Source organism: Quercus robur, chromosome 8 (genome assembly GCF_932294415.1).
Source record: "Quercus robur chromosome 8, dhQueRobu3.1, whole genome shotgun sequence".
Taxonomy (NCBI): domain Eukaryota; kingdom Viridiplantae; phylum Streptophyta; class Magnoliopsida; order Fagales; family Fagaceae; genus Quercus; species Quercus robur.
Genome location: NC_065541.1, coordinates 56,414,801 through 56,558,979, shown reverse-complemented (window position 1 = coordinate 56,558,979; position 144,179 = coordinate 56,414,801). Strand labels below are relative to the sequence as shown.

General features: G+C 37.6%; 4 protein-coding genes and 1 long non-coding RNA gene across 5 annotated transcripts in view; 1 reads left to right on the top strand and 4 right to left on the bottom strand.

Annotated features, from left to right (window-relative positions):
- Nucleotides 1-13,697: 13,697 nt before the first annotated feature.
- On the top strand, nucleotides 13,698-14,921 carry LOC126697190 (uncharacterized). Its single transcript, XR_007646161.1, has 3 exons — nucleotides 13,698-13,871; nucleotides 13,979-14,073; nucleotides 14,792-14,921. It is a non-coding gene; the product is annotated as an uncharacterized LOC126697190 (long non-coding RNA).
- Nucleotides 14,922-17,603: 2,682 nt separating this feature from the next.
- Nucleotides 17,604-18,959, bottom strand: LOC126696518 (stemmadenine O-acetyltransferase-like). The gene has a single exon (XM_050393242.1). The coding sequence runs from the start codon at nucleotides 18,957-18,959 to the stop codon at nucleotides 17,604-17,606; it is 1,356 nt and encodes a 451-aa protein (XP_050249199.1).
- A 20,756-nt stretch (nucleotides 18,960-39,715) lies between these two features.
- Nucleotides 39,716-109,113, bottom strand: LOC126697187 (stemmadenine O-acetyltransferase-like). Its single transcript, XM_050394075.1, has 2 exons — nucleotides 108,584-109,113; nucleotides 39,716-40,413 (listed from the first exon to the last, which is right to left on the bottom strand). The coding sequence occupies exons 1-2, from the start codon at nucleotides 109,055-109,057 to the stop codon at nucleotides 39,814-39,816; spliced, it is 1,074 nt and encodes a 357-aa protein (XP_050250032.1). The 5' UTR covers nucleotides 109,058-109,113; the 3' UTR covers nucleotides 39,716-39,813.
- Nucleotides 109,114-133,481: 24,368 nt separating this feature from the next.
- On the bottom strand, nucleotides 133,482-139,329 carry LOC126696517 (stemmadenine O-acetyltransferase-like). Its single transcript, XM_050393241.1, has 2 exons — nucleotides 139,201-139,329; nucleotides 133,482-134,345 (listed from the first exon to the last, which is right to left on the bottom strand). Exons 1-2 carry the CDS (start codon nucleotides 139,327-139,329, stop codon nucleotides 133,482-133,484), a joined length of 993 nt encoding a protein of 330 aa, XP_050249198.1.
- Nucleotides 139,330-140,794: 1,465 nt separating this feature from the next.
- Nucleotides 140,795-144,179, bottom strand: part of LOC126694053 (probable cysteine protease RD19D) — a 4,409-nt gene continuing 1,024 nt past the window's right edge. The window contains 3 exon segments of the mRNA XM_050390073.1: nucleotides 140,795-141,066; nucleotides 141,266-141,509; nucleotides 142,666-142,785. Coding sequence (XP_050246030.1) covers nucleotides 140,795-141,066; nucleotides 141,266-141,509; nucleotides 142,666-142,785 — 636 coding nt within the window.

Here is a 144,179-nt window from a genome sequence, read left to right as displayed (position 1 = left end):
CGAACAGAGACGGTAGCTCCTTTAGCTTCTACCACTCCATCCACCTCCGCTCTTTTGCCTTCAACGGGTGGAGTGACACTTGAGGCCATCATGGCACAGCTTGTGTGCATGGATGGTCGCCTTGACACTCTCAGCGATGAGTTGTGTTAGGTGAACACCCATGTTAGTCGTATCGTGCAACGATAGACTGTCATAGATGGTTTCACTGTGGCTTCCTCTCCTTCTCTTGAGGCATCTGAGGCTGAGAGTGATGATGGCTCCAACAGTGATGATGCTGATGAGGATGATGAAGATGGCTCGCCTAGTGATGATAAGATGTCTACTTGATATACTTGCCCTTTGTCACTCGTCACAAAAAGGGGGAATAGTTTTGAGATGAGAGTAGTCATACTCATAGGGGGAGGGTTAGTATAGGAGATAGGGGGAGTGTGCATGAGGGATGTAGTGAGGATTTTTGTATCTTTTCTTTTCTTTCTATTTTAGATACATTATCTCTTGTACATTGGTCTTGTGATCATTTGACATACATTGTACTTATATTTGGTTTATATATATAAATATATATATATATATATATTGATGTATGTTATGTCACCTATCTCTTTATGTGTTGTTTCTTTTCTCTCTTTATACACATGTTTCTTATTTATTATATGCAATCTATTATTTATGTGTTCACACTAAGATGCCATGATGAGTTTTGTTTAAAGTGTTTCAGAAATACAGATTGTCAAAGTTTACTTGCCATAAACTCTCTCTTGCAATGTTTTTCAATTGTGTTAGGATAGATTTTATTGTATTCAACAAGTGAATATGAGTTGAGTGATTTATGACTTCTCTCATATCTTATTTGTTTGTTGTGATTTTGTCACGGATTGGCAAAATGGGAAATTGTTAGGACATATGTAATTCAATGTTAGAAATATATGTCACTATTTTATGTAATTGACTAATCTTTTGACAAAACGCACTTTACTTGCAATTGGGTAGATCTAGAATGTGTTTAATACTTTAAGGAACAAGGTTTCAAGTTCAAGTGTTAAAGTCATGCAAGTCTGTCCAAGAATCAAGTGAGAAAGTGCTGGATTTTAAAACTCGACAGCTAGCATCTATCGAGGTTTAAAAGCTGCTGAAGCCCGTGACTCAACAGCTAGCTTGATAGATGGCTATCTATTGAAGTTTATGAAACTCAGTTTTTCAGAGCTGATTTTCATCCAATTTGTGAGTATGTGTTTAGGCTTTCTTTTCTTACAACCTTAAACATACATAAGGATTATTTTAAGGGCCGTCATAGTGAATGCAACTCAATGTAAAAGTTTTTCACAAGTATATTATGAACTAGAGACATATGTCCTAGTTCATGTTTCTCTTGAAGAAGCTACTGTATTTGTACATCGTAGGGTTTTGTGACCATGGAGCTTCTTGATCTTCATCTTGTGATGAACTGAAAAACTTTGTAGCCAACATCCTTCTCAAGTTGGTGACTAAGTCACGTATTGGATTCACGCATCTATTGGTTAATCACGTACTGGGAGCCGTGCATTAAAAGGAGAGATTGTCACTACAGAACAAGTCTAATTGGGTATTAGGGTAAGGGTTCAACTGTAAGTTGGCATAAGATACTGAGATTCCTTTACTTGTAACCATTTGTTTTGATAATAGCAAATTTTCGGAAGTGGTGACCTTAAAATCACTCTGGTAAGATTTTTGCCATGTAAGTTTTCCCCATTCATAAACAAATCACCATGTCATTTTAATTTCTGCTACACTTTAGTTAATTGGTGATTTGTTTGTGCTACCACGCATTTTTCATGTTAATTTGATTAATTAATAAACTTGGCTAATTAATCAATTAATTCATCACAAATGGCCAATACATTCTTGGGCTATCAGAAGGTTAAGTCAGTGAATGAGAAATCTCTAAGAACTCTATAATGAGAGAGTTAGGGATTTTTCTGCGTGCCTTGGAAAAGAGAAAACCTGTTGTTTATATAGTGATTTGGAGTAGACCTAGATCCCGGGAATACAGGGGTTTGTCTTATAGGGAGGAGGTGGAGTTAATGTCACCAAGATCTTTGGGACATCTTCCTAAATCGCATAGTATGGTCTTGGTGTGTGGCGTGCATGCGCAAGATATTTCCATATAGGAATATGTGTGGAGAACACGCAAGGACACGTAGGATCTATCAGTAAGCCTATCCATCCTTCGTTGTGATTCGTCTGCTTAGTATGGGACATGTATCCGTCAGCTTGGTATGGGCTCGTCTGCGTGGTCATCAGGAGCGAGCATCGTCCTACTACTATAACCTGACCTTTAGCTCCTGTGGGTGCTGGGTACGAGGTTTCAGAAGGACCCCTCTAGAGACTGATGGCTATTGGTGCCGTCGATTCACAATTGTGGTGACGTACATTCTCTTGATGGGTTCTAAAGTAAGGATTCTTTTCCTATTCCAAAAATATCCTTATCATTTCCAAAAGAAGAAAGAATAAGTTGACTGTGTAATTTAGTGCTTTGAAAAATTAGCAAAATTATTTAGAAAGTCTGTTCCCTAAAATGAAAGGAAGAGAAGAAAAAAAATTACAACTACTTTTTTAAGGTTTATAAATTTTTTTTTCAAGTCAAGTGTTCCTGTGTGACCACTCTGAATTGCACTAATAGCGCCACCATACGGACCCATTTCTCATTTATGAGACCTAAATTGTAACTAGTGTCGCCACCACTATATACCCACTTCTTATTTATGAGACCTGAATTGCACTTGGCGCCGCCCCTTTGGACTCTTTTCTTATTTATGAGACTATTCTTCAAGAAAGCTAACCGCATCATTGATAATTCTAGACCCATCTTTAGCTTTATAGCCAAAAAAAATCCTAACCTCATTTTTCTGTTGCAACATATTCCTCCGTCTCACGTAGGTACTACTCTAGGAAATGAGACTGTCAATTATTCTTATGGTAGTACTATTTTGGTGGCTCCTAGCCTCTAGTGGCGAGTTGTGCTAGGACCACGTGGCGAGTTGTGGAACAAAGTTGTGCCATTTTTTGTGGTCCCATCATTTTCCTCCAGTAGCTTCACTGGCTACCAAATAATCCCAATCCCAATTTCTTGGCTATGAAGTGCGAATTCAAATGGTCTATTATTGTTAATATGGTAAATTGTAAGTGGCTGCACATCACTTATATATGAACTTTTTATTTTTCTTCACCATTCACGCTTTGCCACATCACAATTTTATGATAAAGAAGTTACATAATAGTTTGTTGTACTAAATTTTTTGTTCTTTTACTCTCTATATCTAGACAATTTTTATTCTCTTTTCTCTTCCACATTTTTTTTTGGGTGCAATTTATATATTTTTGATTAAAGAATGGCAAGGCATTTAAAGGTTGTTTAAACCTTCATGAGTAGAAGTGCGTCCATCATGAAGGTTGATGCTATAGTCTAATCATGGGAGATTGTTCGGTCAAGAGAGCCATGACATTGAGTTTTATTCCGATGGCACAAATCAACATTTAAGGACAATACATTCATAGCATGATTCCATAACACTGTCACGATGAGGTTATTCTAAACTTTTTTTTTTTTAAGAGTTTCTGTTGTTCCCAAGAACAATAATTGATAAAATAGATTGAATTTCATAACATTTAACATATCATATAAATGATTAAAATTCACATAAATTAGAATTTACCATAAAATTAGAGAACAATACAGAGATATTACCTCAATGATGCTTCAAATTAATAACATAACAATAGAAGCAATTACCGTCAATTCATATATGTTTTTAGATGGCGGGGTTGAGGCGTGGACCATGTCACTGTCTTGGGACAATACTTGCGTCTACGGGGTTTCTGGTGTAGTAGACTAAAACACCGTGCATGTCACCCCCAAAATACAACAACCCAGCCACCTTCACTGATTATCCTTACAAGCCTACGTCGCTTGAAGGATCTGAAGCTCTCAATAGTACCTTTCTTTTAACCTGAAATATAGTATATACAAGGATATATTACTTTCATAAAACTAGGATTTTGACTTAGCAAATATGTAAAGAGTTTTATCTTTTACGTGAAAATAGTGCCCATAAGAATAATGGTTTTCTCTCCCACATATGGCTAGATATAGAATACCATTTAAAAGTAAAGAATCCATGCCAAATTAAAATACATTTAACAAGATATATGTTAGAAATAAATTCTTGTGTTTACTACTTTGATTCTTTGGCTATTGTAAGAAAGAAACATATCAAATTAGCAATTTAGAAAACATTCGAGTTTTAAAAGAAAATACTTAATAAGGAATTACATCAGGTGCACCAACATTTGGAAAGGTTTGCTAATCAATGTGCATTAATTTGGTCAACTCAAAATAGGAAAGACATCAAAGAAGGAAATTGATTTCTATTAACACACTTAAATCAACATTTAATAATAATATTGTAATCTTTATAAAAATATTCCAACAATCCCCCACTTATTTTTATAAAAATCATAGGTACATAATTTCTGGGTTAAAGATAGAATATTATGCATAATGAGAGTGCCAATGGCTTGAACCTTCATTTTGTGTTTCAGCATTATCATTCTGAAGTTATTAGAGAGCTAAGTCTTGAACTATGACCTTTTGTGTGGAAACAAGACAATACGTCACACACAAAATATCCTAGTAATTTGCCATGAGCTTCTAAGCCAGCACATTATGGCCTTGTGCTTGATCCCAGCTATCATGAGCAATTTAGAGAATTAGCCCAATTCTCAAAAGGAAGTGGCCCCACTTTCATGCTCAATTAGGTGTATGTATCAAGGATGCACTCATAACTCTAACATCCCACTCATAAGAGCTATAGATCACATTAAGAGTTTTTTAATATAAAAATCATCCTACATAATGTTACGAGATACATGCACTAGCATCATAGGGAGGGACAAGAGTAATTGTACTCAAAATTTAGTGCATGTTATACAAATTACTCTATGATTCATTCTTCCCTTTGAACATAGTTCTTGGGATCTCCAATCCCTAGGTAGGGTATCCTCATAGGTAATTTATTTTCTTTGGGCTTTAGTCTCATCCCTCTCGATGTACATCTAGACTTTCAACTCTAAATAGAGATTTCGTCATTTCATTTATATAAAAGCTCAAAAGTCTCGGGAAGCAGCACTTTATTTTATATAACAGTATTATAATAAAATAGTGCTAATATAAGATAGATTCATCTTTTTTTTAACAATATAAATGTAAGCTATTTGCTTCTTCACTGGCTTAAACTTAATTAGCTTTTTGATAGTATCATCATATACATGGCCAGTGATAATCACATTCTTTTTTCTTCTTTTTTTTCCCATCACTATATTTTCAATATAGTAGCATGCTTTAATGCATGTGTTTCTAGTATAGTAGAAACCACTTTATACATGATATATCATATTTTTTTTACATTACTCTTGCTCTTGGTGGTTACTTAAGCACAAAATTTATACAACTAAAAATTGTTTTCCACCATTTCTCAACTCATAAATATATGGCAAGAAATGTAGATTCATTAGCATCTACATAAGGTTAGTAGTCTCTAACTACTAGGAACTACATTTAGGAACAAAAGAATTTCCATAATTTCACAAGCATAAAGGACTAAATATTTTTGTCAAAACTTTGGCATCATTATACAACAATTGTATAATATTTCTATTCATACTCATTTAACTTTTGGCACAAATACAAGTTTCTACTTTATACAAGGGCATCATTGTATCTTTATTATTTACAAAATAGGAATACCAACTTGAAAATGACACCATTGTTCTTACTTAACAATAGGAGTGCCGAAGCTTCAGTCAAAACTTCAAGGGTGGAAGGCTAAGTTGCTCTCTCAAGTTGGTAGGACTACCCTAATCTCCTCTATCTTGTAGTCCATGCCTTTATACACTTTCTCTTGTTTTAGGGTACCTGACACAGTCTGTGATAAACCAAATGCTACCACTAGAGCCTTTTGGTGGGGTTATGATCCAGGAACTCGTAAATTGCACTTTATCAATTGGAATGAGGTTTGCAAGCCCAAGAGAGGAGGACTAGGTTTGAAAAAGTTTAGGTTGATGAACCAGGCCATGCTAGCTAAGCAATTTTGGAGGATTGCCCACAACCCTCAATCACTCTTGGCCAGGACTTTAAAGGGTAAATATTATCCTAGAGGCTCTATTCACGATTGTTCTCCCAACCCTCATAATTCATGGATTTGGAGGAACATCATTAAATCAGAAAATATTAAACTTAAGGAAGGTAAATGGTGGATAGGGAGGGGTTCTGATATTCCCTTAGCTCACAAAGATTGGTTTTCTCCATCAACCAACCTTGGAGTTTCTAGTTGTTCTCAAGCTAATCCTAGGACTGTAACTAATCTTATCAATCAGTCCACAGGTGATTGGAAACCTGACTTGATTAGGAGTTTATATCCTCACTAGGTCTGCAATGAGATTTTCAGTATGCCTATTTCCAAAACAGGATGCTTCAATGATAAACTGCTTTGGAAGCACTCATCTTCTGGTGACTTCCAAGTTCATAAGGCTTATTCCTTACTTTTGGAAGACTTTCAAGCCTCCTATTCTAACCCTAGGCCTAGTGTCTCAGTTCCTAAGGTAGTTTGGTGATTGATTTGGAGAGTTAAGCTTCCTATGAAAGTTGGGACTTTTGTTTGGAAGCTGCTGCATGACTGTCTCCCCACTTTTTTGAATCTGAACAGTAGAGGGATTAATGTCAATAGAGATTGCCCCTTTTGTAATGCCAAAGTAGAAAGCTCCACGCATCTGTTTCTCTTTTGTCAGTTTGGTAGAGCCATCTGGCATGGATCCACTTTGTATTTCCATACCTCTTCTTTGTCTAACATCTTGGTCCAAAATTGGATTTGTTCCTTGCTGATCAGACATAAGAAGTTGAATCCAGAGGATATGAGTTTTCTGCAAAATCTGTTTACAATTTTGTGGTCAATTTGGAACCATAGGAATGTGGTTGTCCATGACAATATTCGGCCAGACCCTCTTGGTGTGTTGTTAATGGCCCAAACTTTGTCTTGCAGGTACCAGGAAGCTTTTAGCAAGGAAGAGTCTCAACAATTCAAGGAGTACAAACACTGAAGTAATCTCAATCCTGCTGGGGGTCAGTGGCAAATAGTTCTTAAACTAATAGGAGCAAGAAGGAGGGGTCATTTTGGTAGTGCTTTTGCTTATGATGCTAAGAACAAACAAGGTGAAGTGGTGTTTTCGGGGGTCAAAAGCTATGTAGCAAGCTCAACTGCTGGGGCTTTGCATGAAGCTCTAGTGGAAGCCTCTATCTAGGCAAGGACCCTTGGTTTTCAGCAAGTTTTGGTACTCAGCAACTGTAGAAAGTTAGTCCTTCTCTTTAATGGGTGTGCTAAGCCTGATTGGAGAGAAAGAACAATAATGGTAGATCTTAGCTGCGTACAACAAGTTGGTGTAGTATTTAAGCTAATTTTTGTTCCTAAGGTTGTCCTCGAAAATGTATACCATGTAGCTAGTCTAGCTACTAATGTGCCAACTCATGTTTGTTGGCCTCATATGTCTCATGTTGTTACTTAACTGTTTGTATTTCTTCCTTTTCTGTTGTCAAAAAAAAAAAAATTTAAATAAATAACAACAACAACAACAGGAGTGCCCTTTTAGCATAAACATTTTCACACTTAGACAAAAAATTATTTTTATCTCAATTCTCAATATAATTCACATAGTTGAAATTTATCATCAACTATTTTATGAGTCCCAAATAATATTTCTCAAAATACTTTTTTTTTCTCACATTCTTCAATTTCAATACCTCCACTATTTGAGAAAATTTAAAGATAATGTACCTCATAAAATCTCAATTTCTAACATAAAAATTACAAGTACTTGAACTTTTCTCAAAATAATTTTCATGAAAATAGAATCACCATATTTGTGGGTTTCATAAAAGTTTATGAGATTTTTCACATCCTCAAAAAATAACCCATCAAATATATTTTGTATGAGATGCAACAGTATATCTCAATGCTATGGCTCACTAATTTTCCAATGAAAATGAAAGTTCAAATAGTGTATAAAACACCCTTGAACATTTAGACCCCCAATTACAAAACAACCAATTCAAGCTTTATGTCAAACAAATAGTGTACGGAAAATGAACAAAATCTATAAAACAGAATTGGTAAACAATCTAAGCCAATTAAAATCACATCTACAATAGAAAATAAAAGGCAAAGATAAAGGGAAGAGAGATGCAAACACAAAGACAACACGCGATGTGTTATCGAAGAGGAAACTGAAGCCCTCGGCGTAAAACCTCTCCGCCACCCACCAAGCGGTCAATAATCCACTAGAAAATGTAGTTGGGATACATGAACAGTAATAGACCCTCCAAGCCTAATCTACCCGATGTACCTAAGCCCTCCAAGCTTCTTGCTCCAACGAGGTTGCGTCGAACCTTTTTCTTTTCTAGTTTACTGAATTCCGCTATAATCCATAGCATTGGCCATCCTTGGCATCTTCCAATGCTTCCCAAAGTTTCAAAAACACTCAACACTCTAAATGGGTGTGGGTAGTGTTTGGATAGAAATCTCCTCTCAATAGGTATGACAATGAGAGAGGGAATGAGAAGAGACTACAAAAATTTCTCTCTAAGAATGAGTAGCTCTCTCTAATTGGGTGGGCGTTTTTAAGAAACCTCTCTTAGAGTTTTTCTTTCTAAATGGCCACACATATTTTGTGGGAATGAGAAGTATATATACTAGTGTGATAATGGAATGCGAAGAGTTAGTTTTTCCCAAAATAGGGTTGGCTGGCGACTTGACCTCGCGACTTGATTGAGTCACGAGTTCAAGCTGCGAGCTAACTGAATGGCCAATCTGGATTTTTGTCCTGTAGTGCTCCAGCTGGCATGATTGTTCAGATCCCTTGCATGCTCTACGCATGTGCAACTTTTGGCGACTTGCAAGCCGCGAGATCCAACCGCGAGCCCTGCTTCACTGCACAGTCTTGAGCATTTCTTCACACTCCCTCACACATTACCCTTACATGATTCTCACCTAAATACAGGGTTTCTAAGTGCTGTATTACAAGCAAATTTGTCACGGAATAAAGCCAACACATGGTTGATTAAATTCAACCTTACAGAAAATAATAATAATATTTATTAACTTACCAAGCAAGGTTATCGATTCCGTACCGTACCGGCCAGTACGGCCGGAATATATCGTACCGGCCAGCAATACGGTACGCTCGACCCCCCTGTTTCGTACCGGAAAAAATACCGGCCGTACCGGCCAATTTTGGGCAATACCGGCTGGTACAGAAAAAAGTCTTTTTTTTATATTTTTTTTTTAAGTTTTGTAATTTTTGAATTTTTGTTAGGACAGAATGGTAACTTATTTGCATTAACTTATTAATATTATTTGTTTTCTTAGTATGCAATGGTAACTTTTAAGCTTTCTTTTTTATTTTTTTTCCATTTTAATTGATACTAAAGTCTAAAACCATGAATAATTAGTTCTGAATTGAGGAAATGTTTTATGGTAAAATTTTATATTTATTATAATATATATATATACACAGACACACACACATATATATATATATATTTTTTTTTGTAAGGTTGAATTTATTCAACCATCTAATTGGCTTTATTCCGTGTCAAATTTGCTTGTAATTCAGCAATTAGTAACCCTGTATTTAGGTGGGTTTGATGTAAGGGTAGTGAGTGAGATAGAGTGAAGATTGCTCAAGAGTGTGCAAGAAAACAGAGACTCGCGGCTGGGCCTCGCGGGTGACTCGCGGCTTCAAGCCGCCAGACGCAGCACACGTGCCAAGCATGCTGGAAGGTGAACAGTCATGCAAGCTGGAGCACTACAGGACAAAACAGGACAACTGGCCATACGGTTATCTCGCGACTGGATCTCGCGACTTAGTCAAGCCGCGAGGTCAAGCCGCGAGCCACCCCTGTTTTGTAAAACCTAACGTTTCACATTCCTCTCCCACTCTAGTATAAATACTCCTTTTACCCACGATTGTAAGAGAGCTTCCAGAGAGAATTTTGAGAGAGAAACCCTAAAGAAAAACAAGATTGATTCACCCACAATCTATACATTAGAGTCTCTTCAAATTCCTCAACTCTCTTTCTCTCCATTGTCAAATCCTTGAGAGGCATTGTACCAAACCTGATTCTCACCATTATCATTACTGTGAGAGAGCTGTTTGGATTTCTGGGAAGCAGTTAGGAAGGAACCAATCTTCATTGGTTGATGCTACGGTCTAGTAGCAGAATCTGGGAAGCTAGAAAAGAAAAAGGTTCGACGCAACCTCGTTGGAGCAAGAAGCTTGGAGGGCTTAGGTGCACTGGGTAGATTAGGCTTGAAGGGTCTATTGCTGTCCATGTATCCCAACTATATTTTCTAGTGGATTGTTTACCGTTGGAGGGCGGCGGAGAGGTTTTACGCCGAGGGCTTCGGTTTCCTCTTCGATAACACATCGCGTGTTGTCTTTGTGTTTGCATCTTCCTTCCTCTCTATCTTTGCCTTTTTATTATCTGCTGTGGATTGTGTTTTGTTTCGGCTTAGATAGTTTTTTACCAATTCCATATTATAGCTTATGTTAAGTTTCCGCACACTAGTTGTTTGACATATTGCTTGAATTGGTTAAGTTGTTTTTTTTTTGGGGTCTAAACGTTCAAAGGTGTTTATACACGTTTTTGAACTTTCAATATATATATATATATATATTTATAAATATAAAAAATAGCGGTAAACCCGAAATGGTACATCGGTATTGACCGGTATCCGAAATATATCGTACCGGTGGCCAAACCGGTACGGTATTGACATCCTTGTTACCAAGACCTTTTTGTACAGCAAGCATCTCGTGAAAAAACCAAAGTACATCAACGTGCTAAGGGCTATTAGGGATGGCACATTCAAATTAAAACACTGTGCGTGATCCCACTGCCTCCTTGTGTACAATTTGTAAAGGCCAGCACATGAGAATGAGAATAACATTGTGTGCGTGGTCCCACTGCCTCCTTGTTTATAATTTTTTTTTTTTCAAGTCGGGTGTTCCGGAGTGACCACTCTGAATTGCACTTATAGCGCCGCTACTACGGACCCATTTCTTATTTATGAGACCTGAATTGTACTTGGTGCTGCCACTATAGACCCACTTCTTATTTATGAGACCTGAATTGCACTTGGCACCACCCCTACAAACTCTTTTCTTATTTATGAGACTATTATTTAAGAAAGCTAACCGCATCATTGATAATTCTGGACCCATTCCTAGCTTTATAGCCAAAGAAAATCCTGACCTCATTTTTCTGTTGCAACATATTCCTCCATCTCACATAGGTACTAGTCTAGGAAATGAGACCTTCAATTATTCTTATGGTAGTACTACTTTGGCGGCTCTTGGCCTCCAATGGCGAGTTGTGCCAGAACTACATGGCGAATTATGGTACAAAGTTGTGCCATTTTCGGTGGTCCCAACATTTTCCTCCAGTGGCTTCACTGGCTTCCAAATAATCACAATCCCAATTTCTTGGCTATGAAGTGTGAATTCAACCTCCATGAGTAGAAGTGCGTCCATCATGAAGGTCGATGATATAGTCTAATCATGGGGAATTGTTTGGTCAAGAGATCCATGACACTGAGTTTTATTCTGATGGCAATGGCACAAATCAACATTTAAGAACAATACTTTCGCAACATGATTCCATAACACTGTCACTATGAGGTTATTCTAAACTTTTTTTCTTTTTTAGTGTTTCTGTTGTTCCTAAGAACAATAGTTGATAAAATAGATTGAATTTCATAACATTCAACATATCATATAAATGATTAAAATTCACATAAATTAGAATTTACCATAAAATTAGAGAACAATAGAGAGATGTTACCTCAATGATGCTTCAAATTAATAACATAACAATAGAAACAATTACCGTCAATTCATATACGTTTTTAGATGACGGGGTTAAGGCGTGGACCATGTCACTGCCTTGAGACAATACACGCATCTACGATTCTACGGGGTTTCTGGTGTAGTAGATTAAAACATTGTGCGTGCCGCCCCCAGGATACAACAACCCAACCACCTTCATTGATTATCCTTACAAGCCTACAGCGCTTGAAGGATCTAAAGCTCTCAATAGTCCTTTCTTTTACCCTAAAATATAGTATATACAAGGATATATTATTTTCATAAAACTAGGATTTTGACTTAGTATTATATTTTACATGAAAATAGAGCCCATAAGAATAATGGTTTTCTCTCCCACATATGGCTAGATATAGAATACTATTTAAAAGTAAAGAATCCATGCCAAATTAAAATACATTTAATGAGATAAATGTTAGAAATAAATTCTCATGTTTATTACTTTGATTCTTTGGCTATTGTAAGAAAGAAACATATCAAATTAGCAATTGTGAAAACATTTCAGTTTTAAAAGAAAATACTTAATAAGGAATTACATCAGGTGCACCAACGTTTGGAAAGGTTTACTAATCAATATGCATTAATTTGGTCAACTCAAAATAAGAAAGACATCAAAGAAAGAAACTGATTTCAATTAACACATTTAAATCAACATTTAAAAATAATATTGTAATCTTTATAAAAATATTCCAATAGTTTCAACATATAGCGTCGCTCTTGATGATAAGATTATTCTAAACTTCATAACACTGTCACTGTCACAATATGGTGTTGGTCCAACTTTATAACGTTGAAACATTTAGAAATATCTATGTCAAAATACATGTGTATGAAAACTATATTGCTTTATTGCAATTATATAAATTTTTATTACAGCTGAATAACTTCATACATATATATATATATATATATAACCAAAACCTTTGAAACTCTCACAATTTTCCACGTTAGCACAATATTTAAATAAAATTATCATTTTATTTAAATAAAATTATTTTTTTAGTTTAAATTTAAGCAAGAGTGAAAACTCTATCTCTCTAATAAGTCTAACTTAAACTCAAACTCATCATTATCATTTTTTTTTAATAAAATTATTTTTGTTAAGTCCAAATTTAACAAGGAGTGAAAGTCTATATCTCTAATAAGTCCAACTTAAGCTCAAACTTATCATTTTTTTTAATCAAAATTATTTTTGTTTAATATACATTAGTTAGGTGACCAAAATCATGAAACGTTGTTCTTGAGGTAGGGATGACTTGGTATGCTCAGAAGGTTAACTGTAACAATCTTTCGCTTTTGGTGCTAAGTATGGAGGGAAAGGGAAAGTATTCATAACTCTTGTCTTCTTTGTAGGATAACTTTTATATATATTTGAAAAAAAATTGCTACGCTTATAGTCTGTGCAATCTGTATATACTATATAGTCTATATATATATATATATATAACCAAAGCTTTTGAACCTTCCACAATTTTCCACATCAGCATTAATAAAATTTTAAAAAAAACATTAATTAAATTATAAAAATAATAATAATAAGAAGCCAAAATTTTTTTCCAAAATCATAAAAAGCAAACCCGATACCCACAAACCCTATGCTGAATCCTCTCTCTCTCTCTCTCTCTCTCTTTCTCTACCTTTCTCGCCAAAACCCAACTTTGAATTTCAATCCCAAATGCCATTTTCTTCTCCTCTCTCTTCTCTAAAACCTTCCCTAAAACCTTCTCTTCTCACTTCCCTTGGAAACCAAATTTAATCATCAATCTGTATCTCCTATATTCTTCCCCAAAGCAAACCCTATACCTAAGGTAGCCAACGTGCTAGGCCTATGCAGGAGTTTCCTTGGTCTCCACTCTCAGCCTCTTTTCTCCATGGACGGATTCAACCACAGAGCCGATTAGGTTAAATAATTCCCCCTCTGTCATTCTCTTTCCTATTTGATCTGCTTCTCAAGAAATTCTTTCTCTATGATTTTCTCTAAATCTTATTTTTTGAGTTTCGGTTTCAGGTAATGATGATGATGCCAATTACTCAGTCCCAACGCCAACTGAATCCTAGCAGAGGTGTGGTTGCCTTTTCGATTGTCACCGTTGGCATCACCAGGTCTATCTCTATCTCTCTTTTTCTAATTTTAGATTGTTTAATAAATAATGGAAACCTGTAGCTCTAATAGTTCTTCATTGCATGAGAAGAGAAAAGAGGCCAACCCCATCATCCTCAAAGTGTTCGACAAAATTTCTGGCTTGGAGGCATGGCTTATAAAGATAGCTTTTGACCTTAACATAGTCCAAGTTTGTTTTGGATTGTGTTTATCAGTGAATAACTAATGGACTAAGAAAGCTTAGTTATAATATATAATCAATTCAATTTAGTAGATTCTTTCTTAATTCTCAAATATAAAATTGTTTGCTTATTGTCTTCCTTGATTTTGTACTCAACCTAATATCATGGTTTAGATTGATTTTATTAGGTATGCATTTATTTGTTTAATTGATTGAAAAAAAAAATTAAAAGTTTTTGTTTCTCCATAATTTATAAGATCCTTCTATAGTGGTGGCTATTTCAAGAGATGCTTTAAGTTCAAATCAATATGTGTCAATTACCTAGCCAAAGCATCCGACAACTATAATTATGAAAAACAATAACTCAGCCCTCAAAAAATGTTTGAATTTTGGCAGTGTTTAAATTTTCAATGTAGATTTAACAATGTTTCTTTCTCATTGTAATTTGTGATATATGTTAATGATGATTTTATGGTCCTCCAACTCATGAAAGTATGCAAGATTTATGTTTCTTTCTCATTGTGTTTCTTCCAACCCAGATGGATACAAGAAGAGAGAAGTTTTGATGCTAAGGTTGATAGTCATAAGTGGAAAGATTCCTAATCCAATTAAGTTTCCAATATATATTCTCTTTGGATCTGCTGATTTTTCATACTTTACATTGTTTTTGGGCAGTACTGGTAACTGGTAAGTTCAAAATGCTCATTTTCTTTTGTAGTAGCTTTAATCTTGTGCTTTCTCTGTCATATGTCTCTTCTGTTGTTGACCATTTAGTGAGGCCATTTATAAGTGAAATGAACCTTTTGTGTATTCTTGCATTGCCATCACTATTTTATTTCTTTTTTTTTTTTTTTTTTTTTTTTTTTGTGTATTACATCAATGTTGATGTGTATCATATTTCTATGTTTCTTATTTTACTCATTGATTGTTTAGTGAAATATGATACCGAAACATTGAGCATGTGTGTGAATTTAATTAGTAATGTATATATGAAAAGTTAATTGTGTAATTTTCTTTTAGTGTTATTAGTGTGTGGTTGATGCATTGCTATCTATATAAAAGATTTTAATTCTACATTGTTTTGGTTTGTGACTTTTAATATCTCCCCCAAATTATTTCTCCCCCAAATTCCGATACTTCCTACCCATGGACCTCTACATTTTTCAAGTATGTAGGCAAATACAGAACCCTATATTATAAATAGTGTTTTTTTAGAGATTATTTGTTACAATCGCAATTCACAGCTTAAAATTTGTATAGTTTGATAGGTGATTTTACTAATAGGCTTTGGCTTTAGGATTTATTTTATTTTATTTTATTTATGTCAAGTTCTATAAAAGGAGCACTGTTATATGTTCCTATGATTTAATTTGTTGTATTGGTTGGTATGTGATTTTACTAATAGGTTTTGGCTTTGGGATTTTTGTTTCTAACATGCATTCGAATCTAAATAAATTAGGTTTTGTATGTCTAGTGCTATAAAAGGAGTAATGTGGGTTTGAAGGTTTTGTCTTGGTTATCTTTGTGTTTGTTCTTTATGTGTAAAATTTGGTCTGTGGATCCAATTTGTTAAAAAGTTTTCTTCTTCAAAATGTTTTTTTTCTGCATTATTTTTCTACATAAAATCTGCATTTTTTTTACAACCAAAATTTGCACTGCACTGTTTCATAAAAATTTGCACTGCACTATTTCATAAAATCTACATTGTTTTGAATAACTTTCTGCATTGTTTTTAAATAACTTTTTGTATTAAGTACTTTTTAGCACCTATGATATAACCAATTTTTTGTTTTGTATGTCAAGTTCTATAAAAGGAGCAATGTGGGTTTGAGGGTTTTGTCTTGGTTATCTTTGTGTTTGTTCTCTATGTGTTTGTTTAAATTTCTCAGCAAATATGTAGAACATATTGAATGTGTGTGTGTTCTCTATGTGTTTGTTTAAATTTCTTAGCACATATGTAGAACATATTGAATGTGTGTGTGTGCCTTGGATGATCTTAATTTGAATTCCTTTGACATTGTTTTCTTCATATTCAGAATCAATAATGATTAGATTACTAGGACTCTCCTCTATGTATTGGACTGAACTTTTTACTTTAGCTCCCAAATTTAGTAGCAACCCTCAATTGTATTTGGTATGAAGGGAGGTATTACCTATGTGATTGATAGGAAGTGTTTAGCCATTCCTAACTGTGACTTGGATGATTTTTATGTTCTAAATGCTTTTGTTGTACTTTTTTCCTCTGCATTTGTAGTTCTTTTCCTGCTACAGATGGTTTATTTAATTTGTTCTATTTTATTAATGTTTCTTGAATGTTGGCTGAAAATTGGATTTTATTGTTTTGTAGATAGGTATTTGGCAATTTTTTATCTGGGTTATTTGGAACTGTGGATCCTTATCTGTGTAAGACTCTTAATACGATAGCAAGATGAGAAAAGCCAGGTATTTACGAGTCTTCTCCTTTATTCTGTATTGTTTCTTGCATATTTATTGGTAATATGTTTCTAGAAAGAATTTGAAATTGGAATGTGATTTCATATTTCAGTTTCTTTGTTATCTTAAACTTGGTTTTATGTTTGGTTTAATTAGCAAAATTACAAATTTGATATTTCACTTCTATATGCTGTAATAGATTTCTCAACCTATTCTATTGACAGGCTTACATCAGTGGTATTTCAAATGAATGTGACAATAAGATGGTGATTCTACAAAGTTTCAAAAAGTTGATGTTGAAAGCAATGTACAACTCACACCAACATCTGTAATCAAGAAAAATAAAAGGAGTTATTCAGTGGCTACTGTTGAAAGCAATGTAAAACTCACACCAACATATTTTAATTCTTTGAACACAATATGGTGTTGGTCCAACCTTATAACATTGAAACATTCAAAAAGATTGATGCCAAAATACATATGTATGAAAATTATAAAGCTTTTATGCACTTATATAAATTTTTATTACAACTTAATAACTTCATTACATTTGATTCAGAAAATGAATAAAAAAGAAAAATTAATATTGTGAGAATTGCTTAAACTTACCTTAATAGTAGAATGCCTTACAAGTACTCCTATAATTTTAGGGCTAATTATTATTTCACATTCAACAATGTAAACACTTTTTAACACATTTTTACATATAAAGTGAAAACGTGTGGATATTGACAAAGGTAAAGTCATCACAACCTTAATTTCTATCAAAACTAGGACACTAATAGACCAATTTATTACTGGTTTATTGTCATACACAAAGTCATAAGTACCAGTGACCAATTCTATTTTACTTCACTTTGGCATCAAATAGAAACATATCCATTCTCTTTAAAAGAACACAAAACATATCCAAAGATTTTAAAGAGAGATTGAAATGCTTGGATTTAGGGAAGCAAATGCAAGAAATTCAGGATCATTCTCCAATATAGCCATTTCCTTCTCATCCATGGTCACCCATGCCTCAATCCCAATACCCCATGGGGTTTCACTGAATATTATTAAATTTCTAAATGCAGGGCCAACTTTCCCCATGATACCAACCCAAAATGGCTTCCCCCAACCAAAATCAATGTCGTTAAAAAACCTAAGCCAGCATGTAAACGCACAAACATCTGGTTTTGGTTCTGCAGAAAACATATCTTCTAATTGGTCAAAGTAATGGGAGAAAGCCAAAAAACCTTCGTCTCCTTGCAAACTTTCCGCACTATCGCTATCAAACCCTGCGATGGATTCGTTTACAAGGTCCACCAATTCATGCAACTCTTTCTCTTCCATAGCCAAATCAGCTGCTGCGGGAGCCCACCAAAATATATTTCCAATAGAAGCATCGGATAAGTGTGCCTTCATTCGCGTCCTCAAGTTCACTGCTTGGACCAGTATGGTCATGGATGCCTTTTCCAAACCTGCTGATTTGGCTTTAGAAGCTGCCATGCAATGTTTCCAAATGAAACATGTCAGTGCTTCAATGCGTGTTGGTTTAGGAACTAGTTCACTTTTCGCTTTCTCCCTTAGGGTGGTTATCGCTTTGTCATGGAACACAAACCTTCTTGTAACATACTCACCTTCTTTGAACCACAAGTTATCCATTGTAGCTATATACTTTTGTGGAAGTGACTCTCTCGGTGGAAACATGATTGACCCCTCAGAGAAATTTGGATTTATAACTTTTTCTGGAGACCCACTAAAGGTGGCAGCCCAAGAATGAAGAAAAGAACTCGCCGTTGCTGCATCCCCAATCTTATGTGAGCAGCTCAATCCGATTGCTATTCCACCACAATCAAAGAGGTTCAGTTGGACAGCCATTTGACCTATAGCAGTATCTGATTCCTTGCAGAAGGCACGATACGGAACGAATAGACTAAGTAAGTCTGTTTCTTGGTGCTTAAGGAACTCAGACATGGAACAATTAGCACGAGCTTCCAGAAAGGGAACACCTGTGTCAAAATCATGGATAAAAAGATTGTCTTTTTTGCTCCCAGAAAATGGATAATAGATATTGAGGGTATCTGAAAGGGAATTTTTAAGTTGACCGATAATTTGGGACATGTTGAGATTGAGATCAGTACTCATAGGGTAGAAGAAGACTGTGGGAACGTAAGTTGCGGGAGTGACCTGATCTAAGAGGGAGAGTTTGTAGGGTTTCAGATGCTGCAATGTTGGTAAAGATGGTTTGATGGTTTCTTTTGAAATGATAGTGACCTCAACCTTCATCATTTTGCCACACTAGTTACTCTGCCTCAGTAATCTCTCTCTTTCTCTCCTTTGGCTAAAGACCTTGCCTCACTTTTCAGTGGTACTAGCTGTGTTGCTCAAAAGTTCCCTTTTATAAGCATCCTGACATTGACAGAGAAACTATTCAGCAAGGGGTTGTTCAAGGAAATTTATTAAGTGATGTTAGATGGTAGTTGAAGCAATCAATATTCCAACCAGAATCTCATAAATGGGGAAGGATGTTTTGAATTTTTACAATAGGGCTGCTGAATAGTGAATTCCCAAAATAATTTTCCATCTTCAAACGGTAAAAGGCTAGATATTACCAATAAATTTGTTCTTATTTATTTATTTATTCTTATAGAATAAATTGGTTTTTAGATGTGCTAGAAGTTGCTCATTAATGGGTGTTGAATTTTAAATGGGACACTAACGACCTGGTACTGTGCTTATTTTTATATGTTTTCATCCTATAAAAACAATTTCAAGCCATTTATGCCAATCAGTTATTGATCAAGGTTTTAAAATTTGGACCGTTCATTGAACTGTAAAAGGGAGGGATTCAATGTTTTTAAGGTCGAACCAAGGTTGAATCGGAATCGAACTGTAATGATGTCATAATTAATTTAATATTTATTTAAAATATAAATAATTATATTTGGTAAAAAAACTTAAAACTAATTTAATTATTAAGCTCATAAATGGCAGAGAAATGAAAAAAAATATATATCTATATATATATATGTATATATATTTATATAATATATAGAAGTCTTAAATGATAATACATTGGGGTATGTGTTTACTGTTTGGTGTTCGGTAGAAAAATATTTAAAACGTAGAAAAAGTAATTGTTGATAAAACCAAAGGAATCAAAATTAAATAATAGCGTGTCTTTCTAAAATTTTCACATGTTCCAAGTAATTTTTGTCAGTTTTTTTGCACCACACATGGTAACCTGAGTTAACTTCTCACTTCAAGATTTTTTAAAATTTCAGCTCTCTTCCCATCACTACTATCTATCTCTCTTTCCATCAGTAACCACTTATTTTCAAATATCTCTCAGGCTCTCTCTCAGGTGAGGCATTCGGCTTCGTTTTGCTGACTCAATGAACAATGGTACTGTTGTTCACTGCTAGTCGTTGTCGTCATCGCCGCCAAAGTGAGGCCAAGATGAACAGATCTGAGGCTGATGGCTTACTGCAAGCATTAGATCAAAGTTTAGGGTGAGAAAAATTGCAAAACAATCCTCATTTTTCTTATATTTGATAAAGAAACCTTGCGATCTTTGTTCTTCTTCATGTTCTTTCATTTCTTTTTCATTTCTTCTAGATCTGATCATAACTTCATACCGGTGTGTTGGCCAAAATTCACCGGAAAAGCTAAAACAAAAAGAAACCATCTGAACCTCAAAAACCGGTTGAACTATGGTTCTCAGAACCGTATGGTCCGACCACGGTTAGCACGGATCTTTGCTTTTTTTCCATAGAGTAGTTCTTGAAGATAAAAAACCGCAAAATTGAGAAATTCACGGTTTTTCTGATCGGTCAGATTGTACGGTTCGGTCCGGATTTCAAAACCTTACTATTTTTTAATGTCAAAGATAGAAATATATTAAACAAAAGAAAAATAAGAGTATACAAATATAGACTTGGCTGATGAGCTGTAATACACAAAGCCATGCAAGCCATGCATCGTGGCCTACCCCTTCTACAAGCCCAATCAGTACAAGAGAAAGAATAAAATAACACCAGTCCTTATAAACTACCAAAGTCCTTGATAAAAAACTATAAGAGTCATCGTGCCTTCTGCCGTTGCACAAGATCTCGAACAAGTTTCTGGTAGTCCATCAGCAGGTTCGTTGCTTGCTTGAGGATCTCAGTTGGATGGGTCTGTGTGTTTTGGAAGTGTATACGGTTTCGTGCATTCCAGAGTGCCCATGCAATCATAGCCCATAGCTCAAATTCATTCCCCGATAGTCTCTCCATCATCTGTCTCGTAAGAAGGAAGAAGCTTGGCACCCAGGAGCTTGTTTTCTGAACTTTACCCCTAACCAGTGCCCACACGTTACGAGCTAGAGGGCATTTCCACAATATATGTCCCGTTGTTTCTTCATGCTGTCCACACACAAAACAAGTGGGGTCCACCTGCACCTTCTTTTGGAGTAGATTTGCTTTGGTAGGCAGGATATTAGAGCATGCACGCCAAATAAAAGTCCGTACCTTGGGAGGGACGTTTATAGACCATATCTTTTTCCACATCTTCTGATCCAATCTAGCTTGGGAATGGTCTCCTGATTATGGGTGGTGGAGTCGAAGAGCCACCTGATAGGCCGTTTTCACCAAGAACTTTTTTGCCTTGTTTTCCTTCCATATCAGTCTGTCCCTCAAGGTCATATTACCTAGCTTGAGCTCTAGGATATCCTCCCTTGTACCCGGGGCAAAAATGGCATGCACCTTAGCTCGATCCCACTGGTTTGTAGTTGCATCAATGAGGTCAGCCACTTTCAAGCTTTTATCTGCTCCATTATTAAAGGTTGGTGGTCGAGACAGCCACCTATGGGTATTAATACCTATCGTTTGTCCATTACCCATCTGCCATATAGAACCTTCCCTAATCACCTCATGTGCTTGTAATAGACTCCTCCACACTACCGATGGGCTTGCTCCCAATTCCGCATCCATAAAAAAGCATGAGGGAAAATATCGAGCTTTGTACACACGGTAAAACAGTGAGTGTGTTTCATGTAGCAGTCGCCATGCCTGCTTCGCCAACATAGCCAAGTTAAAGGCATGGATGTCCCGAAACCCCATTCTGCCCTTCCTTTTCGATGTGCACAGCCTTCCCCAATTAATCCAATGTATTTTCTTCTCCTCCCTAGTTTGACCCCACCAATACTTGGATAGAGCAGAGTTTATACCATCACAGACTGTTTTGGGAATTTTGAAAAGGCTCATCGAGTAGGTGGGAATCGCTTGGGCAACAGTTTTGATTAGCACTTCTCTACCCGCCTTTGAGATATGCTTCTCCTTCCATCCCATGACCCTTTTGGTGACTTTCTCTTGTAGTTCTCTGAAAGTGGACACTTTGGACTTTCCTCCTACCATTGGCAGCCCCAAATACTTCTCACAGCCAGTCATAATTTGCGCACCCATCAAACCACGAATCTCTTCCTTCACCTCATTCCTTGTATTTCGGCTAAAGAAAAGGGATGTCTTTTGGCGATTTATGGCCTGTCTAGAGGCAGCCTCGTACTTAGCCAATAAATCCAACAAGCGATGGCATTCACTTGGAGTAGCTTCACAGAAAAGTAAGCTATCATCGGCGAAGAGGAGATGTGATATTTGGACTCCACCCCGACATGAGGTGATGCCATGCAATTCTTTGGTGTCTGTGGCTTTTCGCAACATAGAGGACAAACCTTCAGCACATAACAAAAAGAGATAAGGTGAAAGAGGGTCACCTTGTTTGATTCCACGGGGTTGGAGTAATGTGTCCTCGAGGCTCACCATTGATGAGGACCGAGTAAGTTGCTGTTTGTACTATTTCCATGGCTATGTCCACCCACTGTACAGGAAGTCCTATCTTGAGCATTGTTTGCCTGAGAAAGCTCCATTTGACCCGATCGTATGCTTTGCTAATGTCTAACTTCACTGCCATGTGCCCAATCTTCCCTTTCCGTCGGTTCCGCATACGGTGTAACATCTCAAAAGCCACTGAGGTATTATCGATGATAAGTCTATTTGGCACAAAAGCACTTTGGGCATCTGAGATGACATTTGGCAGGATCATCTTCAAACGATTAGCTATGACTTTTGAGACCATCCTTGATACCACATTTGCAAGGCTGATGGGGCGATATTCACTCATATGCTCAGGTTTGTTCTTTTTGGGTATGAGTACTATGTGGGCTAGGTTCATTTTGTGTAGGCATCGTCTAGAATGCAAAACAGACAACACAACGGACGTGACATCAAGGCCAATGATGTGCCAGAATTTCTGGAAAAAATATGGTGACATGCTGTCGGGGCCAAGGGACTTGGATGGATGCATTTGGAAAAGGGCTACTCTTACCTCCTCTTTGGTGTAAGGGAGCATTAGTGTGCGTCGCATATCATCTGTCACAACCCTGTCTACCTTGTCCACCACTTCGATCATATGAGTAGTTGCGGATGCTGTGAAGAGAGTCTGATAATAGTCCATTGCAATATCTGCCACTTTAGTTTCCTCCTTTTGCCACAATCCATTCGAATCAACCAAGCCTTCAACCTGGTTTTTTTTGTCTTCGTTGGCTTGCACACTGGTGGAAAAATCTGGTATTTTTGTTGCCAATAGGGAGCCATATAGCTCGAGATCGTTGTCGCCAAAAAACCTCTTCCTTATGCATGAGTTCATTGACTTCTCTCTTTGTCTGGTTAATACGTTCCATATTACCTCCATAGTTGGAATGAACCAACTGTTGCAGCTCTTGTTGCTTGGCACTAAGACGATCTCGGGTATTTCCGAAAGCACCCCTGCTCCACTGCACAAGGTCCATGCGGCACTTCTTGATCTTTTCGAAGAGACAAAACATTGGACTCCCAATTGGGTGGGACTGGGTCCACGATCTTCTTATCTGCTCTTCACATTCCCCGTGGGCCACCCACTTTTCTTCAAACCTTTGGATCCTCCTTCGCCTGCGCCTCAACGGAGCAAACTCTGTTTCGAGTAAAATAGGGTCATGGTCAGAGTAAGAGGCCGTTAGATGTCTAACTTTAGCAGTCGGAAACATCTCTCTCCATTTCGGGTTCGCACAAGCTCTATCCAACCGCTCCTCCACAAACATGTTTACTAGATCACAATGCAACAAGGTGCTTTGAAAATCCTGCATAGGCCCCAGTGGCTTAGGCACACCACCACTTTTTTCATCAGATGACAAGATTTCATTAAAATCGCCAATGCAAATCCACGGCATGGAGGCCCTAGAATGGAGATGCCGCAATAAAGCCCAGGTTTCCTTCTTCCTCTGTTCCTTTGGATGGCCATACACACTAGTCAAGCGCCATTCTACCTGTGGAGAAACCAGGATTTTTGCATCAATATGATTAAGAGAATAGGTTTGAGTATCTACCGTAATGTCATCCTTCCAAAGGAGAGCCAGACCCCCACTCCGTCTCAGACTTGGTACCGCAAGCATAGAACGATACCCTAATTCATCTCTAATTGGAATCATCTCAATTATTGACAGTTTCGTCTCCATAAGAAACAAAACGTTGGGTCCTTTTGATCTCACCAAGTCGGCGAGTACCCGAACTGCCGAGCAGTTCCCAAGCCCCCGGCAGTTCCAACTCATGATGATCATTGCGTCCGGCGGTGCTGCCGAGCAGCCACCGTCGATCCCAAATTTTCTGCCATGAGTTTACCCAGTGACTGTGCTTCCATTTCCAAGAGCCTCTGCTTCTTGTCATTGGGTGGGTCATCAGGTAATGGTCCATCCTGTTGCTTCCGTTTAGGTCCCAACACTGATTCACAAGAGATACCAACGCTTACAGTGTTGTGGGGTGGTCCTATTCGACGCCAGGTACCATGCAAAGGTACGGTTTTTTCTATTACAGTTTGGTCTGTGGGAGTAGTAGTGGGTTCTGGGGCTTTTGGTGTGTCAGACATCTGTGTGGGGAATGGAATATCTGGGTGGTTTGTGGTCAAAGTGTCAGAGTTAACATTTAAAGGGATAGTTGACTTAGTGGTGGAATAGGAATGTTGAGCAATGTTAGTTAATGGAGCGTGCGCCAACTGTGGTAGTGGATTTGGGGTGTGTGAAAGTGGATTGTAATTTAGATCATGGTCAAGGTTCGTGATAAACGTGTCAAATAGTTGTGGGTCCGATAAAATTTCCTTATGGGTTGGTGCAGTTTCGGGTTTATCGGCTTGAGTTACGGTTTCTGCATTTTGAGTCTTAGTGGGTAGGTTCGGCAATGGTGATGGCGTGTTTTCCGTCAGAGGTGATGGCCGTGTAGATGGTGAAGGTGTGGGTCGTGGAGGTTGAGGTGGGGCTGTTGGTTGGGAAGATTTGGTACGTACCAGTTGTGGTTGTTGCATGGTAGTCAAGGAAGCTTTCAACCATGGGCCATATTGTTGGTCACTCTTTTGCAATGACTCGCCACTATCAATCCAGATCTTGCAGTCCCTCTCATCATGATTTAAGTGACCACACCAGTAGCAGAATATAGGTAGCCGTTCATATTGGAAAGAAATCCAATGGGGATCCGAGCCACCCAAATCCACGTAACGTCCTCTGCAGAGGGGTTGCTCAATGTCTATAAGGATTCGGACCCTAATGCAGCGTCCTCGTCATTCCCCAGATGGTGACGCATCAACCTGTACAACTCTGCCAATAGTGTTCCCTATATCTGTAGCATTAACTTTATTCATACGACTGAGAGGAAGGTTATGGATTTGAATCCAAAAGGGGCTTGTGACAAACTTTGCATCGTCCACAGATTCAGAGGCACTAGGTTGGTAGAGGCCTATCAAGTACTTGTCAAACGACCAAGGTCCTTGCGAGATCACCTTTTGCGCATCAGCCTCATGGGTGAACAGAAGCAGCACCGTGTTTGAGGCCAAGTCACGAACTTCGAAGTCTTGGGCAAATCTCCACATGCTTTTAAGTGTTCGTGACAACGCCTCCACGTTAAGTCGACGTTTGGTGAAGAGCTTTGCCACAAGTACTCTGTTATTGTTCTCCAAAACAGGGGTTAAAGGGATGGTTTGGCGTTCCTTTTTGTGAAGGGAGAAGCGGGCACACCGATCTGTGAGATCGTCCATGCTGTAGAGGGGTGGGTGCGATGTGGATGAGAAGGGTAAAGAGTGTAGGAAGGCAGAAAACTGGACACAGAGAGCCACGGGATAGAAGGGTGAGGAAGACTGGAACTGGGATGAGAGAGCCAAGATTCCACCAGAGCAGGGGAAAGATTCTGCCTATGCAAAGGCTAGGGATTTCACCATCGTGGCTTCCCAGTGGAGAGCAACACGAGAGAAAAAACGTGGTAACACGAGAGAAAAAACGTGGTAACACGTTCAAAAAAGTAAAAGTAAAAGTCCACCCTCTAAAAAAAAAAAAAAACTATTGATAAAGAATACAAAATAAATTATTTCTTATATGTAATATAATACAGATATAAGAGTAAATTTATATAAATTATATTTTTTATCCTCCAAGTTTTCTCCTTATTGAAACAAAATAATTTTTCATTCCTCTCATTTTTTCACTATTCCAATCAAATACACACAATGAAAAACTGAATTTTTTTGATCCTCCTATATTTTTATCCTTCCACCAATTTTCTATTTTCCAACTTTTCCACCTTTGCAACTAAATCGACCGTCTCTAAGATCACAAAATGGTAGGCAAATTTGAGGGTGTAGTGATTTTGGGACACCATTGGACAAAAGTAAGAGACATATATACACAAACGTACATACATACCCGTGTGTATGATAAAAAATACAAATCTTAGCTTTCTACTGTTACAGTAATTTATATGTCATATAAGTCATAGATATACCTTACAGAACTATATGGTTTGACACATAAGAAATAAGACAGAATCTAAAGGAAGCTTATGGCACGTTTGAAACATAGTATTAGACTAGAAATGGAATGATTATTATTTTTATAATCATCATTCAATTAGCGTTTTCATCTCATGAAATAGTATTCATATAAAATATTTACTCTCAGTAATATCTATTTCAACAAATAATAGGTCAAAAAAAAAAATTTATTACAGCCTCAAAGAAAATGCACAAAAGATAATTTTGGTTTAACTGTTTTTTCAGCCACCCCAAGCACCGGAAAAAAAAGGGAAATAAATTTTTTTAACACCAAAACAAATGAGGCCTAAATCCTGTTTTATAATTTCATTTTTTTTAAGTTGCAATTAAAAAATTATAAGAGGATGATTGATGAGGGAAAATAAGGAGGAGGATATATTTTTTTTTTGATAAGTAAGGAAGAGGATATTGTTAGAGAGATCCATATATACTCTATTTCATATATGTAATCTAGCACATCTTAGGTTAAACCAGTTGAAGCTATATTTATTATTTATAAATAATATAAATATATTTTGATCAAATATATATTATCATTGGATATTATACTTCAATGTAATTTGTTTAGTAAGTCCATTATAAAATGGGCACAAAATGTGCCAAAAGGTTTCCGCAAAAAAAATTTAGCATCCGCAATTAAAAGGATATCATAATAATTTAATGTAGACCTTGGCGAGGTTGGGCCTTTTTGTTAATTTTTTTTTAAGAAACAGGTAAGTCATTATTATTAAGATAAATCAGATTGGAAAATATCATCAAAATCTGATGATAGTTCTTTTAATCACACATCTATATCAGCAATTAATACTGCTCTTCTAACAAGGGAGTGGACTAAACTATTACCTCCTACTAACATGATAGAAACTACAAAGTTGCAAACAAGCACAAGCTTTTTTAATATCTTCTATTACATGGCCCCACTAAGTCCTGTTTTGCTTTGGATTATTGATTGCTGCAATGACCTTCAGTGAATCACCCTCCACCACCACGTGCGCTACACTTATCTCCTGAGTGAATAGGAGAGCTCTCCGATCTGTCAAGGCTTCAACCAAGTCCACCGAGCTGGGAAGTTGAATGTTTTGGCTTAGTGTAGCAATTTTCCTTTAGCATCCCTCACTACCACCCCCAAACTCGCTTTCACCGAACTTTCAAAGATGGCGCCATCGAAGTTTATCTTATAAATTGCTGCACTTGGGGGCGACCACTTTTGCTGTGTGTGTCGAGCAAGAGGCCGAGATGGACGACCCTGCACATCCCAATATTCCTGCAATAATTCTTGAGCCTGCTGGACTGTCACTCCTACGTCCCGGTTCAGGTTTATCATCCAACCAATTCAATCAATTTTCAAGATGCTCTTGGCCAGTATAAGGTTCGGGAAAGCTCAAGTGATTGAGGCTAGAGGTGACATGGTCAGTGGCTGCACTGTCTGCTAGCCAAGGTTGCTCCTGAGCCATCAAGGAGTTGGAAGAGGTAGCCATAGCAGCCAACTTTGTGGGTGGATGTTTGCCTTGGTAGGCATAATCCATTCTGTGGTAGCAGTCAATAGCTAGATGACCTGCTTTTCCACAAATTTGACAAATTGGCCTTTCTGATCTCCCATTAGAACCTTGAGAATGTGATTGTGAAAATTGATTGAATTGGTTGGATGATAGACCTGGACCTCTGCCTCTGCCTCTTGCATTGTTGCCTCTCCCTCTTCCTCTATTATTAGACTGATTGAAGGTATTATAACCACCAGTGTTGTTGAATCTTGGTGTAGTATTTACTGACATTGCAAAGGTAGAGTCTTTGATCTCCATACCTTCATTCAACGACTCCTCCTCTGCATTCAACAGAGTAGTCAACTCATCAAAACTTAACTTTGTGCTTCTGGTCCTGATTGCAGACCTGAATGCACTGAATTCCTTGGGAAGACCTTTAATTGCTACATGAAGTAGCTCTTCATCATCCAAGAGAACACCTACTGCCATGAGTTTATCTCTTATCACTTTAATTTTCTGCAGATATACATCCACAGAATCAGATCCTTTCTTCACATTATGTAGTTCACCCTTGAGGTTCATCACATGTGATCTTGAAATTGAAGAGAATCTATTTTCAAGAACCTTCCAGACCTCACGAGCAGATGAGCAACCAACAGTTATGGCTAAAACTAAAGGAGTGAGGGTAGAACTGATGAAGGTAAGTAAAGCCCTATCCTTTGATTTCCAAATGAGATAGTCCGAATTGAGCACTGAAGTAACAGTACCAGTGAGATCCTTGAGAAATTTCTCAGGAATGAGTGGAACTTCATCAAGAAGCTCAATCATAGAGTAGGTTTCCAACACCATTGAAATCTGGTGCTTCCAGACAATATAATTGGAAGAATCGAGTTTGACTGTCATCATGTTTGACATGTTTGACAGTAGCAACAGAGGCTGATTTGTGAGATTGATAGAAGTGTATGTAGAAGTTGAAGGCATAGTTGTGGAGGTTGAAGGCATAGTTGTGGAGGTTGAAGACATAGTTGTAGAATCTGTCATTGTTGGATCTATATAACTTTGGATCGAAGAAGCTCTGATACCATGAAAAGGTTTGAACCAAGCTTGCAAATGCTTTAACAATGGAGGTTTTACAGTAAACACTCAAAGAGACAGAGAGAAAATTAGAGAGAAAATATTAGAGAGAGACGAAGAGAGAGTTGGAACTTTCTGGAGAAAATACTCACTGCACTGTTCATTACACACTCAGATCTTTATATATACAGCCCAAGCTTATGGTAACTACCTAACTAACAAGCCTTAAAATACGGAGTTGATCCGTAAAGAGCGGAGCTTAATCAGGGATAAATAACAGACTTAACACCTAATCAAAGCTAGACTGTCACTTAACAAACTCATACAAAACGACAGCGTTTAGACATAAGTACAGAAAACTCATCAGCACTTAAATAGAACGACATCGTTTGCTTAAGTGTATTAAAGACACATTCCTAGCCGTTGGATGATGCTCTGAGATTGCTCTGTAATTACTCTGTATTCTGCACTGGGTTTTGTATTCTCTTAACACATCTCACAGTGGGCAATGGTCAAAACTTACCTATCACTCATATAGGTAACTCTCTAATCCCTTCTACTTCTTCTACTCTTCAACTTAGAAATGTGTTAAGAGTCCCTTCCATTGCCTCTAATCTTGCCTCAGTTCACAAAATATGTCATGATAATAACTGTTGGTGTTATTTTGATGAAAACACCTTGTCAATTCAGGCCTTGGCCACGGGGAAAGTTCTCTACAAGGGCAGGAGTGAAGGTGGTGTTTACCCCATCTATCCTCACAAGGCCACTGCTCTTCTTTCCAATAAATTGTGCAATTCTGTCAAGCTTTCTTCTTCTAACTGGTCTTTGTGGCACAGCAGGCTTGGCCATCCTAATGTTCACACTCTTAGACTTTTGTTGCAAAATAATGGTCTGTCTTGTAATAATAGTGCTAATGTTGTCAATTCTTGTATTCATTGTCTTCATGGCAAAATGCACAGACTACCATTTCCTAGTTCAAGATTTGTAGCAAAATCTCCTTTTGAACTTGTACATAAAGATTTGTGGGGTCTTGCACCTCTTGATTCAATAAATGGCTACAAGTATTATGTCATTTTTGTTGATCATTACACCCGTTTTACATGGCTCTACCTGCTCACAAACAAGTCAGAAGTTTATTCTAAATTTGTCTTGTTCCATGCTATGGTTCAAACACAATTTTCTACAACCATTAAAACTCTTAGATCAGATGGTGGTGGTGAGCATACCTCTAAATCCTTTAAGTCTTTTCTATCTGCACATGGAATCCACCATCAAATCTCTTGTCCTTATACCCCTCAACAGAGTGGGTTGGTAGAGAGAAAACATAGACACTTAATTGAGACTATTATTACTCTTCTGTCTCAAGCTTCTTTACCCTCCACCTACTGGTCTTTTGCTGTTCAGTCTGCCTTGACCTTGATTAATCTTCTTCCAACTTCAACTTTAGGTTTTTTGTCTCCTTGGTTCAAACTTTATGGCCAACACCCTGATATCACTTCCCTCAAAATTTTTGGCTGTGCTTGTTACCCTTTTCTTAGACCATACACTAAACACAAACTAGAGCATAGGACTACAGAATGTCTCTTCTTAGGCTATTCCACAATGTCAAAGGGCTACTTATGTCTTGATTTACTCACTAAGAAGTTGTATACCTGCAGGCATGTTTCGTTTAATGAAGCCAAGTTCCCTTTTACTTCTGTTACATCTTCTGTTTCAATTCCTAATCCTCCAAAATCAGAAATTTCGCTGTCTAATCTTTTGTACTTACACTCTTCCAATCAGCCTTCTATTCTAGGTCCTTTTTCTAGTCATACCTCACCCTCACAATCTTCCTCTTCCCAGGATGTTCAATCTCCTCCTATCTCTAGTCCCATACACTCTCCACCTGTTCCTAATCCTACTCCCCCTGCTCATATTAATGATTCTATCTCTATTCCTCATTCTCCCTCACCATCCATATCTATTCCTACTCCTACTTTAGACCTTTCACCACCTCTTTCACCTGTTTCAGCTCATTCTTCTCATCCTACCTCATCTTCCAATGTTCTGATTCCTATCAATACCCATCCTATGACCACCAGATCAAAGAATGGGATTTCCAAGCCTAAACTGTGTTATAAGGCAGTGATTGACTACACTTCTACTGAACCTCCCTCATACAAGGTTGCCTCTAAGCTTCCTCAATGGGTTAAGGCTATGGATGAGGAGTTTTCAGCCTTACAAAGGCAACACACTTGGTCACTTGTACCTGCTGCTCCTGGTATCAATTTGGTAGGGTGTAAATGGGTCTATAAGCTGAAATTGCATAGTGATGGTTCCATTGCTCGTTATAAAGCAAGGCTAGTTGCAAAGGGCTTTCATCAACAGGCTGGTATAGACTATACTGAGACATTTAGTCCTGTTGTTAAGCCAGCCACAGTGGGACTTGTCTTGGCCATTGCAGTGAGCTTCCATTGGTCTCTAAGGCAACTTGATGTCTCAAATGCCTTCCTCCATGGCTTTCTGAAAGAGGAGGTTTATATGCAGCAGCCTCCGGGGTATGTGGATGCTCAGTTTCCTCACCATGTATGCCGGTTACACAAGTCTTTATATGGCTTAAAGCAAGCTCCAAGGGCTTGGTTTGACAGATTCACTTCTCAACTTCTACACCTTGGTTTTGTGGCTTCTATAGCTGATTCTTCATTATTTGTCTTTCATTCTCATCAGACCATCATCTACCTCCTTTTGTATGTTGATGATATCATCATCACTGGCAATTCCACTTCACAGGTTGATCATCTTGTCACTGCTCTCAGCACTGCTTTTGAACTTAAGGATTTAGGGGCTCTCTCTTATTTCTTGGGCATTCAAATCTTGCCTACCAGGTTTGGCCTCACTTTGTGCCAATCCAAATATGCCTCTGATGTCCTCCACAGGTTTAAGATGGAGAATTCCAAGCCCACAAAAACTCCCAGCTGCCCCAACTCCCGTCTAACTCCTTTTGATGGTACTGCTTTGCCTGATCCTTCTGAGTACAGGAGTTTGGTGGGTGCTCTCCAATACTTGACTTTCACACGCCCAGATTTATCTTTCAGTGTGCACCAGCTATGCCAGTTTCTGCAACATCCTAAAACTTCTCATTTGGAAGCTGCTAAGCGTGTTCTACGCTATGTGAGAGGGACTTTACACTTTGGTATTCATTTTGCTCCTGGTCCTCTTACCTTCTCTACTTTCTCTGACGCGGACTGGGCTGGTGACCCAACAGATCGTAAATCCACTACAGGAATGTTGGTCTTTCTTGGTTCAAGTCCCATATCTTGGTCTTCAAAGAAGCAGCCCACTGTCTCACGGTCTTCCACAGAGGCTGAGTACCGTTTCTTGGCTTCCACTGCTGCAGAATTGGCTTGGCTTCGCACTTTGTTCCGAGAGCTCAAACTCTTCTTGCCTCACATTCCTATTCTCTGGTGTGACAATAATTTTGCCATTGCTTTGGCTTCTAATCCTGTTTTCCATTCAAGAACCAAGCACATTGAAGTCGACTATCATTATGTCAGGGGCTGTGTACTTCGTCGTGATTTGGGCATCAAATTCATCTTTGGCCGTGATAACTTTGCTGATATTTTCACTAAGCCGTTGCCTGGTCCTTCCTTCTTGCTTCTTCGTGGCAAACTCTTGGCTCATTCCACCTCGAGTTTGAGGGGGGATGTTAAGAGAATACAAAACCCAGTGCAGAATACAGAGTAATTACAGAGCAATCTCAGAGCATCATCCAACGGCTAGGAATGTGTCTTTAATACACTTAAGCAAACGATGTCGTTCTATTTAAGTGCTGATGAGTTTTCTGTAATTATGTCTAAACGTTGTCGTTTTGTATGAGTTTGTTAAGTGACAGTCTAGCTTTGATTAGGTGTTAAGTCTGTTATTTATCCCTGATTAAGCTCCGCTCTTTACGGATCAACTCCGTATTTTAAGGCTTGTTAGTTAGGTAGTTACCATAAGCTTGGGCTGTATATATAAAGATCTGAGTGTGTAATGAACAGTGCAGTGAGTATTTTCTCCAGAAAGTTCCAACGCTCTCTTTGTCTCTCTCTAATATTTTCTCTCTAATTTTCTCTCTGTCTCTTTGAGTGTTTACTGTAAAACCTCCATTGTTACAGCAATTACAAGCTTGGTTCAAACCTTTTCACCAAACCTGTTGCTTCTCCCTTAATTTGTTTCTTCTAATCCAAATACTCTAAGTGACCATGGAAAACAAAGCAGCAGTGGCTGGACTTGTATCGAACAGTACAGCTGATACCAAATCACCAAAACTTCTAAACATTTTTGTTCGAGGGAGACTAAATATAGGATCCGAGAGCCAAATACATTTGACCAAATCACACAACCAAAGACAGTGGATTGTATCCTCGGGGTGCTCTTCACATAAACTGCAGACATTGTCAGAAAGTATATGTTGTGTAAACAGATTGCATTTGGTAGGTAACAACTCATTTGAAGCTCTCCATGTAAAATGCTTGACTTTGTTTGGAACCTTCAACTTCCAAATACTATTCCAAAAAGGCTTGCAACCCTCTGTATTGGACGAACTACGTTGGGAAGTTCTGTTCTCATCAGATAGCAACTAGTAGGCGCTCTTAATTGAATAGCTCCCATCCGTGGTTCGAGGCCAAATAAGCAAATCTTCCATCGGGTAGAAGCTAACTAGGATACTTTGAATGCTCTCTGCCTCCCATGGTAAAAAATTTTGATTAATAAGCTCCTTGTTCCATATTTTTGTGTGAGGAATGAAAAGATCCTTTATTGTGATCAGTGATGAATCAAGTTGGAGAGATACAATCTGACCACCCCCTGAGGAGTCCAACCAGCGGTGTTTCCAAATGTTAATGGATGCTCCATCTCCTATTCTCCAACGTGCGCCCTTTAGGATGACCTCCCTTGCTTGTAAGATACTTCTCCAAGCAAAGGAACTCCGAGGATTGTTAGCAGCATCCAGAATGCTACTTGATGGAAAATATTTCGGTTTAAACACTTTATACAGTAGTGTATCCTTCTCATGGTAGAGTCTCCACACCTGTTTTCCAAGAAGTGCATCATTAAATTGTCTAAGGTCCCGAACCCATGTCCCCTAGAGACTTCAGTGAGCATAAAGTACTCTACTTCACCCTTTGCATTTTCCTTGAATTTCTTGGCTTCCCCACCAAAATTTGTGGATCATTGCCTCAATATCCTTGATCAAACCCATAGGCAACCGGAACACACTCATCAAATAGGTAGGAATGGATTGAATCACTGCCTTAATCATGACTTCCTTCCCTATTTGAGAAAGTAGTTTTTCCTTCCATCTATGCATTTTGGCCCAAATCCGCTCTTTAATCTGATTGAAGCATGCTTTTTTCTGTCTTCCCACAAAAGATGGCAAGCCCAAATATTTTTCATAATGCTTGATGGCCGGTACCCATAGCAAGACCTTGATTTCTTGTTGGACCTTCTCCGGTGTATTTCAGGTAAAGAAAAGAGTGGTTTTGTCCTTGTTTACCAACCGGCCAGAAGCAGCCTCATACCAATCAAGTAGTTGTTGGATTTTTTAACATTCTGCTTTATTAGACCTGCAAAATAGAAGGCAATCGTCTGCAAAAAAGAGGTGAGTAATCTTTGGACCATGATGACATAAAGATAAACCCCTAATCTCCCCATTATCTGCTGCTTTGTTGAGAAGAGCATTTAGCCCTTCCGCATAAAACAAAAAGAGAAAGGGGAAAGGTGATCACCTTGCCTCAAGCCTCTTGATGGTCTAATAAGCCCTTTTCGTTCACCATTCAACAATAAGGAATAAGTCACTGTGGAAACACACTGCATGACCATGGCCACCCAAGAATCTTGAAACCCCATTTGTAACATAATTTTTTCTAGAAAACTCCACTCCACTCTGTCATAGGCTTTGCTCATATCAAGCTTTAATGCTATAAAACCCTCCCTTCTCGAGCTTTGGGTTTTCATATAATGCAAGAACTCAAAAGCAATCAAAATATTATCCGTGATAAGTCTATCAGTAGTGAAAGCACTTTGAGCTTCTGAAACTATAGAATTTAGAAAGGGTTTAAGACGGTTTGCAATAACTTTGCTAATAATTTTGTAAATCACATTGCATAGACTGATAGGTCTAAACTCCGAAACAGTTTCAGGATTTTCACTTTGGGAATCAAGGTAATAAAAGTGTGATTTATGGATTTAAGGAGAGTACCGAAATTTAGGCAAGAAAGGACAGCTTCTGACACTTCCGGACCGATATTTTGCCAAAAGGATTGATAGAAGAGAGGAGGCATTCCATCTAGTCCTGGGGCCTTCAAAGGAGCCATTTGCTTGATAGCTATATCAATTTCTTCCATAGTGTATGGCTTCACCAACTCGGCATTTATGTCTGCTGTAACTACCCTTTTTACTCCTTCAAGAACTCGGTCAAGCTCATGGGGATTTGATTGGGTAAACAATCTGGTATAGAACTCCACAAATATGCCTGAAACAACACCTTCATATCTCTGCCAAGCCCCTTCAGCATCTTTTATACCTTTAATAAAGTTCTTTCTCTTCCTTTAAGTAGCCACTCCATGAAAATAACTAGTGTTTTTATCTCCTTTCACCACCAACTGTGTTCTTGCTCTTTGCCGCCACATTCTACTTTCTTTATCAAGTAAAACATTAAGCTCTCTCTGAAGTTGACTAACAACCCCATAATTCCCACCCTTGGCCGCTTCTTCTTTAGCTTTCCAAAGCAACTCCTTCTTCATGGCAATCTGTCTCTTTACATTATTGAACTGGTCTTTGCTCAATGACTTAAGCATCTTTTTGCACTTCTTGAGTTTCTTAGACACCTTGAACATTAGAGTACCTTCATGTTGAGTTTCCCAAGCTCTTAGAATCGTATCACTGCATCCCATGTTTGCTAACCACATCTCTTTGAAACGAAAAGGCCGTCGAAACCAATGTTGTGACTCACTATTGGGATCAAAGACCACCTTAATGGGGCGATGGTCTGATGAGAAACAATTAAGATGGCGAACTATAGCAGTTGAGAATTTTGCTAACCAATCATAGTTGGCCACACCCTTGTCTAGCCTTCCCAAATTAGATGTCTGTGTCTCCTACTATGCCAAGTAAATTCTGGTCCAGTGAAACCGAGATCCATAAAACTACAAAAATCCAATACATCACGAAAATCTTGCATTTGAGCATGTGGTCTAATTCTACCTCCTCTCTTCTCTTCAGTCTGTAATATTTCGTTAAAGTCACCTATACAACACCACAGCAAGTGTAGTTTGGATCGTAACATACGTAGCATACTCCAAGCTTCCTCCCTGTAACTAGTATTTGGTTCTCCATAAAAACTGGTAAAGCGCTAAGGTTAAGTCGTCGTTCCATTCACTATTGCGTCTATATGATACTTTGAGAAGCTGTCAACCCACACCGTAACATCCAATTTCCAAAGAGCCAATCCGCCATCCCTACCTTGACTAGGAATAGTAAACAGGCCTACGTATTTAATCTTGATAGGCCAAAAACGTATTGACCCCTTATGATAAATTAATTGATTAATTAGCCAAGTTTATTAATTAATCAAATTAACATGCAAAGCGTGTGGTAGCACAAAAAAATTATCAATTAAACTAAGTATACAGCAGAAATTAAATTGACATGATGATTTGTTTACGAATGGGGAAAACCTACATGGCAAAAACCCCACCGGGTAATTTTAAGGTCACTACTCTCGAGAATCTACTATTATCAAAATAAGCAGTTACAAGTAAAGGAATCTCAGTACCTTATACCAACCTACAATTGAACTCCTACCCCAATACCCAATTGGACTTGTTTAGTAGTGACAATCTCTCCTTTCAATGCACGGCTCTCAGTACGTGACTAACTAATTACGCGGATCTCAGTACGCGACTTCAATCACTAACTAGAGAAGGTTGTTGGCTGTAAAGTTCTTCAGTTTATCACATGATGAAGATCATGAAGTTACTTGGTCACAAAACCCTATGATGTACAAATACAGCAGCTTCTTCAAGAACTAGGGCAAACTAGGTTTTCCGGTTACACTCTTTTTCACACTTGTGCAATTGTGCTCTTGTGCAACTTGTCTAACCTTTTATGGCTCTTAAAATAATCCTTATATATGTTTCAGGTTGTGAGAAAAGAAAGTCCAAACATATAATCATGGATTGGATGAAAAACAGTCCTGAAAAACTGAGTTTCATAAACCTCGATAGATGGAGCTAGCTGTTGAGGCGTGGGCTTCACAGCTTTTTAAACCTCGATAGATGCTAGCTGTTGAGCTTTAATGAGTAGCACTTTCACACTTAATTCTTGGACAGACTTGCATGGTTTTAACACTTGAACTTGAAACCTTATTTCTTGAATCGTTAAACACATCCTAGATCAACCCAATTACAAGTAAAGTGCGTTTTGTCAAAAGATTAACTAATTACATAAAATAGTGGCATATGTTCTTAACATTGAATCACATATGTCCTAACAAATCTTACACCGTATCTTTTCTAATTGTTTTCTCTCAGACCAGGTCTCTGACAAAAAAACAATAAGGGGATCTTGTGCTTGAATAATGTTTTCAAGCTTGTCCTTTGCCAGTGAGTTCCCAAGCCCACAGCAGTTCCAAGCGAGGCAACTCATTGCTCTCGACGGGGCTGCCCCGCAGTGATGAGGTTGGGCTTAAGTTAACATAATACCCTATGTAAAAGCAAAACTTATTTGGAATCATTATATATGGGTATTGTAATAACTCAATTTAGACCATATTACCATAAGGAGATTGCTCTTTTTTCTTTTTTCTTTTTCTTTTATTTTATTTATAAGCATCTATCTAAAAGTTATCTGAGATCATTAAGGGCATATATATAATGCCTGCAAATCAATAATTTTTATTTTTATATAATGATTGATTAAAGAAAAAACAAAAAACTCCCAAGATTTTTGATTTCTTAGCACAATGTGAAGATATACAAGAAGGCTTTTAACTTGAGGATGAATCGAAATGAGATTAAAAATTAGAACTAAGTAGCTAACGGTGTTATCGCAATCAACAAGCTGTTGTTCACTAAGATTGACAAGTTTCCCAGTTGCAATAAAAATTGGTTCCTTCGACAGCTCCAGTAGTGCTAAAAGCAACATGATCCACATGCACCAGCAATATCAATAAAAATAGCGCACCATAAACATATAGTCAGAAAATGTACGTGTCTCAATCCCTGAATCTGAAGCTCATTTTCACTGGGTTGCTCTGACTCTGAGTTTGTATAAGTGATTGTTGTAATGGACTCTTTAGTCAAAAAAATTAAGCCCATCCCAATCAACAACGCAGTGCTTGATTTTTTATTTTTTTTTATTTTATATCTTTTTCCCAATATGTTTAACAAAGGCATGGCATAAATTTCTAACCAGAGATGGCTTAAAAATATATATAAAGATATTAAAGTGAGTTAAACAAATAAAAAAGACATTATTCAACTAAAAGGATCCTCTCAGTTTCTCGGCCACTCCTCCAGCATCAAAGCTGAACGTCATGCTCTCCAATATGGCCTCTTACTTGCCTTTGTATCTCAACATCAAACATCTTTTAGTGTAGAGCTAGATGCTAAATGCTTAGTTGGTTTGCTGTCTAATCATAATACTCCACAAACTCATGAGTAGATGTCATCCTTAAAAACCAGTTTGCAAGAGGAGAGTACTCAAGAACTTATAAATACATAATTAAACTTACACTAAATCCATGTAGAACACTGAAATCATAACAAAGTTGTACTCAAGGCACTAATAAATGAGGAGGCTAACAGATGTAAAAATTTTACTGTCTTATTACCATGCATTAGGGGTTATTTAAGAAATATTAGGATTGTAAGCATGGATCTCGGGTTGTTGATACCCTGATAAGCTTTCAACTCACAAATACTTAATGGAGACAAAATCATAGCAAATTTCTAGATTTATCCACGCATTGTGTATAGCGAATCACTGTGACAAATGCTGTCATTCTGACTAGAAAAATTGAATCACAACAAAATATATGTGGATGAACTGCACTTATATAAATTCTTATTACAACTTAAGGAATTCGTTACATTTGATTCAGAAAAGGAATTACAATTATAAAAATAAAAAAGGAGAAGAATTTCAATACGTGCGAGAATTCTTTAAACTTACATACTGAGCAAAATGCCTTACAAGTACTCCTATGATTTTAAGGCTAATTATTACTTCACCTTCAACAGGGCACACACCCTTTTAGATTCAATAGTGTAAACATGTGAACACTGTCAAAGCCCTAATTTGTATCAAGAGTATAGCGCTGATAAACCAATTTATTAATGATTTATTTTCATACACTACCATCAACCAATTCTATTTTACTTATCTTGGGCATCAAACATAAATACATCCAAAGATTTTAAAGAGGGAGTAAAATGCTAGGATTTAGAGAAGCAAATGCAAGAAATTCAGGATCATTCTCCAATATAGCCATTTCTTTCTCATCCATGGTCAACCATGCCTCAATCCCAATACCGCATGGGGTTTCACCGAACATTGTTAAATTTCTGAATGCAGAACCAACTTTCCCCATGATACCAATCCAAAATGGCTTCCCCCAATCAAAATCAAGTACTCCTAAGCCAGCATGTAAACGCCCAAACATCTGGTTTTATTTCTGCAGAAAACATTTATTCTAACTGGTTAAAGTAATCAGAGAAAGCCAAAAACCCTTCATTTCCTTGCAAATTTTCCTCAAAATCGGTATCAAACCCTGTGATGGCGGCGTTTACAAGGTCCACCAATTCATGCAACTCTCTCTCTTCCATAGTCAAATCAACTGCTGCAGGTGCCCACCAAAATATATTTCCAATAGAAGCATCTGACAAGCGAGGCTTCATTCGTGTCCTTAAGTTCACCGCTTGGACCAGCATAGCCATGGATGTCTTTTTCAAACCCGCTGATATGCCTTTAGAAGCTGCCATGCAATGTTTCCAAATGAAACAAGTTAGTGCCTCAATGCGTGTAGGTTTAGGAACTAATTCACTTTTTGCTTTGGCTCTTAGGGTGGCTATTGCTTTGTCATGGAACACAAACCTTCTTGTAACATAATCACCTTCTTTGAACCATAAGTTATCCATTGTATCTATATACTTATGAGGAAGTGAATCTCTAGGTGGAAACATGGTTGATCCCTCACAGAAATTTGGATGTATAACTTCTTCCGGAGACCCAGTAAAAGTGGCAGCCCAAGAATGAAGGAAAGCACTCGATGTTGTTGCATCTCCAATCTTATGTGAGCTTCCACCACAAACAAAGATATTCAGTTGAATAGCTACTTGACCTATAGTAGTATCTGTTTCCTTGCAAAAGGCACGATACGGAACGAATAGGGCCAGTAAGTCTTTTTCTTGGTGCTTAAGGAACTCAAACATGGAACAATTAACACGAGCTTCCGAAACGGGAACACCCGTGTCGAAATCATGGATAAAAAGGTTGTTTTTTATGCTCCCAGAAAATGGATAAAAGATATTGAGGGTATCTGAAAGGGATTTTTTAAGCTGTGCAATAATTTGGGACATGTCGAGGTTGAGATTAGTACTCATGGGGTAGAAGAAGACTGTGGGAACGTAAGTTGCAGGAGTGACCTAATCAAAGAGGGTGAATTTGTATGGTTTCAGATGGTGCAATGTTGGTGAAGATGGTTTCATTGTTTCCTTTGAAATGATAGTGACCTCAACCTTCACCATTTTGCCGCACGAATTGCTTTGCCTTAGTAGTCTCGATAGTGAAATATCTCTCTCTTTTTTTGATCAAAGACCTTGCCGGTGGTACTAGCTGTGTTTACTGAAAGGTTTCCTGTTATAATTTATAAGCATCTTGTGGCTACTGGCTAGTGTGACCGTGATGATGGCATCCAGACATTTTATTCGTTTATGTACCGGTTGGATACGATCATTCCTCTTCTTTTTTTACCCTTAGCGTTTAATTAAGATTTTCCTCCCTGTCATTTAATCATATTTTTATCCTTTCCTTCTTTTTGAGCTTGCTGTTTCAGATGCTCACCACTCTCCATTAACTTTTTTTTAAATCATTTTTCAGCTTTACACCATGGACATGTTTCCCTCGTTGTTTGCATTCCTGAGAAAACAAAGAAAATAAGTTTCAAATTTTAAGTTTGAAAATAAACTAACTCCAAATATTTTCTTTGTTATTTTATTTTTAAATTAAAATCATTGACTATTTTGACATAATATCAAAAAATTAGGAACTAAACTGGCATATTTGAATGGTTAGAAATCATTTTAACCTATAAAGTAAACATTATGGACCAAATGGTAATTTATCCTTTCAATTTTTTTTTCCTTTTCATGGTGTCACAACGCACTAGTATATTTAGAATTCTTATTTTTTTGCTAAATAATATATTTAGAAATTACTCTTGCATTATAAGCACCTTCCCACAGCTCATAGGTTTATGATTAGGCAAATTATTATGTAGTCTGGTCCACCATCATGTGAGAGACCGAAGCATTGCTCTAAGACTACCCAATAATTTCCCCATGATTAATACCGGAGGAAATTGCAACAAACCTTTAGTCTCCTCAATCGTACTAGTGTCCATGATTGATGGTAAGGGGAGTTCATGGGTTGTATCCTCCCACCTGTGTAGCTACTATAAATTCTTTATCATATGCATCCATATTGGTAGAGCCATAAATTTAGCAATATTTTTCCACAAAAAAGTTACTTTATTTATTTTACCTTCCCACTTTACAAAACACCTAATATAAGTGGTTTTATTTTAGTTTTCAACACAATAAAATAATATAAACAACACAATAAAATAATTTTTTTTTAGGCGGAAATACTATTTTTGTTCCTACATCCTCATTCCCACTTTAGTCCCTACTTTTTTATTTTACCCTTTTTAGTCCCTAAAATGAAAAATGCGTTCTGTTTTAGTTCCTACTGTCATCTCACTAACGGAAATTGTCTACGTGGTAGATGGAGTGCACTGTTGGCATATTAAAAGCTGACGTGGCCATTAAAATTAAAAAAAAAAATTATTTTGCATTAAAAAAATGTCATGTTAGCATCTATTTTTTTTTTAAATTACCATTTTAACTAAATAAAAAAAATTAAAAACCAAAAGTCACATGAATTGAGATCTAAGTGTACCTTTAACAAGAACAACAAGAACACCAACCTAGTTTTAAGAACACAAAATTAAACACCAAAAGTCACAAACCCAAAAAATAAGAACACAAAATTAAACTTCAAATCCACGTCAGATTAAACATGAACAAGAAATTAAAGATGAAAAGAAAATTTAAAACCCCAAAAAATTTGAACCTTAGAGTCGAAACCCAGAATTAGAATTCATTCCAACATTCTTGACAAACCCAGATAAAATTGATAAATTAAACTTGAACACATTAAACATTTGAACAAAAACACAAACCCAGCAAATTTAAAACCCAAAAAATTAAATTCAAACCTAGATTCAAAAAATTAAATTCAAACCTAGATTCGAACCCATATTTCAAACCCCCACACCACCAAAACATCAAACACAAAAATCAAACCCAGATTTTTGGCCCCCAAACACAAAACTCAAGACCCAAATTTTCTTATACTTTATGGGAAACTAAAGACAAACCTCATATCCAAACCTTAGAGCTGAAACCAAATCACCTCCAACCTCAGATTCGAAACTATCAAACCTAAACGAAATCAACCTCACCTGACAACAAAACCACCTCCTCTCTTAGCTACCACTGCTTTCTTCTTGCTCGTGTTTGCCTAGGATGTGGGTTTGAGAGGATGAGGTAGAGAAGGTGATTGACTTTTGGCCATGGTTGGGATTGGCTCGGTGAGAGTGAGAGAGGAAAATAAGATGGTTGGGATCGAGCTATGTGAGAGAGGGGATCGGGCTATGTGAGAGAGGAAAAGAGAGATTGAGAGAGGATGAGATTGTGTGGGTTTAATGAAAAGGAGACTGAAAAGGAATATGTTTTTCTTGTATTTAAATCTGTGTTCTTGGTTTTTTTGTTCAAGATACAATTAGATTTTAATTTATATAATTTTTGGTTTTTAATTCTATTATTTATTTTTTTATTTAGTTAAAATTGATAAATAATTTTTTTTTTAGATCGATGTTGACGTGGTATTTTTTTAATGCCAAATAAAATTTTTTATTATTGTTTTAATGGCCATGTTAGCTTTTAATATACCAATAGTGCACTCCGTTTGTCACGTAGATAATTTCTATTAGTGAGATGATGGTAAGGAGTAAAATAAAACATATTTTTCATTTTAGGGACTAAAAATGGTAAAATAAAAAAGTAAGGACCAAAGTGAAAATTGGATGAAAATGTAGGGACGAAAGTAGTATTTTTGCCTTTTTTTTTTTTATTATAAATATATATATATGAGCTATAGTGTGACTAGGTGAATGAGCTACAGTGCAGTGTGAATTGATAAGTCACAAACTGAATGACCCTTTGTGATAAAAATTAATTAATTAATTAATTAATTTATCACGCAAACGTATGGTAGCACAAACAAATCACCAACAAACTAAATATGCAGCGGAAAATAAATAACATGGTGATTTGTTTACGAATGGGGAAAACCTAACGGCAAAAACCCTACCGGGTGATTTTTAGGTCACCACTCCCGAAACTCCACTATTATCATAACAAGCGATTACAAGTAAAGGAATCCAAGTACCTTACCAACTTACAATTGAAACCTTACCCCAATACCCAATTGGACTTGTTCTATAGTAACAGTTTCCCTTTTAGATGCACGACTCCCAGTACGTGACTAACCAATTGTGTGAATCCCAATACGCGACTTCAATCACCAACTAAGAAGGTTGTTGGTTGCAAAGTCCTTCAGTTCATTCACATGATGAAGATCAAGAAGATACTTGGTCACAAAACCCTATAGTGCATATACACAACAACTTCTTCAAGAGAAAGAGATGAACTAGGTCAAGAACTTCGTCTCCGGTCACAATTTGCTTGAACAAAGTTCGCTCAAAACTTGTGCAACTTGTGAACTCTTTGATGGCCCTTAAACTGATCCTTTTATATGTCTAGGGTTAGGAGAAAAGAAAGCCCAAAGACACATTCACGGATCCCAAGAAAATCAGATTGGAATTCTGAGAATCTTAAATCTCGACAAATAGCAGGTATCGAGCAACTGTCGAGAATGTAGAACAGCTTCCTTAAGCTCGATAGATGCAGCTGTCGAGTTTTAATGATTTTGCACTCTGAACTTGTTTTCTTGAACAGACTTGAAGGTTTTAACACTTGATCTTGAAACAAGATTTCTTGAAGTATTTAAAGACATCCTAAATCTACCCAAATACAAGTAAAGTGCATTTTGTCAAAGGATAAGCCAATTACATAAAATCATGACATATGTTCTTAACATGTGAAACACCTGTGTCCTAACAATCTCCCCCTTTGGCAATCTATGACAAAACCACAACAAAAAAATGAACATATGAGAGAAGTCATAAATCACTCAACTCATATTTACTTGTTGAATACAATAAAATCTATCATAACACAAACTCTTGAAAAACTTTGCAAGAAGAGAGTTTATTGCAAGTAAACTTTGACAACCTGTATTTCTGAAACACTTTAAACAAAACCCATCAATGCATCTTTGTGTGAAACAGAAGTAATAGATTGTATACAAGTATAAGAAACATGTGTATAAAGGGAGAAAAGAAACAACACATGAAGGGGTAGGTGAAAGAAAAACACACATCAATATAAAAAAAGAGATAAGTACAATGTATGTCTATAAATGGTCACAAGACCTCATGTACAAGAATAATGCATCTAAAAAGAAAGAAAAGAAAAGATACATACTATCCTTACTACATCCCTCAAAATGTATTAACACTCCCCCTAACAAAATGGTCCTATACTAATTCTCCCCCTAAGATAGACTACTCTCATACCAAAACTACTCCCCCTTTTTGTCACGAATGACAAAGGGTAAGAGTGTCAAATAGACATCTCATCGGTAGAGCTAGCATCTCCATCAGCATCATTCGAAGCATCATCATCATCCTCATTCTCAGAATCAGAAACCACGGGAGAAGGTGGTGAAGGAGTAGCCTCAGGAGCAAAACCACCCATGGACGCCTGTTGTCGTGCAATACGACCGACACGAATGTTCACCTGATACAATTCCGTAGAGAATGTATCTAGGCAAGCATATATGCGCTGCAACTGCGCCATGATATCTCCTAAAGACACATCGCCCGAAGAAGAAGGAGGAGCCGATATGGATGGAGCAGAACGGGATGGAGCTAAATGGGAGGAAAGAGCTACTGAATCTGACTGCCGTGACCGAAGCTGGACCTCGCTACGTTTAATGGTAGCGTAATCTATGGCACACATGACGGTAAAATGGTTGTAAGAGGGAAAAGGAACGGAAAAATGGCGTGGAAAAATGGCGTAAGATTCTTGAGATAGCGGAAGGAAAGATGAGCTTATCACGGGACGCCGAATCTAGATGAACATCTATAATAGACAAAATGAAATAAGAAGGGAAATCTATGGTAAGATGCTCAAGAAGTGATAAAAAAAAATCAAGTACGAGGCTTTGTGACGGAGTTATAGTGAGAGAGTGGATGCAAAACAAAAGTTATCACCATGTTCATGAATCTAGGACCTTTAGCAAAAGGTCGACATGGTGTAAAAAGACGCTTACCCCAAGCAGTAGGACGCTCATAAAAAGCAGACATGAGCTCATCCCTGGACACAGTCCTCAGACGCTCACAAATAGGATAGTCAGGAAACTCTATCCTAGGGACCCGAAGCACATCCGCAACCAGCTGGGGTGTGATAGGAATGCGCGTACCTCGAACATGAGTGAAGAAAAGAGGTACTGACCGATCAATCCCGTTCATGTTGGAGTAGAATTCCTAGATAAGCACGAGAGGATAGGTGACCGGGACGTCACATTGTGACTCCCATCCCCTACTGTGAATGACAGAGGGAAGGTCGGTGTCAGTAAAGTCTCTAAAAATGACTTGGCGTTCTGAATGAATGCCTCGTCTAGAAAAGTTCTCCAAAAATGTCTTAAAGGCATCATCATCACGAAACTGGATATGAGATAGAGTAAGATTAGACGAAGAAGAAGCACCGGAATGAAGAGGATTTCGAGTTGGAGTGGATTTACGCTTAGGTGCCGTAGACACGACTAACGTAAACTAACAGAGAGGGAGAGAATGAATGACAATCAGAAAAGTCCTAAGCAGTTTCAAATATATCAAGTATATTGAAAAGAAGTAGGTATGCATGGAAAATGCATGAACATGTGACATGCAAAAGAAATTGCCTCATGGGCTCAGCCCAATCCAAACGTATCAGCACACAAACATATAGCACACATCTAAATGCATGACAACATCATTATAATGTTAATGTAATACAATGTATGAGGATTTAAACACATTTAAGTGAAAACCCATTCCAAAATTTCAATGAAAGCTCATCAAGAAGACTTTAGATGCTACTCGAGTGGCCAATCTATTCTTTAAAGAAGTTGTGTGTTTGCATGGAGTGCCAAAGTCCATCACCTCTGACCGAGATACCAAGTTCATTAGTTACTTCTGGCGGACTTTGTGGAAGTGTTTTAACACTTCCTTGAATTGTAGCAGCACTAGTCATCCTTAAACTGACGACCAGATAGAAGTGGTTAATTGCACTTTAGGGAATCTGATCCTATGTATCTTAGGCAAGAGGCCCAAGTAATAGGATCTTGCAATGTCCTAAGAAGAGTTTGCTTACAACAGTTCAGTCAACAGAAGAATTGATAAATCTCCATTTGCCACTGTCTATTGCGTGCCCACAAAACACACTTTGGACTTGGTACCTTTACTTGCGCTTCCAAGAGTGAGTCAAGCAGTAGAGAATATGGCTGACCGTATTCAAGCCATGCAAGAGGAGGTGAGGTAGAAACTTGAAGCTACAAATTAATGCTAAGTACAAAGAAGTTGTTGATAAGAAGAGGTGTGAGAAGATCTTCAATGTTGGTGATTTAGTGTTGGTCTATCTTAGAAAGGAGAGATTTCCTGTTGGTACCTACAACAAATTGAAGGACAAAAAGTATGGGCTATCGAGATGACAGTGTCGAAATTGTATTAAATGTGGCAAGTTGAAGGGAAACGACATTCTAATCTAGATTCATGATGCCATACACGTCGCCAAAATTAAGGCAAATCCTCGAAAATAGTGTTTTGGCTATTTATAGTAATATTTGTTTTTTCATAATAACTTTTAGTTTAAAAGTCAGAATAAGGCCCTGTCTATTTTGAGACGACCCTTAAGGTCAGTAGTTTATGATTCTGCATTTAACTCAATTTTGTCATTTTTGGTAAATTTTAGTATTTTGTTACCTAATCGCATAATTAGTGCGAATTAGGATTTTTAGACGTTTTTTTCAGTATTTATCATTGTTGTGAATTTCGTTCCGTTCCAACTGGAACAGGTGAAATATTCCATTCCAGTCATGAAACTGGCACACTAAACCCCCTTGTTCCACCTCTGCTTCAATTCCAGTGAATTTCCGTGCATTCCAGCCATTCCGAACTGTTTTGGCCAATTCTTGCCAAAACTTGAATTTCGAGTGGAACAATGTTATGCTGCATTTGCTTTTTTAACTTTTCTCTTTTACTTGTTTCTCCTATCCATGTCATATTGTCAGGTACTACTACTTTACTTTTTACTCTTCTTCCTCTCATTTATTGCCTTTTCTTTGCTTCTTTCTCATTTGTCTTTTCTCTACTCTCTGTCTTACGTAGCAATGTTCTATTTTTTATATTTGTTTTCTCTTTCTCTAAAAAATTAAAAACCTAAGAACTTACGAAGTTATCATTCATTTTCCTCTCCGGGCACTATAATTTATTATACTATTTTATTTTAAATATATTTTGACTGTAAAATATATAAGATATTCTATTAATTGATATCAAACTGATATATATATATATATATATTTATATTTATATATATTTATATCTTTTTGAAGGTAATAGTGTACATTTGATTTTGAATTTTGATTTGTGGTATCTGTGATTTGTGTAATGATTTTGATTTTGGGTAATTTTTTTTAAAATGTTGTTTGACACTTTGTGATTTGTAGATTTGTGTTTAATTTATAGTTTTATACAATTAAATGGTGTCTTTTCTTTGAATTGATAATTTTATGTTGTATAAGAATATATATATATATATAGATATATAAATTTTTAGGAACCCCGAAACACCTTGGAATGGTACATCGAAATAAACCGGTACTGAAATATTCTATTCCACTAGACAAACCAAAACAGGGTTTGAAACGGTATTCATAACAGTATTTATATGTTTTGTAGTCGTTAGAGGCAAACCAGACTATTATCAATAAACATAGACTTTTGTCAAATTATTTCTTTGATGGATTCTAATTTTCTTCTCCTTGTGGATTCAGGGAAACCCCTTGTAGATTCAGGGAAACCCCTCGTGGATTCGAGATTTACTACCAAGAACTAACAGTTTAGTTTCTATTCCATCAAGAGAGCATCGTGTGTGCTATCTTTAGGCTTCCGTGACATCAATATGAGTCATCTCCTTCTTCTACGTATTTTGTCCTAGTTCACCTCGATAACTTCTGGTCTTATCGAGCTCTTCTTCTGTAGGTTTTTCATCATAAATGGAGACTTTTAAGGTATTCCTTACTGTTCAGGCGTTCACCTGGATAACTTTTGGTCTTATCGGGCTCTCTTTTTGTAGGTTTTTCATCATGAATTGAGACTTTTGGGGTTTTTCTCACTGTTTAGGTCTGTCCTTCTGCATTAAATGCGGTGGTGCCATTTGGGGTTTTTCTCACTGTTTAGGTCTGTCCTTCTGCATTAAATGCGGTGGTGCCATGCAAGTGTCCTATATTGATGCAGGGGCTGTTGAGGAATCATCAAGAACTTTTAGAAAGCTACCTCGGAGAAGTTTAGCGTCTCTGGGAATTACCTCGGTAGCTCAGATATACCTTAAACATGACGTCCTCGGTGTACAGCCTAAAAGGGTATTGGGCCTAACCAAGGATCCGAGGTTTTGTGTCCATTAAAAGATGGGCTAGCCAATATTGGATTTATCTTCATCATTTGGGCTAATACTTGATTTGGGCCCAGTACTTATCTTGTTGTAAAAAGGCCCAATATTTGCTCAGAATTTTCCCCACTACATTATAGAATCTTATCTTATTTGAATTTTGAACACCTTAATTAGAAAAGTAAAAGAAGCTGGAAAAAAAAAATCATTCATTGGTTGAAAATATAAATACGGTGTTAAACTATATTCCAAAAGACTACAATCTAGGCTTTCCAGATTGTGAGGAAAAAAAATTTCTGAAAACTTTTGCTACTTTCTTAAATTTTGAACATATAATTTTACATTTTTATTAATATTAAAAAATCTTGATATGATGCTATTGACCTATCGATATATCCCTTGCAACATATTGGATTAAGTTTAATATTAAACGTCACAAGTTGGAACAATCACAAAAAAAACTTTCAAAGAATTAATCCAGAAATGGCACATTTATTTGAGTGTCATTGTTCTGCAAATTAGCAAGTAATCTAGCAATGGGCAAACTATACATAACATGAATCATGAATCTATAAAGCCAATGCTTTGCATTTAACATATTCACATTTATGAAGCATTGTTAACCTCATGGATATTTATTTGACCTTTGCCACAAAACCCTTTTCAATTTTCATATACAATCGATCTCAAGCAAGAAGAAAAAATTGTCTACATATTTTGGAGTTATTGAACTCAATTCCCATAAAGTATAGAACTACATAAGAAGCTCTACGAAAAATTATAAATACATTTAAAAATAAAATAAAAAATAAAAAATAAAATAAAAAAAACCCTAAGACTAGTGAAGAACCCAAAGAAGTGTTTGGAAGAAAGAGGCTACCAACATGATGTTCTTTATTTCTTTCCTATTTTGCAAGGAGAAAGTTTGGTTACAAATTTGATTGTAGTCAATAATTACGACTCTTACAATAAATATTTGCATAGCTATATATTTTGAAAATTTAAATATTGTATTGCATGTTTTTTATATTCTTAAGATTTAATTACAACTAGTTTGTAATGAAAATTGTGAGACTAGTTTCACCTTGGCTTACTTGGGTTTTTTTTTTCTTATTTTTTTGATAAGGCTTACTTGGGTTCTTTTTTCCCCCTTTAAGTTAGGTTCTTTTATAATTTATTGCTCAACAATATCTATTCAAACAATTAAATAGTTCAAGGTTCACAATCAATCTTTTCAAATGAGAAGATAGTTGAATCTCAAAGAGAAGAAAAGGTCAGCCTTGCCGTGCTCCACGATTAAGAAATTGCAACCACTTTGATAGGCCAAGAATGCATTGACTCCTTGTGATAAATTAACCAATTGATTTAGCCAAGTTAATTAATTAATTCAATTAACATGCAAAATGTGTGGTAGCACAAACAAATCACCAATTAACTAAAGTGTAGCGAAAATTAAATTAACACAGTGATTTGTTTACGAATGGGGAAAACCTACACAGTAAAAACTCTACTGGGTGATTTTGAAGTCACCACTCCCGAGAATCCACTATTATCAAAACAAGTGGTTACAAGTAAAGGAATTCTAGTACCTTATACCAACCTACAGTTGAACCCTTATCCCAATACCCAATTGGACTTGTTCTATAGTAACAATCTCTTCTTTCAATGCACGGCTCCTAGTACGTGACTAGCCAATATATGCGCGGATCCCAGTACGCGAATTAATCACCAACTTGAGAAAGATGTTGGCTGCAAAGTTCTTCAATTCATCACATGATAAAGATCATGACAAATAGGGTGTACAAACACAACATCTTCTTTAAGTTCCTTGGTCACAAAACCCTAAGGTGTACAAACACAACAACTTCTTCAAGAGAAAGATAAACTAGGGAAAATTCTATCTCCGATCACAATTTGCATGAACACCACTTTGCTTCACACTTGCGCAACCTTTGACGATCCTTAAAATAATCCTTATATATGTTTAGGGTTGTGAAAAAAGAAAGCCCAAACATATACACACAGATGTGATGCAAAACAAAACTGAAAGTTTGTTTTTCATAAACCTCGACAGATAGGGTATCTATCGAGCTAGCTATCTAGTTTTGGGCTTCAGCAGTTTTTTAAACCTCGATAAATGCTAGTTGTCGAGTTTTAAAATCAAGCATTCTTCATTTGTTTCTTGGATAGACTCGCATGACTTTAACACTTGAACTTGAAACCTTGTTCCTTGAAGCATTAAACACATCTTGAATCTACTCAATTACAAGTAAAGTGTGTTTTGTTAAAGGATTAGTCAATTCTAAATTTACATATGTTCCTAACATCAAATCACATGTCCTAACACACTTGAATAAATGGAGATGCTCCAAGTCTCGGGGGGTTGCAATTTTCAAATTCGCCTAATCAAGAAGTGGTCCAGATTACCCCCTCATTTTCATTGTAATTAATAAGTGCAGCTTAGTCATCTCTCAATCATGATCAACTTTTATATATATGTGTATATATATATATATATTCACTTTTCTCGCCATTGGGTATTTCTAAGTAAATTAATGGTTGGTTATTTATGGGTAATACTAACCATGGACTATTATTGTTATTAGTGGCTTATATAATACCCTCATCAGAATACACTTTCTTGTTAGATTTCTTTCATGAGTGGCTCTAGGGCCACAAACTATTCCACAAATTTTTAACGTGTCAGACTATGAATGATTGTTTATTACTTTTATATGGATCCACCATATTTTTCTCTACTATTCACATTCTACTGCATCACAATTGTGACAAAGAAGTTATGTGATAGTTTGTTGTATTAGATTTTTTTCTTCTTTTGCTCTCCATTTCTAGACATACAGTTTTTGTTCTCTTTCTCTCCCCAAATATTTCTTTTTCTACCATTTATATTTATTTGATTAAAGAAAAGGCAAGGCATTAGAACTTAGAAGGTTGTCTTAAACATTTGTGAGTAATAGTACATCTATCACGAAAGTCGATGCTATAGTCAAATTATGGGGAGTTGTTTGGTCAAGAAAGTCATTTACACCGAATTTTGTTCTAGTGGCACAAATCAACATTTAGGGATAATACTTCCGCAACATGATTCAATAGCATTGTCACAATGAGGTTGAGATTATTCTAAATTTTTTGCTAATTGTAAGGTTGAATTTATTCAACCATCTAATTGGCTTTATTCCGTGCCAAATTTGCTTGTAATTCAGCATTTAGTAACCCTGTATTTAGGTGGGTTTGTTGTAAGGGTAGTGAGTGAGATAGAGTGAAGACTACTCAAGAGTGTGCAAGAAAACAGAGTGTCGCGGCTGGGACTCGCGGGTGGACTCGCGGCTGCAAGCCGCCAGAAGCTGCACACGTGCCAAGCATGCTGGAAGATGAACAGTCATGCTAGCTGGAGCACTACAGGACAAAACAGGACAACTGGCCATACGGTTAACTCGCGACTGGATCTCGCGACTTAGTCAAGCCGCGAGGTCAAGCCGCGAGCCACCCCTGTTTTAGAAAAACCTGACGTTTCACATTCCTCTCCACTCCAGTATAAATACCCCTTTAACCCACGATTGAAAGGGAGCTTCCAGAGAGAATTTTGAGAGAGAAACCCTAAAGAAAAACAAGATTGTTTCACACACAATCCCTACCTTAGAGTCTCATCAAAATCCCTCACTCTCTTCCTCTCCATTGTCAAAACCTTGAGAGGCATTATACCAAACCTGGTTCTCACCATTATCATCTCTGTGAGACAGTCGTTTGGAGTTCTGGGAAGCAGTTAGGAAGGAGCCAATCTTCATTGGTTGATGCTACGGTGTAGTAGCGGAATCCGGGAAGCTAGAAAAGAAAAAGGTTCGGCGCAACCTCGTTGGAGCAAGAAGCTTGGAGGGCTTAGGTGCACTGGGTAGATTAGGCTTGGAGGGTCTATTGCTGTCCTTGTATCCCAACTGTATTTTCTAGTGGATTGATTACCGCTTGGAGGGCGGCGGAGAGGTTTTTCGCCGAGGTCTTCGGTTTCCTCTTCGATAACACATCGGGTGTTATCTTTGTGTTTGCATCTTCCTTCCTCTCTATCTCTGCCTTTACATTATCTGCTGTGGTTTATTTTGTTATGGCTTAGATAGTTGTTTAACCAATTTCATATTATAGCATATGTTAAGTTTCCGCACACTTGTTGTTTGACATATTGCTTGTGTTGGTTAAGTTGGTTTTTGGGGGTCTAAACGTTCAAAAGTGTTTTTGTACACGTTTTTGGACTTTCAATTGGTATCAGAGCAGGTACACTGCTGTTGGTTTTATTACCTCAGTGTGATCCTAGACCCCTGAGTTGTGGTTGTTGTTTTCGTTTATACCATGCTGAATTGTAGCTCAAGTGTTTGTGAAAATGTCTCTATGCATATGTCTGAAAGGTGTCTTACTGATGATCTTGTAGAGTTATTAAAAACTAAGAAACATGCTAGAGTTTTTGTTCACATGCTAAAATATCTTGAGAATCAGAATCTTGTCTTACACAGTAGCATATCTGAATCAAAATCATTGATTAAGAAATATAAAAGAAAGAATAGAATGTTGTGTGAGATGATTGAGAATCTGAAAATGAAAAATCAATCTAAAAGTAGCATGAAACCTGATGATGAGTTTGTGTTTGAAGGTCAAGATTGTCTGTCACATGTGAACCTATTTGTGCATACCTCATTAAAGGTGTTTAATGCATGTTTGTGGTATCTTGATAGTGGGTGTTCTCGCCATATGACAGGGGATAAGTCACTGTTTAAGTCACTCAAAGAAAAGGTAGGTGACTATGTGACCTTTGGGGATGGAAGCCATGCTCAAGTCCTAGGCAAAGGAACCATTGAGATACCCGGTTTGCCTCTGTTGAAAGATGTGTTGTTCATAAAAGGGCTGAAGGTGAATTTGCTGAGCATCACTCAAATTTGTGATGACGACTTCCTGGTACAATTCTCCAAGAAAGGATGTTTGATCATCAATGAAGAGGGGATTCAGGTTTTGGAAGGAAATCGGACTACGGATAATTGTTATGGAATAGTTCCCACGGCACCAATATCGTGTAGAAGTGCTCGGGTGGATATGTTGGAGCTGTGGCATCACAGATTTGGGCATGCCAACTTCAAACAAGTAGCAAAAGTCTCCAAACTTGAAGCAGTCGAGGGACTTCCTAAGTTTGGAAAAGTAAAGAAGACCATTTGTGGTGCATGTCAAATGGGGAAGCAAACTAAGGCAAGTCATCACAAGGTAAATGTGATAGCCACCTCTCGTTGTTTGGAGTTACTTCATGTTGATCTGATGGGGCCCACCAGAACTGAAAGCCTAGGGGGAAAAAGATATATTATGGTCATTGTGGACGACTACTCAAGATACACTTGGGTTGAATTCCTTAGAGAAAAATCAGAAGCTTGTGAGAGGCTGGAGATTCTGTGCAAGAAACTACAAAATGAAAAGGGGATTCCAATAGCCAAAGTTAGAAGTGATCATGGGAGAGAATTTGAGAATGCAAGATTCGAGTCCTTCTGTGAGAAGAATGGTATTAAAAGAGAGTTTTCAGCTCCCAAAACTCCACAACAAAATGGAGTGGTAGAGAGAAAAAACCGTGTGATTTAGGAGATGGCAAGAGTCATGTTGCTTAACAAGCAAATACCTCAAAAATTTTGGGGAGAAGCTGTCAACACCTCGTGTCACATTGGCAATAGGATTTTCTTTCGAGTTGGTACAAAGAAGACTGCATATGAGATATGGAATGAGAAGAAGCCTAAAGTGAAGTATTTCCAGGTATTTGGAAGTAAATGTTATATCTTAAATGATCGAGAGAATCTTGGGAAGTTTGATGCAAGAAGTGATGAGGGTATTTTTCTTGGCTACTCTACTACAAGTCGAGCATATAGAGTGTTTAACAAGAGAACAAAGACTGTGATGGAATCCATAAATGTCAAGATTGATGATGCCTTACCTAAGGTGGAAATGATTGATGATGTAGAAGGGCCGAGCACCGAAGAGCCTGATGTTGAGGTAGAAGCTTTGGATATAGAAGGTGAAGAACCTATACCAGAAGTAGAATCGACTCCCATCAACCCAAGAAGGGAAACGAGATCGATGTCTAGAACTTCAAGTCCTCTTACTCCTCCAGAAGTTCATCCTCCTATCTCTCGTAGTGATGAAGTTTCCACTTCAAAAAGGCCATCCTCAAGAATTATCAAGAATCATCCGGAAAGTAATATCATAGGATCACTTGATGACGGTCTTCGCCTCAGGAAAGGAAATATTATGTTAGCCAATCATGTAACATATCACTGTTATCTTGCACAGTTTGAACCAAAAAGGGTTGAAGAGGCTCTTCAAGATGAGAATTGGGTTGAGTCAATGCATGAAGAGCTGAATCAGTTTGTGAGGAATGACGTGTGGGAACTTGCTCCACGGCCTGAGAACGTTCATGTTATAGGCACAAAGTGGATTTTTAAAAACAAAACTGATGAAGATGGAGAGATAATTCGAAACAAGTCTCGGTTGGTGGCTCAAGGATACACACAAGTAGAAGGGGTGGATTTTGATGAATCATTTGCTCCGGTGGCAAGACTCGAATCCATTCGAATCCTCATGTCCATTGCGTGCACTTTGAAGTTCAAACTTTATCAAATGGATGTTAAGTGTGCTTTTCTGAATGGATATCTAAATGAAGAGGTTTTTGTTGAGCAACCAAAAGGATTTGAGGATCCTCATTTTCCAGATCATGTATTAAGATTGAAGAAAGCACTATATGGTTTAAAACAAGCGCCTAGAGCCTGGTACGATCGTCTTACACATTATCTTCTAGATAGAGGTTTCAAGAGAGGGTACGCCGATCGAACTCTATTTGTCAAAAATGATGAAGATTATCTCCTTGTGGCACAAGTCTATGTTGATGACATAGTGTTTGGAGCAACTATCGAAGATCGTGCTACTGAATTTTCTGAGGAGATGAAGAAGGAGTTTGAGATGAGCATGGTGGGGGAGCTCACATTCTTTTTGGGTCTTCAAGTCAAACAACAGAAGGAGGGTATATTTGTATCTCAAGAGAAGTATGCCAGAAATATTGTCAAGAAGTTTGGCCTAGACTCCAAAAAACATGCCTCCACTCCCATGAGCTCTTCCACTAAACTGAATGTGGATTCATCAGGAGTTGAAGTAAGTCCTACATTGTATAGGAGCATCATAGGAAGTTTGCTCTACCTTATAGCAAGTAGACCGGACATTGCTTTCAGTGTGGGCGTTTGTGCCAGGTACCAAGCTAATCTGAAGGAATCTCATCTGATTGCTGCTAAGCGAATCATTCGATATGTGAATGGTACTGCAAACTATGGTCTGTGGTATTCAAAAGACTCAAATGCGTGTCTTGCTGGGTATTCGGATGCTGACTGGGCTGGCAGTGTAGACGATCGGAAAAGCACTTCAGGCGGCTGTTTTTATCTTGGTAACAATCTTGTTTCGTGGATGAGCAAGAAGCAGAATTCAGTGTCTCTATCTACTGCAGAAGCAGAATACATCGCTGCTGGAAGTTGTTGCACTCAGCTTCTTTGGATGAAGAAATTACTTCATGACTATGGAATTCCTCAAGAAACGATGTGTGTCTTCTGTGACAACACCAGTGCCATCAATCTTTCCAAAAATCCTGTTCAGCATTCAAAATCCAAACACATAGAGATACGTTACCATTTCATTCGGGATTTGGTAGAGGAAAGAGTTGTGTGTCTTGAGTTCATACACACCGACAATCAAAAGGCGGATATCTTCACCAAGCCTCTCGATGGTCCACGGTTTGAATCACTCCGTAAGACCATTGGTGTCGGTACAATTCCTTGACTCTCTTGTGTGTTGTGTGCTTCACATTTTTATAATATGATAAATCTGTCTGTGTTGGGGCACACATTTTTTTTGCAACATGTTTCTTGTTTGTTTGTTCTTTTGTGTATACTGCTAGTTATTTTTGTGTTTGTTCAATCATTTTTGTTTCTTGTGTCAAAAATCCAAAAATCACATAAAAATTAGAAAATCAAAAAGCTTGATTGACTTTGTTGAGTTTTGTCTCAAAACTTGTTTTGCCTTGTACCTTTGTGCTAATGGCTTTGTGCATTTTCGAGCATTGCTTGTTTTCATGCACTCATATCACTGTGGGAAAAATCTTGAAATCTATGTGATTGTTGTAAATAGATCTTCAACCTTGTCATGAATGATTAGTGAATTGTTATGTTGATCTTGAGACATGCATAGACTTGTGTCTATATATCTTCCCATTTTTTATTTTTGTTTTGCTAAAAAGAGCTCACCAAATGTAAATCTCCAAATGAAAAGAGATATTGAGCTGCAAAAGCCTGTCGCACATTCTAGTATTTGACTAGGAAAAAGGGTAAGCGACCTTATATTAAAAGTGAAATTTCATTCAAAAAGGCCAAAGGCCTGTTCTTCAAAGAGAAATGTTATCTATCCCTCTCACAATGAGAGATGATTGCCTCAAAAGATCAAAAAGATCAAATGTTATGATTGATAGTGGAGTCAAATGAAAAGCTCCAAGTTATGCTATCAAGATGTGTGGGAGGTCATATATACATATTTCTATAATTGAGATGGGTCACATGATCTAGTGCTAATTGTGTATGCCTTGGTTGAATTGATCATTGAAGCTTCACATTAGACAAAGGACTATCTCATTGTTGATATCCACACACAACACACAAGTTTATGTTCAATAAATGCCATATTCATTTGTGTGATTGTACTTGATAAAATGTGTTTTCACATGCTCAATCTCTGTTAATTCAAGCACAAAAAGATTTTTGAGTGTTTTAGGTGCTTTTGGAAAGTATTTTTATTTGAAAATTCTGAAAATTTCAAAAATCCTGTTTTGCCCTGTTTTGGCGGCTCAGTCGCGGGTATGTCAAGTCGCGAGACTCAGTCGCATCTTCGCTGGTCATTTTTGGCGATTTGTTCGCGAGTGGAAGGTCCAGTCGCGAGGTTCACTCAGAGATTTTCGCGGCTCAGCTCGCGACTCACTCGCGGGTAGACCTTCCAGTCGCGAAAAACACTTAGAAAATATTTCAACTTTTTGTTCTTCAGTGTTTTGGCGGCTTGCTCTGGCGACTTTTTGGCGACTCGTTCCAGTCGCGAAAATCGCGTGTTTTGGATAAACAGGGGCAGTTTTTAAACTTTTCATTTTTCCCTCGATCTTTTTGAGACTGTTCATTGTCTTTCTCATTTGCTCTTACACTGTATCACCGTGCCTCCATTTTCGATCTCCCATACTTGTCTCTTTTCAGCTCAAAATCGTCGCCTAACAGGTATGGTTTTCTGTCCTGCACTCTTTTTTACTTGTTCTTTTGGTTTTCCCTCTGGCTATTTCACATTTGTTTGTGTTTTTGTGATGGGTTTTTAGCTCAACTATTATTCTTTGTTCTAGCTTCGCTTGAGTGCTTATGTTTCTGTGTTTGAACTTGTTCATGTTGGTGGTTGTGTTCTTCATCCTGTGCTTAGCTAGGGTTAGCTATTTTTGTCTGATCTGCTATTGCTATCATGTTTCACTTTGATCCTGTGTGGTATCTTGTTGATGTGGTGTTGATTTTGGTCCTTTTTCAGCTGATTATGTGGTTATATTTGATCTCTCTATACTGTGTAGTTCTAATTTGGGCTTTTGGTGTCCCTCATTGCTACTTTCTGACCATACTCATCCGGCTGTTAGGGTTTCTTCATTGTTCCTAAATTTTCACTAACCCACTGCTGATATAGTCTGTTGGATTGTGTTCTGTCATTTCCCTTGTTTATAATACAGACTGGTCATGTCTCCATTCAAAAAGGCTACTGTGAAAGGACGTTCTTCCAAAGGGAAGGAACCCGTAATTGATGTTGATGAAGACACACCTCTCCCGAAAGTGACTCGCTCTTCATCACAGCGATTCGATCCCAATAAGTTCAGATCATATGCAGCCTATCAGTCATATGAGAATTTTTTTCTTCATGCCACACCATTACTAGAGAGAGCTGTGGATCTGCCCTCACTTCATAACACTGACATTCCGATATGGTTTGCCCACAAGGATTGGAATTACCTTCTCTCTGATCCGGATATCGTGTATGAAGAGTTGGTTAAAGAATTTTATGCTAACGCCATTGTGGAAGGAGATGAACTTAAGTGCTGGGTTCGGCAAAGGAGCTTTTCTGTCTCTCCTACATACCTGGCAGAAATTATTCACATCAACAGACCCATTTTTCGACATTCACCGGTCTATGATGATCTATGTCCTGATGAGGAGCTTCTCAAACAAAGTCTTGGTCAAGACTTGGAGTTCTCACCCAATGGCAAATCCATCAGTGTTTCCTCCCCTTCTCCGAAACTGAGAGTGCTTACAATTGTGATGTTTCACAATTTGTACCCTTTATCAAGTACTGGGTATATGAACCTTGGACGTGCTTTGTTTCTTCATGATCTAATCTCTGATGAAGAAATCGACATTTGTGCTCATATATTTCATGTTCTGCGCAAAACGGTTCTTCGAAGTGAGTCTCGGATATGCATTCCTTTCTGCAGTCTCATTTCACAGATCTTGAAGCTCAAGGGAATTTATCCAACGGCTGATGAGTCTCCTATCCCAAAACCAAGTCCAATCAACATGCGTACATACAATGCAAGTGTTGGACATAGTCGGAAGAGAGCCAAACCAGAAACTTCTGCATCTCACAGTGACTCTCAGTTTAGCAATCTCTCCCTCGATGAGAAACTTGATCGCATTTTCTCCTCTGTCCACGAGTTGAATACAAAGATGTCTGGACTCACTACTTCTCTACACCATCAAAGCAACCGATGGGATATGAAGTTTACTTCTCTTCAAACTCAATTGGATCAAATTCAGAGAAAGCTAGAAGAGGATGACTAGCCTATTCCATGACAAAAAGGGGGAGTGATAGGCATATTCAGAGGGGGAGGATATTACGGGAGGATATTACCCTAAGGGGGAGCGTCATTATCTAAGGGGGAGTGTCTTTATTTTTTTCAGTTTCATTTTTCTCTTTAAGTTGATATATTGTGTTTTGTAAAACTGTTATTCAGGTATTTGTTGGTCTGTACCCATGTGCTTTTGTAAGCTTTTAGGGTTTATGTTTTATGCATAGTTTGTAGGCTTTATGGTATGTACCTTGCTTAAGTGCAGCCTTTATGCTATGTTGAAATCAGTACCTTAATCTAAATGTTCTGCATTTTGGTTTATGTACTGTCACTCTTGTGCCCTTGTAGGATTGTTCCTAGATGCATATGCCTTGTGTGCTATGCATTGGTTGAGTGTTGAGCATACAAGTGTCTTGCCTTGTGCTTGTTAACTTGTATGTCCTTGTGTTCATTCCAAGTGTGAATGAGCACTGTGATCACTACCTTGTGGTGTTCACTTGGTTGATCAAGCCATGGTTTGTTTATTAACTCCATCTTTGCTTGATCTCATATTGCCTGTTTCATATGCATTTATAATTTTCTGCTTACAATGATCATGGTGTATTGTTGTGTTTCAGGAGTTTATGTTCATATGATTCAAGTGCTTCACAGCTTCTAGAGTTAGGTGTGAGTGAGTTTTGTTCAACTGTTCCCAACTCACATGTTAAGTCTAGAGTCTGTTTTAGGGTTTTGTCACGGAATAGCCAAAGGGGGAGATTGTAAGGTTGAATTTATTCAACCATTTAATTGGCTTTATTCCGTGCCAAATTTGCTTGTAATTCAGCATTTAGTAACCCTGTATTTAGGTGGGTTTGTTGTAAGGGTAGTGAGTGAGATAGAGTGAAGACTGCTCAAGAGTGTGCAAGAAAACAGAGTGTCGCGGCTGGGACTTGCGGGTGGACTCGCGGCTGCAAGCCGCCAGAAGCTGCACACGTGCCAAGCATGCTGGAAGATGAACAGTCATGCTAGCTGGAGCACTACAGGACAAAACAGGACAACTGGCCATACGGTTAACTCGCGACTGGATCTCGCGACTTAGTCAAGCCGCGAGGTCAAGCCGCGAGCCACCCCTGTTTTAGAAAAACCTGACGTTTCACATTCCTCTCCACTCCAGTATAAATACCCCTTTAACCCACGATTGAAAGGGAGCTTCCAGAGAGAATTTTGAGAGAGAAACCCTAAAGAAAAACAAGATTGTTTCACACACAATCCCTACCTTAGAGTCTCATCAAAATCCCTCACTCTCTTCCTCTCCATTGTCAAAACCTTGAGAGGCATTATACCAAACCTGGTTCTCACCATTATCATCTCTGTGAGACAGTCGTTTGGAGTTCTGGGAAGCAGTTAGGAAGGAGCCAATCTTCATTGGTTGATGCTACGGTGTAGTAGCGGAATCCGGGAAGCTAGAAAAGAAAAAGGTTCGGCGCAACCTCGTTGGAGCAAGACGCTTGGAGGGCTTAGGTGCACTGGGTAGATTAGGCTTGGAGGGTCTATTGCTGTCCTTGTATCCCAACTGTATTTTCTAGTGGATTGATTACCGCTTGGAGGGCGGCGGAGAGGTTTTTCGCCGAGGTCTTCGGTTTCCTCTTCGATAACACATCGGGTGTTATCTTTGTGTTTGCATCTTCCTTCCTCTCTATCTCTGCCTTTACATTATCTGCTGTGGTTTATTTTGTTATGGCTTAGATAGTTGTTTAACCAATTTCATATTATAGCATATGTTAAGTTTCCGCACACTTGTTGTTTGACATATTGCTTGTGTTGGTTAAGTTGGTTTTTGGGGGTCTAAACGTTCAAAAGTGTTTTTGTACACGTTTTTGAACTTTCACTAATTATTTGAGATATTATTTTATTAAATCAAACTTTATTTATTGATATATTTTCAACACTTATTTGATGGTGGCGGTCTCCCAAAGAAGTGTTTGGAAGAAAGAGACTACCAACGTGATGTTCCTTATTTCTTTCCTATTTTGCGAGGAGAAAGTTTGGTTACAAATTTGATTGTAGTCAATAATTACGACTCTTACAGTAAATATTAGCATAGCTATATATTTTGAAAATTTAAATATTGTATTGCATGTGTTTACATTCTTAAGATTTAATTACAACTAGTTTGTAATAAAAATTATGAGACTAGTTTCACCTCAGCTTACTTGGGTTTTTTTTTTTTTTTTTTTTTTTTCCTTTTTTTGATAAGGCTTACTTGGGTTCTTTTTTTCCCCTTTAAGTTAGGTTCTTTTATAATTTATTGCTCAACAATATCTTTTCAAACAATTAAATAGTTCAAGGTTCACAATCAATCTTTTCAAATGAGAAGATAGTTGAATCTCAAAGAGAAGAAAAGGTCGGCCTTGCCGTGCTCCACGATCAATCTGCAATCTCCATTTATTCAAGTGGTTGCAATTTCTTGCTTCTTATTTTTTTGATGAAAATAAGAAGCAAGAAATTGCAACCACTTGAATATATGGAGATGCTCCAAGTCCCAGGGGGTTGCAATTTTCAAATCCGCCTAATCAAGAAGTGGTCCAGATTACCCCTCATTTTCATTGTAATTAATAAGTGCAGCTTAGTCGACTCTCAATCATGATCAACTTTTATATTTATATATATTCACTTTTCTAGCCATTGGGTATTTCTAAGTAAATTAATGGTTGGTTATTTATGGGTAATACTAACCAATGACTATTATTGTTATTAGTGGCTTATATAATACCCTCATTAGAATACACTTTCTTGTTAGATTTCTTTTATGAGTGACTCTGGGACCACAAACTATTCCACAAATTTTTAACGTGTCAAACTATGAATGATTGTCTATCACTTATATATGGATTGACAATTTTTTCCTTTACCATTCACATTCTTTTGCATCACAATTGTGACAAAGTAGTTATGTAATAGTTTGTTGTATTAGATATTTTTCTTCTTTTGCTCTCCATTTCTAGACATACAGTTTTTGTTCTCTTTCTCTCCCCAAATATTTCTTTTTCTACTATTTATATTTATTTGATTAAAGAAAAGGCAAGGCATTAGAACTTAGAAGGTTGTCTTAAACATTTGTGAGTAATAGTACATCTATCACGAAAGTCGATGCTATAGTCAAATTATGGGGAGTTGTTTGGTCAAGAAAGTCATTTACACCGAATTTTGTTCTGGTGGCACAAATCAACATTTAGGGATAATACTTCCGCAACATGATTCAATAGCATTGTCACAATGAGGTTGAGATTATTCTAAATTTTTTGCTAATTATTTGAGATATTATTTTATTAAATCAAACTTTATTTATTGATATATTTTCAACACTTATTTGATGGTGGCGGTCTCCCAAAGAAGTGTTTGGAAGAAAGAGACTACCAACGTGATGTTCCTTATTTCTTTCCTATTTTGCGAGGAGAAAGTTTGGTTACAAATTTGATTGTAGTCAATAATTACGACTCTTACAGTAAATATTAGCATAGCTATATATTTTGAAAATTTAAATATTGTATTGCATGTGTTTACATTCTTAAGATTTAATTACAACTAGTTTTAATAAAAATTATGAGACTAGTTTCACCTCAGCTTACTTGGGTTTTTTTTTTTTTTTTTTTTTCCTTTTTTTGGTAAGGCTTACTTGGGTTCTTTTTTCCCCCCTTTAAGTTAGGTTCTTTTATAATTTAGTGCTCAACAATATCTTTTCAAACAATTAAATAGTTCAAGGTTCACAATCAATCTTTTCAAATGAGAAGATAGTTGAATCTCAAAGAGAAGAAAAGGTCGGCCTTGCCGTGCTCCACGATCAATCTGCAATCTCCATTTATTCAAGTGGTTGCAATTTCTTGCTTCTTATTTTTTTGATGAAAATAAGAAGCAAGAAATTGCAACCACTTGAATATATGGAGATGCTCCAAGTCCCAGGGGGTTGCAATTTTCAAATCCGCCTAATCAAGAAGTGGTCCAGATTACCCCTCATTTTCATTGTAATTAATAAGTGCAGCTTAGTCGACTCTCAATCATGATCAACTTTTATATTTATATATATTCACTTTTCTAGCCATTGGGTATTTCTAAGTAAATTAATGGTTGGTTATTTATGGGTAATACTAACCAATGACTATTATTGTTATTAGTGGCTTATATAATACCCTCATTAGAATACACTTTCTTGTTAGATTTCTTTTATGAGTGGCTCTAGGACCACAAACTATTCCACAAATTTTTAACGTGTCAAACTATGAATGATTGTCTATCACTTATATATGGATTGACAATTTTTTCTTTACCATTCACATTCTATTGCATCACAATTGTGACAAAGTAGTTATGTAATAGTTTGTTGTATTAGATTTTTTTCTTCTTTTGCTCTCCATTTCTAGACATACAGTTTTTGTTCTCTTTCTCTCCCCAAATATTTCTTTTTCTACTATTTATATTTATTTGATTAAAGAAAAGGCAAGGCATTAGAACTTAGAAGGTTGTCTTAAACATTTGTGAGTAAAAGTGTGTCTATCATGAAAGTTGATGCTATAGTCGAATTATGGGGGAGTTGTTCGGTGACTTCGGTCAAGAAAGTCGTTTGCACCGAATTTTATTCTGGTAGCACGAATCAACATTTACCGCAACATGATTCAATAGCATTGTCACTATGAGTTTGAGATTATTCTAAACTTTTTGTTAATTATTTGAGATATTATTTTATTAAATCAAACTTTATTTTTTGATATATTTTCAACACTTATTTGATGGTGTGGTTTACAGACCCACTTCTTATTTATGAGACAAAACTCTTCAAGAAAGCCAACCGCATCATTGATAATTCGGGACCCATATCTAGCTTTATAGCCCAAAAAAAAATCCTGACCTCGTTTCTATGTTGCAACAGATTCCTTCATCACTTGTTTCTATATAAAATGATGTTTCACCAATCACAATTTAATTTTGTCACATAGCCTTGACGTGTGTCAGTGCATGTATTGTATGATGGATCTAGATCTCCACTCTCCACTCTCCATGATGTCAAAATTTATGTTGATGCAGCATGTTTGAGAGGGTAGGCTTGCTTGGGAGCAGACCGGAGAACCATTAAAGCTCAAGTACAATTAAATCAACTTCAACTCTCCCTGAATCGACAAAATTTTGGCTTTGAGAAGAGACGAGCTATTCAGTAATGTTATTTACATGCAACTTGATGTCAAGTCTAAGATGGTAGTAGAAGCAATAATCAATAGCCAACCTGAATTATGAAGGAAGTTTTAGATTTTTCCATTAGGGCTACTAATATATTGTCAACCTAACTGGTCCCTCTAATATTGTTTATAACGGTTTTTTTTTTTTTTTTTTTTTTTTTTTTTTTTCTGGGGGTACCCAGCCCCTTTCGGTCCATGGCTTGTGTCATTTTTTTTGGGCTCAAGTAGCGACATGTCTCATTAGTGGCCAACTGGTTCCATGCCATAATACAAAACCATGGTTTAAGTGGTGCTGAGCAATAACCAAACCTGTGAGCCCCCCCCCCCCCCCCTTTTTTTCATTGTTGATTTATTTATTTATTTATTTATTTTTGGTTCTCTTTATTTACTTTTTGTTGAGGTACAATTTTTTCATTCATGCCACATGCCTCAATCTTATTTAATCATATTTATTTATTCACCAAAAAATATCAAAATATTGCTCATAAATTATTTTGGGCCTCCATGAACATTTCTCATCCCATTCGCTCACAAATATTTCATATCTCATTATCTAAATTGGGCATGATATAAACTATCACAAAAAAGCCTAAAAAACTTATGTCTTATCCAATTTCATTATCATTATTTAGATAATATGAAAACCGGCCCTACGAGCCTAATGCACTCATCCCATTCTTTTTAAAGCCCAAGACTACTACTTGGCAATATTTCAAAAGCCCATTATTCAAATCCATGACAAAATAATTTTATCAATTTAATTCAAATCCATAATCGAAACCCACGGTTTAAACCTATAGCAATTTATCAATGGAATTCAAATCCCATAATCAAAGCCCATGGTTCAAGCTTATGGCAAATTATTTATCAAAAGCTCAATTTACATTGACAATATATCAAAAGCTCAATTTTCATTGGCAACATTTAAAGTCCAATTTTCATTGGCAACATTAAAATCTCAATTCTCATTGGCAATATCAAAAACCCAATTCTAATTGGCAATATTAAAATCCTAATTCACATTAGCAATATCAAAACTTGATTCTTATTGGCAATATTAAAAGCTCAATTCTCATTGGCAATATTAAAAACTCAATTCTCATTGGCAATATTAAAAGCTCAACGTTGGCACTATTAAAAGCCCGAGTTAGCTACTTGGCACTATTTAGTGAAAAGTTCAAAGTTATCAATATTTGGCAAAATACTATATCATAAGTATTTCACTTAAAGTCCAATGATGAAAAATGCTTCAAGTTCTTAAATCTATTAATATAATATTACAAACTCATGGAATCTATGACAATTATCTATTCTCAAAACCCATGGCAATCATCTTATCAAAAAACCCGTGGAAAGTTATGATTATTTATCTTAAACCCATAATATTTATTTATTTCATACCAAATTATAAACCCATGGAATTTATATAAGAACTCATGGTCACTATTTATCTTATATCACAACATTCATAACATTTATTTCCAAAACTCATGGTAATTATTCATCCTACAAGCCCTTTATTATTATCTATTAAAAACCCATGAGAATATGGCGAATATTATCCATTAAGTATTTTAAAGTAATCAAATTGATATCAAATATTAAACTATATAGACTATTATTTAAAGCCCATGGAAATTAATATCCAAAACCGATTATGAGTATTGAAGCCTTGAAGCGTATTCAATTTTACTAACAACCAAAGCTCATGTGGGATGAAAATCCATAGCAACACATAGTAACCTTGTCCATTTTTTAGGACTCAAGGAGCGGAATGCAAGCCCAAGTGAAGAGAATCACTAAAACATGTCCCAGCGGAAGTACCCAACGAAAGTATCTAGCGGAAGTACTCTAGCAATTGAGACAGCTGGGGCTAGCTACTTCTTAATTTCATCAACTGAAGCCTATTGATTATGACAAGACTCAAGGGCTAGGGGCTGACATATAAGAGCTAAGGTGATCTCATTTTCTACCCCCTCTCCAAGTTTTGGTCAAAGGGGAAAGGAAGCCATAACCAAGACCTCCAAGCTCATGAAATTCTCAACTAAATAGTTTATTTCCTTACTAAAATTGTATGTGATTGATTCATGAACCAAGTTCATAAATCCAAAAAGGGGGAAATTAGGGAAAAGTGGTTTGGAGGGCATAAGAGAGTGTCTAGCAGAAGCTCCCAACAAAGGCATCAATGGTTGACACTTGGCTTGGAGTGTCAACCAGCCCTCTTGAGCTCTAATTCTAGTTGCAGCAAGCAAGATCTCTAGTCCTAATACATGCTCTAATCCCATTGGACGAAATTAACCTCCAAATCCCAGCATTTAATGCCTAGATTAGGAGCATCTTAGCCTCCAGCTGAAACTACCCAAAGAAGCAAAACACTTTAAAAGCAAGTCTCACCATTTTGGGCCAAATCTCAAATGAGATATTGTAGGATTCTGCTACTATCAGACCTGGTCCCTTCTAAATTTTGCTAATCAATCCCTTAAGCTTCACTATAAAAGGAACTACCAACAACTCATAAAGACAACAATATCTTATCATAAAATTCCTCACCCATCATGTTATTTTCAGCTTATAAATTAGTCATTTAGTTCATAAATCAAATTTTGATCCATAAATACTCATGGATACTTACCCATAAATATCCCATTTCATCTCCTCAAAAAATCCTAGCACCTTAAAATAGTCATAAATAGCCCCTTTTTACACCATACCCGAAAATGGGTAAACACCACACCATCTCTCTTCAATTATTCCATATATTCACTCATACTTTCCATAAAGTCACTCCCACTACTTACTATACATATATATTTATCATTATGGACATAATATGGCACATAGAGATCTTGTTTAAACATTTGTTGCACTAGATGGACACTCTTTCTCTCCCTTCATTCAATCCTAATTTTTCTTCTTTCACTTGTAATTATGAAGCCTGTAATCCTTGTTTATTCCTATTATAATGAAGGTCATAATGTCTTGGATACTATGGAAGTTTTCCATCATGTTGAGTTAATAATAATGAGGAAAATATACGATTTTTATTATGTAAACACATTTATTAACTAATCAAATGTTATCACTGGAGCTTTATCATATTCACTGTTTGACCATTTTCCTCTTGTGTACTTGTTATAATGGGCCCACTTTTATATTTACCGATTAAGGAGGAAATGCATAATTTTTACTATGCGAATACATTTATTAATTTTCTAGACATCTACCGCTAGACGTTTCTCTTGTTTACCACTAGAAGTTTCTCTTGTTTCCAGACATTTATTAATTTAAGCACTTAATGTGTGTGATGGGCCATCTTTTGTGCTAACTTATCTTTGCAGGAGGTACTTTTGGGGCCTATAATCTTTGTTGGATGCAATCTAGACCTTGAGCAAAAATGGACATTTCACACTTCACTGATAGCCTTTGGGCCATACTCTAATATGGTGATGACATTTATTCTTTATCCTTTGTCACACTATAACACTATCACAGAGCTTCGTGCTCGCTTTTGTTATCCCTCATCATGAATCTTTCTATTGACTTTCCTTCTCACTTTATACTCTCCCTTATAGATGTCTATAAGGATATGACGACCCGTGATAAGCTTATTTTTCCTTTGGCTATCACGTGGCTCCTTTGCCATTTTTCTGTCTCCTATCTCGAGTCTCCCCACTTTACTTTCTTGTGTGCCATTGATGCAGCTACCATTCGACGGAGTGTAGCATAGCTTTGACCAAGGTAGCCTCGAACAGAGACGGTAGCTCCTTTAGCTTCTACCACTCCATCCACCTCCGCTCTTTTGCCTTCAACGGGTGGAGTGACACTTGAGGCCATCATGGCACAGCTTGTGTGCATGGATGCTCGCCTTGACACTCTCAGCGATGAGTTGTGTCAGGTGAACACCCATGTTAGTCGTATCGTGCAACGATAGACTGTCATAGATGGTTTCACTGTGGCTTCCTCTCCTTCTCTTGAGGCATCTGAGGCTGAGAGTGACGATGGCTCCAACAGTGATGATGCTGATGAGGATGATGAAGATGGCTCGCCTAGTGATGATAAGATGTCTACTTGATATACTTTCCCTTTGTCACTCGTCACAAAAAGGGGGAATAGTTTTGAGATGAGAGTAGTCATACTCATAGGGGGAGGGTTAGTATAGGAGATAGGGGGAGTGTGCATGAGGGATGTAGTGAGGATTTTTGTATCTTTTCTTTTCTTTCTATTTTAGATACATTATCTCTTGTACATTGGTCTTGTGATCATTTGACATACATTGTACTTATATTTGGTTTATATATATAAATATATATATATATATACATATTGATGTATGTTATGTCACCTATCTCTTTATGTGTTGTTTCTTTTCTCTCTTTATACACATGTTTCTTATTTATTATATGCAATCTATTATTTATGTGTTCACACTAAGATGCCATGATGAGTTTTGTTTAAAGTGTTTCAGAAATACAGATTTTCAAAGTCTACTTGCCATAAACTCTCTCTTGCAATGTTTTTCAATTGTGTTAGGATAGATTTTATTGTATTCAACAAGTGAATATGAGTTGAGTGATTTATGACTTCTCTCATATCTTATTTGTTTGTTGTGATTTTGTCACGGATTGGCAAAATGGGAAATTGTTAGGACATATGTAATTCAATGTTAGAAATATATGTCACTATTTTATGTAATTGACTAATCTTTTGACAAAACGCACTTTACTTGCAATTGGGTAGATCTAGAATGTGTTTAATACTTTAAGGAACAAGGTTTCAAGTTCAAGTGTTAAAGTCATGCAAGTCTGTCCAAAAATCAAGTGAGAAAGTGCTGGATTTTAAAACTCGACAGCTAGCATCTATCGAGGTTTAAAAGCTGCTGAAGCCCGTGACTCGACAGCTAGCTTGATAGATGGCTATCTATTGAAGTTTATGAAACTCAGTTTTTCAGAGCTGATTTTCATCCAATTTGTGAGTATGTGTTTAGCCTTTCTTTTCTTACAACCTTAAACATACATAAGGATTGTTTTAAGGGCCGTCATAGTGAATGCAACTCAATGTAAAAGTTTTTCACAAGTATATTATGAACTAGAGACATATGTCCTAGTTCATGTTTCTCTTGAAGAATCTACTATATTTGTACACCGTAGGGTTTTGTGACCATGGAGCTTCTTGATCTTCATCGTGGGATGAACTGAAAAACTTTGTAGCCAACATCCTTCTCAAGTTGGTGACTAAGTCGCGTATTGGATTCACACATCTATTGGTTAATCACGTACTGGGAGCCGTGCATTAAAAGGAGAGATTGTCACTACAGAACAAGTCTAATTGGGTATTGGGGTAAGGGTTCAACTGTAAGTTGGCATAAGATACTGAGATTCCTTTACTTGTAACCGTTTGTTTTGATAATAGCAAATTTTCGGAAGTGGTGACCTTAAAATCACTCTGGTGAGATTTTTGCCATATAAGTTTTCCCCATTCATAAACAAATCACCATGTCATTTTAATTTCTGCTACACTTTAGTTAATTGGTGATTTGTTTGTGCTACCACGCATTTTTCATGTTAATTTGATTAATTAATAAACTTGGCTAATTAATCAATTAATTCATCACAAATGGCCAATACATTCTTGGGCTATCAGAAGGTTAAGTCAGTGAATGAGAAATCTCTAAGAACTCTATAATGAGAGAGTTAGGGATTTTTCTACGTGCCTTGGAAAAGAGAAAACCTGTTGTTTATATAGTGATTTGGAGTAGACCTAGATCCCGGGAATACAGGGGTTTGTCTTATAGGGAGGAGGTGGAGTTAATGTCACCAAGATCTTTGGGACATCTTCCTAAATCGCATAGTATGGTCTTGGTGTGTGGCGTGCATGCGCAAGATATTTCCATATAGGAATATGTGTGGAGAACATGCAAGGACACGTAGGATCTATCAGTAAGCCTATCCATCCTTCGTTGTGATTCGTCTGCTTAGTATGGGACATGTATCCGTCAGCTTGGTATGGGCTCGTCTGCTTGGTCATCAGGAGCGAGCATCGTCCTACTACTATAACCTGACCTTTAGCTCCTGTGGGTGCTGGGTACGAGGTTTCAGAAGGACCCCTCTAGAATCTGATGGCTATTGGTGCCGTCGATTCACAATTGTGGTGATGTACATTCTCTTGATGGGTTCTAAAGTAAGGATTCTTTTCCTATTCCAAAAATATCCTTATCATTTCCAAAAGAAGAAAGAATAAGTTGACTGTGTAATTTAGTGCTTTGAAAAATTAGCAAAATTATTTAGAAAGTCTGTTCCCTAAAATGAAAGGAAGAGAAGAAAAAAAATTACAACTACTTTTTTAAGGTTTATAAATTTTTTTTTCAAGTCAAGTGTTCCTGTGTGACCACTCTGAATTGCACTAATAGCGCCACCATACAGACCCATTTCTCATTTATGAGACCTGAATTGTAACTAGTGTCGCCGCCACTATATACCCACTTCTTATTTATGAGACCTGAATTGCACTTGGCGCCGCCCCTATGGACTCTTTTCTTATTTATGAGACTATTCTTCAAGAAAGCTAACCGCATCATTGATAATTCTAGACCCATCTTTAGCTTTATAGCCAAAAAAAATCCTAACCTCATTTTTCTGTTGCAACATATTCCTCCGTCTCACGTAGGTACTACTCTAGGAACTGAGACTGTCAATTATTCTTATGGTAGTACTATTTTGGTGGCTCCTAGCCTCTAATAGCGAGTTGTGCTAGGACCACGTGGCGAGTTGTGGTACAAAGTTGTGCCATTTTTTGTGGTCCCATCATTTTCCTCCAGTAGCTTCACTGGCTTCCAAATAATCCCAATCCCAATTTCTTGGCTATGAAGTGCGAATTCAAATGGTCTATTATTGTTAATATGGTAAATTGTAAGTGGCTGCACATCACTTATATATGAACTTTTTATTTTTCTTCACCATTCACGCTTTGCCACATCACAATTTTATGATAAAGAAGTTACATAATAGTTTGTTGTACTAAATTTTTTGTTCTTTTACTCTCTATATCTAGACAATTTTTATTCTCTTTTCTCTTCCACATTTTTTTTTGGGTGCAATTTATATATTTTTGATTAAAGAATGGCAAGGCATTTAAAGGTTGTTTAAACCTCCATGAGTAGAAGTGCGTCCATCATGAAGGTTGATGCTATAGTCTAATCATGGGAGATTGTTCGGTCAAGAGAGCCATGACATTGAGTTTTATTCCGATGGCACAAATCAACATTTAAGAACAATACATTCATAGCATGATTCCATAACACTGTCACGATGAGGTTATTCTAAACTTTTTTTTTTTAAGAGTTTCTGTTGTTCCCAAGAACAATAATTGATAAAAATAGATTGAATTTCATAACATTTAACATATCATATAAATGATTAAAATTCACATAAATTAGAATTTACCATAAAATTAGAGAACAATACAGAGATATTACCTCAATGATGCTTCAAATTAATAACATAACAATAGAAGCAATTACCGTCAATTCATATATGTTTTTAGATGGCGGGGTTGAGGCGTGGACCATGTCACTGTCTTGGGACAATACTTGCGTCTACGGGGTTTCTGGTGTAGTAGACTAAAACACTGTGCATGTCACCCCCAAAATACAACAACCCAGCCACCTTCACTGATTATCCTTACAAGCTTACATCGCTTGAAGGATCTGAAGCTCTCGTACCTTTCTTTTAACCTGAAATATAGTATATACAAGGATATATTACTTTCATAAAACTAGGATTTTGACTTAGCAAATATGTAAAGAGTTTTATCTTTTACGTGAAAATAGTGCCCATAAGAATAATGGTTTTCTCTCCCACATATGGCTAGATATAGAATACCATTTAAAAGTAAAGAATCCATGCCAAATTAAAATACATTTAACAAGATATATGTTAGAAATAAATTCTTGTGTTTACTACTTTGATTCTTTGGCTATTGTAAGAAAGAAACATATCAAATTAGCAATTTAGAAAACATTCGAGTTTTAAAAGAAAATACTTAATAAGGAATTACATCAGGTGCACCAACGTTTGGAAAGGTTTGCTAATCAATGTGCATTAATTTGGTCAACTCAAAATAGGAAAGACATCAAAGAAGGAAATTGATTTCTATTAACACACTTAAATCAACATTTAATAATAATATTGTAATCTTTATAAAAATATTCCAACAATCCCCCACTTATTTTTATAAAAATCATAGGTACATAATTTCTGGGTTAAAGATAGAATATTATGCATAATGAGAGTGCCAATGGCTTGAACCTTCATTTTGTGTTTCAGCATTATCATTCTGAAGTTATTAGAGAGCTAAGTCTTGAACTATGACCTTTTGTGTGGAAACAAGACAATACGTCACACACAAAATATCCTAGTAATTTGCCATAAGCTTCTAAGCCAGCACATTATGGCCTTGTGCTTGATCCCAGCTATCATGAGCAATTTAGAGAATTAGCCCAATTCTCAAAGGAAGTGGCCCCACTTTCATGCTCAATTAGGTGTATGTATCAAGGATGCACTCGTAACTCTAACATCCCACTCATAAGAGCTATAGATCACATTAAGAGTTTTTTAATATAAAAATCATCCTACATAATGTTACGAGATACATGCACTAGCATCATGGGAAGGGACAAGAGTAATTGTACTCAAAATTTAGTGCATGTTATACAAATTACTCTATGATTCATTCTTCCCTTTGAACATAGTTCTTGGGATCTCCAATCCCTAGGTAGGGTATCCTCATAGGTAATTTATTTTCTTTGGGCTTTAGTCTCATCCCCCTCGATGTACATCTAGACTTTCAACTCTAAATAGAGATTTCCTCATTTCATTTATATAAAAGCTCAAAAGTCTCGAGAAGCAGCACTTTATTTTATATAACAGTATTATAATAAAATAGTGCTAATATAAGATAGATTCATCTTTTTTTTAACAATATAAATGTAAGCTATTTGCTTCTTCACTGGCTTAAACTTAATTAGCTTTTTGATAGTATCATCATATACATGGCCAGTGATAATCACATTCTTTTTTCTTCTTTTTTTTCCCATCACTATATTTTCAATATAGTAGCATGCTTTAATGCATGTGTTTCTAGTATGGTAGAAACCACTTTATACATGATATATCATTTTTTTTTTACATTGCTCTTGCTCTTGGTGGTTACTTAAGCACAAAATTTATACAACTAAAAATTGTTTTCCACCATTTCTCAACTCATAAATATATGGCAAGAAATGTAGATTCAGTAGCATCTACATAAGGTTAGTAGTCTCTAACTACTAGGAACTACATTTAGGAACAAAAGAATTTCCGTAATTTCACAAGCATAAAGGACTAAATATTTTTGTCAAAACTTTGGCATCATTATACAACAATTGTATAATATTTCTATTCATACTCATTTAACTTTTGGCACAAATACAAGTTTCTACTTTATACAAGGGCATCATTGTATCTTTATTATTTACAAAATAGGAATACCAACTTGAAAATGACACCATTGTTCTTACTTAACAATAGGAGTGCCGAAGCTTCAGTCAAAACTTCAAGGGTGGAAGGCTAAGTTGCTCTCTCAAGTTGGTAGGACTACCCTAATCTCCTCTGTCTTGCAGTCAATGCCTTTATACACTTTCTCTTGTTTTAGGGTACCTGACACAGTCTGTGATAAACCAAATGCTACCACTAGAGCCTTTTGGTGGGGTTATGATCCAGGAACTCGTAAATTGCACTTTATCAATTGGAATGAGGTTTGCAAGCCCAAGAGAGGAGGACTAGGTTTGAAAAAGTTTAGGTTGATGAACCAGGCCATGCTAGCTAAGCAATTTTGGAGGATTGCCCACAACCCTCAATCACTCTTGGCCAGGACTTTAAAGGGTAAATATTATCCTAGAGGCTCTATTCACGATTGTTCTCCCAACCCTCATAATTCATGGATTTGGAGGAACATCATTAAATGAGAAAATATTAAACTTAAGGAAGGTAAATGGTGGATAGGGAGGGGTTCTGATATTCCCTTAGCTCACAAAGATTGGTTTTCTCCATCAACCAACCTTGGAGTTTCTAGTTGTTCTCAAGCTAATCCTAGGACTGTAACTAATCTTATCAATCAGTCCACAGGTGATTGGAAACCTGACTTGAGTAGGAGTTTATATCCTCACTAGGTCTGCAATGAGATTTTCAGTATGCCTATTTCCAAAACAGGATGCTTCAATGATAAACTGCTTTGGAAGCACTCATCTTCTGGTGACTTCCAAGTTCATAAGGCTTATTCCTTACTTTTGGAAGACTTTCAAGCCTCCTATTCTAACCCTAGACCTAGTGTCTCAGTTCCTAAGGTAGTTTGGTGATTGATTTGGAGAGTTAAGCTTCCTATGAAAGTTGGGACTTTTGTTTGGAAGCTGCTGCATGACTGTCTCCCCACTTTTTTGAATCTGAACAATAGAGGGATTAATGTCAATAGAGATTGCCCCTTTTGTAATGCCAAAGTAGAAAGCTCCAGCATCTGTTTCTCTTTTGTCAGTTTGCTAGAGCCATCTGGCATGGATCCACTTTGTATTTCCATACCTCTTCTTTGTCTAACATCTTGGTCCAAAATTGGATTTGTTCCTTGCTGATCAGACATAAGAAGTTGAATCCAGAGGATATGAGTTTTCTGCAAAATCTGTTTACAATTTTGTGGTCAATTTGGAACCATAGGAATGTGGTTGTCCATGACAATATTCGGCCAGACCCTCTTGGTGTGTTGTTAATGGCCCAAACTTTGTCTTGCAGGTACCAGGAAGCTTTTAGCAAGGAAGAGTCTCAACAATTCAAGGAGTACAAACACTGAAGTAATCTCAATCCTGCTGGGGGTCAGTGGCAAATAGTTCTTAAACTAATAGGAGCAAGAAGGAGGGGTCATTTTGGTAGTGCTTTTGCTTATGATGCTAAGAACAAACAAGGTGAAGTGGTGTTTTCGGGGGTCAGAAGCTATGTAGCAAGCTCAACTGCTGGGGCTTTGCATGAAGCTCTAGTGGAAGCCTCTATCTAGGCAAGGACCCTTGGTTTTCAGCAAGTTTTGGTACTCAGCAACTGTAGAAAGTTAGTCCTTCTCTTTAATGGGTGTGCTAAGCCTGATTGGAGAGAAAGAACAATAATGGTAGATCTTAGCTGCGTACAACAAGTTGGTGTAGTATTTAAGCTAATTTTTGTTCCTAAGGTTGTCCTCGAAAATGTATACCATGTAGCTAGTCTAGCTACTAATGTGCCAACTCATGTTTGTTGGCCTCATATGTCTCATGTTGTTACTTAACTATTTGTATTTCTTCCTTTTCTGTTGTCAAAAAAAATAAATAAATAAATAACAACAACAACAATAGGAGTGCCCTTTTAGCATAAACATTTTCACACTTAGACAAAAAATTATTTTTATCTCAATTCTCAATATAATTCACATAGTTGAAATTTATCATCAACTATTTTATGAGTCCCAAATAATATTTCTCAAAATACTTTTTTTTTTCTCACATTATTCAATTTCAATACCTCCACTATTTGAGAAAATTTAAAGATAATGTACCTCATAAAATCTCAATTTCTAACATAAAAATTACAAGTACTTGAACTTTTCTCAAAATAATTTTCATGAAAATAGAATCACCATATTTGTGGGTTTCATAAAAGTTTATGAGATTTTTCACATCCTCAAAAAATAACCCATCAAATATATTTTGTATGAGATGCAACAGTATATCTCAATGCTATGGCTCACTAATTTTCCAATGAAAATGAAAGTTCAAATAGTGTATAAAACACCCTTGAACATTTAGACCCCCAATTACAAAACAACCAATTCAAGCTTTATGTCAAACAAAAAGTGTGCGGAAAATGAACAAAATCTATAAAACAGAATTGGTAAACAATCTAAGCCAATTAAAATCACATCTACAGTAGAAAATAAAAGGCAAAGATAAAGGGAAGAGAGTTGCAAACACAAAGACAACACGCGATGTGTTATCGAAGAGGAAACTGAAGCCCTCGGCGTAAAACCTCTCCGCCACCCTCCAAGCGGTCAATAATCCACTAGAAAATGTAGTTGGGATACATGTGAAAGTTCAAAAACGTGTACAAAAACACTTTTGAACGTTTAGACCCCCAAAAACCAATTTAACCAACACAAGCAATATGTCAAACAACTAGTGTGCGGAAACTTAACATATGCTATAATATGGAATAGGTTAAACAACTATCTAAGCCATAACAAAATAAACCACAGCAGATAATGTAAAGGCAGAGATAGAGAGGAAGGAAGATGCAAACACAGAGATAACACCAGATGTGTTATCGAAGAGGAAACCGAAGACCTCGGCGAAAAACCTCTCCGCCGCCCTCCAAGCGGTAATCAATCCACTAGAAAATACAGTTGGGATACAAGGACAGCAATAGACCCTCCAAGCCTAATCTACCCAATGCACCTAAGCCCTCCAAGCTTCTTGCTCCAACGAGGTTGCGCCGAACCTTTTTCTTTTCTAGCTTTCCGGATTCCGCTACTACACCGTAGCATCAACCAATGAAGATTGGCTCCTTCCTAACTGCTTCCCAGAACTCCAAACGTCTATCTCACAGAGATGATAATGGTGAGAACCAGGTTTGGTATAATGCCTCTCAAGGATTTGACAATGGAGAGGAAGAGAGTGAGGGAATTTGATGAGACTCTAAGGTAGAGATTGTGGGTGAAACAATCTGGTTTTTCTTTAGGGTTTCTCTCTCAAAATTCTCTCTGGAAGCTCTCTTTCAATCGTGGGTTAAAAGGGTATTTATACTGGAGTGAAGAGGAATGCGAAACGTCAGGTTTTTCCAAAACAGGGGTGGCTCGCGGCTTGACCTCGCGGCTTGACCAAGTCGCGAGATCCAGTCGCGAGTTAACCGTATGGCCAGTTGTCCTGTTTTGTCCTGTAGTGCTCCAGCTAGCATGACTGTTCATCTTCCAGCATGCTTGGCACGTGTGCATCTTCTGGCGGGTTGAAGCCGCGAGTCCACCCGCGAGTCCCAGCCGCGACACTCTGTTTTCTTGCACACTCTTGAGCAATCTTCACTCTATCTCACTCACTACCCTTACAACAATCCCACCTAAATACAGGGTTTCTAAATGCTGAATTACAAGCAAATTTGGCACGGAATAAAGCCAATTAGATGGTTGAATAAATTCAACCTTACAATCTCCCCCTTTGGCTATTCCGTGACAAAACCCTAAAACAGACTCTAGACTTAACATGTGAGTTGGGAACAGTTGAACAAAACTCACTCACACCTAACTCTAGAAGCTGTGAAGCACTTGAATCATATGAACATAAACTCCTGAAACACAACAATACACCATGATCATTGTAAGCAGAAAAATTATAAATGCATATGAAACAGGCAATATGAGATCAAGCAAAGATGGAGTTAATAAACAAACCATGGCTTGATCAACCAAGTGAACACCACAAGGTAGTGATCACAGTGCTCATTCACACTTGGAATGAACACAAGGACATACAAGTTAACAAGCACAAGGCAAGACACTTGTATGCTCAACACTCAACCAATGCATAGCACACAAGGCATATGCATCTAGGAACAATCCTACAAGGGCACAAGAGTGACAGTACATAAACCAAAATGCAGAACATTTAGATTAAAGTACTGATTTCAACATAGCATAAAGGCTGCACTTAAGCAAGGTACATACCATAAAGCCTACAAACTATGCATAAAACAATAACCCTGAAAGCTTACAAAAGCACATGGGTACAAACACAGAATATCCTGAATAACATCATCAAACATATATTAAAGTTTAAACCAAGAGTATATGAAAAGAGTTAGAAACAGTTATACACCAAAACACAGTGTATCAATAACCCTAAAGCCTACAAAAGTACTCAAATCATAAACATAGTTTCTGTTTTTAGCAACTCCCCCTCAACTAATTACTCCCCCTTAAGCTTTTCTGCTTCTCAAACATCAATGAACTTCTCCCCCTTTTTGACAGGAATGGCCAAAGGGTCACTTGTCATGCTGAGTGGTGAAGCTGTCAAGTGTAGCAGCCAAGACATCAATCTGGTCTTGCATGGCTCTCATCCTGTCAGAGTGCTCAGTTTGGACTGCCCTGATCCCATCAAGCCTTTCCAGAATGATCTGGAAAGCATCTGGAGGTGTGTCTGCAGAGGTTGAAGCTCTGTGTTTTTTGCCACTTCTCCTAGGTGTTGAAGTTGATGCAAGTCCAGCTGCTTCTGCTTCAGTCTCCATTGGAGCAGCCTCTCCTTCATCACCTTCATCTTCTTCTCCTGGAAGCCTAACACTTATCCTTTTGCAGGTAAGCTTGTTGATTGCAGAGGGTGTAGACATGGGACTGATGTCTTGAGGGATTGGAACTCCTTTACTCCTAAAAATCCTCATTAGCAAACTTGGAAAGATCAATTTAGGCCTAGAGGTTGTTCTAGTCTCATCCACAATGGTGTCATAAATGTGGGAACTTATGTCTATGAAGTTCTTTTCTTTGAGATCCATCAGAAAGACTGCTCTAGCACAGTTGATTGTAGTCAATTTCCTAATGGGATAGAGGTTAAACATCATGATTATGGTAAGGCACCTCATGTCCACTGGAAAGGCAGTGGTATTCAAACATTTCCCTTCTCTCTGCCCACCTATCCTTTGTTGAATTGTTTCAATAGACACACTCCTATCCTTGTAATTGATAAATTCTTCATCATCTAATCCTTCAAGCCCTAATGCATCATCTATGACATGAGCATCCAAGACAAATTCTTTACCCCTCACCCAGCAACTCAATTCATTATCCTTTATCATAGCATTTGAGTAAAATTCCCTAATTAAGGGTTCACACACAACAGGGAAACCACCCAAAAGCTTTTCCCATCCTTTTCCTTCAAAACAACTGGGAATAAAAGTTTGCCTTAAGTCCTCCAAATCCACAAATCTCTCTTGAATGATTCCTGCATTCAAGAAGTTATCCTTGTATCTCTCAAAGTGGTGAACAGACCTAAACAATCTAGAATCCATCTTTAATCTCTTGTCAGCCTTCTTTGCAGTAGATTTCTTCTTCTGAGGTGAGGGAGCCATCTGTGAACAATCAGAAAAGGCCACAACAACATATAGCAATATATGTGCATAACCAGTCAGAACCATGTAATAATCAGAGAGAGATAACAACCATACAAATGAACTTCAAAAACTTAGGCAACAAGCTACTTAGTTCAAACATATGGATAAACCAAGCCTAGGATAGGAAACACATGAACAACATGGTGAAACTATCCTAAAGGCAGATAAATGACATTGAGACAGATAATGGAAGAAATGATATGACACACAAATAGTATATTGAGCCTAACAGAAGCTTCCCACAGATTAACACACTAAAAGCATGCAAAACTAGCACAGTAAAACTCACAACCTCAGAACGAACCAATAGAAATCACTCAACAGCTCAAAGCTCAGATTGAAATAAAATAAACACTTAGCTAAGCACAAGATGAAGAGCAATAAGCATATGACAATCATTTAACACAAACTATAGCAACAGCATCCACAAGCTAAGCAAGAACAAGGAGCAGAGACCGAAACACAAACCCATTTCAAAAACACAATCATATGCGAAAAATCAAGGGTAAAAGCACAAAATCAAGTAGAAAAGAGTGTAAAACAGAAAACCCATACCTGTAACTTGACGATTTTGAGCTACAAGAGTGCAACACAAGAGATTGGAAAAGGGAGCACGGAGTGTTTGGGAGGGAGAGAGTTTAGAGAGAAGATGAACAGTCACAAAAATTCGAGGGAAAAACTGAAAAAGTTTAAAAACTGCTCCTGTTTCTGCAAAACACGCGATTTTCGCGACTGGATTAAGTCGCCACATAGTCGCCAGCTCAAGTCGCCAAAGCACTCAAGAACAAAATTTTGAAAAAATTTTCTAAGTGTTTTTCGCGACTGGAAGGTCTACCCGCGAGTGAGTCGCGAGCTAAGCCGCGAAAATCTCTGAGTGAATCTCGCGACTGGACCTTCCACTCGCGAACAAGTCGCCAAAACTGACCAGCGAAGATGCGACTGAGGCTCGCGACTTGACATACCCGCGACTGAGCCGCCAAAACAGGGCAAAACTGTATTTTTGAAATTTTCAGATTTTTTCAACAAAACACTTTCCAAAAACACCTAAAACACTCAAAAATCTTTTTGTGCTTGAATTAACAAAGATTGAGCATGTGAAAACACATTTTATCAAGTACAATCACACAAATGAATATGGCATTTATTGAACATAAACTTGTGTGTTGTGTGTGGATATCAACAATGAGATAGTCCTTTGTCTAATGTGAAGCTTCAATGATCAATTCAACCAAGGCATACACAATTAGCACTAGATCATGTGACCAATCTCAATTATAGAAATATGAATATATGACCTCCCACACAACTTGATAACATAACTTGGAGCTTTTCATTTGACTCCACTTTCAATCATAACATTTGATCTTTTTGATCTTTTTGAGACAATCATCTCTCATTTAGAGAGGGATATGTAACATTTCTCTTTGAAGAACAGGCCTTTGGCCTTTTTGAATGAAATTTCACTTTTAATATAAGGTCGCTTACCCTTTTTCCTAGTCAAATACTAGAATGTGCGACAGGCTTTTGCAGCTCAATATCTCTTTTCATTTGGAGATTTACATTTGGTGAGCTCTTTTTAGCAGAACAAAATAAAAAGTGGGAAGATATATAGACACAAGTCTATGCATGTTTCAAGATCAACATAACCATTCACTAATCATTCATGACAAGTTTGAAGATCTATTTACAACAATCACAAAGATTTCAAGATTTTTCCCATAGTGATATAGGTGCATGAAGACAAGCAATGCTCGAAAATGCACAAAGCCATTAGCACAAAGGTACAAGGCAAAACGAGTTTTAAGACAAAACTCAACAAAGTCAATCAAGCTTTTTGATTTTCAAGTTTTTATGTAATTTTTGGATTTTTGACTCAAGAAACAAAAAGATTGATAAAACACAATTAAGAAATATTCACAAGAAGAATAATCAAGCAACCAAGAACAAACACAACAAGCATACCAAACAAACATAGTCACAAAGCATAGGAAGTATTAATGCATGGACATGTTGTTATGCTTATGCATGAGTACCCCTTTTCACCCACACGTCACTTGCGTTTAGGGTGATTTCCTTAAAGGATTGGGTACGGGAGTTAGGGCTTTCAAACCTTCGTGAGAAGCTTTCCAAGCAGTTGGTGAATGCACCAATCATCTTCATCACGTTCATCATTCCGGGATCTCCATGTTGCTCTCTAGATTGATCACCTGCCCAAGTTCTCCTATCAACTCTTGGTCCTCCTGACCTTTGAGGAGTTGCACTGTTCTTTGCTCTCAGCTTTTGGCAATTTGGTCGAGTGTGCCCTTGAAGTCCGCAATAATGGCACACATACATTCCTCTAGGACCTCTTTGTGGTCGTGGACGTGACTTGGCACGAGATTCAGACCTGCCCACAGACTGATTACGATGATTCAGCATCCGTTAGTCCACCACATTCTTCTTCTTCTCCACCTCGAGCTTCACACCAGTAGGGTCAGCTACAACTGGATCTTTGGCCTTCACAAACTTCACTTCTTTAGTGACATTTCCAGATGAACTACTTCCCCCGGTATATCCCAGTCCGGATTTGTCTGAAAAGCTCTTTTGGGATGATATAACATCATCTAGCTTCTTGGTGGTGACCCTCTCTATTTTAGCATTTGCTTGCATCACCTCGTTCTCAAGAAATCTCACTTTAGTGTAAGCTTCGGACAGCTCACCATTCAGAGTTTCAATCTCGCATTTGGCCTCCCTATACCGGATTAGGAGACTTTTGTAGTCCTCCTCAGCCTTCTTCATCTTTCTCACAGCAACCTTGGCTACCCTTGTGTATTCACCCGACTTCTCCAAGAGTGAGTTGTAATTTTCTTGAAGAGTTGCTGTGCTTTCTTCTTCTTCAGCTTCTGATTCTTCAACAATTCCTAGTGATTCATCATCACTATGTTCTCCAAGGTCTTGTACAAGCAAATTCAACTCATCCGAAGACTCAACATGAGCAATAGTCATGAAAGCTGAATAGTTCCCCTCTCCATCACAGCTCTCTTCAGATTCTGAGTCAGACGAGTCTGAGTCACTCAAGGTCGTGGCATACACTTTGCCTTTCGATTTCAAATAATTCGGACATTCCTTCTTAAAGTGTCCATGCCCGTTGCATTCAAAACAAGTGACACCTTGTGTGGATTGGGATTCTTTTCCATCTTTCCTTTTGAAATCCCTCTTCTCCCTTCCAGAATTTTGGAATTTTCTCTTATCATCAAATTTTCCATTGTTTTTAAATTTCAAAAACTTTCTGAAATTTTTAACAAGATAGGCTACATCTTTGTCAACCATATCTTCTCCCGATGAGCCTTGATCTTCCACCTTCTCATTAATGGTCTTTAGAGCAAGGGATTTGCTCTTCCGTTGATTGGGCAGCGACATCTCATAAGTCTGCAGAGAACCAACCAGGTCCTGTACTCTGATGTCGTCAAGATCCTTGCTCTCTTCAATGGCTGTCACTTTAGCACGAAAACTTTCCGGCAATGATCGAAGGATCTTCCTTACAATCTTTAAGTCCTCCATTTTCTCCCCCAACTTAAACTTACTAACAACCACTTCGTTTAGCTTCCCATAGAAAGAGTCGAAAGACTCATCCTCACTCATCTTGAGCTCCTCAAACCGAGTGGTCAGCATTTGTAACTTGGTATCTTTCACTTTCTTCGTGCCTTCATAAGTTGTTTCCAGAATCTCCCATGCATCTTTGGCAATGGTAATGTGAGAAATCCTGTGAAATTCATCTGGAGACACACCACAGAAAATAGCATTTAGTGCTTTACTGTTAGCATTAGATGCAGCAAGTGCTGCCTTATCCCATGTGGATTAGGCTGCCTCAGGTTTGGTCCAACCAATCTCAACAGCATCCCACACGGATTCATCAATAGAGCATAAAAAAGCTCTCATACAAACCTTCCAAAACGCATAATTACTTCCATCAAAATATGGAGGTGCATTAAGGGATTGAGACCTATCCATCTCAAAAAGGGAGTCAAGGATCACACAATGGTAATGAAACCAAACAGCTGTGTACCCGCTCTGATACCAATTGAAAGTTCAAAAACGTGTACAAAAACACTTTTGAACGTTTAGACCCCCAAAAACCAATTTAACCAACACAAGCAATATGTCAAACAACTAGTGTGCGGAAACTTAACATATGCTATAATATGGAATAGGTTAAACAACTATCTAAGCCATAACAAAATAAACCACAGCAGATAATGTAAAGGCAGAGATAGAGAGGAAGGAAGATGCAAACACAGAGATAACACCAGATGTGTTATCGAAGAGGAAACCGAAGACCTCGGCGAAAAACCTCTCCACCGCCCTCCAAGCGGTAATCAATCCACTAGAAAATACAGTTGGGATACAAGGACAGCAATAGACCCTCCAAGCCTAATCTACCCAATGCACCTAAGCCCTCCAAGCTTCTTGCTCCAACGAGGTTGCGTCGAACCTTTTTCTTTTCTAGCTTTCCGGATTCCGCTACTACACCGTAGCATCAACCAATGAAGATTGGCTCCTTCCTAACTGCTTCCCAGAACTCCAAACGTCTGTCTCACAGAGATGATAATAGTGAGAACCAGGTTTGGTATAATGCCTCTCAAGGATTTGACAATGGAGAGGAAGAGAGTGAGGGAATTTGATGAGACTCTAAGGTAGAGATTGTGGGTGAAACAATCTGGTTTTTCTTTAGGGTTTCTCTCTCAAAATTCTCTCTGGAAGCTCTCTTTCAATCGTGGGTTAAAAGGGTATTTATACTGGAGTGAAGAGGAATGCGAAACGTCAGGTTTTTCCAAAACAGGGGTGGCTCGCGGCTTGACCTCGCGGCTTGACCAAGTCGCGAGATCCAGTCGCGAGTTAACCGTATGGCCAGTTGTCCTGTAGTGCTCCAGCTAGCATGACTGTTCATCTTCCAGCATGCTTGGCACGTGTGCATCTTCTGGCGGGTTGAAGCCGCGAGTCCACCCACGAGTCCCAGCCGCGACACTCTGTTTTCTTGCACACTCTTGAGCAATCTTCACTCTATCTCACTCACTACCCTTACAACAATCCCACCTAAATACAGGGTTTCTAAATGCTGAATTACAAGCAAATTTGGCACGGAATAAAGCCAATTAGATGGTTGAATAAATTCAACCTTACAACATGAACAGTAATAGACCCTCCAAGCCTAATCTACCCGATGTACCTAAGCCCTCCAAGCTTCTTGCTCCAACGAGGTTGCGTCGAACCTTTTTCTTTTCTAGTTTACTGAATTCCGCTATAATCCATAGCATTGGCCATCCTTGGCATCTTCCAATGCTTCCCAAAGTTTCAAAAACACTCAACACTCTAAATGGGTGTGGGTAGTGTTTGGATAGAAATCTCCTCTCAATAGGTATGACAATGAGAGAGGGAATGAGAAGAGACTACAAAAATTTCTCTCTAAGAATGAGTAGCTCTCTCTAATTAGGTGGGTGTTTTTAAGAAACCTCTCTTAGAGTTTTTCTTTCTGAATGGCCACACATATTTTGTGGGAATGAGAGGTATATATACTAGTGTGATAATGGAATGCGAAGAGTTAGTTTTTCCCAAAACAGGGTTGGCTGGCGACTTGACCTCGCGACTTGACTGAGTCACGAGTTCAAGCCGCGAGCTAACTGAATGGCCAATCTGGATTTTTGTCCTGTAATGCTCCAGCTGGCATGATTGTTCAGATCCCTTGCATGCTCTACGCATGTGCAACTTTTGGCGGCTTGCAAGCCGCGAGATCCAACCGCGAGCCCTACTTCACTGCACAGTCTTGAGCATTTCTTCACACTCCCTCACACATTACCCTTACATGATTCTCATCTAAATACAGTATTTCTAAGTGCTGTATTACAAGCAAATTTGTCACGGAATAAAGCCAACACATGGTTGATTAAATTCAACCTTACAGAAAATAATAATAATATTTATTAACTTACCAAGCAAGGTTATCGATTCCGTACCGTTCCGGCTAGTATGGCAGGAATATACCGTACCGGCCAGCAATACGGTACGCTCGACCCCCTTGTTTCGTACCGGAAAAAATACCGGCCGTACCGGCCAATTTTGGGCAATACCGGCCGGTACAGAAAAAAGTATTTTTTTATTTTTTTTTTTTAAGTTTTGTAATTTTTGAATTTTTGTTAGGACAGAATGGTAACTTATTTGCATTAACTTATTAATATTATTTGTTTTCTTAGTATGCAATGGTAACTTTTAAGCTTTCTTTTTTATTTTTTTTCCATTTTAATTGATACTAAAGTCTAAAACCATGAATAATTAGTTCTGAATTGAGAAAATGTTTTATGGTAAACTTTTATATTTATTATAATATATATATATACACAGACACACACACACACACACACACACATATATATATATATATATATATTTTGTAAGGTTGAATTTATTCAACCATCTAATTGGCTTTATTCCGTGCCAAATTTGCTTGTAATTCAGCAATTAGTAACCCTGTATTTAGGTGGGTTTGATGTAAGTGTAGTGAGTGAGATAAAGTGAAGATTGCTCAAGAGTGTGCAAGAAAACAGAGACTCGCGGCTGGGCCTCGCGGGTGACTCGTGGCTTCAAGCCGCCAGACGCAGCACACGTGCCAAGCATGCTGGAAGGTGAACAGTCATCCAAGCTAGAGCACTACAGGACAAAACAGGACAACTGGCCATACGGTTATCTCGCGACTGGATCTCGCGACTTAGTCAAGCCGCGAGCCACCCCTGTTCTGTAAAACCTAACGTTTCACATTCCTCTCCCACTCTAGTATAAATACCCCTTTTACCCACGATTGTAAGAGAGCTTCCAGAAAGAATTTTGAGAGAGAAACCCTAAAGAAAAACAAGATTAATTCACCCACAATCTATACATTAGAGTCTCTTCAAATTCCTTAACTTTCTTCCTCTCTATTGTCAAATCCTTGAGAGGCATTGTACCAAACCTGATTCTCACCATTATCATTACTGTGAGAGAGCTGTTTGGATTTCTGGGAAGCAGTTAGGAAGGAACCAATCTTCATTGGTTGATGCTACGGTCTAGTAGCGGAATCCGGGAAGCTAGAAAAGAAAAAGGTTCGGCGCAACTTCGTTGGAGCAAGAAGCTTGGAGGGCTTAGGTGCACTGGGTAGATTAGGCTTGGAGGGTCTATTGCTGTCCATGTATCCCAACAGTATTTTCTAGTGGATTGTTTACCGCTTGGAGGGCGGCGGAGAGGTTTTACGCCGAGGGCTTCGGTTTCCTCTTCAATAACACATCGCGTGTTGTCTTTGTGTTTGCATCTTCCTTCCTCTCTATCTTTGCCTTTTTATTATCTGCTGTGGATTGTGTTTTGTTTCGGCTTAGATAATTTTTTACCAATTCCATATTATAGCTTATGTTAAGTTTCCGCACACTAGTTGTTTGACATATTGCTTGAATTGGTTAAGTTGTTTTTTTTTTTGGGTCTAAACGTTCAAAGGTGTTTATACACATTTTTGAACTTTCAATATATATATATGTTAGAATACAGTTAACGAGATAACGAGATATATGTTAGAAATAAGTTCTTATGTTTATTACTTTGATTCTTTGGCTATTGTAAGAAAGAAACATATCAGATTAGCAATTCAGAAAACGTTTGAGTTTTAACAGAAAATACTTAATAAGGAATTACATTAGGCACACCAATACTTATTAATAAGGTTTGCTAATCAATATGCATTAACTTGGTCAACTAAAAATAGGAAAGACATCAAAGAAAGAAACTGATTTCTATTAACACACTTAAATCAACATTTAATAATAATATTGTAATCTTTATAAAAATATTCCAACAATCCCCCACTCATTTTTATAAAAATAATAGGTACATAATTTCTGGGTTAAAGATAGAATATTATGCATAATGAGAGTGCCAATGGCTTATCCATTAAGTTAGATTGATGGGTTTGGAGCCCTGTGTTCTGTCAATGGAGGGGATATTCCTCCTTATCTCTCTATTGTTAAGAAAAGGGGGATTTTCCTCCTTGTCTTCAGCAGTAGAAGTTGTTTATCCCTTCTACTCGGAGGAGTGTTTTGTTTTGGGGTTGTCCTTTTGTCTCTCTAAGGGTATTAAGAGTATCCGTGGAGCTTGTGGGGTTTTTTTGTTATGGGGTTGGGGAAATACTTTTCTATATATTCGAGGTAAAGTTTCGACTTCATGCAAATCAGTTATCTCGATCTCTGGTGTTTACAAGTCGAAAGTAAGGCCATCAGCGCAATTAAACAAACCAAATTTTTCTAATGTTCATCTAAATCCAGATGCGCAGGGTACCGAAGCTGCCCAAACGGAACAAGGCTTAGGGGAGCTTCCGCTAATGGAGGGTCCAATAAAAGCGCAATCAAGGGACATCAAGGAGGTGCAGGTAAGGCCAAATTCCTTGCAAGGATCACGAAGTGAGTTATTACCCAATACAGCTGGCCTATGGACAGAAAGTGAAAGCAAATCTCAGTTTTCAGAGGATGTTTTCGACATTAGTGAATCCAGCGATGCAGCTTCAATGGAGGGAGGCGGCAATGAATTAGTACAAGAAATTGTTGTGACGGTGCAAGCGGACGTTACAACAGTTATGGAAACCGAGTTTTGTGGGATTGATTCCTCATTAATGCCGACTTCAAAGCTGGGAGAGGTTTCAAACTTTACAACTACTATGGAAAGTCCAAAATCCTAACCATTCATTAATGAGTCCAACCTGTTTAATGCACCTCTTATTTCGGTTATGGAAGTAAAGCGTGATACATTGGTAGGAAAAATAAGTAATATTGAAGAAGCATTAATCGCGCATGACAGCTCACCTATTTTTGATCCCATTAACTCTAATTCCCAGCAATCCCGGCAAGTGCTTAATATGGTCAATATTCCAGGCAAGGAAAAAATCTCAACAACAGCAATGAAGGGTAATGAGCCAGATTAGTCCAATCAGCCTCCATACCGTGCCATCCAAAAACCACCTCCATGGCCGCTTTTGAAGGTGAAAATCACTGTGTTCTTAGTCACTATTTGGAAAATATGGACACATCGATATCGAGTCAGAACCAACCAACCTTGTTGCAGTCCAAATCAGCTCGCAAACATGGCCAAAGAACTCCTAACGAAATTCCAAGTGGTGCAGCAACCTTCTCTACCACAGTCCACACCAATCCGAGTTCTTTGGAGAGCTCCTATCTTGAACATTGTAAAGGTCAATTTTGATTGTGCACTATTCAGTAGAGAGCAAAGATCAGGGCTAGGTGTTATTATGGCTAGATGTTTTAGTAAATTATACTACTCCTATGTTAAGAGAGATGGTAATATGGTTGCTCATGTTTTAGCTCGTTTAGCTTTAAATGTTTCAAATTATAGTGTGTGGTTGGAGGATACTCCACCATAGTTTCATTCTTGTGTTTTTGCAAACTTTAATGGTATTTGTGGGCCCGTCCGAGGACGCAGCCTGTCTGAGGAGGCAACGTGGCTTAGGCAATCCACGTTAAGCCTTATCACGAGAAACAAAGAAAAAAGGTCCGAGAAGGAATTTCTCCTCGGACACTGAAAAACCAAAGCTGAGGTACTTCCAAGCCACTAAAGCACATCCCCTAAATATGTGAAAAGGAAGGAAACACAAAATATCTAAGCAAAAGCTGCCACTACCACATTGAATGCACTACAGCTACTTTCCTGGCCACATTAATGTGGAGAAGATCTCTGAACAGTGTTATCTTGGCTACCCCAACTCACAAAGGACTGAAAGAGGTGTCTGATGGGATAGGTACTCAAGTGGAGGCTTGGATGATCAATAAGTGTAAAGCCCAGATGATAATGAAGGGCCTATATAATGTATAGAAGCCCCCATAAGAAAAGGACGAAAAAAAAGAAGAAGGTAGAGTATTGTAGCATGCAAAGGAACTCTAATGTACTGGTCTGTATACACAAATTAAGTTTTTAGTCTCTTCAAACCGTGAGATCTTTCAACGCAATGGCTTTTGTTCTTGTTCATGTGTTCCTTTATCCCATGCGAACCTCTGCTTAACTTATCTAAACCTAGTTCTTTAACCCCTACTCTATCAAATTCATTGTGTTGGGCTTTTTTGAACCAAGACTTCACAAGATAGGGGTTTGGGCTCCAAACTGTGTCTCCATAATTGGTGCCGTTTGTGGAAAGAACTTGAGTGTTAGTAAATACGACGATTAAGCATGACAAGATTAGGTCCACACCAGGAAAATTCATGCCAAGTTGACCCTCAGCAAACAGAACCTATTGGGCTTTAGCGGTAAAATAATCCTCCTAATCCTGGGCCAAATCCAAACAATGGAAAAAACCGAGAGGGAAGTGTACATACTACTGAGACGAGCCAAAGCCACTCCCAAGTGGGTAGTCATATATCCCAAAGGCGAAACAACTATCAGGCCATGCAGTGAGAGATAGACAACCTGAAAAAGAAGTTGTGCCATGCATAGTAAAGGCGGTCCCTTTCCAACTCAGACACATCCTCTAACGAGGAAGAGAATGTCAATTACAGGCGGAGGTCAAGAACTCCCCCAAGTGAAACCTTTTCCTACGAAAAGGAGTCGCACCTTGAACGAAGACATAAGAGCCCATCTAATAAGGGTTTAGGTAATGATTCCATGAACAAAGCACTAGATTAGATATCTAGATCACCCTTTGTGCACAGGATAGAAGGGGCTAAATTATCCCAGCACTTCCATCAACCTACGTTTACCATTTACAACAGCCGAGCAGACCCTATAGAGCATGTGAGCCAGTTTAACCAAAGGATGGCTATCCATTCTAAAAATGAGGCTCTGCTGTGCAAATTTTTTCCGTCCAACCTAGGACCCGTGACGATGAGATGGTTCAACAGCTTGAAGACGAACTCCATAGATTCCTATAAGCAGCTCACTCAAGTTTTTTACTCTCGCTTTATTACAAACAGCAGAGTCCCTTGGCCCCTAAGTTCATTATTATCCTTGTCTATGCATAAAAGGGAAACCTTAAAGGTGTATTCGGATAGGTATTAGGAGATGTATAACGAGATGGACGAAAACCACGATCACGTCACCATCAACACATTCAAAAGTGGTCTCCCCACCGAGCACAGTTTAAGGAAGTCTTTAATTGGTAAGCCCGTCACCAGCGTTCGTCAACTAATAGATAGGATTGACAAATACAAAAGGGTGGAAGAGAACCAGCTACAAAGGAAAGGAAAGGAGAAGATCATCCCCCCCAAAGGGAATGATTACAAGTCGGAACAATATAACAGTAACCAGCCGAGAAGGGATTTTTCGAGACAGGCTGGACAAGCCAACATGCAAGCGGTTAATGCCGTATTTAGAGAGCTGGTACAACAGGTTCTGGAGAAAGTCAAAAATGTGCCTTTCTTCAAATGGCCGAGTAAAATGGCTGGAAACTCCTCAAAGCGCAACCAGAACCTGTATTGTCATTATCATCAAGACCACGGACATACCACCGAGGATTGCAGGAATCTATGGAATCACCTGGATTAGTTAGTACGAGAAGGAAAATTACACCATCTTTTACACCACTCCAGTGGTCATCTGGGCCAGGCAACTCAAGAGCCTCGGAAAGATGTATCTTTGAGACCTCCCATGGGGACGATACACATCATCTTCACCACTCCCGAGAGGACCGGCTCTTTTCCCTCCGGGGTGCTGTCTGTGGCTCGACTTCCTGCCGAGGATGGTCAGAAGGAGTCCAAAAGATCTAAAAAGGGAAACTCACTTATGCTAGCGTTCTCGAACGAGGATAAGATAGGAACTATCCAACCTCATGACGATGCTTTGGTAGTTACGTTGAGGATTGGAGGGCTCGACGTGAGGAGAGTGCTGGTAGACCCGGGCAGTGCTATGGAAGTGATGTACCCTGATCTGTACAGGGGGCTGAACCTAAAGCCTGAGGACTTAACGGAATATGACTCTCCTCTTATAAGTTTCGAAGGGAAGACTATCATACCAAAAGGGTAGATCAAATTGCCCATACAAACCGGATCAGAGGTGGTGGAGGTGGATTTTATCGTGGTCAACACCTACTCACCCTACACAGCCATAGTAGCCAGACCTTGGTTCCACGCCCTGGGAGCCGTTTCTTCTACACTTCACCAGAAGGTAAAATACCTGTTGAGGGGCCAAGTGGAAGAGATTGGGGGAGATCAAGCCATGGCTAGGCAATGCATGGTGGCCGCCATCTCACACTGGTCCAGTGTAGAATCCTCGGCGTCTGTGAAGAAGAACTTATAGCAATCAACCACCTTGACAGCACCAGTCGGTGAATTAGTCGAGGAGATAAAATGTGAGAGTTTAGAAAGGGTTGCCGTTGACAATAATCTAGAAAGATTTTTCCAAGTCGGCTCAGAATTACCTCTCCAAGAAAAAGGGGAACTGATGGGGTTTCTAAGAAGGAATGTTGATGTATTTGCATGGGATGCCTACAATGCCCCAGGGGTTGACCCTAATCTCATTTGTCACTACCTAAATGTTAACCCATCCTCTATTCCAAAGAAGTAGCCGCCCCGACGCTCTTCGAAAGAGCATGCCGACGCTATTAGGGATGAAGTGATTTAGCTGAAAAAGGTAGGGGCTATCAAAGAAGTCTTTCACCCCGAGTGGTTGGCAAATACAGTGGTGGTAAGAAAGAAGACGGGAAAATGGCGAGTCTGCGTAGACTTCACAGACTTAAACAAGGTGTGCCTGAAGGACCCGTTCCCTTTGCCTCGGATAAACCGATTGGTAAATGCGACTGTAGGCCACCCCCGAATGAGCTTCCTGGATGCCTTCCAGGGTTATCATCAAATACCACTGGCTCTAGAAGATCAGAAGAAAACAGCGTTCATGACACCTGTCGGAAACTACCACTATTAGGTGATGCCTTTCGATTTAAAGAATGCAGGGTCAACCTACCAAAGGATGATGACTAGAATGTTCGAACCACAACTAGATAAGGCTATTAAAGTCTACATAGACGATATGGTAGTAAAAAGTAAAGTGGTGTCCGAGCACGTGAGAGACCTTGAAATCATTTTTGGCATCCTAAGAGAGCACAAGCTACGCCTCAATGCTTTGAAATGTTCGTCTAGCCTCGGGTCTGGTAAATTTCTAGGCTATATGGTAACTCACAGGGGAATAGAGGTAAGCCCAGACCAAATCAAAGTGATTAATAGCCTACAAGCTCCTCAGAACCCAAAAGAAGTACAGAAACTCACTAGAATGATCGCAGCATTAAATCGATTCATTTCCCAATCTGCAGACTAATGCCGACCTTTCTACCTCTTGATGAACATGTGGAAAGGATTTGAATGGTCTGAGGATTATGCCCTAGCCTTCCAACAACTTAAAGAATACCTGTCACGACCACCCATCATGTCTAGCCCTGAGGCCAACGAAGTTCTGTTCGCCTATATAGCAGTGGCCTCTCACCTGTAAGCTTGGTATTAATACAAGTTGATAATGGCATACAGCGACCAGTGTACTATGTAAGTAAATCGTTACATGAAGCTGAAGTGTGCTACTTACCACTGGAGAAGGCAATTCTTGCTATAGTGCATGCCACGCGAAAACTTCCTCACTACTTTCAGGCACACATGGTCATTGTCCTGACTCAACTTCCCCTCCGATCGGTGCTCCGAAGCGCTGATTACACAAGAAGAATCGTCATGTGGAGTACACTTTTAGGGGCTTTCGATGTTAAGTACATGCGTCGGACTTTTGTCAAGGGCCAAGTCTTCACGGATCTAGTCGCTAAATTTGCTGAACCTTCTATAGAAGCAATAACGGAGGAGGAAAACATGGATGGAAAATCGATCGGCACAATCTCTGTACAAAGAGCCTCACGATGGAAGGTCTACGTTGATGGCACGACAAACCAGAAAAGATCTGGGGTAGGGCTAGTTCTAATATCGCCCGAAAGGATTACCATTGAAAAGTCATTAAGACTTGGGTTCTCAGCTACAAACAATGAAGCCGAGTATGAGGCTTTACTGCAAGGAATGGTCCTGGTGCAAAAAATGGGCGAAAAGGCAATAGAAGCATTCTCAGACTCCAGACCGGTCGTAGGCCAGGTGAGGGGCGAGTTGGAGGCTAAAGATGCAAGAATGCAGGAATACCTTGGTCAAGTCAAATGCCTGCAATCAGACTTCGAATTTTTTAACTTGACGCATGTCTTTAGCAGCGGGAACACACATGTAGATTCGTTGGCCACTCTTGCCACATCTTCGGCGCAGGATCTACCACGAATGATCCTTGTTGAGGATTTATGCAAGACAGATACAATAAAAAAGGATATAGTTCGAATCCATCAAGTTAGAATGAATTCAAGCTGAATGGATCCCATAGTGAGTTTCCTCAAAGATGATGTATTGCCCGAAGAAAAATTAGAGGCCGAGAAGATACGGAGGAAGGCTCCTCGATTTTGGTTGTCAGAGGACCATAAGCTATACAAGCGCTTCTACTCTGGGCCATATTTATTATACGTGCACCCAAAGGCATCAGAGTCATTGCTTGAAGAACTGCATGAGGGAATTTGTGGGAGTCATACGGAAGGAAGATCGCTAGCACACAGAGCACTCACCCAAGAGTACCGATGGCTGAGCATGCAGAAAGAGGCCCAAGAATATGCAAAGAAATGCGATCAATGCCAGAAATTCGCCCCAAATATCCACCAACCAGGGGGAGTCCTTAACCCCCTCTCCAGTCCTTGGCCATTCGCCTAGGGGTCTGGATATTGTCAACCCTTTCCCGAAAGTAGTAGGGAACAAGCGATACTTAATAGTCAGTACAGATTACTTCACCAAATGGGTTGAGACTGAGCCTTTAGCCAACATCAGGGACGTGAATGCAAAGAAGTTCATTTGGAAAAACATCATTACACGCTTCGGAACTCCTCATACCCTCATCTCGGACAACGGCTTTCAATTTGATAGTAAAACTTTCAGGAAATACTGCTGTGACTTTGGAATCACAAACCGATATTCCACTCCAGCCTATCCCCAAGGAAACGGGCAAGCCAAAATTGTGAATAAGGTCATAGTGAATGGGCTGAAAAAGAGACTGGGTGATGCAGAAGGAAGATGGGTGGAAAAACTACCACACATCCTATGGACTTACCGAACCACACCGCGACAGTCAACGAGAGAAACTCCTTTTTCGATGACTTATGGGGCTGAGGCTGTGCTCCCCCTGGAAACTAGCCTCCCAATGTTGCAATCCAGCACTTTTACTCCAAGAAACAATGACGATTTGCTAAAGAAAAGTCTAGATTTAGCCAAGGAGAAAAGAGAAAAAGCATTGATCCAATTGGCCTATTACCACCAAAAGTTAAAGCAGGGGTACGATACGAATGTAAAACTAAGGCCACTAGGGCCAGGCAACCTCGTGATGAGAAAAAATTTTGGCAGCGCCAAGAACCCTTCCTGGGGTAAGCTGGGACTCAACTGGGACAGACCATATCGCATCACCTCAATGGCAGGAATAAATGCTTATTATCTGGAAGACCTAGACGAGAAAACTATACCTCGCCCATGAAATGTAAATAATTTGAAAAGATATTATTATTAATGAAAACAATTATGCCTGTATTGTATCCCATGATCATCGCGTATTTGTTAGCTCACTTCCATCTATACAAGTTTTAAACAGAATCTAAGTCCTGCATGTCTCCTCAGACCATAGACTTAGGGAAAATTAACAACTTATGGCATCTATCCAATTTTTAAATAGAACCTAAGTCCTGCATGGCTCCTCGGACCACAGACTTAAGGGAAATTAACAACTTATAGCATCTATACAAGTTTTAAACAAAACCTAAGTTCTGCATGACTCCTCAGACCACAGACTTAGGGGAAATTAACAACTTATGGCATCTATCCAAGTTTTAAACAGAACCTAAGTCCTGCATGGCTCCTCAGACCACAGACTTAGGGTAAATTAACAACTTAGGGTATCTATACAAGTTTTAAACAGAATCTAAGTCCTGCATGGCTCCTCGAACCACAGACTTAAGGGAAATTAACAACTTATAGCATCTATACAAGTTTTAAACAGAACCTAAGTTCTGCATGGCTCCTTGGACCACAGACTTAGGGGAAATTAACAACTTATGGCATCTATCTAAGTTTTAAACTGAACCTGAGTCTTACATGGCTCCTTGGACCACAGACTTAGGGGAAATTAACAACTCAGGACTTCTATCCAATTCTAAGGTATGTTCACAGTCTTGCATGATAGCTTTTATTGTTCTAAGTTCATTACACGGTTCTGCTTCTTCTCATTTGTTTATATTGGTAGGGTTGTTGCAAACATCAACTAAATAAACAATAACATTGACTCGAAACAATATAATAAAATTCTATCAACATCAATCATAAAGATAAATAAAAAATAAAAAAATAAAAAAATGAGAAAAAGAGCATTTGTATTGATAACCAAAGATAGTACAATGAGAGGTCTTTACAAAAGAACAAAAGGCAATACAACTTCCATCCGAAATAAAAAAAGATAATAATAATAATAAGAACCCTAGGAGCTAAGCCTCAGCAAAAAGATCTTCTTTTTGCTCTGGCTGAGGAGGAGGAACATCCTTGACTTTTGGATCTGCCCCATGGTCCTCAGCCTCAGTGATTGTCTCCTTAGCGAGATCCTTGGCCTTGGAGGAGGGTTTCTTTCCCTTACCCTTGCCTTTACCCTTCTCTTCCTCCACATCTTCAACCCAGACAGCAACCTAGCCAGAGCCCCCGGCAATTTCAGTTAAAGGGATGGCATCAGGAACAACCGTAGGCTGCTCGGAAGCTTCAGTGGTATCGGTAGGGATCTCCCGAATCTCTAGAGGGAAGAAGACATTCTCAGGCAATCTTAAGGCAGAGTCTGCAGGGATCCCTGCTGCATTAAGAGCCTGAGCCCATGAACTACTGCAATAATCCCTACATACCTCTGGCAGCTCCTCGGAAAGTCTTGCCTCAGTCTCCTCCACCCCAAGCTGGTAAGCAGCCCTTTTTTCGGCCTCAGCTGCTTCCTTTACTAGCTGAGCTACTTCCTTGGCAAGTCGGGCCTCTTCTTTGGCTTTCTGCAACGCAGCCTTGAGATCCAATATGGCTTGCTTTTCAGTAGCAAGGTTGGTCTCAGTCATGTACAATTTATGGTGTTGATCTTCAACTTGTTTTTCAGCAGTCTTCAAGCCAACCTCAACGCTCTTACGACCTGACTCAACCTCTTTGAGCTTCTCAGATAGCTCGTAATGCTCCTGCTTGAGGGCTCCTAGAGCTTTCTCCACCTCGGCACGAGAGAGGGCTTCAACATCAGCTAACTTAAGATTATCGTGACACCACTCCTCGGCCACAAATACTTGTTGAGTGATCTGCCCAAGAAGTGACAAGATGACAAGTTAAAATATGACATGATTCAATGATTCAATGATCTTACCGATGAGAGGATGAATTGCCTTACCATCGCAAGATCTCTCTTCAAGGATAGGAAGAGTTCAGGCTGGGAAAATCCCCTGTAAGCCTCCATATCCCAAGGACGGGCTGCTTTAGGGTTTCAGCAATGTAGCCCGCTTGGCCCTAATTATACTCTCGGATTGAAGCATTATAGGGAATGGCTGCTCTGTCCACTTCAAGTCGAGGGCTCCAAATGCGCGGAGGCATGCGCACTTCAACCCGTTCCATCTCTTTTTGGCTCTCCACAGATGGAGCCCTTTTGTCCCGATGCTCCCAAGTCGTTTTTTGTTGTTTGCCGCCCTGGTGAGCACCCACCTCGCCTTCCTCAAGGGACTCAATCGGCCTTTTCTTCTGTAGGTCGAGATTAGCTTTCAAGCCGAGATCGGCAGGGATTTACGGAGCAGCAGGAGGAAGGACAGAGGTCTGGGACTTGGCAGACACCTTCGATGATTGCCCCTTGCCTCGGGTAGCCATCAGCTCTCGCAAACTTTTTCCTTTATTGGAGACCATGTTGTCCACTTCCTCATCTAAAGAGTCGTCTGAACAGGCAATATTAAGAGGGGCGCCGATCACGGAGTTTCTATCCTGTTCTCCCTCAACGTCTAAAAGCTCAATCAATGGAGCCTTTGGAATATCCTCCTCAAAGTAGAACTCATCTATCTCCTCTTCAAGAGAAAGACGGGATGATTTAGTCTCTTCTTCAATACGCGCTACAACCTCGGGATTATCTTGTGGAAGTGGTTGTGCAGCTGGCTGAGGATTCTAAATGCCAGGCAAAACAACTGGCCTAAGATCGTCTTGAGCCAAAAACCTGGCTTCGACACGTCGATCCTAGCCAATCTTGGACTGCCGGCTCTTATCGATTGGCCGACGTCTAGGAAAGCGTGGGACAAGGGTTCGTAAGCCAAAATCAGATGGGCCGCACGTAATTGTCCGTCCTTGTTAACGTAGATCTCTGACCTTAAAAAATAGTTCAAGGCCTGAACATTTACGTGGCTTAGCTAAGGAGTGACGTGTGCTCTATCTGCAAAACAGCCGAGAAGTAAATTGTAGTTAGGTTACAAAAATTTTGAATCTTCAATCAAAGGAAAATAAAACTAAAGGGTTAAACCCCCTTCCCGGGGGATTGATCCTAAAGGCACCGCACCTGGATCTCCTACCCTAGTTGAACAATGAAGACCATCGCTTCACTCTCCCAAGGCAATAAGGAAGTTAACCTTCATACTCTTATTGGATTTAGAAAGACAGGAGATCAACCTAACGATCTCTGACCAAGATTTAAGGTAGTACCCCGCTTTGTCAAGATAGTGGCACTCGTACATGTGAACTACGTCATGCCATGTAAGACCTAAACCCATCTGCTCGTTCAGAACATCTATGCTGCCTAAGACCCTAAACAAGTTAGGAGCGCACTGATGCGATGTCAATCTATGGTTAAGCAAATAGTTCCGACTAATCCTATGCATGGGAAGTATCATTCCTCCTTCTATAAAAGCAATCATGGGAATGACAACTTGACCCACTTCCCTATCAGTCAGCACTCATTCTGGAGGACAGTACTCCAAAACCACCCCCTGCAGGATGCGGTACTTTGCCCTAAAGGCCTCCATGGCAATTAGGGTATCTACTAGACACTTGAATCTACCCATCTAGTCGAACCGGTGGGCCGAGGAGGAAGGCCGAGGTGAAAATTGGGGTTACGAAGAGGAAGTAGAACTTACAAGTATCCTTACAACAATCTCTGAAGCTCTCAAAGATTTCCTCAGGGAAAGATTTCTCACTGAAGTAGTCATGGAAATTCGAAGGCGTGGAACGTTAATGAAGAACTAGGCGCTAGGATTCTCTGGCGAACTTGAAGTATTAGTAGAAAAGAAAAGCAGAAAGAGCTTCCCCAGGGCCTTATATAGCAAGGGGGAAATGGGAAGGTCACTCCCGCTCAAAATTCTAGGAAGAATGTCAGCCGTTAGATCTGCGTTTCGCCACTGGATGGGGGAGACATAAAGCCGCCTGGAGTAATAAGTCGAGCCTCGTAATTTGCAACGCGTCAGAAGCAACTGTCGCCACACGTATGAATCGGAAACTAATTGATCTTATCCCTTAAAAAGTCAAAACCCCGCTTTTCTCCTCAGAAGGAGATAAAAACCGAAATTTTGAGGGGCTATTGTGGGGACTATGGCCCAAAGTAACGAGTTGGACCTTGGGCCCGTCCGAGGACGTAGCCTGTTCGAGGAGGCAACGTGGCTTAGGCGATTCACATTAAGCCTTATCACGGGAAACAAAGAAAAAAGGTCCGAGGAGGAATTCCTCCTCGAACACTGAAAATCCGAAGCGAAGGTACGTCCAAGCCACTGAAGCACATCCCCTAAATATATGAAAAGGAAGGAAACACAAAATATCTAAGCAAAAGCTGCCGCCACCACATTGAATGCATTACAGCTACTTTCCTAACCGCATTAATGTGGAGAAGGCCCCTAAACAGTGTTACCTTGGCTACCCCAACTCACAAAGGACTGAAAGAGGTGTCTGATGGGATAGATGCTCAAGTGGAGGCTTGGATGATCAACAAGTGTAAAGCCTAGATGATAAGAAAGGGCCTATATAATGTATAGAAGCCCCCATAAGAAGGGAACGAAAAAAAAAAAAAAAAAAAAAAAAAAAAAAAAAAAAAAAAAGGTAGAGTACTATAGCATGCAAAGGAACCCTAATGTATTGGTCTGTATACACAAATTAAGTTTTTAGTCTCCTCAAACCGTGAAATCTTTCAACGCAATGGCTTTTGTTCTTGTTCATGTGTTCCTTTATCTCATGCAAGCCTCTGTTTAACTTATCTAAACCTAGTTCTTTAACCTCTACTCTACCAAATTCATTGTGTTGGGTTTTTTTGGACCAAGACTTCACAAGATAGGGGTTTGGGCTCCAAACTATGTCTCCACAGTATTCATTGAATAAAAGGCACTACGTTGATTCTCAAAATTTTAAAAAAAAAAAAAAAAAAAAATGCCAATGGCTTGAACCTTCATTTATTGTTTCAACATTGTTGTTCCAAAGTTATTAGTGAGCTAAGTATTGAACTATGACTTTTTGTGTGGAAACAAGACAATACGGCATACACAAAATATCCTAGTACTCTGCCATGAGCTTCTAAGCCAGCACATTACAACCTTCTACTTGATCCTAGCTATCATGAGGAATTTAGAGAATTAACCCAATTCTCAAAGGAAGCGGCCCCACTTTCATGCTCAATTAGGTGTATCTATCAAGGATGCTCTAGTAACTCTAACATCCCGCTCATAAGAGCTATAGATCACATTAAGAGTTCTTTACTATAAAACTCATCCTACATAACGTTACGAGATACATGCACTTGCAACATAAGGAGGGACAAGAGTAATTGTACTCAAAATTTAGTGCATGTTATACAAATTACTCTATGATTCGTTCTTCCCTTTGAACATAGTTCTTGGGATCTCCAATCCCTAGTTAGGGTATCCTCATAGGTAATTTATTTTCTTTGAGCTTTAGTCTCATCCCCCTCGATGTACAACTAGACTTTTGACTCTAAATAGAGATTTCATCATTTCATTTATATAAAAGCTCAAAAGTCTAGGGAAGCAGCCCTTTATTTTATATAACAGAATTATAATAAAATAGTGCTAATATAAGATAGATTCATATTTTTTTAACAATATAAATGTAAGCTATTTTCTTCTTCACTAGCTTAAGCTTAATTAGCTTTTTGATAGTATCATCATATACATGGCTAGTGATAATTACATTTTTTTTTTTTCATCACTATATATTCAATATAGTAACATGCTTTAATGTATGTGTTTCTAGTATAGTAGAAACCACTTTATACATGATATATCATTTTTTTTTTTTTACATTACTCTTGTTGTTGGTGGTTACTTAAGCACAAAATTTATACAACTAAAAATTGTTTTCCACCATTTCTCAACTCATAAATATATGGCAAGAGATGTAGATTCATTAGCATCTACATAAGGTTAGTAGTCTCTAACTACTAGGAACTACATTTAGGAACAAAAGAATTTTCATAATTTCACAAGCATAAGGGACTAAATATTTTTGTCAAAACTTTGGCATCATTATACAACAATTGTATAATATTTCTATTCATTCTCATTTAACTTTTGGCTCAAATACAAGTGTCTACTTTATACAAGGGCATCATTGTATCTTTATTATTTATAACATAGGAATACCAACTTGAAAATGACCCCATTGTTCTTACTTAACAATAGGAGTGCCCTTATAGCATAAACATTTTCACACTGAGACAAAAAATTATTTTATCTCAATTCTCAATATAATTCACATAGTTGAAATTTATCATCAACTATTTTATGTTTTATGAGTCCCAAATAATATTTCTCAAAATATTTTTTTTCTCACATTTCCTCAATTTCAATACCCCACTACTTGAGAAAATTTAAAGATAACGTACCTTATAAGGTACTTGAACTTTTCTCAAAATAATTTTCATGAAAATAGAAGCATCATATTTGTGGGTTTCATAAAAGTTTATGAGATTTTTCACATCCTCAAAAAATAACCCATCAAATATATTTTGTATGAGATGCAACAGTATATCTCAATGCTATGGCTGACAAATTTTCCAATGAAAATAATAATAATATTTATTAACTTGCCAAGACCTTTTTGCACAGCAACTCAGCAAGCATCTCGCGAAAACACCAAAGTCCATCAAGGTGCTAAGGGCTATTAGGGACAGCACATTCAAATTAAAACCAAGTCCTGCTGAACAATAGACGCAATTAGGACAAAGGTTCCAAATAAAAGAAGCCTCCCACTTGAAGAAAACAAAACAAAAAAAAAAAAATATATATATATATATATATATGTAATATATATCTATATATTTTAATTACAAAAAAAATATTTTAACCCTTTTATTAGTCAATAAAATGCATAAAAAAATCTCATTGTACCATAAAATGCAAAAAATTAAATAGAGAAAAAACAAAAATAGTCAAACTTCAGCTAACAAAATTAAATTTTAAGAGACAAATTCATTAACTCATTCTTAAAATATGCTAAAATCAAAATTAATACTACAAATTTATTAATAATACAACATAATTATCTTAAAAGATAGAAAAATAGAAATTATAAATTTCAAAATAAAAAAATAAAAAATAAAAAATCTCTCATCTTTCTACCTCTTTGCTTCTTTATCTATATTCTTTCATTTCCTTTTTTAGGCAAAAATGTACTTTTAGTCCCTATATTTTGGGCCAATTTTCGATTTGATTCCTAAATTAATTTTCCTCCTAGATCAATCTCTAATTTGGAAAAATCATTTTTATTTTGATCCTTACTGTCATTCCAGTAATAGAAAAAACTGAAGTAGTAAACAGAATACACTATGTGCACAATATATGCTAATGTGACTAATAAAATAATATTAAAAATTCTTATTTTGCATTTTTTAAATGGCACATTAGTATTTAAAAAGCCATGTCATCATTTAAATTAATAAAAAAAGTCAGCTCAGAAAAATAAAAATAAACATTAATCTAATAAAAATAAATAATTTAATTATATTATTAAAAAAAAAAAAACAACAACAACAACAACAAACGTTGAATTAAAAACAAATTTCTGAATTTCTTTTTTTAACTAAATTAATTTTTTTAATCTTAAATCTAAAATTGTGGTAAAAAATGGTCACAAGTTTTGATTCTTAAAAAAAAAAAAAAAAAAAAAAACCTTTAAAACTATTTTTGGAGTATGATTTTTTATCATGTAAAGATATATCTGGGTTGAGAGAGAGAGAGAGAGGCTGAGATGTGGCCATCGGTGGTTCGGCTTCTCCCTCGTCAACCAACGATGAGCAGATCTGCTTATCTTTCTTTGGGGTTTTGATCATGGAGGCTTCGGTGCTTGATGGGCAACACGGCTTCTCCCCCTTGTGTGTGTTGTGAAACTCAGATCGGTGGTAGTGGCTGTGGTTTCCTTCCTCGCCATTCACCGCCACCAGGCACTGTCAAGATAGTCTCCTTGATCTCTCCTTCTATCTCTTCTTTTCTTGGACTCACCCACTCGATGCCTCTTTCTTTAATCCGTGATGGTGTGGGGGGTTTGGGTTGTTTAATGGTTCAAAGTATGTTTGAGTTATGGTTGAAATTTGATTGTAGGGTTTGGTGGTGATGGATCTGGTAGTGGTGTTGCTGGAGGTCATTCGGGTTTGGTACTGGTGGATATGGGTTAGTGTGGCAGATTGTGGTGGTGGTCATTGGGTTTGATGGTTTAGGTTTTGATTTTTGTAGAAGAACACACAACACCATTTTTTATTTAATTTATAATTGATTTTTGATGGAAGAATGCATACAAATTTTGGAATAGAAATTCTAAGTACTGTTATTGTTATCTGGGTTCATGTTCTTGTGTTATTGTGATCTTTGTTCATGTTTTTGTTTATTTTTATTCAAATCTGAATTGATGTATTTTTACGTTTTAAATTTTGTTTTTATGTTTATTTATTTTGTTAAAATTGATATTTTTTTAAAAAATTAGATGCCGACATGAATGCCGACGTTGTATTTTTTATTATTATTTTTTGGTTGCGTTAGATTTAATAGGTCATTTATGTACTTCGTTTACCGCTTCAGACGGTCAAAAAGTAAAAAGCAAAAGTACATTTCGGCCTTCTTCTTTTCTTTTTCTTTTTTTCTTTTTTTTTTTTTTTTTAAGCTCAGTCGTTCATTTAAATCTACTTAATTGACGGACAATACGCTGAATCTTGATTCTGGATCTTTTTCGATAAGCTCAGTCATTCATTTTAAGTTACATTATTTGATCTACTTCATCAAAAGGACAAGTACAACACGCTGAGTTTGCCCATACATTTGCACAATCTGCGCACTCCACAGCACTGATGCCACTGCACAGTGGCAATACACTGCACAAAGCTTGATACTTGATAAAGTGACAGGACTTGGCACTGCACAGGTACAGTGCAGTTGTTCACTATATAATATTTTATAATCTAAAAAAGTGGAAAATAATTTTAGGCTCCCACCATTACAGCTACAAACTCCCTAACCCGCCCACGGGCCACACCCACCGTATATCCACTTAAATTAATATATATTTTTTTATACAAATTTTTACTTTATTAATTATTATTAATTATTATTCTAATTAATAATTTAATGTATATTATATTAATTCATTTATATTTTAATAATACTAATTTATTGAATGATGTAATAAATAAAAATAAAAAATAAAATTTAAATAAAAAAATTAATTAATATTATTTAATTACTTTTTAAATATAAAAAAATTTTACTTAAAATTTTTCGCTTAAAGCTTCTAAAGGTGATGTTGAGCTGGCCCTGATTAAAACACTGTGCGTGATCCTGATCTCACTGCCTCCTTGTGTACCATTTGTTAAGGCCAGCACATGAGAATGAGAATAACATCAACACAAAATCTGTATAATCAAGCTATATAAGAAGGGCATGTTTTAGGCAAAAAGTTGATGCCAAAATAGTTATCCTCACTGATAATTTTGAGTCTACATAATTATATTGGTGTCTCTACCTATTAAATCCGACTCAAAATTATATCATACACAAATATCAGATTGAAACAGTAACCTTCACTGAATTAAAAATTGACGTAAATTAGGCCAAAGAATGATATGTCATTCATTGCATACCATTTTTCCACCTCTTTAACAATACTATTAAATTGTCCACTTCACACACAGATCAATATTGCTCTTACACCTCATTGTACGGTCATAAAAACTAACAATGCAGAGAAGCAATTGTGCAATCCCAAAACGGTAGAGCAATTTTCTAAAATTAAAAATTATTGCAATTGCACCTTAAATTCTATAGCATCCCAATCAATATGCAGTTACGCACACATGAGCATAATAGGAACATATTGACATATATAATTCATTTCATATATTAGACTTAATACTTCGTATCTTATGCTCATCGGCAATATATTGGTCAAATACTCAATATATATATATATATATATATATATCATGCGAATTCAAATAAAAATCTGGAAGCATTTTTATTTAATTATTCATAGACAAGAAATATATATATAGTGAGTTCTCCAATTTATCAAATTTATATATTTAAACAAGAATATATATACTCACATCATATGTACCATAAACATTGGTTCGTCTCAAATTGTTGTTCCTAAGAACAATAATTAATAAAATAGATTGAATTTCATAACATTCAACATATCATATAAATGATTAAAATTCACATAAATTGGAATTTACCATAAAATTAGAGAACAATAAAGAGATATTTCCTTGATGATACTTCAAATTAATAACTTAACAATAGAAGCAATTACCGTCAATTCATATATGTTTTTAGATGGCGGAGTTGAAGCGTGGACCATGCAACTGTCTTGAGATAATACACTCATCTACAGGGTTTCTGGAGTAGTAGACTAAAACATTGTGCATGCCGCGCCCGAAATACAACAACCCAACCACCTTCGCTGATTATCCTTACAAGCCTACTCGAGAAGTATCATAAATACGTACTACTCCCGCTCACATGAATTGTAGATCCTACCATAAATTTAATTAGTAGGATTCACAGTTACATGAGAGGAAGGAGTGTACATTTATAGTACTCCCGGAGTACCCAATAATTACCCGAAAGAAACTTAACAATTTAGAAAACGTTTGAGTTTTAAAAGAAAATACTTAATAAGGAATTACAACAAGTGCACCAACGTTTGGAAATGTTTGCTAATCATTATGCAATAATTTGGTCAACTCAAAATAGGAAAGACTTCAAAAAAAGAAACTGGTTTCTATTAACACACTTAAATCAACATTTAAAAATAATATTGGAATCTTTATAAAAATATTTCAATAGTTTCAACATATAGCGTCACTCTTGATGATAAGATTATTCTAAACTTCATAACACTGTCATTGTCATAATATGTCATTGGTCCAACTTTATAAGATTGAAACATTTAGAAATATCTATGTCAAAATACATGTGTATGAAAACTATATTGCTTTTCTGCACTTATATTGTTACAACTTAATAACTTCATTACATTTGATTCAGGAAAGGAATAAAAAGGGGAAAAAAATCAATACCCATGAGAATTCCTTTTAAACTTATATATTTAGCAGTACTATGCCTTACTAGTACTCCAATAATTTCCGATTTTTTTATTAATTCACTTCTTTTCTTTTTCTGTGTTTTTTTTTTTTTTTTTTTTTTTTTTTTTTTTTTTTTTTGAACCTTTCACATTTTACACTTGAAGTGAAACCTTATGATTCAATGTAAAGTTCAAGACCATGACACATAGACCAATTTATTAATGATTTATTGTAATTCTCAAACTTATGTATTAGCTACCACTACTATTTTGGGTCTGTTTAAATATAATTTATTTTATTATAAATTAAAAATATTATAACAAAATAATTTTTAAATATATAAATAATACTATTAGACTTATTATGAAAAATGAAGTTGATAGCCCCGTAAAAAGTACAGACGCGCAATAACGTAAATTGTGAAACGAAGAAGGGCAATAACGTGAATCTAAACGGACACTTTAACTTATCTTTGGCGTCAAACAGAAACACATCCAAAGATTTTAAAGGGAGATTGAGATGCTAGGATTTAGGGAAGCACATGCAAGAAATTCAGGATCATTCTCCAATATAGCCATTTCTTTCTCTTCCAGGGTCACCCATGCCTCAATCCCATCACCCCATGGGGTTTCACTGAATATTATTAAATTTCTAAATGCAGGACCAACTTTCCCCATGATACCAACCCAAAATGGCTTCCCCCAACCAAAATCAATATCGTTAAAAAACCTAAGCCAGCATGTAACCGCACAAACATCTGGTTTTGGTTCTGCAGAAAACATATCTTCTAATTGGTTAAAGAAATCGGAGAAAGCCAAAAAACCTTCATCTCCTTGCAAACTTTCCGCACTATCGCTATCAAACCCTTCGATGGATTCGTTTACAAGGCCCACCAATTCATGCAACTCTTTCTCTTCCATAGCCAAATCAGCTGCAGCGGGTGCCCACCAAAATATATTTCCGGTAGAAGCATCTGACAAGTGTGGCTTCATTCGTGTCCTCAAGTTCACTGCTTGGACCAGTATGGTCATGGATTTATTTTTCGGCCCAACTGATTCGGCTTTAGAAGCTGCCATGCAGTGTTTCCAAATGAAACATGTCAATGCCTCAGTGCGTGTTGGTTTTGGAACTAGTTCGCTTTTCGCTTTGGACCTTAGAGTGGCTATTGCTTTTTCATGGAACACAAACCTTCTCGTAACATAATCACCTTCTTTAAACCACAAGTTTTCCATTGTAGCTATATACTTTTGTGGAAGTGAATCTCTTGGTGGAAACATGATTGATCCCTCAGAAAAATTTGGATGTATAACTTTTTCTGGAGACCTAGTAAAGGTGGCAGCCCAAGAATGAAGGAAAATACTCGCAGTTGATGCATCTGCAACCTTATGTGAGCAGCTCAACCCGATTGCTATTCCACCACAATCAAAGAGGCTCAACTGAACAGCCATTTGACCTATAGTAGTATTTGTTTCCTTGCAAAAGGCATGGTACGGAACAAATAGACTCAATGAGTCTGTTTCTAGGTGCTTAAGGAACTCAGACATGGAACAATTAACACGAGCTTCCAGAAAGGGAACACCCGTGTCAAATTCATGGATGAAAAGGTTGTCTTTTATGTTCCCAGAAAATGGGTAAAAGATATTGAGGGTGTCTGATAAGGAAGTTTTAAGCTGTGCAATAATTTGGGACATGTCGAGATTGAGATTGGTCATGGGGTAGAAGAAGACTGTGGGAACATAAGTTGCAGGAGTGACCTGATCCAGGAGGGTGAGTTTGTAGGGTTTCAGATGGTGCAATGTTAGTGAAGATGGTTTGATTGTTTCTTTTGAAATGATAGTGACCTCAACCTTCATCATATTGGCACACGAATTACTTTGAGTAATCTCTTTTCTTATTTGCAAAAGATCAAGTTGCCTCAGTAGTTCGTGGTCCTAAATGTGTTGCTAAGAGCTTTTCTTTTATAAGCATTATTAAAATGCCTACTGCCTATGCAACAACGGTACAACTAGATATTTTAGACTAACATGACATTGTTGAATATATTGTAAATATCTAGTCTTGTAGATATTTGTCACATAGAACATCTTGTAGATATTAGTTTAGTAGTTTTACATTTAGTTAGTTAGGCCACTTGTCATTTTGTATTGGCTGATTGTAGAGCTTGACTTGGTCCTCTGTTTCTACTATATAAAAGGAACAGAGTCAGTTATTTTAATATACGAAATCATTTCACACAGAAGCTCTAAAAGATTCACTTTCTCTCTACATGCTTTCCTTCACGTCTCTGCATGCTTTCCTCCATTGTTGATCCTTCTTCGAGCTTGGATTCTTGATTTCAACATGGTATCATAGCCGAACTAGATCAAAGTCTTCATTCTTAGTACACTCTGTATTTGCTAGTTCAATTTCTCGTTCAATTCTTTCTCTTCTTTGTGCATTTTTTCAGATCGAGTAGAAATTTCTTTGTATTTTCTCTTGATTTGTGCACAATTTTCTTTCCCCTATGTTTTGATTTTCTTTGCAATTCTTAGCAAATTAAAATAAGAAATTAGGGTTTCAATAATTGAATTTCACTTGGATCTTGATTTGATCATTGAAAATTCAATTCTCAATTCTTATAATAGAGACCTAGAGTTTCTATGATTGAATTCATTGTCTAAATCTTCAATTCTTCAAAGATTTACATACAATTCTTGGTTCAATTCTCATTCTGAGAATCTTGAATCTTTCGTTACTGTTCTTATTGAATTCTGGGATTTTTGAGGCCTTCGTTGTTGTTCTTGTTGAATTCTGATTTAGAATTCATCATTATTAGCTGTGGAGTATTTGTTCCTGGTCTTGTTTGTAGTTCATCAATTCTTGATCTTTGATCTGAAGAAATGAGTGATAGCACTCCAAGAACCACAGCCACAGTTCCAACCATTCAGCTATGGGAGAACTCTTCCAGCCCATATTTCTTGTCAAACAGTGACAATCCTGGTGTATCATTGGTTGTGCAACATCTCACTGAGGAGAACTACAGCACCTGGAGTAGGGCTGTTCTCATAGCTTTGGATGCCAAATCCAAAATAGGTTTCATTGATGATTCTCTGTTGCAACAACACTGTTCTAGCGTGGCTATTCAATTCTGTGTCTAAGGATCTTCAACCAAGTGTGGTTTATTTCAAAACAGCTAGGGAAGTTTGGTTGGACTTGCAACACAGATTCTCTCAAGGCAATGGACCACGCATCTTTGAGTTAAGACAAGAAATTTGCTCCTTAACACAAGAAGATTTGAGCATCAGTAGCTATTACACCAAGTTTAAGTCACTGTGGCAAGAACTTTCAAATTATAGGACTTGCTCCTGTGGTCATTAAGCTGAAGATTGTGTTATGTCTTTTTTGATGGGGCTTAATGAAACTTATACCACAGATAGAGGGCAAATTCTACTGATGGATCCCATTCCTCCCATGGGCGAGGTGTTTTCTCTCTTCATTCAAGATGAGAAACAAAGAAAGGTTGGCAAAAACAAGGCTTCACGGATACCCCCCTGGTTACAAGTTCAAAAACAAGGCTCCATAAGCAGCTTCCTTTGCCAATAATGTTGTAACAGCTGATGCTTCTCTTGATGAAAATGTCAACTTAACCCGATCCGAGCATCAACAACTACTTGGCTTGCTGAATTCTCACAGTCACTTTGGTACACAAGCAACACTAGGAGGAGATTCTGACACACACCAAGTTGCCAACATCATCATTCAGCCTACTCAGTCTTCCTTTGCTCTTCAGGGACATGAGGTTTCAGGTATTTGGTCAGCTCCTTCTTTAGAATATTCTGTTTTTTCTTTCAGTACAGTCACAACTCACATTAGTTCCAATGACTGGATTTTAGATAGTGGTGCTACAGACCATATGATTCATTCCATCCAATTCTTTACTTCCATTCCATCCAATTCTTTACTTCCATTACCTCCATAGTTCACATCTTTGTTAGATTGTCCAATGGTGACATGGCTAACGTTTCACATATTGGAACTGTTCAAGTTTCTCCCACGTTGCTATTAGAAAATGTGCTTTGCATTCCCACATTCTCTTTCAATTTAATCTCCATTAGTAAACTGACTCAATCCTCTTCTTGTTGTTGCATCTTCCTCTCACAATTTTGTCTAATTCAGGACTTACAGCACTGGAAGATGATTGGGTTGGATAAAAAGTAAGGTGGGCTCTACACATTACAAAGAAGTCAGTCTACTGCTTCATTACCTGAATCCGTGTCTACTGTACTTGCTAAACTTTCTAAAATTTCTTCCTTTTGTTTCAATTCTTGTACATCTGATGTTGACAACACTAGTCTATGGCATTAATTGTAGGTTAGGTCACCATTCCCCACAAAGATTAGTCTTGTTGCATTCTCTTGTACCAGATGTCATTAATTGCAATATCAATAAAACTTTTGACTGTTCTATTTGTCCTCTAGCCAAGCAAAAAAGGTTGCCTTTTCCTGCATCTATTTCTTCTTCTTCTTCTTGTTTTGATATAATTCATGCTGACAATTGGGGCCCCTATTCTACTCCTTCTTTAAATGTCTCCAAGTATTTCCATACTTTGGTAGATGATCATAGTAGGTGTACTTGGGTCTACTTAATGAAACACAAGTCTGAGACTTCATGCTTAATTCAAACCTTTTATAATATGATTTTTACACAATTTAAGGTTCCTATTAAGATGCTTAGATCTGATAATGGACCTGAGTTTACTTTATACTCTTTTTATGCTTCTAAAGACATCATACACCAGCTTAGTTGTGTAGAAACACCACAACAAAACTCAATGGTTGAAAGGAAGCATCAGCATCTTCTTGCTGTTGCTAGAGCTTTGAGATTTCAAGCTAATCTTCCTTCGAAGTTTTGGGGTGATTGTGTTCTCACTGCAACTTACCTGATTAATAGAATTCCTAGTCCTATTTTGCATGATCTCACTCCATTTCAAATATTGCTAGGTAAGCCTCCTTCATATATTCATCTTAAATCTTTTGGATGCCTTTGTTATGCTTCTACCTTGGCTAGAGACAGGTCCAAATTTGATCCCAGGGCCAAGGCTTGTATTTTTCTTGGTTATCCTTTTAGTACCAAAGGATACAAGCTTTATGATTTGGCTTCTAGGACTTGTTTTGTCTCCAAGGATGTTGTCTTCAAAGAGTCCTGTTTTCCTTTTAAACATTGGACTTCTAAATCCAACCCCATTCCTTCTTTAACACCCTCTGATTCAGTCTTTCCATCCCAACCTGTTTCTGTAGAATCTTTCACTCTTCCTGTTTCTGCAGAATTCACTCCTGCTTTTACCACAGACATTGCAACCCCTCCTGATGAGTTTCCAGATCTTGTGTCTCCTCCTTCTACCTTAGAGCAACCTCATTCCGATTCTACTTTACCTGTGCTTCCCACTTCTGTTTCTCCTAATTTACCTCAGCCTCAAAGAAAGTCTTCTAGACCTCACAAAGCACCCCTCTTATCTCCTTGATTATCATTGCAATCTAGCTTCTTCACATGTGTTGGCTTCATCTTCACTTACTCAACCTCTTGATTCCAGTACTTCTGCTCCTTCAGGTATTCTCTACCCCATTTCATCCACTTTGACTTACGATAAACTTTCTACCTGTCATAGAGCTTTTGTCATTTCCCTTTCTGTTTCTAAAGAGCCTGATTCTTATGCTGAAGCCATCTTGGATCCTAGATGGCAAGAGGCAATGCAAGCTGAGTTTGATGCTCTTAAGGCTAACAACACTTGGGTTATGTGTCCCCTTCCTCCTGGTAAGGTTCCCATTGGGTGTAAATGGGTTTACAAAGTGAAGTTGAAAGCTGATGGTTCTGTGGAGAGGTATAAGGCTCGTTTGGTGGCTAAGGGGTTTACTCAAACTGAGGGCATTGATTTTTTTGAGACCTTTTCTCCTGTGGTTAAGTTTGTCACAGTCAGGACCTTACTTGCTCTTGCTGCAATTTCTAGTTAGCATTTGACACAGCTTGATGTCAATAATGCTTTCCTCCATGGTGATCTTCATGAGGAGGTCTACATGCATCCACCACCTGGTTTTGGCAGCAAGGGGGAGGTTTGTAAATTGCTCAAGTCATTGTATGGACTTAAACAAGCTAGCAGACAACGGTTTGCTAAATTGTCTACAACAATTGTTGATCATGGGTTTGTACAATCCAAATCTAACTATTCAGTCTTCACTAGAGTTCAGGGATGCTCTATCATTATCATTTTGGTATATGTTGATGACATCTTGATTGCAAGCAATGATGTGGATGCAGTGAATTCTTTCAAACAGTTTTTGGATAGTAAGTTCAAGCTTAAGGATCTTGGTACATTGAAGTATTTCCTTGGATTTGAGGTGGCTAGGACTACCAAAGGTATCTCTTTATGTTAGAGAAAATATACCTTGGATCTTCTTGTTGATACAGGTTTGTTGGCTAGTAAACCTGCAAGCACACCTATGGAGCCATCTGCAAAATTCAGCAACTCTGTTGGTCAATCCGTTTCAGATGTGTCACAGTATAGAAGACTAATTGGCAAACTTCTTTACTTAACTTTGACCAGACTTGATATATGCTATTCAGTGCATAAATTGAGCCAATTTCTTAGCTCTCCTAAAGTCCCTCATTTACAAGCAGCATATAGAATCATCAAATACTTGAAGAAAACACCAGGGCAGGGTTTGTTTCTCTCTACAGATTCAAGTATACAACTAAAGGCTTACTGTGATGCTGACTAGGCAGCTTGCATTGATACAAGAAGATCTGTTTCAGGTTTTTGTGTTTTTCTAGGGGATTCTCTAATTTCCTAGAAATGCAAGAAACAACAAGTTGTCTCAAGATCCTCAGCCGAGTCTGAGTACAGAGCTATGGCCACAGTAACTAGTGAAATTGTATGGTTAGTTGCTTTGTTCAAAACCTTTGGGGTGCATCATACACAAGCTGCTTACCTGTATTGTGATATCAAAGCTGCTCTGTACATTGCTGTCAATCTGGTATATCATGAGAGAACAAAGCATGTGGAAGTAGATTGTCATTTCATTAGAGAGAAAATCCAAGCTGGTGTTATCAAGACTTTCTACATTCCAACAAAGCACCAGATAGCAGATTGCTTCACTAAAGCTCTTGGACAAAGGCAGTTCTTTTATCTTCTTTCCAAGATGAACCTGATGAATATATACGGTTCATCTTGAGGGGGAGTATTAAAATGTCTACTGCCCATGCAACAACGTACAACTAGATATTTTAGACTAGCATGACATTGTTGAATATATTGTAAATATCTAGTCTTGTAGATATTTGTCACATAGAATATCTTGTAGATATTATCTTGTAGACATTAGTTTAGTAGTTTTATACTTAGTTAGTTAGGCCACTTGTCATTTTGTATTGGCTGATTGTAGAGCTTGACTTGGTCCTCTGTTTCTACTATATAAAAGAAACAGAGTCAGTTATTTTAATATACGAAATCATTTCACACAAAAGCTCTAGAAGATTCACTTTCTCTCTGCATGCTTTCCTTCACGTCTCTGCATGCTTTCCTCCATTGTTGATCCTTCTTCGAGCTTGGATTCTTGATTTCAACAAGCATCTTACTAAACGAAGTTAGTACGGAATAGTAATATTATTGTTACAAACTATTTTATAATATTTTTATAAAATATTGATATGATCATATAACTTCTTATTGATTTTCACCTAAATCTACTACAAAATATTAATATCACTTTTTTATTTATCAATAACATAATAAATTTTTTTTATAATAATAATTGTATTTTTAGCATTAGTCATGATAGAAACCAAAGACTTTGAGAAGGGGTTTACTTGTTCAAGGAACTTTCTTAAATGATGGTAGTTGAAGCAATCAATAACCCAGCCATAATCTCATAGATTGAGGACGGTTTGAATTTTTCCAAGCCTCATTGGTTTCAGATGATTTTTCTTTTGTTCTCTTTGTATATTATGCAAAAAGGCTATAAAAGCTCTTTTAAAAGTTTGGGTAATAGTCATTTTAGACCTTTATCTTTTATTCTTGTCATTTTAATCTTACAAATTTACATTTCTTGCTATCATTAGTGCTTCAATCCATTTGTTAACAAATTACCATTAAATCTCCTTAGATTTTTGCTTTTATCCCCAATTTTTTATTTTAAAAATTTTACTTTTATTTCTCAAAAGAATGTATTATGCTAAAATTACTTCTTCTTCTTTTTTTCAGAATTTATTATATAACAAATTCAATATCCATTTGCGGTGGCGTTACCAAATATAACCTAATTAAATTTTCAAAAAATATTCAATACCATCCAACACCAATTAACACGAAAACCATCAGTCTGGACAGGTACACTGACAGTGACAACTCCAAAAAGTACGGCGAGGAATCCAAAGCATGAGCAACATGCTCAGAGAGTCATTGTACTATACTAAATGCAGCAATTATTAATAAGTTATTTTAAGAAATTATTTAAATTATATTTTAATATTTTCGTACAAAATTTTAAAAGATATAACCCATTCTGCACTGGAGTTAAAAATTTAATTATTTAGAATTATAAAAAATTATTTTATCTATTTTATATACTCATATACTGCAGCAGTGAATCTATTTTAACTTTTAATATAATAAAATAATATAAATATTACAATAAAATAATATATCTATTACAATAAACAATAATCACAACCATCACAACCGTTGCCACTACCGTCGCCGCCACCGACTCTTCCACCACCACTACCGCTGCCTCCACATGATAGCAAATAATTTTTTAGTCTTAACAAGTAATTTTTTTAACTCCAAATTATAATTATATTTTTTTTTTTTACTAAAACAATTCCTCAATCATCATTATACCAAATAAGAAACTAGAGTAAAAATAATATTTTGTTTTAACCCCAAATTATATATATACAAATCCAAGTCCCTACCCACTTGATCAAAACCAATAGAAAGGGTTGGATTACAACTGGGTTTTTTGTTTTTTGGTCGGTGTTATTTGTTTCTTCTAACTAATGGGTTAGGGTGCTTCATAGACATTTGGAGGCTTGGATCCATTGATTTTTCATTTGGAGGCTTTGTGGTTTTCCTTAATTTTTAATTGATGGATTGTAATCTTTTTTTTTTTTTTTTTTGTTTATGTTTTTTATAATATGCAAAAACCCAATCTTGAAAAAAGTAATGTTGTGGTGGAAGAATTGCTCTTGCTTCCATTGCCGATTCTTTGTGATTGTCTCTACTTTCCCTTCTGGGTTTCATCAGAAACCTCATTTTCTCATTTTCTCACTTTCCCCAACCTCATTTTCTCACTTTCCCAAACCTATATCTCCAAGCACCTAATCCGAGAATTCTTGTCAGTGATGAAGGTCCAGGACATCGTGGTGGTCCCGGCACTGGAAAGTTGTGCTGACTGTCTACGAGTTTGATGGAGAGGACGAGATTAGGGGGTTGAGGAATTGTAAGCACATTTTCCATAGAGATCAGGTGGATGAGGAAAAGGGAAAACATTTATTTAATGATAGAGGAGAGAGAAGTTTAATAATTTTTTTTTTTTTTTTTAGCTCCCAGCTACCAAGCACAGTCATACATAACTGTGCACTGTAGTAATGAAGGTAAAAATTTTACCTTTAACTCCATTGCTATAAGCCTCTTTTTTATGTGTGGTGGTGCTAAAAATAGCTTTTTAGCACCATTGCTACAAGTGCTCCAAGGCACTGTTAATTTTTTCCCTCATAAAATTGGTTCATGCAACATCTTTGTTGAATTATTGTTGCCTAATAAATCAAGGTCAAATCTGGTAGTTAAGTGAACACACTTATCCAAAAGAAAAACCAATGGTAACAATCTCTAGCTGTTGTCAATTGTCGGCTAAAATGGTCAAATACCACTGTTGGGCAAAATATTTGACGATCTACTACTGTTTTGAACATATATATATGAATGTATCATTCTTTTGGAACTCGAGTTTGTTGTGTAACTTGAATTCCAGGAACTCGAGTTCTTTCAAAAAATAGCCTACAAGTTTGTCGTGCTATTTTTCACGAAACTCGAGTTACATGGCAAACTCGAGTTTTAAAAAAATGATAAATCCTTAATTGTTTTGCAAACAGTGGTAGATCTTCAAATATTTCTATCAAAGATAGTATTTGGTCATTTTGGCCGTCAATTGTCACCAAGATTGAGAAGCATCCCGCTTGAAATAAAACTAGCTCATATGTCACACTTATATGCAAAAGAAAAGGCAATGGTAGCAAGCTCCAATTGTTGTCATGTAACATTAAAAAGGAGAAGGGTAAATTGTAAATTACACCCTTAAAATTTTGGAGTGTCTGGATTTTACATCCTAAAATTTTAGAATTTGGATTTTATCCCTAAAGTTTTGGAGTGTTTGGATTTATATCCTGATATTTCAGAATTTGGATTTTACCTCTTAAAATTTAGGGGTATTTGGATTTTACATCCTCAAATTTTGAAATTTCAGGGTAAAAAATCCAAATAGCCTCAAACTTTAGGGAGTAAAATCCAAACACCTCTAAAATTTATGGGATAAAATTTAAATTTTGAAACGTTAATGTGTAAAATTCAAACACTCCTAAACTTTATGAGAGTAAAATTCAAATTCTGAAATTTTAAGGTGTAAAATTTAAACATTCTCAAACTTTAAGGGTGTAATTTACAAATTAGCGAAGGATAAATATTACTTGAAACTTCTTGTTATTTGCACCCAATAAAATTAGCAATAAGAGGTGACCATAGATTAGAGCTTCGGACTAGATTGATCCATCTATATGAAATTTTATGATGTAGTAGATTAATAAATTTTTTTTATCCAAAAATATAAAATATAGTAGGAAAAAAAATTTCCAAAGAAGAAAGAAGAACTTGACCGAGTAATTAGTGTTTAGAAAAATTAGCAAAATTATTTAGAAATTCTGTCGCTACAAATGAAAGGATGAGAAGAAAAAAAAAACAATTACTTTTTTTTCTCTCTTAACCCCCCCTCCTTTCTTTTATTTTTTAATTTTTTTTCCTTTCTTACCCCTTGCTTGGCCAGACATGAAGCCCAATATATCTAAAATGTGAAAAATCTATTTCATTTTAAACTCATATTTAAGGGGAATTATAAATGATTTTTTTTCTTTAACTATTCTTGCAAATCAAATGCAGTAAAGTAGCCCATATATATATTAGTGACATACATAGAAGGCGCTCTCATCAATCTTGAAAACAGCTATTTGGCAGCAACTATGGCGGCTGTGTTTTTAACCCATTCCTTATAAATATATTCATAATATACCACTAACCTCTAAGCACACTAAGGCTCTTTTATTTTTATTTTTTCTAAAGGTTAATAATTTTTATTCATTATAATTTGTGATTGTTCCATTCTTCAATCACAAAAATACTTAGAGGTATGATGAGATTTATACAAAAAAAATTATTTCACACACAAACACATAAATCTCATCATACATCTAGATATTTCTGTGATTGAAGAATGAAAAATCGCAAATTATGATGAATGAAAATTAATAAACAGGAGAAAAAAATAGAAGAGCCTCTAAGCATGCGCATACTTAGAAACTAGCTTAGAAACTAGTTTTTTTTTTTTTTTTTTTTTTTTTTAAGGCTAATACTTTTTTTCTTTTTAATTTTAATTTGGAATTGCTGCATTTTTTTCATTCATTAAAAAACATAGGAGAGTGATGAGATGCGGTGTTTTAGGATGCAAAATGCATACATTTTGCATTTCTGAACGGAGATGGGAATGCTTTAACGCAAAAATTAATCTCCTTTATTTTGATCCTCCATTATTCAAAGCAGCGGTTGGTAGGTTTTTTGGTTGCTTACAACCACAAGTTTGTTTTGTAATAATACATACCAAAAATATAATCATAATCATTATTCACCAAGGTTGAGCATATTTATTGTGATGTAAAGACTATTGAATCACAAAATAAAACAAACAAACAAAATTATATGAATTTTTTATATTCTACTGTATAGGTTTTTACATAATAAGTGAAGGACTTGCTACGTGCATTACTGCTCAAGCACCTATATCCATTTTTCAACGACCCCATTAACCAAAAAGAAGAAAAGAAGATGTGTGTTAGACGGTCTTTGATCATTTAGTGGAGCAAAACCCAAACCACCCTTCTTAATCTACTTAATCAACCTGCAAATAAGTTAAAATTTGAGTTATTAATGGTACTATTTTGGTTAGTGGAAAAAAATCCTTAACAATTAACTAATAACTAGCCTCTACGTACGCGCTCACACATGTGTTTAAAGGCTCTCTTTTTTTTTTTTCTTTTTTCTTTTTTTTTCTAAAGCATAATTTTCATTCATCATAATCTATGATTATTTCATTCTTCAATCACAAAAATACCTACAAGTGTGATGAGATTTATGCAAAAAAATTATTTTATCCACAAACACATAAATCTCATCACACCTCTAGATATTTTTGTGATTGAAGAATGGAACAATTGTAAATTATGATGAATAAAAATTGTAGGGTCACGTCCCGCAACGAACCGCAGTAGTGTTGGGTTCGCGCATGAATGGGCCCATACAATATCATTTGTAGAGAGTGGGTTCAAAAGGCTAGGCCTTGGTTACCCAGCGGTGGGTTTTTGTGGTGTTCATATGTGATTAAAGTGTCTTCACCCTTGGAGTCTTTCTCCTGGAGATGGACTGGGAGCCCTCCCCTTTTTTTTGGCCAGTCCTCCCCTCCATATTACTTATTTTTCTTTTATACTAGCCTGCGTTCACTTTCCTTCGTCCACGTGTAAGGTCAACCTTTCCAACGCTGATACTTGTCCCGTCAGTCCAAGACCAAAGTCGTTGGGAGTGGTTGATAAAGCTGAAGCATACGGCTCTGTTAGGTGCAGAGCTAGGTATGGGGAAGGTAGTAAAGGCAGTCTTTCCTAGATATTTTAGATTCTCTTTCAAGTTTGTCCCTATACCGTTTTTGCCCTTCTTCTTGGTGGAGCTTTGGGTCAGCCGAGGACTGCACTGTCCTCGGCTGCTTCTCCGAGCCAATTTGTACTTCACGTCATTGAGTTTGGATTGTAACCCTCTTCGGCTTGGGCCTTAGGGCTCCCCATGAATAAATGGGCTCGGCCCATAAATTGCTGGGCCCCACAATAGCCCCTCAAAACCCTGCTGTCCGACTTCCTGGTTGGAGAGGGGGGTTTTGATAATACGAGCCTTTATTATGGCTCATTTAATTCAGCCCTTGACTGACGCTAGCGACTCTTCACTTGCCCAGGGAATGTACCGATCTACAAGATGTTCCCCTTGATTTGCGCACGACGCGTTCATGCCGTTTGGTTATCTAAAACGCGTCTTTAATATCTTCCCTTTACGAGACCTCCCAGGTTCAACGGTTTTGGATGGCGTGGGGGAATGAAACGGGCGTATTCATGTTTGCAGATTTCCTTAGAGATCTGAACTCATTAAGTACTCTTTTCTTCGTCCCATATATAAAGAGAAGAAACAAGAGTTGTTTCTCCCACAGATGAATCCCTTTACTCCCCCCAAAATTTGAAACCCTTAGATTCCTTCCGGAGTTTACTTTCATTCTCCGGTTATACCTTAACCTGAAATACATTCACCGTAGTAATAAGCAATGAAAAAATTATTCCCCTCCTAGAAACACCATGTTCTAATGAAGCTCGAAATGGCTCGGTCAGGGCAAGGATGGCGGAGACTCAAGATTTGTCTCGCCTTTCTTTCAGCCAAAATCCGCAGCAGGGACTCGTCACGTCACATTTTTGGCGTGACTGAGCCGAGGACACACATCATCAGTACTACTCGCTCTCTCATGAGCATATCTAATATGGCACCAGTGTGTTAGGAGTCAGGACTGGGGCAGGGACTAAGTGCCCCTGCTTCTTCCTCTCTTCGTTCACTGGCGCCTCCTTTTGCCTCTCTTTCTTCCTTCTCACATTTTCCCTCTTCTTCTCCTCCTTCTTTTACTCATGTCCTCCATCTTCCTCATTCATCTCCTCCATCTTCCTCATTCATCTCCTCCATCTTCTTCTTCCTTCTCCTTCATCTTTTTCTAAAGGAGGTTCTTCTCTCAATGTGAGCAATACTGAGGCAGAGATTGGAGAGACCTTGAAGACGAGTTTAAAAGACACCTGACTGTTTACTTATCCGTAATGCGGATGTTATTGTTGTTTCGGCAATTCACCTTTTGTATAGGCTTGTTTAAGCCCCTCTTTGTACGTTGTAATAATTTTTCATATTAATAAAAATTGTTGTTATTTTACTTCGCATGTTCTGTTTCTATGTTTTTACAAGTTTACAAGCGCTGCTCGGCACAATAATATAGCATTTGAACCAATGACAACTAAGTCCAAAATACTTGCTAATAAAAAGATGTCACCATAACTTTAATAGAATTATTTGACACAGCAATGCCTATCTGTGAATAACGATACTTACCCAAAACAATGCCGAGATTAGAATTGGATGCTCTACGCGGTGTAGGAGGTAATCATCTGAAGATATATCCCTCGTAAGAATGAACAGCCCCCATAGGTTACCAAATAGTGGGGCGTCTCGCCATCATCCTAACACTTTTATCGGCCTTAACATTTTACAGTATTTGAGCCGAGGGCTTTCCCCGTCCGAGTAGTGGGCGTCCCAATAGGTTTGAGTCCGAGGACTTCACAATGCCTTGGTTCTATCCAAAACCTAGTTTTGTCATCTAGGTAGGTGGTTTCCCCATAGGCTTGAGTCCGAAGGCTGTAGTTCAGTTTCTTCTTTTCCTCAGGTATTTCGCGAGGTGCCGAGCAGGAGGTTGTCCTCGGCAACGGCTATTCCTCGGCGTGGGCCATTGTCCCTGGGCCCCCATGCAGAACGGGCCTGGGCCGCAAATTCACTAGGCCCACAACTTAAAGGGTTTCTCTGTAGTCTTTGGTCACGCGGTACTTTTTGGCGTCCCAGTGTTCGAGGTGCACCTTCCCGAGACTCCTTTAATCCCATGGTTGCAGGTGGCGTTGGAGACTGAGCCAGAGCCATCTTGTTTGTAGCGTTCCTTAGGACGCTGCGTGAATTAAATGCTACCACCTTATCTTTTTAAATAAAAAGGAGAGAAAGTTGCTTCACCTACGCACCAATTCTTCAGTTTCCTCCCAAATCACAACTCCCATATCCAGTGCTATCCCCCCTTAGCATAACATGTTTGAGGCGAGGGTTGGGGAGAAGAAACTCTCTCCGCCACAGAGGCGCCGTGTCCTTCTGAGACTCAGGATAGTGAGGTACGGGCAAAGGAAGCATAAATTCAAGAGAATACTCCGCTTCGACAGAGGGGAAAGGGTGTTTCTCCCTCTTTTAGTCAAAATCCGAAGCAGGTTCTGTTCATGCCAGAATTTTGGTGTGTCAAAAGAAAGATTCTCCGCCATCATCGCCTCTGCCCTGTCACAGGCAAATTTTTGGTGAAGGTTCCTCAACTTTCGGCTCCCTGCACCTTTCCTTCAGCGGTGTGGGGCTCGAGTTGGGTTTCTTTTGCTGTCTGAGTTATGGGCATGTAAAAGCATTGAGGAAGAACAAGGTCTTGGAGCAGTAGCCAACCTTTCCTCTGATCCACTTCCTCGGCTTTATCTTATTCTCTTGTATCTTTCTTTCTTTTTGGTTATGTGGTTAGCTTTAGAAGCCAACCTCTCGTCTGTACTGCCTCTTCTGCTTTGTCTTATTCTCTTGTATCTTCCTTTTCAATTATACAGTGAGCTTTAACATAAGCTGATTCCAGCTTCACATTGTACGCTGTACTATTTCTTTGTTTTAGTAAAAATGGAAATTTATTTACTTGTTTTGAATACTGTTCTTTTGGCAACACCACTTTGGGAATGAGTGTGCCCCAGGTGTGTGTTTCTCCTCAGCGATATTTAGAGCAAGAACCCTTGAAACACAATCCAGCTAATTCTTATTTACCGACACTACCATGCATAATAATAACAATTCATAGTAAGTTAAACTTAGGAAACTAACCGAGACAACGGTTGAACGTTCTGTAATAAGCGCAAGAATACTGTCCGAGAACGATAAATTCTAAATGATTCATCTGAGGGGGTGACTGAGCATTGAATGACTTCGATTATGCTTTTGGAAAACATGTTGCTCCATTCCGTACTGGTCCCTTTGGTGTCGAGGATCCGAGGGCAAACTAGAGAATCCATGTAGTTCGGGAATTAACCTAGTTGTTAATGGAGAGTTTTCCTCGGGGAGGTTCTAAGGTCTACGTAACGTAGTTTTTCCTTTGTAAGTAGTTGGTTTCCCCAGAGGCTTGGGTCCGAGGACCATACAAGGCCTTGGTTCTGTCCAAAACTTGTATTCTCTTTGTAAGTAGTTGGTTTCCCCAGAGGCTTGGGTCCGAGGACCATACAAGGCCTTGGTTCTGTCCAAAACTTGGATTCTCTTTGTAAGTAGTTGGTTTCCCCAGAGGCTTGGGTCCGAGGACCATACAAGGCCTTGGTTCTGTCCAAAACTTGTATTCTCTTTGTAAGTAGTTGGTTTCCCCAGAGGCTTGGGTCCGAGGACCATACAAAGCCTTGGTTCTGTCCAAAACTTGGATTCTCTTTGTAAGTAGTTGGTTTCCCCAGAGGCTTGGGTCCGAGGACCATACAAGGCCTTGGTTCTGTCCAAAACTTGCATTCTCTTTGTAAGTAGTTGGTTTCCCCAGAGGCTTGGGTCTGAGGACCATACAAGGCCTTGGTTCTGTCCAAAACTTGCATTCTCTTTGTAAGTAGTTGGTTTCCCCAGAGGCTTGGGTCCGAGGACCATACAAGGCCTTGGTTCTGTCCAAAACTTGTATTCTCTTTGTAAGTAGTTGGTTTCCCCAGAGGCTTGGGTCTGAGGACCATACAAGGCCTTGGTTCTGTCCAAAACTTGTATTCTCTTTGTAAGTAGTTGGTTTCCCCAGAGGCTTGGGTCCGAGGACCATACAAGGCCTTGGTTCTGTCCAAAACTTGGATTCTCTTTGTAAGTAGTTGGTTTCCCCAAAGGCTTGGGTCCGAGGACCATACAAGACCTTGGTTCTGTCCAAAACTTGCATTCTCTTTGTAAGTAGTTGGTTTCCCCAGAGGCTTGGGTCCGAGGACCATACAAAGCCTTGCTTCTGTCCAAAACTTGTATTCTCTTTGTAAGTAGTTGGTTTCCCCAGAGGCTTGGGTCCGAGGACCATACAAGGCCTTGCTTCTGTCCAAAACTTGCATTCTCTTTGTAAGTAGTTGGTTTCCCCAGAGGCTTGGGTCCGAGGACCATACAAGGCCTTGGTTCTGTCCAAAACTTGCATTCTCTTTGTAAGTAGTTGGTTTCCCCAGAGGCTTGGGTCCGAGGACCATACAAGGCCTTGGTTCTGTCCAAAACTTGTATTCTCTTTGTAAGTAGTTGGTTTCCCCAGAGGCTTGGGTCCGAGGACCATACAAGGCCTTGGTTCTGTCCAAAACTTGTATTCTCTTTGTAAGTAGTTGGTTTCCCCAGAGGCTTGGGTCCGAGGACCATACAAGGCCTTGGTTCTATCCAAAACTTGTATTCTCTTTGTAAGTAGTTGGTTTCCCCAGAGGCTTGGGTCCAAGGACCATACAAGGCCTTGGTTCTGTCCAAAACTTGGATTCTCTTTGTAAGTAGTTGGTTTCCCCAGAGGCTTGGGTCCGAGGACCATACAAGGCCTTGGTTCTGTCCAAAACTTGCATTCTCTTTGTAAGTAGTTGGTTTCCCCAGAGGCTTGGGTCTGAGGACCATACAAAGCCTTGGTTCTGTCCAAAACTTGTATTCTCTTTGTAAGTAGTTGGTTTCCCCAGAGGCTTGGGTCCGAGGACCATACAAGGCCTTGGTTCTATCCAAAACTTGGATTCTCTTTGTAAGTAGTTGGTTTCCCCAGAGGCTTGGGTCCGAGGACCATACAAGGCCTTGGTTCTGTCCAAAACTTGCATTCTCTTTGTAAGTAGTTGGTTTCCCCAGAGGCTTGGGTCCGAGGACCATACAAGGCCTTGGTTCTGTCCAAAACTTGCATTCTCTTTGTAAGTAGTTGGTTTCCCCAGAGGCTTGGGTCCGAGGACCATACAAAGCCTTGGTTCTGTCCAAAACTTGTATTCTCTTTGTAAGTAGTTGGTTTCCCCAGAGGCTTGGGTCCGAGGACCATACAAGGCCTTGGTTCTGTCCAAAACTTGTATTCAGTTTCTTAATTTACCTACTTCCTAAAGGTTAGCTCCTCGAATAAGGTGGGGGAAGCTAACTTGATGTTTAAAGCCCCTAGACTTGCTATGCCATTGGCACTGTGAGACGTAGCCCCTAGTGGGAACTTGTGTCGGAACAACAACAACGTGTCGCCAGTCGTAAAGGCATCCTCGTAGACCCTTATTCGACAGAAACTCAACTCCACCGCCGCTCGAGCTAACGCGCAAGCCTTTCCCACAGACGGCGCCAATTGTAGGGTCACGTCCCGCAACGAACCGCAGTAGTGTTGGGTTCGCGCATGAATGGGCCCATACAATATCATTTGTAGAGACTCAAAAGGCTAGGCCTTGGTTACCCAGCGGTGGGTTTTTGTGGTGTTCATATGTGATTAAAGTGTCTTCACCCTTGGAGTCTTTCTCCTGGAGATGGACTGGGAGCCCTCCCCTTTTTTTTGGCCAGTCCTCCCCTCCATATTACTTATTTTTCTTTTATACTAGCCTGCGTTCACTTTCCTTCGTCCACGTGTAGGGTCAACCTTTCCAACGCTGATACTTATCCCGTCAGTCCAAGACCAAAGTCGTTGGGAGTGGTTGATAAAGCTGAAGCATACGGCTCTGTTAGGTGCAGAGTTAGGTATGGGGAAGGTAGTAAAGGCAGCCTTTCCTAGATATTTTAGATTCTCTTTCAAGTTTGTCCCTATACCGTTTTTGCCCTTCTTCTTGGTGGAGCTTTGGATCAGCCGAGGACTGCACTGTCCTCGGCTGCTTCTCCGGGCCAATTTGTACTTCACGTCATTGAGTTTGGATTGTAACCCTCTTCGGCTTGGGCCTTAGGGCTCCCCATGAATAAATGGGCTCGGCCCATAAATTGCTGGGCCCCACAAAAATTATTAACCTTTAGAAAAAAGAATAGAAGAGCCTCTAAGCATGTGCGCGAGCGTGTGCTTAGAGGCTAGTTTTTTTTTTTTTTGTTTTTTTTTAAAGGCCAATACTTTTTTTTAATCTTAATTTGGAATTGCTACATTTTTTCATTCATTGAAAAACATAGGAGAGTGATGAGATGTGTTTTAGGATGCAAAATGCATACGTTTTGCATTTCTAAACGGGGATGGGAATGGTTTAGCAAAAAAATCAATCACCTTTATTTTGATATACCATTATTCAAAGCAACGGTTGGTAAGTTTTTTGGTTGCTTACAACCACAATTTTTTTTTTTTTTAAATAAAACATACCAAAAATATAATCGGAATCATTATTCACCAAGTGTGAGCGTATTTATTTTGATGTAAAGACTATTGAATCACAAAATAAAACATACAAAAAAAAAATTATATGAATCTTTGATATTCAACCGTATAAGTTCTTTACATAATAAGTGAAGGGCTTGCTATGTCCATTACTTAAGCACCTATATCCATTTTTCAACCACCCCATTAACCAAAAAGAAGTATACGTGTGTCCAACGGTCTTTGATAATTTGGTGAGCAAAACCCAAACCACCCTTTGTTGAGGACTCTTTTTTCACCCCACATGGCATTACTTCATTGCCAACTCACGCCACACCGATCAATATATTATTGATTTTTTGGGTAAATCTCTTTAAAGCCCAAAAAAACTTATATCTCATTCAACTAAATGAATTGGGCTCACATGACCCACAACATCTTCAACATCAATATATGGATTGGGCTCAAGTAATGAATCTAAACTCACGACCCATATTACCTCTCTCATATTTATGGAAAGTGGCTTCTCCAACAAAAGCTCATATTTACACAAAATGGCAACAAAGCCCAAAAGCCCATATTTACAAAAAATGACAACAAAGCCCAAGGTATGTCATCTCATCTTCGGCTTATGATCCAAGCTCATGAGCCTTTTTGGGGAAACTTTGGGAGTTGTGGTTTGTAGGGTCAAAAGGTATGTTCAATAAAGCTCCAATGATTTAAAGTTGATAAAAGAAACATGTTGCTTAGCGTGCTTCTCCAACTCCCTGAAATCTGATGAGTCAATATGTAACGGGTAACATATGGTAAGCCTCTCTTATCACATAGCACTTAAAATTATAAAACTCCTAGTTGCTCTTTTCCTAAAACTTAATATTCATCATATGACAAACACTTAAAAACGCCAGTCATCTAAATTCTAACAAAATAACTATTCATTCAATCTCCAGCTGTTGCTATACAAATTTGGAAATCTAATCATATTATTTCACATAAATTTAATTACTATTTTCAGCTAAAATCCAACTCAAACACATGGCTAAATCTGATTTGCTATCTTCAATCTTCAAATATAAAATATTCATGATTTTGGAAAAACTGGTTTTCTATCCCATACAAAACACACAGCGGAAGCAACAATCACGAATCTATTTCATTCATGAAAGATAACATGTAACCTTGAATTATAGAACAAAAAATAGAAAGCATACCTTGGTGCGGTGAAATTCAAAACCAAAATTAGAATTACTTGGGAACACTTTTAATCTTCACTCCAATTCCACTTAATACCCAAGAAGTGTGGTCTCTCAATCAGTTTCCAAGGAGAGAATAAAAGAATGTCCAACACTCTCATACACCATTTCATTCCTGATATGATCTTAAAAAACCACTTATAAAATTCTGTATGTTTCTCTCCTTATATATAACTGACTATCTAATTGAGTTAGCCTTTTGGGCCATTCCAATTAGGCTCTAGTATGTGGCTTGGAATGGGACCAAAAAGGAACAAATAAGACTCTAGCTCCAGTGGGCCTTGGGCTTTTCTATCAACTCTTGACAAATCCAAATTTACCATTAATTATATTCAATACCACTAAAAGAATATAATTGTACTCTAGGCCTCATTAATAAATTATATCCCAAGACTTTATTATACATGCAACCCCTTCATTAAAATATTCGTAGTAATACAAAGTCATAAATGTTGACTGCTACTTTGAAGATTACTACATTTTAATCCTTGAGTACCCGATTTAATCCTTTATGTTATTCATCATATATTTATGAAATCTAATTTCATAAATATATACTTTAATAACTTTTTGCTAAAGTGGTTAGGTCCAACACTCTGAATAACCAAACCCATTAAACTTATCTTAAGGGAATATTTTATATCTCTATTAAAAGATTATGAATTCTATCTTGAGAATATATGTTCCATCAACACTAAATGCGGCTGCCCAACATACTGAAGTTTTGATCGTGTCTTATAGATCTCACTCTTAATATATCAAAGCAACCTACACCTCATAATCAAGTCTATTATTCTCTCAGGATTTGGAGTTGATGTAAATAGAAGTCGTGAGATTTATTATTCATTTAACAGTCGTTAGGAAATAATAAATCACACAATGGTCCAGTTCAATATGTCTTAACTCTTAAGACACATCAACAGATTAACTAGAAGTCTCCACTTCCATGATCAAGACAAACCATCTTAGTTGATGTGTTATAGTCTTCGCAGATGAAATGTCCAATTTCATCACCAACTTATATTTTGAGTTTACAAGGAACTTGTGATTTATATCTTCTGTGACTAAATCATATAAACCACATACAATGCATCTCAAGACTATGATAATGTCACATTAGTTCATAAATAGTCTCATATATTTAAACAACTTAATTATTTATGACATGCCAATAAATTGGATTTTAGGGCATAAACCCCAACACATGATACCTTTAATATCCAGCTGCCATCTGCCATAATCAGACCAAATATTCTCCTACCAATTGCTTGAGTAGAGTATTAAATGCTCTTCTTGCTCACCAAGATTAAGTCACAACACAATAAGATCTTGACTAAATCTCTAAAACTTTATTAACTATCAATCAATCATCTTATTACTTACTAAAAATGTATTATAATAGAATCTTGGACCAAAAATATAAATACCCAAAAAATGAAAGCAGAACACTAGTAGTTGTGGGCGCAAAGGAGAGTATGCCCTGGCTAAGTGGACCATGACGGAGAAAAGTAAAGTCGCCACTTAGATTAGGTCTAGGAACCATATTGGGTCTTTTGGGTCAATCACTTACATACATGGGCCAACATACCATATTATGGGTTTGGAGTTTGGGTATGGCTTGGGAAGATGTTAGGTACCCAAGATCGCCCAGCTTGTGAGCCAGCCTCCATTATGTATTGCTATGCCATATTTAATTAAAGAGTTTATTAGGAAAGCTCTAATCCTTAACCTAAAAATACATCATCAACTTAAGGAAATAATACACACAACATATTAAAGATCACAATATAAAAGGAAACAAATAAAATATAATCAAACAAAATAAATTACTGGATCATGGTTATCATAATAGGGGTCATCGTAGCCAAGTAAAGGATTAATCATTTCTCTTGAGAGGTTACTTTCATATGGCCACTGTTGTCTGTAAGCTTCTAGAGTGCTTGGCCCTATTTCAAATGAGGTTCCCAAATTAAGAGATTCTGTCCTATTAAGAGCATTCTGACAACATGCCCATGTTGTGTCCATGTGTAAATGGAGGGAGTCATCTGGGTTAGTAAGCCAATGAATTTCTGGTGGGTGAAAGATTCTTTCTGCTCGGATGTCCTTTTTTGAATTGAGCTTAGCAATCAGGGATCTTGTAGTAATTTTATGACCAAATCTTGGATGGGCTGTGACAGGATACTTTTTCCAAACCAAAATTTTTGAAAATATCTATTTTCGCGGGGGAAAACAAGTCTATAAAATCCTGGTTCAAAATGAAGGCACAAGTAATACTCATTGAGTAAATACCTCATGTAAAGATAATGTATGACAGTCCAGTTAGTTATCCAAAAGGTGAAAGGGGTTCTCCATGGTTGGTCTAGGTCAAGATAAATAGCAAGAAAGTGATTGTGATATTCCATAAGGTAATTATGGAGGACTTTGATGATTTTTTTGGATTTGGCTTCGAGGGTCAAGGTCATTATTTGGTCTTTTAGATCTAAAGGAATGTTTTCTATCATATTAAGGATATCATCAAGGGCTGAAGAGGACGAGCCTGAGGATGAGGATGGATCTGTAATAGGATATACACATAAGGGTGAAGGAATAACTGTGGTGTTAATGGCTGGAGGCTTTCTAAAAAGGTAGTCAGTGATCAGGTTATCTTTTCCTTTGATATGCTTGACTTGAAAGGACCATTGTGAAAACCAATTTAACCATTTGAGTAACTAAGGATGAGGGAGCATTTTCCGTTTGAACTGAAGCATTTTTGGAAAAGAGGACATGTCCATTTCTACTAGAAAATTATGTCCGAGGAGATGAAACTGGAATTTTTCAATTCCATGTTTTACTGCAAGTATCTCCTTGAAAGTGGAATAATAAGGAAGTTTTGAAAGCTTGAATGCACCACTTTTATATCCACAAATGTTTCTTTTTCCATCAATTTCTTCAAAAAGGGCTATTGCCCAGTACTCATCACTTGGATCTATTTGCAAAATTCATTTGCCTAGTCCAAGAATCTGTAGCAGGGGAAGCTTTTCTGCTAATTTTTTCAATTGTTGGACTACTTCTATGTTAACAAAATTCCCTCTAGAGGGGTTGTCTTCAAGAGTTGAGCTAAACAATTCCTATATTTGGAGATCTTCGAGATGAAGTCGGACATGTAATTAACAATTCTAAGAAACTGTTGTATTTTTTTGGCACTTGTGAGCTTATCTGGAAATTTGCCAAGAGAGGTAGCAATGTGTAGCTACAAAGTATATTTCTCATCTGAGATACTTACTCCCAAAAACTCTATAGAACACTGTCCAATGACCATTTTCTTTTCTGAAAGCATTATTCCTTAAGATTTCACAAAATTACAAAATTCAATGAGCAACCTTTCATGAGAATTTGCATCTTTTGAGAACAGGAGGATGTCATCCACATAGATTAATGCATTGGCCAAGAGTTGTCTAGAACAACGTTACCATTGCTTTTTGGATCTGGGATGGGGCATTTTTTAGGCTAAAGGACATGACTGTCCATTGGTAATGGTGATCCGGGATGCAAAATGTCGTCTTGTACCTTTCTTCTGGGTGGATTCCTAATTGTCAAAATCCTGCTTTAAGGTCAAATTTTGAAAACACTTTTGCATTTGAAAGATGCTGGAAAAGTGCACTCTTGTTTGGCAAAGGGAACATATCATCTTCAAGAAAATGGTTGAGATCTTGGTAATTAATTACCAATCTGAGTTTTCCTCGAATTTGCTTAGCATGCTTGTTGACATAAAAGTAGCACATGCCCACGAGGAGGCTGTGGGTTCAATAAGGCCTTCTAAAAGGAGGGTAGATAACTCTTGTTTGGCTAAGGCTAAATGTTCTAGATTCATTCCTCTATGGCTGGCTTTTGTGGGGTTTACATCTTCATTCTTTTTGAAGGGAAGGTGTATGAAAAAGTTTGGGTTCTTCCATAAGGGATTTGGATTTTTAAAAAGGAAATCGGAATGGCATTTGCACAACAATCGTTGATGATCTGAGTTCTCAAAAAGTCAAAGGGGTCAACTGTAAATAGATAAGGAACCTAAGTCCAATTGAGAAGATGTTGTTTGTGCAAAAGTCCTTTTGAAGACCATCTAAGGCTAGGTATTTGGTGAAGGAGATCAAAACTTATAACGAGGTCTCTGTCAGTAAGAGGGAATCCAAGGACTTGGTGTCTAATGGTAAGGGTTAGGAAAATTCTAATAATGATAGGCTTACTTTTCTGGGTAATCAAGAATGTTTCTCCATTTGCTGCATGAAACATCTGGTTATGGGGTAACCAGAATTTTGCAGGTAAAATCTTAGGATGGAAAATTGTTGCTACAGCTCCAATATCAAAAAGGGCTATAACTGAAATGGGTCTAGAGTAAGTTTTTAGGAGGATATGTACTTGGGCTATAGGATTGGGGCTAGTTAAGGGAGTTATAATAGGCTGGGATGTATAAATGGTTTGGATTTCTGGGTTTGAGGCATCATAGCTATCCGAGTTTGAATCTTCTTCTGATGTGGAATAAACCATGACCATTAGAGCTTGAAGAGGGTAGTCATCATCAAGTGAAAAAAGTGATTCTACATCTGAGAAAGGAGTGTCTTCTGCATGGATTTGTGCTTCTTCAAGAAGTTTTGCTGCTTTCTCTTTTTTTGGACAATTTTTTGCAAAATGGCCTGGTTTTCTGCACACGAAACAGACTTTTGAAGTTTTTCCTTTAAATTACTTTCTTCCAAAAAACTTCCACTTTTTCTTCCTGAAAAATTTCTTCTTTGGTTCTGCATGATGTCTCCTTTTCAAATGATACCTCTTGAAATGATTTCTTACTTTTGTTGAACAGTCACAGTTTTTCTCATAGCACTTTATTTGCAAGTCTTTCCTTTTACAACTGTCTTTGAGTTTACTATGAACCTTTTCAATTTCTGAAAGGAATTTTATCTGGTTGCAGAGCTTTTTTAGAGCAATGAGATCATTAATGAACACATTATTATATTCGAGTACAGCTCGTTTAAGAGTTGAACCTTTGTTTGTGCTCATCAACTTTCTTCTTGTGTTGATGCAATTACCAAATTATCATTTTTCTTTTAGATTTCATAACTACTAATGCTATCATATTTTAATTCTTTGAACGCAAATGGTGTTGGTCCAACTTTATAACATCAAAACATTCAAAAAGATGTTTCTCCAAAAAAAAAATAAATAAATAAATCAAAAAGATCTGTGCCAAAATACATATGAATGAAAATTTTATTGCTTCTCTGCACTAATATAAATTTGTATTACAACTTTATGACTTCATTACATTCGATACTGAACAGATATAAAAATGAAAAAAAAAATTTCAATGCATGTGAGAATTCCTTAAATTGCAAGTACTCCTATAATTTCGGGGCTATTTATTACTTCACATTCATTCGTGTACGCACCATTTCACACATTTTACACTTAAGTAAAAACGTGTGAACGCTATTGAAGGTAAAGTTCAAGACCAAGACACAAAACCCAATTTATTAATGATTTATTGCCATACACAAACTTACATGCGTACCATAAACCATTTCTATTTTACTTACCTTTGGCATCAAACAAAAACAAATCCAAAGATTTTAAAGAGATACTGAAATGCTAGGATTTAGGGAAGCAAATGTAAGAAATTCTGGATCATTCTCCAATATGACCATTTCTTTCTCATCTATGGTCACCCATGCCTCAATCCCAATACCCCGTGGGGTTTCACTGAAAATTATTAAATTTCTAAACTTAGGGCCAACTTTCCCCATGATACCAATCCAAAATGGCTTCCCCCAACCAAAATCAATATCGTTAAAAAACCTAAGCCAGCATGTAAACGCACAAACATCTGGTTTTACTTCTGCAAAAAACATATCTTGTAAGTGGCCAAAGTAATTAGAGAAAGTCGAAAACCCTTCATCCCCTTGCAAACTTTCCGCACAAACAGTATCAAACCCTGCGATGGATTCATTTACAAGGTCCACCAACTCTCTCTCTTCCATAGCCAAATCAGCTCCTGCCGGTGCCCACCAAAATATATTTCCAATAGAAGCATCTGACAAGTGTGGCTTCATTCGTGTCCTCAAGTTCACTGCTTGAACCATTATGGATGTCTTTTCCGAACCTGGTGATTTGGCTTTAGAAGCTGCCATGCAATGTTTCCAAATGAAACATGTCAGTGCCTCAATGCGTGTTGGATTAGGAACAAGATCGCTTTTCGCTTTGGCCCTTAAAGTGGTTATTGCTTTGTCATGGAACACAAACCTTCTCGTAACATAATCACCTTCTTTGAACCACAAGTTATCCATTGTAGCTATATTCTTTGGTGGAAGTGAATCTCTAGGTGGAAACATGGTTGATCCCACTGAGAAATTCGGACTTCTAACTTTTGCCGGAGACCCAATAAAGGTGGCAGCCCAAGAATGTAGGAAAGCACTCATTGTTGCTGCATCTCCAATCTTATGTGAGCAGCACAATCCGATTGCTATTCCACCATGTTAACGTGTATTATGTTATTGGGCTTTAGGCCCAATTAGGTTACTTGTATAGCACACTTGTACTTGTACTACACTCTACTTGTACTGCACACATATGTCTCCTATATAAAGGCAGTGATGTATATTCTTTCATTCATGAAATACAATACAATTATTCTGTATTTCTAACATAGTATCAGAGCCACTGCTCTGACCTTTTCTTAGCAGTCTTGTCTTCATTAGTGTGACTTCCTTTCTTTTACTAACGCTTCCGCAATCACAATTGCCGCCGCAGCCTCTCGCCGTTGAACCTCCGACGTCATCCAGCCGTCGTCCTTGGGTTCCGGACCTGCAGCCGCCGTCGTTAAGGAGTTTCACACTGCACAGACCACTACCCTTTGCATCACCGCTGCGAATATTGCTCCGATTTCATTTTTGAAGGTACCACTAAGATCGTCCTGCGCCGATCTACACATTCGTGGAAGCCTCGCCGCCATCGGAGACCACACGCGCCCCCACGCGCCGCTCAAAGAAGCTGCGACGCTGATCACGCGCCACACGCACCTCCACGCGCCGTCCACGCGCTCACACGCGCCGGAACCTGGTTTGCTGACGTCATCCCCTCTGCCACGTCAGCCCTAGCTGCGTCAACATCCACTGTTCTGCTGACGTCATCGCCACGTCATCCTGTGACGTCAACTGCCGGCTGTTGACCGTTAACCAGCCGTTGACCGTTGACTTTGACCGTTGACTTTTTCAGGGTTGACTTTTTCCTGTCCAGGTTCTCCTTACCCAGTTTTTCACATAGATTTCATTTGTGCAGTCTATTTTTGCATATTTTGCTTCAAAATGAAGAATATGGACAAGTCTTCTTCCTCTTGCAACAATCGTCGCCGACAATCCAACAAACGTTTTTGCAATTTTTGCAAACGTTTTGGCCATAATATTGAGACTTGCTATCAACGCAACAAATCAGCTGTTTCCATTTCTGCTGCTACTATTGCTAACACTGAGAGTGCCCAACCTATGGCTACCGTCTCTGCAAAGTCTCAGTCTTCTAGATCCACTTTCACCATTTCCAGAGATGACCTTATAAATATCATCGCCAATGTCATTCGTACGGTTGGTAATGCATCTTATTCCTCTTCTCTCTTAGCTTTATCTGGTATGTCTCCTACCTCTTGGCTTATGGATTCTGCTTGTTGCAATCACATGACACCTCACTCGTCCTTATTTTCTGACCTTAAACCTGCACCGCACCCTCTTAATATTCGCACAGCAAATGATTCCACAATGTCTGGTCATAATATAGGTTCCGTTGCGATCTCCAATCTCTCGGTTCCTAGAGTCTTTAATGTTCCTGACCTGTCTTATAATTTATTTTCTGTTGGACAATTAGCTGAGTTCGGTTATCGCATTATCTTTGATTATTCTGGGTGTATTGTGCAGGATCCGAGGACGGGACAGGAGCTTGGGACTGGTCCCAGAGTTGGGCGTATGTTTCCCGTGGACAACCTTCGTCTTCCACTTGTTGCTCCTGTTTCTGTTGCTGCAGCTGCTACAGCTTCTTCAATTCCTTCCCTTGCACTTTGGCATGCTCGACTTGGTCATGCATCTTCCTCTCGGGTACAACAATTAGCTTCTAGAGGTTTGTTAGGTTCAGTGTCTACAAAAAATTTTGATTGTGTTTCGTGCCAATTAGGAAAACAACCAGCTTTGCCTTTGAATACTAGTGAATCAATATTCACTGATATCTTTGACCTTATTCATTCTGATGTTTGGGGCCCTTCTTCTGTCTCTAGTATTGGTGGGTATCGATATTTTGTTGTCTTTGTTTATGATTACTCTCGCTATAGCTGGATTTTTAATATGAAACATCGTTCTGAATTATTGCAAGTATATTCTAATTTTGCAAAAATGGTTGAAACTCAGTTTTCCAAACGCATCAAAATTTTTCGATCTGATAATGCTCTTGAATATACTCAATATGCTTTCCAAGCTGTTTTGCATTCCTATGGCACTGTTCATCAACTAACTTGTCCAGGTACCTCTCAGCAAAATGGTAGAGCCGAACGGAAACTTCGTCATATTCTTGACACTGTTCGTGCTCTTCTTCTCTCTGCCAAAGTTCCTGCTCCTTTTTGGGGCGAAGCTGCTCTTCATGCTGTTCATACTATTAATCGCATTCCGAGTCCGGTTATCCAAAATCAAACTCCATATGAGCGCCTTTTTGGGTCATGTCCAGACTATCACCACCTTCGCTCCTTTGGTTCTGCTTGTTTCGTTCTTCTTCAGCCACATGAGCATAACAAACTTGAGCCTCGATCAAGGCTTTGTTGTTTTCTTGGCTATGGCGAAACTCAAAAGGGGTATCGGTGTTATGACCCTGTCTCTCATCGTCTTCATGTTTCCCGCAATGTTGTCTTTTGGGAACATCGCCTATTTGTCGAGCTCTCTCACTTTCGTGCCTCCCTATCTTCCTCCTCTGTTTTAGATCTTTTTCCAGATGAGGCACATATTCCTTCTATAGCTGCTCCTAATCCTCCTGTAGTTGCTCCTGATTCTCTTGTAGACTTCTCTGTCCAACCACCAGATATCACTGATCCCTTTCCTAGTTCACCCTTTAATGAACAGGTGGAAGATGAACAGGTTGACGACGAGCTACCCAACCCCAACCCTGAGCTTGGGTCCCCTGCTCCTACTCCGCCTGAAGATCTTGCACAAGACATTCCACCTCGTCACTCAACTCGAGTAAGATCTATTCCTACACATTTACTTGACTATCATTGTTACACTGCTCTTGCTACATTACATGAGCCTCACACCTATCGTGAGGCTTCCACTGACCCTTTATGGCAGATTGCAATGAAAGAGGAACTTGACGCATTATCTAAAAACCATACTTGGGATTTGGTGACACTCCCTCCCGGGAAATCTGTGGTTGGTTGTAAGTGGATCTACAAGATTAAGACTCGCTCTGATGGGTCCATTGAGCGCTACAAAGCTCATCTTGTTGCAAAAGGTTTTACACAGGAGTATGGGATTGATTATGAAGAGACCTTTGCTCCGGTTGCTCGTATCTCATCTGTTCGTGCCCTCTTAGCTGTTGCTGCTGCCCATAAATGGGATCTTTTTCAGATGGATGTCAAAAATGCATTCCTTAATGGGGATTTACATGAAGAAGTTTATAAGCAACCTCCTCTTGGTCTCTCTGTTGACTCAAACAAGGTTTGTTACCTTCGACGTGCACTTTATGGCCTTAAACAAGCTCCACGAGCTTGGTTTGCCAAATTCAGCTCTACCATCTCTCATTTGGGTTACATGGCCAGTCATTATGATTCTGCCTTATTTCTTCGTCGCACTGACAAAGGCACTATTTTACTTCTCCTGTATATGGATGATATGATTATAACTGGTGATGACCTCAGTGGCATTCAAGAACTCAAGGATTTTCTCAGTCAGCAATTTGAGATGAAAGATCTTGGACATCTCAGCTACTTCTTGGGTCTTGAAATCACTCATTCTACTGATGGACTTTATCTTACTCAAGCTAAGTATGCTTCTGAACTCTTGTCTCGAGCTGGACTCACTGATAGCAAGACTGTTGACACTCCAGTTGAGCTTAATGCGCATCTAACTCCCTCAGGGGGGAAACCATTGTCTAATCCCTCTCTTTACAGTCGATTGGTTGGCAGCCTAGTTTATCTCACAGTTACTCGTCCAGACATCTTCTATGTTGTTCATCAGGTGAGCCAGTATCTGTCTGCTCCACGATCAACTCACTATGCTGCTGTTCTGCGCATTCTTCGATACTTGAAGGGCACCCTCTTTCATGGCCTTTTCTACTCAGCTCAGTCTCCTCTTGTACTCCGTGCATTCTCTGATGCTGATTGGGCAGGAGATCCTACTGATCGCAGGTCTACTACAGGTTACTGTTTTCTCCTTGGTTCTTCTTTGATTTCTTGGCGAAGCAAGAAACAAACTTTTGTGGCCCGCTCCAGTACTGAAACAGAATATCGTGCTCTTGCTGATACCACATCTGAGGTCCTTTGGCTACGATGGCTCCTTAAGGATTTGGGTGTGTCCACCTCCTCTGCTACTCCCCTTTATTGTGACAACCAGAGTGCCATTCATATTGTTCATAATGATGTCTTTCATGAACGGACTAAACACATCGAGATTGATTGTCATTTTATCCGTTATCATCTTGTCCATGGTGCTCTTAAGCTTTTCTCCGTCTCTTCCAAAGATCAACTTGCAGATATCTTCACCAAGTCACTTCCTAAGGGACGCACTCGTGATTTGGTTGACAACCTCAAGTTGGTCTCACATCCACCTTGAGTTTGAGGGGGGCTGTTAACGTGTATTATGTTATTAGGCTTTAGGCCCAATTAGGTTACTTGTATAGCACACTTGTACTTGTACTACACTCTATTTGTACTGCACACATATGCCTCCTATATAAAGGCAGTAATGTATATTCTTTCATTCATGAAATACAATACAATTATTCTGTATTTCTAACACACCACAAACAAAGACGTTCAGTTGAACAGCTATTTGACTTGTAGTAATATCTGATTCCTGGCAAAAGGCACGGTATGGAAGAAACAAACTCAGTAAGTTTGTTTCTTGGTGCTTAAGGAACTCAGACATTGAACAATTAACATGAGCTTCCAGAAAGGGAGCACCCATGTTGAAATCGTTAATAAAAAGGTTGTCTTTTATGCTCCCAGAAGTGGGTAAAATATATTGAGGGTATTGAAAGGAAATTTTTAAGCTGTGCAATAATTTGGGACACGTCAAGATTGAGATCAGTCATGGGATAAAATAAGACCATGGGAACGTAAGTTGCCGGAGTGACTTGATCAAGGAGGGTGAGTTTGTAGGGTTTCAGATGATTCAATATTGGTGTAGATGGTTTGATTGTTTCTTTTGAAACGATAGTGACCTCAACTTTCACCATTTTGCCACACGAAATTACTTTGCCTTAGTAGTCTCTCTCTTTTTCCTTTTTTTTTCTTTTTTTCTTTTTTCGCTAAAGACTGCGCCTCTGTAGTCACTGGTCCTAGGTGTGTTTGGCAAATGTTTTCTTTTATAAGCAAGACTAGTGGCCGGCTGGCGTGATGATGGGATCCAAATATTTTTCGGGTAAAATAGGCAACACCAACTCTCCCTGAAGTGTCAAAAATTAAAAGAGCAAGCACTGAGAAGAAATGTGCGCTATTCAGGAAGGGCTTGTTCAAGGAACTTTCTTAAGTGACGCTACTTGTTAGAGACGATCAGACGATAGTTCAAGCAATCAATAAAAGATTGAGGGTGATAATGGTTATTGCTATTAGGCTTTTGTTAGCTAATGCCTAAGGCAATTAAGGTGCATTAAAGTCTTTATTAAATAATATTTATATATATATTTCAACACGATGATAATTGTTATTCTATCAATCATCAAGCACATCAAGTCAAAGCACAATTGATTTTTAATGTAAACCTTAATCTAACTCTAAATTTTTTGTTTGATAATAAAAAGAGATTTTCTCAATTAATCTAACTAAAACCCACCTACTTTCAGTATTGAAATCAACATAAATTTGGTATTTGGAGTGCCATTGTCAAGCTAAAATATCAATTGAATTTTAATATAAATATTGATCTAACTTTAAATTTCTTATTCGATAATAAGAGATTTTCTCAATTAATCTAACTAAAACCCACCTACTTTCAATATTGAAATCAACATAAATTTAGCATTGGCAGTGCCAAATTCATCGTGATCGATTTCAGCACTTCCAATGCCCTCTCCCCTCTCATTTCTTCATTATTTAGCCAAATTTAACATCATTTAGCCAATTAACTCATGCACCAATGCACCATGCCTGAGGATGTAGGAGCGCAAATCGGACATAAGTGGGATTATACATACCCCATTTTATATCAATAGATAAACTCAGGTAAGCATGTATTTGGAGGATTAATTTTTATGTTACCTTCTTAATTTATGTACAGCATGCCTGAGGATGTACGTGCACAAGTCTTGCTTTTTTTAAAAGACAGACTACTTTTTTTCAACTATCAATAAATAAACTTTTTAGCAAAAAGCTAAACACGCTATAGTGATGATTTTATTTTTTGGCAAAAAGCTAAACACACTATAATGATGAATTATAGAAGGAAAATGGATCATCTCATGAGAACCTTAAACGTGTACACAACTCAAAAGTGCCATTGAAAACTGACATTTCTTTACTCTTTTAGCCATATGTTATAACTCAAAATAGCATCCATATATTATGAATTATATGGTTTGATCTAATTGTTATGCAAGTACCGTACAGGCAAATTCCTAAGACCATATACTTCCGTAATACAACATCTATATATTTATTACTAGCCTTTCAATAAGGAAAGGAACTATTTGGCAGAAGGCTTGTTTAGGAGGCTTGAGTCACCACTGCAGAGACCATTCTGGTCATTCCACACATTCCATACCCCCGACAAAGGCGGTAATAGCCCTTTTCACCCCATCTCGTGCCCCATGAATTCTTGATGATCCAATAGGGCTTGTAGCCAAATCTTAAAATGGAATACCCCTTTTCACCATATCCCACGAGCAATACTCCATGATTAATCCATTTCTTGCCACAAATAAGAGGGCATGAGACACCACCAGTGTAAGTTTGCATGAACACCGCATTTAACCCAACTGAATTTCGAAGATCAACATTTGATATTAGTGTCACTAATTACGAGGTAGCAACAATGGAAGAGTAATTAAATTTAATTTTTGAATTTAATGTTAATTAAGTTTAATTTTTGAATTTTATGTTACACATACTCAATTAATTTCAAAAAGTAGAGCATAAAATGAGCACATATTGATATTCTTTTATTTAAAAGATTACCTGCAAGAGGACCATAGTTGACTAAATACGCTGCAATTTGGTTCTCATCATTAGGGATACTGGTAAAATTGACAACTCGTACGGCTACATTTTCCAGCTTAAACATGCATTGACCTCGCTTCCCAGTGTAAGGGTATGAACTCTCCTCCTCTAACCCTCCTGCCTCGAGCAAATATTTGTACGCATTTGTCATAAGGCCTCCTCCGCATCCATTGTCACATGCAGTTTTGTCCTTTATGTCGCACTGCAAAAAGTTAAGGAGAGAGAAAGAGTCAATAAAATACAATGCAATTTATTTCATATACTTTAATTGCATTAAAATACAAATATATATATATATATATATTAACAATACTCTTAATAATGGCAAGCCAACACTTTTTTTTTTTTTTTTGGGTTTTATAGAGCTAGGAATTTTTGTTTGGAATGTTAAATTATCACTTTTGGGACATCAATTTGGACAAAAGTCAAGTGACATACATACACATATAAACATAAATGTATTTACATACCTGTATGTAAAATAAAATAAAACAAATCTTATTTTTAATTTATTAGAGTAATCATTATGGAGTAGTCGACACTTTAGGTTTAAATTCTACCCCTGTGTGTATATATATATATATATAATTTTTTTTTTTTTTTTTGAAGTTGCAATAATAAAAAATATAAGAAGGGGATTGATGAGAGAAAATAAGGAAGAATATAATATTGTTTGAGAGACCCATCTCACATACCTCTCACTTGATCACGTTAAACTATTTCAAGCTATATTTATTATTTATAAATAATATAAAAATATTTTCATAAAGTATATATTGTCATTGTATTTAAAGGTAATTTATTTAGTAATGATTAAATAGAATGATTAAACTTTTGTGGTTCCAATTTTGTGGTGGTTGTTGCTATTTCATATCTAGATGTTATAATGATTCTACTTACTTTCAAGTAGAGTTATTCCCATAACTAAAAATTTAACTTATTTGAAATCATTAAGAATATCATAAAAATTCAATGTAGACATTGGGGATGTTGAGCTTCTTAAGTTAATACAATACCCTATGTAAGAGTTTGACTTAGTTGAAATCATTATATATTATGGGTATTATAATAATTCAAGTTAGACCTTAACGAGATTGTGCCGTTTTAGATAAGATAATAGCTATCTAAATCCTATCCAAAAAAATATATATATATATATATATCTAAAATTCGTTTGGGGAAAAAAAAAATTATATATATATATATTCAACTTATCTGAGTCATTAAGGGAATAAATGCAACGCTTGCAATTTTTTTTTTTTTTTTTAAGGATGGTTAAAGAAAACACCAGAAGGCTTATAACTAGAGAATGAATCAAAACCAGGGTAGAACTTAGAAGTTAGAACTATGTAGCCAACCGTGTTATCACAATCAACAAGCTGTTGTTCACTAAGATTGACAAGTTTCCCAGTTGCAATAAAATTGGCTCCTTCGACAGCTCCTGTAGTGCTAAAAGCCCAACATGATCCACATTGACCCTGCATCAACAAAAATAGCAACCTCCATCAACAAAAATAGTGTGCCATAAACATATGGTCAAAAAATGTTGTGTCCCAACTCCCAAGCCATTCTCACACTAATGAGTGGAGAATTTGAAACCGGGCTGCTCTGAGCTTGTACAAGTGATTTTTGTAATGGACTCTTTAGTCAAAAAAATTAAGCCCAGCCCAATCAACAACGCAAAGCTTGATTTTTTTTTTTTTTTTTTATCTTTTTCCCAAAATGTTTAACAAAGGCAAGGCATAAATTTCTGGCCAGAGATGGCTTAATAATAATAATAATGACATTAAGTTGAGTTAAGCTAAAAATGCTAAGTAGCTTTGTGATCATCATATTGGTGCCATGTATTAAAAACAAAAGAAAACAAAAAATAGTTCAACCTCCAAATGAGGGTGTTCACTATTTGGATAGAAAAGTACTGTTCCACGATTGTTCCCCTTTATGCCATATTGTATTATATTTCTTTAGTGTTTATAACTTTTTTTCTCTATTTCAACTATGCTATTTCTTGCTTGGTCTCTATTGTAAACATGTGTCAATTGAGTTAAAAGCAAACATGGCAAAATTAGACCCAACTTGTAACTTGAATTTTTTACCTTAGAGTAAAAATAGATACAAATGGGTTGACACATGACAGAACCCAACTGTTTTTTAAATTTTTTTTTGTTATAAAAAAAATAAACTAAATTAAGACTTGGCTGGTTTATAAAAAAATCAAACTCAAAATCAATTAATTGCAATTATAATGATAGTGCGGCATTAGTGCCACACCGTTATCATTTTTATTTTAAAATTATTTTTTATAATATTTTTGGATAATTTCATTACAGTGTAGCAAAAATATAAATATGAAATCGGCATGAATTATGCATGTTTAGACCTATTTTTTAACCATCTATGGCTTCTCAAAATAAAAGATGATATTTCTTAGAGTGTATTATTTAAGAATGACATAATATTCATAAAAGAGATCATATATAAATAATTAAGCAAAAAAAAAACTTTAATGTATATTCTCAAATTAAAATAAGTGTCAAACATTGCACATTAATCTAAAATGAAACTCTTAATGATGATATCATAAGAGATCATGTACAAATAAGTAAACAATTAATCAAACCTTAATGTACATTCTCTAAAAAAGGGTGTCATCAACCATTGCATATAAACTTAAATCCAACTATTAGATTTTTTTAAAAAGATATTAGATTATAAAATAAGTTTTCAATATTATAAATTTCTTTTTTGTTTTTATTTTTTTGAAGGTATTTGAATTTTGTTAAGAGCATTAATATTAATGGTGCCAAATTGCTAAATTTAACGGTCAAATATAACAAAAGTGAGCTGTATCGGTGAAGGTAAATCTAAATTT

Bases quoted from the DNA above. Each gene is read 5' to 3' on its own strand.
- LOC126696518 (XM_050393242.1), bottom strand. From the start codon at position 18,959: ATGATGAAGGTTGAGGTCACTATCATTTCAAAAGAAACCATCAAACCA.
- LOC126697187 (XM_050394075.1), bottom strand. From the start codon at position 109,057: ATGATGAAGGTTGAGGTCACTATCATTTCAAAAGAAACAATCAAACCA. The intron at 40,414-108,583 runs GTTGCAGATGCA...AGCTCACATAAG, and splicing joins GGTTGAGCTGCTCACATAAG to ATTGGAGATGCAACAACATC.
- LOC126696517 (XM_050393241.1), bottom strand. From the start codon at position 139,329: ATGGTGAAAGTTGAGGTCACTATCGTTTCAAAAGAAACAATCAAACCA. The intron at 134,346-139,200 runs GTCTTATTTTAT...TGCTCACATAAG, and splicing joins CGGCAACTTACGTTCCCATG to ATTGGAGATGCAGCAACAAT.